The 136,376-nt window shown below is 37.9% G+C and overlaps 3 protein-coding genes across 10 annotated transcripts; 1 reads left to right on the top strand and 2 right to left on the bottom strand.

Annotated features, from left to right (window-relative positions):
* Positions 1-31,817: 31,817 nt before the first annotated feature.
* Positions 31,818-48,598, bottom strand: aimp1a (aminoacyl tRNA synthetase complex interacting multifunctional protein 1a). Its single transcript, XM_056771135.1, has 7 exons — positions 48,470-48,598; positions 45,951-46,084; positions 44,045-44,158; positions 42,486-42,650; positions 38,612-38,817; positions 33,739-33,907; positions 31,818-32,121 (listed from the first exon to the last, which is right to left on the bottom strand). Coding segments are annotated over exons 1-7 (957 nt in total). The 5' UTR covers positions 48,472-48,598; the 3' UTR covers positions 31,818-31,954.
* Positions 48,549-93,001, top strand: tbck (TBC1 domain containing kinase). 3 transcript variants are annotated; one of them, XM_056771111.1, is made up of 26 exons: positions 48,549-48,683; positions 49,168-49,373; positions 50,971-51,043; positions 53,362-53,476; positions 53,796-53,869; positions 54,411-54,552; positions 54,995-55,055; positions 55,153-55,214; positions 55,508-55,569; positions 55,928-56,076; positions 58,315-58,453; positions 58,580-58,679; positions 58,960-59,009; positions 59,098-59,227; positions 59,785-59,883; positions 60,199-60,261; positions 60,540-60,666; positions 61,723-61,773; positions 61,884-61,967; positions 62,086-62,171; positions 64,086-64,122; positions 65,664-65,825; positions 80,208-80,383; positions 87,894-88,069; positions 92,357-92,516; positions 92,666-93,001. In XM_056771111.1, the coding sequence occupies exons 2-26, from the start codon at positions 49,181-49,183 to the stop codon at positions 92,774-92,776; spliced, it is 2,682 nt and encodes an 893-aa protein (XP_056627089.1). In that variant the 5' UTR covers positions 48,549-48,683; positions 49,168-49,180; the 3' UTR covers positions 92,777-93,001. The 3 variants fall into 3 exon arrangements, 2 of the variants coding, with proteins under 2 accessions (XP_056627089.1, XP_056627097.1); XR_008909388.1 differs by lacking the exons at positions 92,357-92,516; positions 92,666-93,001 and adding an exon at positions 87,310-87,578 and having other exon boundaries at positions 87,894-88,024; XM_056771119.1 differs by lacking the exons at positions 48,549-48,683; positions 49,168-49,373; positions 50,971-51,043; positions 53,362-53,476; positions 53,796-53,869 and adding an exon at positions 54,060-54,202.
* Positions 93,002-94,586: 1,585 nt separating this feature from the next.
* On the bottom strand, positions 94,587-133,073 carry npnta (nephronectin a). 6 transcript variants are annotated; one of them, XM_056736572.1, is made up of 14 exons: positions 132,813-133,073; positions 125,719-125,819; positions 121,851-121,901; positions 117,962-118,054; positions 113,962-114,048; positions 110,336-110,455; positions 107,591-107,710; positions 105,156-105,290; positions 104,271-104,393; positions 100,939-101,343; positions 98,877-98,966; positions 97,645-97,743; positions 97,269-97,528; positions 94,587-97,000 (listed from the first exon to the last, which is right to left on the bottom strand). In XM_056736572.1, the coding sequence occupies exons 1-14, from the start codon at positions 132,890-132,892 to the stop codon at positions 96,890-96,892; spliced, it is 1,875 nt and encodes a 624-aa protein (XP_056592550.1). In that variant the 5' UTR covers positions 132,893-133,073; the 3' UTR covers positions 94,587-96,889. The 6 variants fall into 6 exon arrangements, with proteins under 6 accessions (XP_056592550.1, XP_056592561.1, XP_056592588.1 ...); XM_056736583.1 differs by having other exon boundaries at positions 113,962-114,045; XM_056736610.1 differs by lacking the exon at positions 113,962-114,048.
* Positions 133,074-136,376: the final 3,303 nt, after the last annotated feature.

Below are 136,376 nucleotides of genomic sequence, written 5' to 3'. Positions count from 1 at the left end.
AGATATTATCTCAATTTATGTTTGCAATAATTCTGCATTAAAGGAAGTCGTCCAAACACAGCGGATTGAATCTGACAGATAATGTCTTAAACAGTGAAGGAATGTCATGTGCATCACAGAAGTTTGACTTTGAACTCGACATGTTTGATCAGCAGGTCACTTAAGACTTCAAGTTCAAACTGGCATTATCCATTATTCAGTCAATGTTACTTTTAGACAATATTTATTCAATCAGTTTTTAACACTCCATTTTTTATGCCATATGGAAGACACTTTTATTTATTTATAGCATTGACTTTATCTGTAACATGCCATACATGTCACCTGGATCTGTTTAAGTTTTAATATGCCACAGTTTTTATAAGTGTCTTAGCTACAAGCATAATCGATTTTACATACTTTTAATCATCATCGTATTTTACTTGAGGGAAGAACAATGAAGCTAACAGAATGTAAGAGGAACACTTTAGGAAATTTTCTGGGAAGTTATAAAACATTGTTTCCATTCTGAAACACTGATGTGCTTCGTATTGAAAATAATATTTTGTGCTTTCACATGAACTGGATTTTTTTGTCTTTGAAAAAAAATCCCCTTCATTTTTTTTGTTGCTAAATGGCATGTTTATCAAATTAACATTAAAATAAAATGAATTGTAAAAAGAAAATATTGAATCAAATTTAATCATTTCAATCAGAATCGCTTGAGTCAATCTGAATCCTTCCAGCACAATTCACGTTCACATTCCACTGATTCGCTAAATCTCAATGGCCAATGCAAATAAAATGTGCACGATATTATCTCAATCTATGTTTGTAAGTGATTGGCATAAAGAGGTCACATGTGGTTTTGTAGACACACACGTCAAAACACATCTGATTGAATCTGACAGATAATGTTATAAACAGCACAAGAATGTCCTGTGCATCACAGAAATCTGTTTATTTGTTTTTAGTTATTTACTTGTAACCGTGTACTCCAGGTTTGGTCAGCGGATCATTCTCCATGAAGCTCGGACAGGCCGTGTCCATTTTTTATTTAGTCAAGACTTCTTCATTTATTGACTGACTCCATCAGTCTTCATATATGAGTAACTTAAATTAATAGTTTAAGTGTTTCACTAAAGAAGATACACCGTTTGGATTTTATAGCTTTATTTTACGGTGCCCTGCTTTGATGGAGCACACAATGTTTAATTTCATGCAACAGATGTCACTGAATTCATGTTATGCATCTGGGAAAAGAGATTAGGGAACTCTGCTCTATCTCAAATTGAAATCTCAAAGGGATCTGCTTTGAAATCTATGAATTTGAATACAGTACGCCAAGAGTCTCTAGCAAACGATTTAAAACCAATGTTCAGTATTTTAATGATGATCATATTTTACTCAAGAGAAAACAGATGAGTTTAAGAAACAATTTAGTCTTGAATTGTCTGACTTAGAGGAATAGTCCTGCTTATTTTCAACTTTATGACTATGGACAGCATCTGTGACATGCTGTTGATCATGAAAATCATTTGACTCATTGCTCGGTTTATAAAAACAATGGGTTTATAAACAGAAATGTTTTACTTTGTTAAAGCGCTCAGATGAATTCTCTATTTTCTGATTTATTATTTCAGCTGCAAGTTGTTTAAATGTTTCTTTTGAAGTGGGACTACTTTTTTAGGTGGATGAACCTTGTGTGGATGGATTTAGCTCCATTTAAACGTGCTAAATTCTTTAAAAGGAATAACGTGTCTTTCTAGTAAAAGTATTTGGTTTTTATATTTTATGCTGGTCATGACATTTTGTTAATACACATTGAGAGTGAATCAGAAGCATCGCCTGTATTCGATGGCATGCCACAGATGTCCAACTCGTAAAAAATAAACTGGAATTTTCTTCGTCCATTAGCTTTCATAGTTGAAATTCACTTAAAGTTAGAATTTTCCAGGTTTGGATTTTTCCATCATGTCACACTAGTTCAGAAAACTCTCTGTTGTCTTGTGTGGTGAGCGGAAAAGCATTCTGGCTCCGTGCGTGCGTTTTGTCAGACTAATTTTACTAAGGAAGTGCAGTATTGGGAGCATTTAGCAGCGTGCATGCAAAACTGCACGAAAACAGTAAAGCGAAACCACATTTCTAGCACATGATTATACAGAAGTCAAAAGAGCAGGAATATCTGTTGTCCAGATTAAATCAGTATATTTACAGAGGGACCTTGTCATTTCTTTCCAATATTTCTATTTTGGGTAAAAATATGACCTTGAGTATGCAACCCCTACATATTGTCTGTGAAAAAGTACAAAAATACTTTTTGTTTTTAAGTTTTTATACATTAGAAATCTATTGGATTTGTGAAAAAAATGCATATATCTTCTTGTAGCACATTGGTAACTGTAAAAAAACTTTTGAGCCAACATCAGTAACCTCAGTAAGTCTTTTGTGTTGACTCAACAAACATTATTTAATTCTTCATATTAATGATACTTTGTTTAGCCAAGTTAAATTTGTTTGTTTATGTAATGCTGATTGTCTTATTTTTCTAATAACGATATTATTGTCACACCAATTACTGTTGTTCAGGTAATTAATATATCTCTATTGTGTGGATGAAAAATGTTAAATAAGCTAAATTAATTATTCAATGTACTCTTTTAAGTACTGTTAAAAATCTAAATAAGCAAATGTATTTGTCTTTTACTTCAATTGTAAATGATTTCTGCCTCAAACAGACCCAAACTTTGATCAAATAAATATTTAAACAGCTTGTGTTGAGTGTTTACTGTCTGTACCATCATTGCCGTTCACTTACACCTCAACATTGAACAAACAAATCTCAACCATGGTAGCAATCAAAAATCATCATTTATTGAAAGAACACTCAAAGGATAACAAACATTAACAACGATATTAAATTATGCCAGCAAGAACTAAAACACTAATCTTTAAAAGAAAAACAAATAATAAACACAGAATTGAACATGCTGCAATGCATCTTGGGAACTTTCAAACTCTTGCAATATTGCTTGTCCAGATAACAAAGTTTTGTAAGTTGGGCAAACTTTCTGATGCTTTTTGGCCCAAAACTTGAGAAACTGAGTCCAGTCAACAAAATAATCTTTGCTAGAATCATGTTTAGGGAAATTTTGTTCAGTAATTGCCAAAAAATAATTTGACTCCCTAAACTAAAAATGCTATGTTTAAGTTACTCATTTATCTTTGTAGTGAGAGCATTTAGCAATTTGGGATTTTCATACAAAGGCTATATGCCGCGGAAAAAAATAAGAGACCATTCCAAAAGTAATTCAATTTTTGATTCATTAAATATTTTATTTGGTCATTCCAGTCCAGTGTCTTTTGAATTTCAACAAAATCAAACCTCAGGAGTGACAAAGTCATCCTACAGCAATGTGAAAGACTGACAGCATGACAAGACAGTGTGATAAAATCCAGGTCATCACATACATTTTTTTTAACTTATTCTAAATTCATGTACTGTTTAGTATATTGTATTGCTTAAAAGTGAATATGAACTTGTTTTCTTTTGCAGTATTTGAGGTCTGAAAATATATAGTGCATCTTTTGTGTTATTTTCATCTGTTTCTCCAGTTTTCCTTTCTGCTAATAAAAATATATGTTAGTAGTTCACAGAATGAAACAAAAATGACAATTTTACCTAACCTATAGTCAAGTTAATGATAATTAACTTTAATCAATTTTTGATAAAAGATATCTTAAAAGAGTACTTCATGTTCAAAATGAATAATTTACTCTCCCTCTTGTCATTTTAAATTCAAACCTGCATGACTTTCTTTCTTCCGCAGACCACAAAAAAATATATTTTCAAGAATTTTGTTGAGAGAAAACGATGAAAGAATTTTCATTTTGAATGTGAACTACTCCTTTATTTTTTTTGCGATTGTATATATACACAGTATATATATATATATATATATATATATATATATATTAGTGGTGGGCCGTTAACGGCGTTAACGCAGTGAGACTATTATCGCGCGTTAAAAAAAATGTCGCCGTTAATCTATTTCTCAAAGTTGGGTTGGCAGCTGGGTCTATACTACGCAAGCTATGATGACTTTCACCTTGATATTTTAGCGCGGATGTATACCAGCTTAACTGCACTGTACGGAGCGAGAACGAGATTTTTCAACTCGCGTGATTCGCGTCATTCGCGGAAGCAGAAGCCTTCTCATCATCTCATAACCAGGGCTTCATTCGCGCGATTCGCGCAGCAAGTAGGTCTATTGGCTCTTTGCATTAACATATAAATCACTCGCGCTTGACGCGCCATTCGCGTTTGGTCTGAACACAACATAACGTTACTGTGAAATTACCGCATCAAACGTGACGTGCTAACATGGATGCAGCTATGAAGCCGCCGGGTTTGCTTCAGGGAATATTAATTTTTAAGAAGCTTCCCAATAGAAACATCGACAAGACTAAGGTTGTTTGCACCTTGTGCAATGCGGAATTGGTTTAAAAAAAAAACCTCTCTCAACAGGTAGTGGTCTAGCTTTAGTTGAAACCAGTAACTTTGTATTGAGATCTAATGTATTATGGCTCCTGTATGACATGAGCCATAATCGACATATCGGAGATGAGCCCCTGGTCTAATGCGCCACCTGGCTTGAGAAACCCGTTCTCAAAGACTTACTTTTAGTCATTATTTGGGTAGCACACATATTCTGAATGCCTTCGGCAGAATTCAAATGAGCCATTTTAATCTAGATTAATCTAGATTAATTTTGGAATTAATCTAGATTAATCTAGATGAAAAAAATTAATCTATGCCCACCACTAATATATATACACCGTATATACAATACAATATATATCATAAAAGTAAATGGATGTATATATTTTTTGACTTTAAAAAACCTCCTCAATCACAACATGTATCTCATGAGCTTTACATCCACATTGCGCAACAGTTCCGGAGTTCAGAAAACTGTTTTGTGTTTATTTTGATCTGCAGCACATTTTGAGGTTAAGTGTGGCTGTCTACAAACAAACATGGCCAGTGTTTGTTTGCAAAGCATCTGAGGTCCCCAGGAGTGAGAATCCATCTTGTGCTTTTCTGTCTGCAGCTGCCAGTGTTAGATGCCTTGATCAGCAGACTCAGCACTTGTGTGTCTGTTTGTGTGTTGGGGAGTTATATGCATGTTAGCATTTCACAAGTCCTGGTGTGAGACTAAATGGATCTGTCATCAATATTACAATAAAACTTCTGCCAGCCATTTCTTAACTCAATAAAATGGATATAAAGTCGTGTTCCAAGTCACATTTTGCCATGGGCGATGTTGGGATTTCCATGATTGCTTATCAAAGGATTAATAGTATTTGAGTGAATGGTTTTTAAATCCTTAATAATAAAAAGCATATTAATAATTTACCCTCATATGTTCAAAATCTGTATATGACTTTTTTTCAGTGGAACACAAAAGAAGATATTTTGAGAAATGTTTGGTGGTTTTGTGTCCATACAATGGAAGTCCATGGGGGTTGCCAACATTCTTCAAAATATCTTTTTTTGTGTTCTGCAGGAGAAAGAAAGTTATACAGGTTTGGAATGACATGAGGGTGCGTTAATGATTTTTGGGGTGAGCTATCGCTTCATTGAGGATAAACTAAATATCACTCTTTATTCAACTTTTTGACAAAATCAATTTGACTTCTAATTGGCTTTAAATATTAAAGTGGGATAACTTTTTTAAAATGAAAGACAAAACAAACTTCAATTTTTTACTTAAACTGGTTATTAATACCATAAAGGATACAGTTTATATCTCTTTCGTGATAAAGTTTTACAGCCACGTCCTGTCCGAGAGTATAAAGTCCTGCCCCAGCCGCCACTGCGAATCCATTTGTCAAATGAGACAATACAATATCCTGTTGTATTGTTCACCTTTCAACAGCTCAGAACCACGACACTGCCACTCCTACTCCCAGGAGGGGCCCTCAAATCCTCTTATCCCATCCACATCCAGCGTTATCTCTCATCTCCGAAAGAGCTCTTTGTCTGGCTATCTCACGTCGGCAGTTTAACTGGATAGGCCTTATTGAGCACTTGTGGGTGGCAAAGGGTAAAATTTCTCCCGCTGTCCAAATACAGAAAGAAGCCAAACAATTACCGGGGCCCCGGGTGAATCGGCCCGTCCATCGGTTCTCTCAATGTTCTCCCGACGCTACTAAGAGACAATGGAGTCTGACTAGAGCTGGAATGTCACGGACAACGTTCAGTACAAAGCCAGCAGTCTCTGTTTGTAATCAACCCAAAGGCAAAACCACATGCCGAGCTCTGGTTGCGAGACATGCAAGCTCATACTTGAATTTTATTTATGGGCTGGGTTTAGCCGTGTTTGCCAGGGGCCACCTCAACACATGTAGACCTAATTGTGTCGAATTCGCTGTTTTATGCATCAGCCGTGTGCTGTTTTGGTAATGGCAATGCACTCCGGTCAGAATCGCGGTGTGAAAGCAACCGGGAGTCCACAAGTGGCATCATGAGCCATTATTTCATCTGGCACTCCCGTGCATTGCTGAAAGACAGTAAATGGGTGGCTGGAACGACAGAAGGCCCTTCTCTCGCTGTCAGCGCCCTTGTTCGAGAGTGACGCTACACGGCAAAGCCACATTTTGTACTGGGTTGCGGCTGAACGTGCGTTACGCAGAGAGGTGTTTAGGGCATCGCTAGTTTCCAAGTTCAGCATTCGACCACCATGGTGCTGACCACCTTTAAAAAGGCACGTCCAGAACAGCTAATCACCATTATTCACAAAACATTCCTGGCTAATGAATCAAATCTGCTGTGAGGTCTCAATTATGGCATTTGATCAATTATTGCGACTTTGGATCCACACGTGTGTGGGCTGGAAACATATTACCACAAGTTTAATATTGGGGATTGGTTATGCAGTAAAAAGCATAAATAAATGGTGTTTGCTTACTTTTGGCATATTGATGCGCTATGAATATGATTAATATGTCAAATCTTGCCGTTTGCTAGTTAGTCATAGTTCAGTCACAGTTCACCCAAAATAAAAACTCGCTCTTCATTTATTCTCCCCATGTTGTGTATTCGACACTTTCTCATGTGGAACACAAAAGAAGATATTTTGATAAATGTCTCAGTGGTTTGGTGTCTATACAATGGAAATCAATAGGAGCCAGATTTGTTTGGTTACCAGCGTTCTTCAAAATATCTTCTTCTGTGTTCTGAAGAAATAAGAAAGTCATACAGATTTGGAATGACAATTATGAAAGAATTTAGATTTTTGTGTGAATAGTCCCTTTAATGGTGAAAAGGTTTTGAATTCAGATAGAGGATAACGTACAATATGCTTTAAGAACGGAGTAAAATGGTTGGCGCTGATATGAAGTAGTCAACAAAATAATAAACAAATCAACCTTTAACGTTGATCTTCAAATGAAGTCAAACTTTTTGGTTAATTATATAAAAATAAAGAAACAAGACCAGTGGAATGTGAGCAGTGTTGAATGAATTATAAAAAAGAAATATTGAAATTGACTAAATATATAAATATTCCAAAATAAATGTTTGTGTTATGTAATATATGTGTACTTGTTGTGTATATTTTCACGTATTTAAATGTATAATAATTCTATGTACATAAAAGTATACATGCCACACATATATTATGTAAACACTAAACACAAACATTTATTTTGGAATGGATTATTGCGATTAATCGATTTGACAGAACTAGAATTTTCTTCTGAACTGCTAGTTGTGTTTAGGGCTTTGATCAGCATTCACATCGTATACATTTCTTCAAAATCGGAATCTCGTAAAGCTGTTACGTTTTCCCGTTAATTCAGGTTGTCTACATCAACACCTAATTTGCTAGGAATTCAATTACTTTTAGATCGTTGACATGCCGTCAGTTCTTTTTATGTTGGTTTTAAAAGCTATACTGGTTGAAGCTTAAGTGTTTTCACAAAAGCTTCCTTTAATCAAGAGTAACTCTGAGTCCTTCAGCAGCCTCAACCACCAAACACGATTAGCATGCGACAACAGAGAGTAAGTCATGTCTTCCTCTCACGGTGCACACGGGCCCCTCGTGGGAGAGATCCTTTAACAGTCCATGCTCATCGGGGACCTGTGTCAATGAATGACCTGGAAATGGACGTTTCATATGACCACCATTCGGAAGTGGAGCTGTGAGGAGTCCTATTATGTGCTCAACATCTCCCACGTCCACTTACACACGCACACACACACATACCATACACAGACAGGAAAGAGAGAGAGAGGGGCAGGGAGCAAATTAAAGGGAGGGAGACCTATACCCCACCCTGCCTGCTTCACACGAGGGATCCTGGTGCCTAATAACATCACATCTCTTTAAGCCAGCAGACTGCATTGTTATCGTTGACTGGCTCAAACCGTTCCTTTTCTCCTTCGCTTCCTATAGGACTGTTTTTTCTCCCGCTTTTTTTCACTCGCTGCCTTTTTTTGTATTGTTTTTACAAACAACAAAAGGGACGCCAGGGTTTCATCAAGGCGGGAGACCTCCTTCCTCTGACGGTTAAAAAGAGGAGCCATCCCCACACCCCGCCGTATGAATGGGAAGATCACACAAATTGGGCGGCTCCCACCGGATAACTTTACCTGGGTCTCCCGCACCACCACACCCCTTCCCCCCACAATCCCAGCATTCATGCGTCACGCGTTGGGAAAGATCTATTGAACGTCCAGCCGGACCCTCGCCGAGCCTCACCCGCGTACCGATTTGTACCACGGAGATCTTACATTTCAGCCGAGCACGTTTCGGTAACCGTCCGGGCGCAAGTGAATTCGGACGCAGCAGGTTGTTTTGCGACGACTTGAGAAGAACAACTCTCGAAAGAATCCCTGCTAACTGAAAACACAGCTGTCTGCTCTTTCTTAACAAGTGGAGTGTGCGGTTGACCAGATCATAAATTGTATAGCGTTTAGTTTTGGCTTGTCAACCCTATTCATCATAGCATTAAAGTACTGAAAGAGATCTGCTCTTTTGTTAACCCCGATTCAGCTGAGTGTAGGTCACTTGTGCTTCTGTTACCAATCATTCAGCCCACACAAAGGGAAATTCAAAATATTGAGTGTGCATTGTGAGAACTCTGTCTGTGCCAAGCGAGAACGTCATTATCTCGACAGCCCTGTTTCAGAACCCATTGAGCCGCCTTCCCATAATAAAGAAGCATTGCACATGAGATCACGTTAACGTCTCAATTGTCTGTCCTAGACAGCAATGAGAGAGCAAATGTTTGTTCAAGTCTCCTGCGTCTCACATCCTGAGAAAAAAGATCCAGAAATCTCACAAATGACTCTTAACAATGTCACGAACTGAGCTCGGATTTGCAAAGTGGGATCTTGAATAATTCAGCATTGTGAAATCTACATTACTTTTAAAGCTCTTTATTCTTAATGCATTTCAATAATTGTCTGATTTGCATCCATTTCTTGTAAGCAATTTGAGATTTATTTTAAATACGCTAATAACTTGTATTATATTAAAAAAAATACAATTACCAATTACATCCTTCCGTGTACAATATTATGTGGAGTATATTGATAATAAAACGTATTAAAAATATTTTGTATATTATTATTAAATTAAAATGATTATATTATTTAGGAAAAATGTCAAAAAGACTATTTAACAAATCAGTATTAATAATGTTGAATAAAAGACTAACTTAGTTACGAGGAAGTTGAGTGTTTTTTGGTTTTGGAAAGAAATTCTAAGCAAGAAATTCAAGTCATGTTCTACACGCGATCTATCTGTATTTAAAACTTAAAAACTTCTAGATTCTGAGAAAAATTACTTTTACAAAGAGAAAGACACACATTACAGCACAATTGGATGTCTGGGTATTCTGTATGCATGTCAGAGCCACTTTGGTAAAATTTTCAATGATGCTTCCACTGGCGTGATTAAAAAGGGATAGTTCACCCAAAAATATAAATTCTTTTTTGCTTGTGAGGAATACATGAACTATGTTTAAATGTAACTTTATTCTTTAAAAACAGTTTACATACCCACTTCGTATTCACGCATACCTTTGGGAGTATGTGTGTACACATTTCATTCAACACACTTGCCTGGCCCGGAATTAACTTCCGATCTGTGTTTGGTTATAATATAACCATTTATGTTATATTTCATTTTATATTAATAATCATTTATATGATTATTTTATTGTATATTCATTGTATTAAATTAACTTAAAACTACTCAACAGTTATTGATTCTTTGCAGATGTCTACCAGAAGTTTAAGCGATTCTTCACCCATAGATGAAAACTCTTGTCATCATTTACTAACTCTCAGATTGTTCCAAACCTGTGTAACTTTCCTTGTTCTGCTGAACACACAAGAATATATCTGGAAGATGGCCAAATCTCACCCCCCATTGACTCCTATAGTATTTATTTTTCCTACTATGACAGTAAATGGTGGGTGAGATCTGACATTCTTCCAAATTTCTTCATGTGTGTTCAGCAAAACAAAGAAATGTATACAGGTTTGGAACAAACTTTGGAGAAAATGATGACAGAATTTTCTTTTTTGGGCGAAGTATCCCTTTAAGTTTGGGCCACATAACATTTGTTTATGTTGTTGCCACTGAAACCGTCTGTATCCCATTTTGGGGAACACTGGGTACAGTACACAATGACATTTTTCTTGGATTTGCAACAAAGCCGTAAGTGTTTCTACATTTTCACAGTTCATTAACTGCGAGACTGCCTTTGTTCTCAGTGCGGCTCTGTGACTCCTGATCCTCTCTCTATTTGACCTTTGACCTGTCCTAACCCATTTTAATTGTCCACCCCTCCAGAGACTGATGTAACACGTCCAAGCACCCTGTCCATAGGAAACCTGAATCTCAGATGCATTGTCACCTCTCTAGCACAGCAGCTCTGGAAATATAATGATCTGTTAATTGCCATCAGCCAAGACATAGATTTGGGCCTTACCGTTGGAGGAATGATGTATTCTTTGGCAAGTAAATCGATACTTTTCTATAAAAAAAGCAAACCGTGCACTGTCATTTGAAATTAACTGTAGAGTTTTTCTGTGGGAATATGGCAGAGCACTTGTTTCTATATTGCTAATGGTGCCTCCCAATGTTAAGTATCCATGGAAATTGGAACAACAGCTTTGAAAATATACGGCAGACTTAGGACATTTGCAGAGGTAGGGCCTGAAATATAAGGAGTGGTGGCCGTGTATGTGTGTGTGTTATGGGTTACTTTGGAAAAATTGGGAAAAGTGCACTGAGCACCTAGATTGAAGCTTGCATAGAATGCAATATAAAGGTTTGTTGTTTTTGTTAAGACCGCAGTTCCCTTTCTGTCGGTCTCTCGACGTTGTGTCGAGAACGACAGATGGGGTTCGCCCTTGAGAACCAATCAACTCTGACTACTATAGAAAAGGCCAATGAAATTTGGCGAATGCAATTTGCATGCCGGGCTCCGCCCCCGGAAATCCGGTATAAAAGGAGGCCGGCGTGCAGCATTCACTTACCTTTTGTTCTTCAGAGCCATCGCTCATGAGTACAACTCAGGATTCAATCCTCTACAACTACACGCTGGTGCTACGACGTGTTACAGCGGATCGTCCCTTTCTGCAGCGACCTTCCCCTGGGCGTCTCGGCGGTTCCGGAGGTGTTAGAGATTTTTTCTAAAAGTCCTTTTCAGGACTGACTGAGCATTCTCCAGCGCGGCATGTCCCGCTGTTCTCTTGGGTGCGGCACCCTCATCGAGGAGGGGGATGGACACGATCGCTGCATTAGGTGTCTGGGCGTCCAGCACACTGAAGCAGCGTTCGTTGACACATCTGCCTGCACTGCGGGCAGATTGTCATTCAGAAGTTGCGGTCACGGGTGGCTGTCTTCCTACGGGAACCAGCCACCATTTCGTCTGCTACCCGGGCTGTGACATCTGTGGCTACGGCCCCGATGACCACCCACGTTAGCAGCGTTAGTGATACGGGGAACTCTGCGAACGTAAACCCGCCAGCCAAGTGCTCACGGGCCGATCGCACCCCGATTCGCTCTTCTGAACGTTCCCCAACCGGCGGTGGCATACCGTCCGGATCCTCACGCACACACTCGGAAACGATGTGTGACGTAGATGAGATGTCGCTCGCAGCATCGGAGGGAGACTGGCATCCGACTCTGCCGAATCCAAACTCCACCCCCAGCGGTCGAGTTCAGGAGGAAGCAGAAGTGATGTCATCCGTGCTAACCCGGGGATACGTGGTTCCCGAGGTCGGTGCGCGGTGCAAACCGCGCCCACCCCGGGTGCCATGTTTTTCCCGGAGGTGCATGAGGAGCTGTGTAAAACTTGGAACGCTCCTCTCACGGACCGTTCCAGTGAAACCAGCTCCGGCTCCCTTACTTCCCTCGATGGTGAGGCAGCCAAGGACTGCGTCGAGATCCCCCGGGTGGAACGTCCGCCTGCGGTGCACCTGTGCCGCGGACGGCTACCACCTGGGGGGGGATCGACCACTCCTACCGTCCAAAGCACGTAAGACTTCGGCATCACTGGTGTCGAAAGCTTGCGATGTTGCGGGCCAGGCTGCCTCCTCTCTCTATGCCTTGGCCATCCTGCAGGTCCGCCAGGCCAGGGCGTTGAGAGGGCTCCACGAGGGTAAGGCCGACCCGGGTATAATGCAGGATCTCCGTGCCACCGCTGACAGCGCTCTACGGGCGACTAAGGCGGCGGCACGGGCCCTGGGTCGGACGATGTCCACGGTAGTGGTCCAGGAGAGACACCCCCGGCTATACCTTGTGCAGAAGAGTGACAGCAAGGAAGTCCGCTTTCTTGATGCACTCATCTCGCAGGGTGGGTTGTTGGTAACACCGTCGAGGACTGCGCTCAGCAGTTTTTTGACGGCGAAGCAGACAGTGGCAATTAACCACATTTTTTTCACGCCGCGACTCGGCCGCCTACAGGCCTCCGAGATCTCACGTGACGTCTGCTTCCCTGCAACCCAGGACCCTTTCGACATCGGCTCCGGTTCCTGTGCCCCCACAGGCGGCACCCCGGAAGCAGAGGTCGAGGGGGAAACCTCCACCCCGTCAGCAACCTCCTCGCGAGAAGGGACACTGACGGGAAGACCCCAGGGAGAACAACATCGGGCCCGAACCTTCACAGCCACGGCTCTGATCGGTCGGTACGGGACGACTCCTGCCTCGTCACCAAAGCCGGGCCCTTGTTAGGGCTTGGCGCCCACTTACTCACTGAGTTTTTTGTTCTCCCCGGGTTTACTTGCAGCCGATCGCACACTCCACTGGACTGTGCTCGGCGAACCGACCTCACACCCTGGCGAGGCGTGAGGTCGTACACATATACGACAGCCGTCACCACTCTCAAACCGACAGTGCGTGCCGTTGTCCCGCCAGGCAGGTAAGCAGGCGGAGCAAAAACCTTCCCTCCGGGGACTCCCCGCGACATGGTTAGCTCCGCCAGCCGACGAACCACCCCCCGTGGGAATGATGAAGCAGACCGTCCCCTTGGTCACCCTGTCACAGTCCCTGGGAGCTCGAGAGCTGCCCACACTGTCTCGCTGGCTAATGAGGGCGGTCCGTCTTGGTTACTCGATCCAGTTCGCCAGAGACTCACCCAAGTTTCGGGGCATCATCTCTCCCTCTGTCAGAGGCAGGGACGCCTCCGTACTTCGGGTAGAGGTCCCCACCCTTCTGGCAAAACAGGCATCGAGTTCGTCCCTCAAAACCAAGATGTTCAGTGGGTCACCACCCGCACTTCATCGTTCCCAAGAAAGACGGCGGGTTGCCCCCAAAGGCTGCGTACCCTGAACAGAGCACCTTCACAAGCTGCCATTCAGGGTGCTCACACAGAGGCGCGTCCCGACATCTATGAGGTGTCAGGATTGGTTCGTGGCAATCGACCTGAAGGACGCTTACTTTCATGTCTCGATCCTCCTCGACACCGGCCGTTCCCACGGTTCGCGTGCGAGAGGCGGGCATATCAGTACAGAGTCCTCCCTTTCGGTCTGTCCCTGACCGCCCTTTCTCCCTGAGAGGAGGAAGGCGAGCGGGTACTAAACTATCTCAGCGACTGGCCTATCTTGGCACACTCGCGAGATCTGTTATGTACACAAAGGGACCTGGTGCTCCGGCACCTAGGTCGATTGGGACTCCAGGTCAACCAAGAGAGGGGCAAGCTCTCCCCAGTGCAGAGCATCCTCTTTCTCGGTATGGAACTCAGCTCTGTCACCATGTCGGCACACCTGTCCGCAGTTGTGCCCAACCAGTGTTGAACTGTCTGAAATGAACATTTTTAGGCAGACAGCGGTCCCCCTGAAACAATTCAGAGGCTCCTGGGACACATGGCGTCCTCGCGGGCTAATACCCCTCGAGTTGATGCACATGACACCGCTCCAACACTGGTTTCAGAGTCGAGTTCCGAGGAGAGCGTGGCACACCGGCAGCAGGCGCATGGTGATGCCGCCCTGCTGCCGACGCACCATAACCCCTAGTCTTTATGACTTTTTCGACGGACTCAGGTCCCTCTGAGCAGGTTATGAGGCAGGTCGTGGTGACGACTGAAGTCTCCCTGCAGGGGTGCGGTGTAGTGTGCAACGGGCACGCAGGTGGGGTGTTGGACGAACCCCCGCCTGCGCTGGCATATCAATTGCCAAGAGTTGTGGGCTATGCTACTTGCACTGAGCAGGCTACGGCCTCTCGTGCGAGACATGCACGTGCTGTTCCGAGGACAGCACTATAGCTGTAGCGAATACAGATCGTCAGGGTGGCGTTCGCACACAGCAGCTAAACACAACTTGCTCGACGCCTCCTCCGGTGGAGTCAACAGGTGACTCGTTCCCTGCAGGCCACACACCCCGGGCAAACTGAACTAGACAGCCGACGTGCTTTCTCGCCAGTTTATGCCTCGTGGAGAGTGGCGACTCCACCCCCGTGCAGTCCAGCTCATTTGGAGGCTGTTCGGGTAGGCCCAGGTAAAACCTGTTCACCTCCCGTAACACCACCATTTGCCCGCTTGATAGTCCCTGCCCTCGGCACGGATATCCTTGCGCACAGCTGGCCGCGGGATGGGCGGAAGCACACCTTCCCCCCCCCAGGAGCCTTCTTGTACAGACTCTGTGCAAGGTCAGGGAGCAGGAGCACCAAGTGTTATTGGTTACACCACACCGGTCTAACCGCACTTGGCCTCAGAGCCGATGCTCTGGACAGCGACTCCCCCTGAACCATTCCCCTGACAGAGGACCTGCTCTCTCAGGGGAAGGACACGTTCTGGCATCCCAGATCAGACCTCTGGAACACCCATGTCTGGTCTCTAGACGGGACGAGAAGATCCTAAGATGGCTACTCCCCCTATACGGCTGAGACCATCACCCAGGCTAGGGCCCCATCTACTAGGCGGTTACACGCCTCTAGACGGTGCCTCTTCTCGTCCTGGTGTCTTTCTCAACGAGAAAGACCCACTGAGGTGCTTGATCAGGATTGTGTTCCCCTCCTCACGAGACTGGAGACTAACATCTCCCTTCCACACTGAAAGTGTATGTAGTCGCTATTGCCACTCATCACGACTCAGTCGGTGGAAAGTTTCTAGGGCAACACGACCTGGTCACCAGGTTCCTAAGCAGCGAGAGGGCGGAATCCGCCTCATCTCCGCTCCATACCCTCTTGGGACCCTAAGTGGTCCTGGGGAGCCTCAGGGCCCCCCAAAGAGCCCCTCGGAGGTTCCGATCTTCCTCATAGAGTAAGACGGCCCTCCTGACGGCGCTCACTTCTTTCAAGAGGGTAGGGGACCACCGAGCATCCTCCGTGTCCCTGGATTGCCTTAAACTCGGCCCTGGAAACTCTCACGTTATCTTGAGACCCAGGCCCGGATGCGTGCCCAAGAAGTTCCCACTACTCCCTCCGGGGCCAAGTGGTGAACTTGCAGGCGCTCCCCATAGGGGAGGAAGACCCAACCCGATTAGTGTTGTGTCCAGTACGTACTGGACCGCACGCAGAGCTCTGAAGCTCTGACCAGCTCCGTGTCTGTTGGAGGACAGCAGAAGGGGAAGGCTGTCTCCAAACAGAGGCTGGCGCACTGGGTCGTGGACGCCGTTACGACGGCATTCCGATCTCAGAATCTCCCATGCCCATTGGCAGTGAGGGCTCACTCCACACGGAGTTTAGCCACCTCCTGGACACTGGCAGAAGCGCCTCTCTAGCAGACATCTGTAGAGCTGCGGGTTGGGCTATGCCCAAACACCTTCGCAAGGGTTAACAACCTTCGCGTAAACCCGGTGTCAGCCCACGTCCTGCGTGGCGACATGTAGGACTGGCATCCGGGGGGGCGTATGCCTGCGAAAGCACCTTTCCACCCTCTAACAGGTTGGGTCAGTGTGCTATTTACCTTTTCTTCTTACCCGAACACATCGCTAAGAAACTGGTACCTCACCAGCCTCCCTTCTTACCCAGACACTGGTTAAGAATAGGCATTCCATCCATCACCAAACAAGCACCCCCTGGGGGCTGGCTGGGCAGAGCAGCCTTCCCCCTTAGGCCGGGATACCATGTGAGCTATCACAGATAGCTCTAACCGGACCTAGTGCTACCGGACGTCTGTAACACCCCCTCCGTGGGCTGTTCCGTCTGATGTATCCTCATGAGAATGGTTCCCACTCCTGGTAACCCATGAGCTTCCCCAGGTGGGCCTCCACCTCGCGGTTAACTACTCAGTCCGCACGTTCCATGCGTTCTCCTCCAAGGACGAGACCATACCTATATCCACCATATTCCTCCCCACGGGTAGGAGGTGGCCTCTGTAGCGCTTCTCTGATTAAGAGTCGCGCTTACCCGGTGTAAACTGATCTGGATGGCCTCTCGCCTATAGAGAGCTAAGGCCCCGTCCGTGAAAGTTACCGGTCAGGGCTGTACCCATCTTTCTCCAAGAAAGCTCTGGAACCCCCCGACCACCACACTGGAAGGTTACAGTCTCACGAAAGCTTCGAGATGACACGCCCAGGCTTGTTACCGTCGCTTCGCTAGAGATTGTGACGCGATACAGCGTTGTGGCGTTTTCCATAGGCAACCCCATCTGTCGTTCTCGACACAACGTCGAGAGACCGACAGAAAGGGAACGTCTTGGTTACGTATGTAACCTCAGTTCCCTGATGGAGGGAACGAGACGTTGTGTCCCTTATGCCACGAACACGTATCGTATTCTGCTGCAGTTTGAGAGGTCTCAGGCTCTTCAGAACAAAGGTAAGTGAATGCTGCACGCCGGCCTCCTTTTATACCGGATTTCCGGGGGCGGAGCCCGGCATGCAAATTGCATTCGCCAAATTTCATTGGCCTTTTCTATAGTAGTCAGAGTTGATTGGTTCTCAAGGGCGAACCCCATCTGTCGTTCTCGACACAACGTCTCGTTCCCTCCATCAGGGAACTGAGGTTACATACGTAACCAAGACGTTTTTATGTATAACAAATAATGGAATAATAAATACAGAGAAATGAATGATAAGATAAACAGAAGGTCCTGCATTACACTCGCATCATTTATTGAACCTGTGTCGTTGTTGCTCAAGCGCTGTCTTCTGCACGGACAAGTTCGCAATGTTGACGTGCTCTTTTTCCAAGGCTTTCAACCAACCAATCGGCTTTTCAGGAACAACATCGAAAAGCTCAGCGAAGATCGGGAAACAGATGATAAGCATAAGTAAATAAGTTATTGCAAGGGTGTTTGGCGCTGAAAATCCATTTATCCTTTGCCAGTGCGGCTCATGCCTCATAAAGCGTTTTTAGACGCGAAGTGTGAACGGCCTCTTAAAAGCTTCATATTGGGAGTCATTTTATTTTATACATTTTTTATCTTAGTCGCTGGACCAGCTTGGACCAGAGATAGTGCAGTAATGTGATTGAGAAAATTACTTTGTACATTTAATCATCTAAATTAAATACAAAAACAATTTTTAAGCACAATTAAAGTGTAATATTTTTTTGTATTTTTTTTTTTTAGAATGCACAAAATACAGAATATATTGGAGCCTGCAGATGAAATGCGCAATAAAAACAGCATGCAAACAATTTTTGGACATGCTCTTTAGAAACTCAGAGAAATGAAAGCCAGAGACTTTTACTGGAACCAAATATCATCTCTTAAATGTACCGCCTTTAATGTGGCCAAGCGTGAGATGTATTTTCTCAAAACAAATGGAGCCCTTAATCACTGCAATGTGCCATTTCATTAGAGTTAGAGTCAAATATTATCATATTAATAATAGCAATGTAAAACATCCATATACATAAGAAGAAGAATAAAGATAATAATTCTCATATTTCTTGTTTCATGTTTTGCATAGAAATAAGAAGCGCTTGGTTGAGAAGACATGCATTTAATAAACAGTAAAGCCCCTAATAGTACTGGAGGGGAGGTTTTTGAAATTCACGAACATTTCCGTCCCGCTCTTGTGGAGCCCTTTGAGTGACAGTTTTAATATGGTTTCCAAAGCTCAGTGGGTGGCTCTCCTGCGCTTGAATCTCTGTCTGCTGTTTTAATGTTTCATCTTCACTAATACACTCAGGGTCACTGAGAAAGTTGCTTTCAACGCCAATTGTCTTCATGTGTCTTCAGAAGAAATGAGAACGCATGTATCGTGGAAGTCTGAAAGTAACATCAAATGCCACATCAAGGCCACATGCTGTCTGAATTTTGATCTCCATGTCAAAGAATTTTAAAAGGTTTCTCCCATGTCCTTATAGAAATCTGATATATGAACAGATGTATACGTATATGTGAATGTGGAGTTTATGTAAATGTGGAGTTAAAAATATGAATGTTTAGGACTGGACAGCTTTGTTTACTTTGAAATATACATTGTTGTACGTGTATTGTGACATATCTGTGAAAGCCATACATGAACATACATTTGACGTGTTTTACAAGCATTTCCATATATCAGATTTCTGTACATGTGTCAAGGGTTTGTATTGCAGATTTTGGACTGAAGGTGATGACAGTGCCCGTAAATGACCTTTCACCTTTACTTTTTGGCTAATTTCTGCTCCTCTTTCATGTAAAAAAAAATCTCGCCCCATCTGCTTATGTAGACAGCGAGCGGGCGCGATACTTCCTGTTGGTGTTCCTCGACGTGTCCCCAGGCTACTGTTGGACCCTGGGATAAAACTTCTCTCTGTGTGGGTCATTGTTCGGTGGGAGCAACAGACTTTTGTTGTGATCCTCACAGAATGATATTTTGCGGTTGTGTGAGAAATGACGTGACGTCCGGTCTATAAAAATCACCCGGAACAAAAAGAGGCAGGTAGAGAAAGAAATGAAACTACAATGCTTTCACTGACTGCTCTTGTGTCTTTTCTTTGGCCCGTCCCTTGTGGTAATGGGACACCTGGACTATTGGAGCGCTGTGTTTATCTAAAGGTCCCTAAGGGACAGTTAAGTGTGGTTCCTTAATGGGACCCTTTTCACTGATCACAGAGGAAAAAATACACCTCTCCCATGTGAACTGTCACTCTCAGGTCTTATATGTAGAGCTGAAGAACAGCAGAATGAACAGGCAGGACAGATCATGCAGAATATTCCCACCCTTGTCCATATATCGCTGGCATACACATTTACTCACTGGATGTGTGATAATGACAACCAGATACTTCAAACACTTTAACGTCGCTGGGTTGGAATATGTATTTTTACATTTATATTTCCGGTAAACTACATTAAGTAAAAAAGTCAAAACTACGATTTTTCAACCTGAATTCATAATATCGTCAATGTCCTCCCAAAAGTCAATAATGCTTAGTCATTATTATAAGTCACCGTTCTACTGTGTTTTACAAATATCTAAACAATAAAAAAATGGTTGTCACAGTATTTAATAAATAATTTCCACTTGCTAAAAATCAGCATATTCTGACATAAGGTTTCAGAAGAACAGTGACAATATATTTGTTCAGCTTTTTAAAATGCCTCACAGTTGTAGATTTTTACGCTTGTATTTTCAACAATTTAAAAATTATTTTACGAGGTGGCTTCGTTGGACTTTTATTATGTTTTTTTAATTTTCATAAACTTTTGTAATATTAACTTCCTTCAAATTCATATTATAGCCACCTTGTAAACTAGTTTGAAACTTAGCGGCATCTAGGTGAGGTTGCAAATTGCAGCTCACCCCACCCCTCCCAAAAAGTACACACTGGACCTTAAAAAAAAAATCTTTGTGTAAATACATAAAAAATATCTTTAACTTTCACAGCTTTAAGCTTAATAATTATATAAAATGTTATCTGTCAGGTAATTTTTGATCTGTCTGGTAAATGTTTGATGTCATAGGTCTTTAACATAAAGATAAGTACATGGTTTAACCTGCAATTTCACGTTTCAAACAGAGATGGCGACAGAGAGGACTACAGTTGTAAAAGAAGGACTTTTCCACTGTAAAATGAAGATTTTTTCTTCATGATTATTAAGAGACAAGAACTCTCACGTGATGCATGTATATCGACTGTTGGAGACTGCGGGAAAAGTTAGTAGAACATCTGAGGTTGAGACGCTTTATGGACGTTTCCGGAAAAAAACGTGGTTGAAAAAACAAGCATCTACAACCGCTGAGTTTTTGATTCAGTTATCTGATATGTAACATCCTCTATGATTCAAGACTGTGAAAAGTTCCAAGCCACCTGGTTTCAAAGGCAGTAACGCTTAATCCTTCGCCAACATGTGCAGCACATCATCTTTCATTAAACAAGCGTTTTGTATTGGAACGGCGAAGACTAACACGTAGTTCAACACGTAGTTCCAACAAAACAAATCAAAACAAAAGAATGGAGAAAGTTTTGATGTTTGAAAAACATTATTGCTGATAGAGGAAAGCGTTGGCGGGGTTGGGCCGCACAAGATGTTCTGAACATCTTACGTAAATTGTGGTGTGAAGTTCACACTCGACATAAAGTAACCATAACTTACACTCTTGAATTAAAAGTGGCTAAATGATACTTTGAAACAATCCCAAGGGTAAAAATGACATTCATAAGCAAGAATTTCTGATGTTTGAAACTATTTTTACGTCATGAAACGCAAATATATAATACATTTCAGTGGTCTTAATGTGGTGGATGAGAAAATATGATTTTTATGAGATGTCGCAGTGGTTTTGTGTCCATACAATGGAAATCAATGAGGGCCGATGTTGTCTGGTTACCAAAGTTCTTCAAATATTTTTTGTGTTCTGCAGAGGAAATGAAGTAATACAGGTTTGGAACGACATAAGAGTTAATGTATGATGAAGAGAATATCAGTTTTGGGTAAACCTTTCCCTTAACCAACAAGGATTTCTTCACTGGAAAGATGGTGATTGATGCAACCAGACCGCAACTAAACCATTGAAGTATAGGGGGATGTGATTTAGATTGAACTCATTTAAAGAAAAGAGTCCAAACTGACGTTCCTTATCAGGGATATGTTTAATGCTGGAACCTGATCTTTTGCTTCAGGCACAGCAGATACCATTTCTCCTAAAATCCGCTCTTACCATCCCACAAAGTGTCCAAGCGGCATGATGATGACGGCTTGAGGAGTGATGGACGTTCTTGATACAGAGGGTCACTAAATGCCAGCCGATGTTCATGGAGGGCTAATGGAGGCCAGATGCAATGCAAAGGTCAAAGGTTATTTCCCATCTCTCTTCTCTTGTCAGTATGAATGCCGTGCATTGACACCCACATTAAAGAAACTTAATTTCTGATAGTGACCTGACTATAGTGTCTGGCATAATATGTTTTACCGCTATAAAACAATAATTTGGTTTATATTTTAATATTGATTAAACGGATTGATTTAACGATGATGGAAAAAAGCCAATCTCTTGCTATTCTTTTGCAATACTGTTTATAAAAGCTAGGCAAAAGGTGACCACGATTAAGTCACAACATAATTCCCATACATTTGTGTTATAGTATATTTTAGAAAACTTTACTTGATTACTTGATTTACCTTCTTTAATCCACATCGTTTTGATGAATTTATTACATATTTTTGACTAATTTACAAATATTAAAAGAATGTTATCATATATAAATAAGTACAAAACATGAATAAAAGGATAAACTGAATATATATTTTGTTTTATCATGCATATAAATATATGATAAATATGTACACAATTATGTAAATAAATATATACTTGATTATATATATGTCTGTGTATAAATAAATAAAGGATAACATACACATAAAGGATAATATATAATATAAATATATATATATATATATTATATGTAAAGACTTAATATTCTGCATTAAAAACATGCAATACATTTTCTTTTTTTCTTAATTGTCTGGAGTACATACATATATTTTTCCAGTGCTGTTCAGCTAGTTCCCAATGTGCTATTATGACAGCTAATCCATACAAAGTATAGCAGTAAGTCTAGCATTTGTCTTGATCTTGAATAGGGCACGCTGTAGATTTCTGCATGTGGTAACTTCTGCGTGTCGAAGCCTTTCATTAGCACTGGAGTCAATGGCAGACGCATCAGCACGAGCATCTCTTGAGGTTGATGTCGGTTAACCCCTAAACCCCATTGTGTGGAAAATCTCTCATCACAGCGACTGCAAAGAAAACAACCGCTAAACACAAGACAACTCAATTCCACATCAAAGCGTGCGACGAAAGGCCACCGGGAATGTAAGTTTTGAAAGTGAAGCATTTACAGCTAATTCATGAGTTCACCTGTTCATACAATGTTCAAACAACTTCTAGACGACCTCATTAGACTGAAAAAGTATACGTTTGGCAATGATTCAAACAGTAAAGTATTATATTATTTGTCCTTTAAACAAGTAATGTAATTTTGATGTATACAGTACTTGCAGCACTCTATTACCGTAACACTGGCTCCTTTTACCGCAAGAATCTGTTTGGGTTGCGGTAACACTATATGAGTTAAAAAGCAGAGCGACTTCAAAAACCCAAGCTGCAGCTCATTTATATTATGTTTGACCAGCAGGTATTATCATTTACATCTTTTACCAATACATCTGGAATCAGCATATGGTCTTGATTCTTCCATGTTCTCTGAAAATGATAAACTGCTAAGAAAGATTATAATGCTGGTTCTGGACACTGTCAGAAGATCTACTGTATGCCGGTTTGAGTTCTGACATGGCGGCCACCCAGCAAAATTCATTTGAACGTAAAGCATTGAACTGCATGCAGTGGTCCTTCTTAAAACAAAAAGGAAATGAAATAAAAAGACATTATATTTGCATTTTCGAAAAGAAATGTGTTGACTTACGTCATGCTATGTGGCAGCCTAGATGTTACAGTATGTGGTTTCTAGGCCGTTCTGCGTCATCCATCACCTAGCAGACGTGTAGGAATGGGGCAGGCAAGGCCGACAACTGCCTGGGGCCCCGCTTTTAAGGGGGCCTCCGAGGGCTGACCAGTGAGAAACAGTCAGAAATTGTGTCCGTTTCCCAATTCCAAGAACGCAAAGAACAGACTTGTGACTTATTGAGCAGACTTATTGAGAAACGGCCTGTAATCCTAATACAACATGCAACAACATTTCGGCAACCACCTTCGCTGTGCCCTCTCTCCCGCAGTGGGTGCTGAGATATCTGCTTAACATGCATAAAACACATGACAACAACTGCATCAGCTCCGCCCCTTCTTTTACTCTGCGTTATGTAACGCGTTCTTCAATCTACGGCATCGCAGTGCGGAGTGAACTTCATAAGAAGAGAGTAATGTGTGTGTATTTACTGCTGGTTGCTATGACATTTGCATATGTGCAGTTCTTTGTTATAAATGCAGTTTACATAATACGATACTGGAGCAATACAATACAGTTTCCCATCCACTGTAAATTTTTCACTTTGTTTGTCTCAACATGCTACACTGTTGTTTGCCTCCGAATAAAACGATTCACACGCATGAAGGCATACTTAAAGCGAACCAGGTGCTATTTTCATTTTGATATAAAACATATTATTTTGTATGTGACATTGTGTACTCAAAATCTTGCACAGAAGCGACAGACAGCACTCGTATGAAAAGAAAAATATTCCTTTCTGATAAACAATGACCTAGCAGCTGATTGTGACATTTATTAGAGGGATTTGTGCTTGTGATATCCCTTAGAATTAGAAAGTGTGTTCAAATTCACGTAACAGGGATGATAAAGAATGAACAATAGTATTTTTCGAAATAAAATGAAGAATAGAACTGTTTTTATCAAATGGCACAGTGTTTCTTTAGGCTACTAATTCTGTTTTATATGTGCATTGCTTTTATGTGTTTACTTCTATGAAACAGTGACAAAAACAGAAAAGTGTAAAATAATTTAATGCTAATAATACCTTTATACATAGGAGCATTTCTTAAAGGCGCAGTTTTTGATTTACAGCGGCCACTAGCGTTATATTATTGATTTGCAACGAATCACTCAGTCCAAACACATAGTACAAAAAGATGCAGTTCTCATGTTGACGCAGGGAAGAGATCATGCGAGCATTAGAAAGACTGTAGAAAGAGCGATTATTTATTACATGAAATAAATGGTCGTTGGATTTTAAGAAAACAAATCAGGCAGGAGCTAGGACCTGCGTTAATATTATAAAGTCTTTCCAGAAGAGACGTGTTAGGTCCCGCTTTACTAAGGCTTTTAGCAGAGATAATCAAAGATATCTATGGAGATACATTCCAGCAAAGAGTCGTTGGAGAGAAAAATTGTCTTAAAATCCCCCCATGGGGGTTGCTTTGATTCGGATTAGTATTGAGTGACGTTGGTTTTTCTGTTTGTTAGAACCAAGATATGTTGTTATTTTGGTTGTAATATTAGCTGTTTGATGGAGCAGTTTTGATATAACATCGTCTATGTAGATATAAACAGCTAATTCTAAGGTATTAGAAACATAACGGTTCGTTATATAAGGTCTTTATACACCTCTGAAGAAAACGTTTTGTATATTATATTGCATTTCTGTCTATAGATCCTCCTTAAAACCCCCTGTTGTTCCTTTAATTTTCAATGTACTGGTAATATATAATAAATATTTGTGCGTTGACATTATAATGTTGTAAAACTAAACTTTTTATTTTGTGTTGTTTAAATTTAAAACAAGGTAACATAACTGTTTGTAATAGTCGTCGTTTGAAGCCATATACACCTCACTGATAAAAACAACTAGAAGGATTAACTATTTTTTTTCTGTTATTTGCGCAGTTCAAGGTGTCAACTATATTTAAAGTAAAATTATAAAAACAAATTAACAAATTAAATCCTACTAGTTGTTTTTTCAGTGTTTTTACCCCCACAAAGTATACTCGAGTAAAGTATATTTGAATAATACTAATAAATACTACATGCTAACAATAATGTATTTTCCTATACTTGTTTATTTCAATACTCCTTGGGATTAAACTGGCCCCCTTTTCAGTTTATAAAAGTATACTTTTAAGTAAACTTTAAGTGTACCAGTAGTAAACTTTGAGTACACAGCTAGTTTACAAAACTTTACGACGAGTGAACTTGTAGGTATCCTGATAGTTTACTAGTTTTGACTAGATTCTGAAAGTACACTCTGAAGTATATCTCACTAAATTACTAGTTTAGTTGTTTTAAAACTTTAAGTAACAGTTGACTATAAACTAAGTCGAAAGTTGTTACTAGATTTTGAAGTTACACTTAGAAGTATACTGTCACTAAACTACTTGTATGGTTGTTTTAAACTGTGAGTAGACACTTGGTGTTCTTTAAGTAACCCTGACAACTGTTCATATAGGTTACCGTTTATATATAATATTGTTACTGTAAATACTAAAACATGTAAGTTTACAAGACAGTATGGACAACTATGTGAAAAGGGTTTAATAGGCTACTCAATCAAATGAGTAAACCAGACTCAAAAAGTATATTTGTATAATAATTGTATATCTGAGAAGAACATAATAAGTATATGGTAAGCATTCCTTCTTGTTTTTTTTGTTTTAAGTATATTAATAGCACACTTGAATGATTTTCTTTTTTGTATTTGTTCTGTTTTGGTATAGCAGTCATATAACATCATCGTATTTTCTATTCACTGAATCAATCAAAAACAAATATTCTCATTTGGAATTGCAGGTCCAACGTCCTCACGTTGCGTCCGGTAGATTCAAGTTTACAGAAAGCAGTGACGTGGATTTTCCACAGTTCCTCATCATAAGGACTTAATATAATACAGCAACAAAAATCATAATGGTTCAGGACAACTTTGTTTGTCTGCTTCTTTTCAAAAGATCATCATTCACAGCCACAGCGAGATCAGAAAAAGGTCACCGTCTCATACAGCAAGAGGACTGCTTTCCATTTCTTTCATCATGACTTTCCAAATGTCTGTATTCCAGATTCATCTGCAACTTTTTCAAGAAGATACAACGCACCAAATCAGCTGCCCAGACTCAAATTCATTGTGAGATGTCCAAGAACATTCCATCTCAGGATTGTCGAAAAGGTCAAATAATCTCCTTGGATGTAAGGACGGTAAATGGCAAATTAAATTATGATACATATTCTGTCTCCTAACACGTGTCTCTTGAACGAGTGCCGTATTATATTCTCAATCCGGTTAGGGGTTTCCCAAATTATAATAGACAAATTGCGGCAAATGAACCCATCACTTAGGATTTGGCAGCATGGTATTGCAGGCATCAATAATCCACTCTTTGTTTATAGTCAAACCAGCTGCGCCGCTGGGCATAGCAAGTGTAACATAACAAAGCTGGATTTACAAGACAAACAGTACTAATATCAATTACATTTACCTGCATTATGATAATTGGCCACAAGCGCATTTTGAAAATGAATTTCATATGCGAAGCATATCTTCGGAAAGCCCCAGTAAGAGCGTTCAAACCCTCTGTAAGAACGTGAGACTGTAGGCCATTAGTGTCCTCAAATATTTCACAAATCGTCCTGAATCATGTGCTGGGGTTGTGTGGGTGCTATTCAGAGAAACCATGAATACATCAGGAAAACCGACGGTGTGGTAACTGGCAGCAACACTACAGCTCAGACACAAAAAAGCCTCTGTGGAGGTTTGGAACCTGAAACGACAGATATAGCACTGGGTGTTGACACTGTTCGACGGTGGCTAAAATTTGGCCATCAATCCAAAATTTGCTTCTCTTTGTCTGACAGTGGTATACTTGTTTTACACTCATTATGGTCCTCACCTCAATGTTTTCCATGAGGGGATTCCCAAATATCGACTGAAGATGTGGACTCGGGTTAAGAGCGTAAGGTAGGTTCTTGGCCACCATTGACGACCATAGTAGGAAAAATTGCTTTATAAATTTGTTTGAACACAAAATAATGTATTTTGAATACTGTAGCTTTAACGAAATGAGAGGCATCAACAAACATCTCTTCCTCTGTTCCACAGAAGAGATCATGTTTTGGTTCTTTTGAATACATTTTTCAAAGAGAACGGTTACTGAAATGCAAGTTATTCCTTTCAGCATGTCTGAGTATGGACGGTCTGAGAACTGTAGCTGTGCGCTTAAGGAATTTTTCATATGACAATGTGTAATACAGAACAGAACATTCGGAACAGAATTTGATTGCAATAAAAACAATTTTGACCGTAAAAAGAAATTCGGAAAGAAGGTATATTGATATTTGCTTTGGATGAAATCTTGTGCCCCATGAATAAATCTAAACCCTTACAAAAGATCCCATTGTCCCGCTACCGCCCAACTTTTCTGTAGTCTGCCGAATTTATGAACCTTAAATAGTTTCCCCTAGATCTTAAATCTCAAACTGGAATTATGAATGGACCATATACCCTCTTTGTATCCCATCTGTGATCAAAATACTTTCTCAAAGCATTTTTTCATATACCATAGACACTATAAATGGTTAGGTTATGCCCTCCTGTGGTCGTCATGGCAACTCATCCGCCACATGTCAATGGAATCTAAGCGTGATGTTATAGCAAGACCAGAGAAAGTTGACTGTGCTCATGCCATTCGAACACAACTCAAGCGACTCTCTTCTTTTGTCATGAGAACAGTGTACAAGTTGGTAATGCGGAAACATTGAATGAAATACATTTGTACGCCTCACTTCTTCCAAAAAGAAAGAAAACACACATGTAGTCATGATTTGATTCTTTGATTCATAATTTTCTTAAAAAGAGATTCATCCAAGAGTCACTTACACTGTAAGCTAATTTTAAGAATTGTACCGTTTTATCTTACAGAATTTTCATGTATTTTTGAGATTTGTAAAATATTTGTAATTACGGAAATAGAAAGCAAAATAGACTGAACATGAAGGGTGTAAAATAACAGGAAAACATGTAATTTACTAAAAATGATATTTTACGGGTTTGACTTGCACCCTAGCGGTCACTGTATGTACGTTTTTTTATAGTTTTTAAGTGTTTGGATTGGTAGACTGCAGTAAGTCTTTTGTTTGTTTGTAGGCATTAAAAAAATATCTTGTATGTTAATTCGCGTTGTTTTGTATCTTTCTTGTTTGTAATTAATTTGTTTTACACCTCTGTTCAAAACTTGAGAGATCATTTCCAATTATTTATTCAGCAATTGTGGATGTATTGTCTGTCCAGTGTCTTCTGATTTTAAAAAAAACACAAGGAGTTACCAAGTCATCCAACAGCCGGACAAAACACATGTGATAAAAAAATCATAATTACATTTTTTTATATTAGCAATATAAAAAAATAATTTGACATTTGGGAGAAACGTTGTTAGTAGTTCACAGAACGAAACAAAAATAATAATCTTCCCCAAAAAATACGCACCATGCCATTGCAACTGGCTTTTGTTAGTTCAAGGAACGTTACAAAAAGAAAAACTGAAAATTCGCACATGAAAGAAATTGATAAGTAATAACGAATTAAAGTAAAAAGTGAAATAAAGTGTTTTGATTCAATTGTTTGTATGATGGAAAGGGGTAAAAAAAGACAATAAATTACCAATAAAAGATATATGCTAGATATTCATTTCCATTTTAAAGTTTGTGGTTGAGATCTATTCACGGAAAAGAAAAAGTACCCTAAATAATAATATAATATTAATAATAATAATATTTTACCCATAATATGATGGGGACACAAAACACGACGGAGACTCAAATATGTACTGTGTTTAGATTTTAAACAGATGTTTTAAAGCTTCTGTTTAGCTTAACATTGCCAAATCCACATTACACAGGAACCCAAGCTATTTACGTCCTGTAGTTTATTAAATTAAAACAAAAACCATAAAACATATTTGCTGGTTAACTGGCATCTTTTGCATATACCACATGAAAGGTCTGTTTCCGAGGAACATTGTGCTGCTGTTTTGTGATCAGAAGTTATCAAATTACAGAGGTCACAGTTTTGTAACATCATGGCTTCCAGATTTCCAGCGCTTTGATGGCCGTGTTCACGGTGTGCTGGTGAAGTATGAAATCGCATGAATAACAACATGCCCAAAACTTTTCTTTCAACGACAGCCAAACATCCTGACCTCTCACCCCGTTGTGTTTTCCCCTTATTTTTCTGTCTTTTGTTAGGGATTCATATTTGAAGACTATTCCCATGTATTATTTATTTACAACCCCTTAGATTCTCTTTAAAGGGTTTAAACTTTCTTGGAAATGTAAGTATTGTCACAGATGAAACTTGCACATTTTTGATACAACATTTGCAACGCAGATGTACAGCATTAAACATAAAAATGGAAGAATTCCAAACAATAGATTTGTTAGCCTTTGTTTGTTCGACTTTTAAAAGTGGTATGGAAAAATGGACATGTTGTCGTGTTGTCACAACAGTCAGCCGCAAACAAGCACACAAATGTGTAACAAATTTGTGATCAGAGAAGGCTTCATACTGAGCAAGAGCATCAGTTGATATGCTTGACCGGTCTTCTGAAGGATTCTTTGAAACCATATGAAGCAAGTAAGCTCACTTTCTTGCAGTTCAATAGGTTTACATATGACATAAATAGAAATAATAAAGGTCTGGCTTTTCAAATATAGATCTAGATGTAGATAACAGAGGTTCCTGTTATTTTTTCAATTTTTTGTTCCTGTAGCTCAACTGATAGAGCATTGAGTTAGAAGCACACGTCGTGAGAAAGCTTGAAATCACTGCAAGTTTAAATCTTCCAAATGTAGAAATGCAATTAATCTTTATAGTGATCCATAAGTTAGAAAAAATTGAATGTTTCACAAATATCTCCATTAGTTTAAGAAGTGATCTCAACAATAACACAAACTAAGCCAAGCTTGCAGTCGAACGTCAATATTTTTCAAGATTTCAATACTAACATGGACAATTCTCATTAAATTGAACCGAATTCAGATTTTTTAAACCTCCACAATATACATTCATGTTACACCTCCAGGTTCTTGATGTAATTTAACAATCGTCTCATTTGTTTCCATTATTTTCCCCACGAACAATTTTATGGGAAACATCTAAAGAGAACTCCGTCAAATCTCCTGAGCTATGACAGAACAACCTCTGAGAAATAAAACACGCTCTTGTGAAGAATAATCTCATCCTAAACAAGCTACAAAAAGGATTTGCAAACATCAATAAACTGAACCTTAAAGAGAATTTGAATACTCCCATAAGTCAATGTAAGAAAATGAGAAGCACTAAACTAGACTAATTTACCAACAGGCTGTTAAATCAACAGATTATTGTGTTCAAAATACTGATGTCATAATAATATAATGTTAAAAGTGAGCGAAACACCTCAAACAAGTCTCTAGATGGTGAAACTTGTCAAGCGTTACAAAGCGGCTGGGTCCTCTTCGTTGCTCTAATGCTCTTACATTGTGAGTCAAAGCACACATGAAAGCCTCTCAGTGAAATAAAGCCAAACTTTTAAAAGAGCAGGAGATTAAAACAACAAACCAAGAGGGATATTGTAAACAAAAACACTGATAAATGAGTTCCCGAAGCGAGGCGGTTTTGGGCTTCTTTATTAGCTCTAAATCTTAATGCCCGTCATAAAGCACAATGTGCTCTATAAAACCAAGTAGTCATGAAACCAGCGCTCACTTGCCCCATTAGAGCGCATGCCGTGTTTGTTAACACAAGACTACAGCATTCATCTTTCCTCCGAGAGAAACGCTGCGCGAAGAGGCTTCCCCTCAGACGACCTCTCTGGGTATTTTGGCATTCTGTCAAATTTGGAAAAATACGTTTCAAAAAGCACTTTGCTTCCTACATCATCGCCACACGTGCATAATAAACACTAGACTAAATAAATCATGAGGGTTAGATGGCGTGAAATGCTATTATTAGAGCTTTGGCGATTATACGAGATTGACAACAATGCAAAACTGAAACATTTGTTTCGCATCAGGTCACTTTTAAAATCTACATTATTCATGTTGACAATAGTTTTGATACGGACGTATAAATCTGGTCGACAGGGACCGAAACAAGTTGTGAGAAAGCCTATGGTGTTTTTTTCACTGGCGCAATAAAACCAAGAGATTAAGGATACGAACTTAAAACAAAAGAAATGAATCTCAAATCCTGTTAAATGCAGTTACTCCTTAACACGGAAAACTTTCGTTTTTATATGTGAATAAAGAAGATCTTTCCCTGAATAATAAAATGAATTTGTTACCATCTCAGGGATATAATTATTATCCTTATCAGAGTTTTGTTTTTTATTTAATAAATTTGTTGTACCGTTGGAGGACAAGTCCAACTTCACTATTATGCAGCGTCTAAGTCTGATCAACCTAAACACTGTGATATCAAAACATCGCAAGAAGACTTTCAAGCAATAGTATTCAAATAGTTTATTAATCATATACGTTTATCCTTCCATCAATGCAGTTCAAGAGGTCTAGAGGTTAGGCATCAAGCCCTTCACTTCTTACAGGAGGATGTTTTGGCTCTGTAACAGCTCTATAAGACTTTCTTATTTGATACTACTGTTGGTCATCGTCTGACCCTTGCAAACCCCTTTGCCGGCGACCTCAAAGGCAGCACCCTTATAAGTGGCCACACATTTATCGTCAGTACGCAGATCGGGCTGGACCTGCTCCCACACTTTCTTCTTAGGGTTCAACTCCTTGTCAGGCTCACCTAGACGAACACAACATTAAAGACACACCGATTAGTTTTAACATTACAATTTTTTGTCCGAGAGCTGGAATGTTAACAAATGCCACGTTTCACATTTTTTACATCAACAACCACTTCCATGAGCCAGTTTATAATTCACCATATAGAAGCTGGAACACAAAGTGTTATACTTAAACAATGGCTTTAAATTAGTTTTTTTGGCCACACAATTAAATTCAATGGTGTCACATGTTTGGACAAAAACATCTAAACATTCTTCAAAGTATCTTCTAATGTATTCTGTAGAAGAAATAAAGTCATGCGGGTCTGGAATGACATTAGGGGGTGTACAATAGTTCATACTTTATAATGTATTCTTTTAACAAATATTATCATTAAAAAATATATATTTTCTTTGGTTTAGTAATTCAATAATGTGAAAAAGTAGCATCATTTGTTTTCTCCACCTCTACTAGCTTGATCACACAAACAATGGTTGTGTGGGTAGTACAGTCTGTCCCCATTAGTTTTAATGTGACGCGATACAGACATGTGCAGTAAATACAAAAGACAAATACAACTTAGAAGTCTTCCAGAAGTACAAATTATAAGGAAACTTCAATTGAAAAGAAAGCATACCGAACAATAACAAAGGATTCAATAAAAAAACATTAAAAGAAACAATAAATAAAATACAAAGAATTTATAAGTAAGGGACTGACATCCATCCCTCTCATCATGTACATTTATCCATTTGGCAGATCTTTCTTTGTAAATTGTCTCTGAAGGTTTTATGTTGTCTGTGGAATTTCAGCCCATGACCTTTGGCAATGGAGAGCAAAGTGCTTTAGCAGTCGAGCTACAGACAAACCACATTTTTTCTGTTTTAAGTTTTTTCCAAGGATGATCTTTCAAAGACTTGCTTTTACTTGATAAATTTATTGTATAGAGAGATTAAAACTCTTTCATTAAGATTTTTCAGATGAAACTAAAGAAAATTTTCCAAGATTTGATGCCTCAAATCTCACAAACTTTAGAAAAGGAACCAGATATTACTGCAAATTTATTGTATGTGCATAGCAAACAAAAAAGTGTTAAGTTTTTCTGAGTTTTGATGCCTTGAACCACACAAATTTCAGAATTTTTTTGCAAATTTATTGTATATAAACGAGAAATATTTTAAATGGACTTTTCTTAGATTAATTTAAAACAATCTTTGACGCCACAAATCTCACAAACTTTAGAAAACTAATAAAACTGGATTATAAAGGTAATGTTTGTACCTAGCAACTCAAAATATTTTAGTTTGATATTTTTAGATTCAACTACGACACTCAATGGACTAATAAAACGCATGCAACCTGTGGAAATTGACTAGGACCCTGCCAAATGAGTTCTGGAGCTTCTCCTTTTGGAAAATACCTCTTTGCCATTTTTGGGGGTGAAATATGCATCAGACTCTAATTTACTGACTCATTTGAAAGAAGCGGTAAATCACTCATTTAAAATGATGCGATTCGCTTTGATAAATGTGCCTTAAGCGTTCAGGCACACCTCACGAAAACACACTATGGTGTCGTTGAACTTGTGAAAACCCACAATTAAATACACTGTTGGGGTAGAAATACAAAAAAGTACCTGGGAAACCCTGGCAAGAAACCCTGTCTCCAGGCACGGCACCGCTCGGGGGATCCAGGATTTCCACCTTCTCTGGAGAACTGGCACACATGACCATGGCTTGGGACAACACTCCTCTCATCTTGGCAGGCTTGAGGTTGCACAGGAGCACAGCCATGCGATTTTGCATCTGAAGATTGAGGAATTGAGCGTAAAACAGCTTAATGGATCTGGTCACGGATCATTACGGGATTCAAGAGATTTCAGTGTTTGTACGACTCCTGACAGTTAAACATAATGCAATAAATTAAATTTGCTGGCGGTTTCCATTAAACAGGTTTAAAGATACTTGCACTCCTTGCAGCCTTCAAATTACAAAAGTTTTGCATAGTGTTTAATAATGTGTTATAATTATCATAAAATTAAGAAAATTGAAAGATGGGTAAGAAACCACCAACAAAAGTCCAATATTAATGTCATCAACGTCTAAAAAAAATAGTTGGCCTGTTTATAGCAAGTGAATATTACTTTTTATAGTCAAGATTAAAGGGAATGAGAACCAATGAAATAAATAAAATAAGCACTCAAATATCACCTCATCCAGCACAAAATCCCAGTACAACATGTAGACATTCATAATGATCTGAACTATAAATGAACAAACGCATGTTATGTTAAAACAACTGTAAAAAATAAGTCAAAACCAGAGGGAAAACCCCAAAAGATTAAATGAAGGAGAGAAACAGATGCTTTTTAGAGGTGTAATTATAATTTCTCATGTACTGCTAGGTATCCCCTAAACAAATCGTAAACTCAGGGGTCTGGAAAATAATACATGCAGTCTACACGGAGCAGGTTTATGGAGCTGCGTGAAAGCACGGCCGTTCAGACATTTTATATGAAACAGTAAAAGTGAATTATCCCCTTTCGAAATATTCTGACACATAACACCCTATTAACAATAGTTGCATTCAGTCTTGCTGTCAAACAAAGATGGCTCTCAGATATAGGTGTCAAAATGTACAGTGATGAAGTTTTTATTCCAGAACGCTGTCCAGTAGGGGTGTAAATACAAGATAGATTGTGTTAAATTACGATTTAGTTTAAAGAATAACGCAATGCGTCACAATCTCAAACTTGTCCATAAATCACTTCTATTATTTTATTACAATGTTTGAAAATATGAACATACAATTGAACTCCATAATGGGTTTGGGACTTTTCTTTGAGACTTTGAAGCTCCAACACGTATGAGTATGGAAAAACATTAGGCTAAATCATCAAACTTTACAATAAATGACCATTTATTTTTCTTCCAAAGTTTAATAAACTATCTGTTCTTTTATTCAAGCAATTGTATTTTTAAAAATAATATAACTTTATAGCTGAAATCCATAATGTTTGCCCTTTTGATGGCAATCTTGGTATCTTGCCATCTTGAAAGAAAATTGCAGGTCACTTTACGGATATAGTGACACGTGTGTTGAAGACGAAACCAGACAATTATTATGAAATTGGACACGACAGCAAAACGATAATTATTATTAACGATATTATTAACAAGCTTACTGTTGCGAATGACGGTTAAGTAAGGTGACAGTTTTCAACATTGATATTTCTTCTACTTGATCATTATCTTGAATATATTTTCTATTTAATTTAAATCATTATCGCTTATTTTGAACATCAAACAGTTATAGATTGCCATTTTGGGTAATTGAAAACAATTGCTTTGATGATATTGACCTTAACACGCCTTCACCCGTAGGAAAATGTATTCATCAACCTATTAATAAATTAAATAATTGATTTTTTTTTTCATTTTAAATGATTAATGATGTATTCAAGTAAAAGTGTAGTAACCATGTTTTTATGGTTATTTTGTATCAATTCGTATGAACATAGTTTTACTACAAATAATCTGCCTCAGCACATCTCCTTTAACTCACCAGGACCAAACTTCGTACTATGGAGGATTGGGCCTTTTGCTCAACTGCTCCCAATCTGGGAGTGCTTTCAAATGTGGCCTTAAATTGACCTTTTTAGACAAGCTTTTAATTGATGCACCGATGTATCAGCCGGCAATATTAATCATTTAACACCATCGGCATATGGGCAATGGCATGAAAAAGGCAGATACCGATTTATTAGAGCCGTATGATTTACACGATGTGAAAACACGGACGGAAAGTAGCAAACACAAATTGTGCTATGTGAATAGCGCTAATAATCATTCAGCTGCTGTTTAAATATGCAATCTGCATTTTCTGTATGTGACTGAGTGGTGAGGTTTTGTGTACTGTAGTAGACTTTTTAGCATCTAGACCTGAACACATAAACTGAATTAGCTTCAGGCGCATTTTACCGTTTCATTTGAGAGAAGCTGCTGTCAAACTTTGCGGCAAGCTGTCAAAATAAAAGTCTGTCGTCAAAATAAAAATAAATTTAATCACATAAAAAAGGGTAACTAAAGACGTACAGAGCAGTAATTAATGTAATGAGACTTAAAAAAGCAAAAGAAAAAACAGAAGATGTATATATGGAATGATTTTGCGGACTTGATTAAAAAGGAATTGTAAACTGCATCTGCAAATGCGTTTTCTATTTGTTTGTGTGAAAATTGTGACACAATTCAAACGCAAATGCAAACCGTTTCCTCTGGCGCGAGTAGTAAGCCTGCCAAAACTCAAATAAAATCGCAAATCCCTTTGCATTTGCGTTTCCTCTGACTTGTACAGATACCAGTCAATCAATGGTGTGGGTGGGCTTATTCAACGGGGCATGTTTGTATCGGTAAGTGATGTCATTCACCGTCGACTGGAACTTAAGTAGATACAGTAGGAAAGTAATACAGTTAAACTCATTAGGAGTGAAGTTAACGCATGCTGTATTGTAAACTATTACAACTGCAGTCACAATCACCGGTGAAAACGATGCAGTTTTCCGTTTTTTTGTTTGGAAATAACTCACGCTGGAACTCTGTGCTCAGAGCGGCATCACTCAGCATGTGAAACTGGATAGACTGCAAGATAGACAATCATCACCTTCTGCAACATTCCTCTACATTCCTAGTCTGGTTGTTTATGGTATTAGTTTTTACAGTACTCAAAGCTAGGACATGACATTTATTGACTGTGACCGTATGCTGCATCATGATTAATACGTGTTGTAAACCATAACAAAACATATTCACTCTTTATGAATAAACAGCATCCTGCATCAACATTTTTGTTCATTATGCATATAATAAGTAAATAATAAATGACATAAGTACGTGGATTATACATCCCTTTATTTGTGTCTCATAACATAGCGAGCTTGTGCTCCAATGTTTTAGTGAGTTTGCTGGAGACATAAGTAGCTGTCATCTACAAATTACTTGATGGAGATGTTTCTGTATTTAAACATTCATTTAATTTCCGAACAGTTTATTCCACAACATGTGCAGTAAATGAGCCCATCTGGTGATGCACCAACCTGAGAAATGAATGTAATTATGATGAATCCACACTGCTTCAATGTGACTATTACTGGTTGCTCATTGTGATCACTAGACCACTGTTTGTGTTCAACTGTTCAACAAGCCCATTGAATTCCTTTAAATTAAACTTGTTAAGTACCGCAATTGTGATTAATTGTAAAGATTTTCCCTATATGAAACTTTGCATCTGATTCTCGTTTGTTCCATTATTGCTATCTTAGCGTTGGACAGACTGCCACCACTGCGGCATCACTTCCCGATACAAACACGCCCCATACATAAGCCCACCCCCACCCATGATTGACAGGTTTCTGTACAAGTCGGAGGAAACGCAAAAGCAAAGGGATTGGGATTTCAATTCAGTTATGACAGGGTTACTACGCAACGCAAGAGGAAGTGTAATAGCATATGGGGAATTACGTTCTTGCAAATGCAAATAATCACAATTTTACACAAAGATATAGAAACGCATTTGCAAATGCAGTTTGCAATTTCCTTTTTAATTAAGTTCGCAAAATCACTCCATAGTTATATACTGGTTTCTATTAAAATAGTTGTACATTATGCTCCACTTCATGGATTTTTCCATAAGGTTCAAAACATTTATTTTATTATAGTTTGAATAAATGCTGTTATATAGTAAAGTATATTTTCATGTGGGTAAAAGTATATTACTTTTATGTAGTAAAAAAGGAAAACACAGAATCCAGAAAAATAAAAACGGAAAAAATGGAATCTGGGATAAAACGGATTTCATGGGTCTCTAGTTTATTAATTAACTGCATGGAGGAAATATACTGCATGTATGAATTATCCAGCAAAATATTTAAATAGAAAGAGCACAGACTTTATTTAAGTTTATTAAAGAAGTGTACAATGTTAAGTCAAATATGAGTTAATGTTGTTAATAAAATAAATATTGGATAGCAGAATTTTTCCCTGTGAAGATTGTTATGTTGATTTATTGTGTTTTAATCTTAACTTAAGCCTTTCTAAAAAAATATTTAATGGATTTAATGGAAGTAAAATTTATTTAGTGCAGAAAAACCAGCTAGTATTGTATAGTACTGTATGCAATATACCAATATTGGTATCGGTATCTGTGCATTCCTAATTTGATTTTATTGTTTTTTTCTAGTTTGGCTTCTTCAGTTTTTAATTTGTAGCACTTCGGGATTTTCGTTAATATAAAGTGTGTTATAAATAAAAATAATAATAATTATTATTACTACACATGCTATAGTTAAACTATGCTTACTGTAGTAAAACCATGTTTCATTTTTCAAGAACAACCAAATTTATTACTGAAGTTGTGGAAATTCAGTTTACAAAGCTCCTTTAATTATGAAGTTCTGTAAACCTTATGTAGAAGGTAAACACCACTGTCAGATGTTAGGTGCGTAGATTCATTACCTGATCGAGAGGGATGTGCTTGACCAGACCGCTGACAACAGTACGTGGAGCCGCTTCCCCAACATCCACCTGCTCGACGTAGAGCGAGTCTGCATCAGGATGCTTTTCGGCGGTGATAATGCGGCCCACTCGGAGATCCAACCGTGAAACATCCACTTTCGCATCCTCCTGGGGCGGGGCAGCTGCTTTCTTTTCTTTCTTCTCACCTGGACCACAAAGCACCAGAATGAGATTTCAGACATTTTCTTGTGTTCGCAAGGGATGGTTGTGGTCGCGCAGTAGAATGACTCATTATCTAGCACACTATAAATGTTGGGAACTCACCCATGAAAAGGCACAAACTGTGTATGAAGTGCTATTATAAGCATGTTTATAGGACATTGAGACATTGGATTTTATTACGCGTCCACTCGGAGGAAATGTGCTTTCGGTTTCCGAGGTGCTTTTTAATGCCATTCTTTGAAAGTTATTTTGAACAAGCAGATATTGTTCCCAGAGGAGCTACTTTTAAGAGTCTACAACAGGAAAGAATGCCGGCTTGTCATTTCTGTTCGGAATCCGAGCTTTCCCAAAAGTGAAAACGATTCTGCCAACATCGGGTTGGGTACACTGTGTTTCTAATCAATCCGGCCTTTGGGAACAATTCGACTTTATCTGTGTTTCTGGAACTGTGGCTGGGGGGAACCCACAAGCTTTAAAAAACGTTACCTTTGTGTATAATCTCATGGCATTAAAATGAACCAAAACTATTTCAAAGTTTAAGATTCTGTGATGGTTTTTTTTGGATCTTATGATTCACTGACAATTTTGGTAAAACAATCATACTGGAATTATTTTGATAAAAACATAACATGTGATATTTTCAATCATTGTAAATTAAACAACATTAAAATAGCAGATCTCATGTACAAAATAATGATTTTGGTCTGTACAAAATAATGATTTTGTTCTCCAAACAGAGTTGCTCGTAAATGCTCTAGTCAAGTCAAGTTAACTTTATTAATGTAGTGCTTTTAACAATTTTCATTGTTTCAAAGCAACTGTACATGAAACATATTGACTATAAGCAAAACATTAAAGTTAAACAAGTTAAAACAAAAGAAGTGAACACACACAGAATACAGACACGCATACATGTTCATACAAACCCACATAAATAAAACACAACTCCACACACACACAGAGCACAATATACACACACACATACACAGCGTGGTTTTCTCAGAGAAGGACACATTAAGGATAAAAGAGAGAAACACAGGTCAAATATTATACAGACTATCAATTCCTATATGTAATAATAAATCAGTTAAGCAGAATGTAACATTTTAAAGTTATATTATTAAATACAAATGTCAGCAGTCCCCCCCCGGTCAGGCAAACAGTGCCAAACAGTATGCAAACGGTGGCGAGGACTGCCTCAACTGCCTATAGAAAGAGTTACTCTATATAGATTCATTCATTTTCTGTTAACTTGAAAGCAGAGATGCACCAACACTAAATCCATAATTCATTCGATTACTCAAATAGTGATATTTGTCCATACCGATATTGGAGATTAAATTAATATTTCTCAACTTTCTGAACACTATTCGTTCAAATAATGACTTTTAATATTGAACATCAAACTGGTGATGTTTCTTAACATTTTCTACACACATTCTTTGCACTTTACTTTCTTCTTCTCAAATGCTTAATAATACAGTATAATAGAGAATGTTTAGGCAATCGTTACGTGAGATGGGAACGCCGTTCTTACTGCATATTAATATACAGACGATTTTAGTAGATTGATATAGACCATCATTCTGACTATGTTTTAGTTTACTGTTCAGTTCTTATCTGAAGTCTAGCATTCATCCAAACTGAGCGAGAGGACAAAACAGACGTGTCATCTGGCCCAAAGTGAACTTGTTTTTCCCTAAAGGACATAAATAATGAATAAAAATATGAGTGATCTATACTTAGATTTGAACAAAGTGTTCCCAATTTCAAGGATTTTGAATAATTAGAAATGAAGACCCTTTTCATAATAACTAACCATGAAAGGAAATCAGATACATTTCAAATGCTCTATTGCTGAAGGCAGGAATGGTATGAAATGTAGCACCATTCAGTGACGCCAACAAATCTGGTTTGTTTTTAAATGGGTTCAACTAGGGCTCAATGTTTCGATAAATCGATTTTTTAAATGCGGTCGATTCAATATCGTCATGAATCTTTTTTTTTCTTTCATATTTCCGCAAGCATTGAACATACTATAAGAGATCATTAACGTGAATCTTATTGCAACTACAAGTCTTCTCCACTAGATATAACATGGATGTTACAACAGGGATCCTATCGTTCATTCATTGCTTTATTAACATGGCGGATGCAAGCATGTCGTTTTTGTTCAGACGAAGCGCATAATGACATACCATGCGTCTTTTTGGATAAACCTTTATGTTCATTCAGTGGGAAAATGTCGTCAGTACTGCCGCGCGAGGCCTGCTTTCCATGACACAGGGCTCGTCTCTCTCTCAGCATGACTCTATGCAGTGAGCAACATGGAGAAGTTACCACATATAATTCACCACACGGTGGCGATTCGCAATAAAAGAAAACAAAACGGCATTCAAAACACCCGTCACTGTTATGTTGAAAGTTTGGATGTACACAAACACAGTTCATCTGTAAGTTAGCGCATGATAACGTAGATAGAGGCTATACGCTGTGTTGTAGCCAATATTAATGCTCTTTCATGTGTGCGTGGTGATTTTGTTAGATGATTTGGGCAACAAGCTGTATTAAAATACAGAATGTTCAGAGAGTAGAAGAGAAACGAGTCTGAAATTGCAACTCAAAAACTATGAAGGACGATGATGTCACAAATATGTTAATTAGCGGGTGACCACCAAACGCCAGAGTTCCACAAATTCCTAGCGGAAACGCTGCACGTTTGTGGTTTTTCATTTCTTTTCATAAATTCAACATTGTTTACAGTTCTTTTTTAAGAAATATCTATGTGATTTTTATCTGTATGCATTAGAGATGTAACGATTCACCATTATCCAATTGAAAATCAATTATAATATGTGACGATTCAAGCCGGTTGAGATGATATTTTATAGTTTGTATTATTCACTTTATTATTTGACATAAAATAAATTTTTAGTTGACGCAGAAATGTGCAGCATTTTAGAAATAACAAAAGGGCAATTGTTCAATTCATATTTTTCTCTACTCCTTTTGTAAAAAATAAATCGGGAATAAATCGTATCGCGAGATCAGTAACGAGAATCGCGAGTTAAGTGCATCATTAAACTATCCCTTTAAGGATTAGTTTAGAAAAAAAAGATGATGGATGATGTCATTTTCAGACAACTAACCCTTTAGTTTATGAAAACAATCAATAAGGCTTATAGTAACACACTTACAGTACAATGGAAGTCTATGGGGCAAAACGGTGCACATCTCACTTCAATATACAGTATCAATTAAGGTGACAATCCATTTATATTGAGGGGTGACTTTTTCGCTCCAAAATTAACAATAAAGCGCTATAACAGAAAAGAAAATGTTACAACGAAGCATAAAATAATCGCATAAAAAAACAGCACCAAGTTTGAAATGTTTTATTTTTGGATGAAATATTACTATAAGCGTTTATTCATTACCCTGCTAAATCTTCTTCCATTCATAAATCATATTTAAACTGCAGTATTTGAGTCAAGTAAATAATCCAAAGTGCTATTCTGTGCACTAATTCAAAATGAGACCACTGTTAACTGAAAATCCAAAAGTGTTCAATGTTGCTAAAGATCAATAAACAGAAATGTCTGGAAACGTCACAGCGCAGTGATAAAGGACTATTCGTCAACATCCTAAATACCTTTTTTCTCAGCCTTCATCTTTTTTGTAGCATCGTTGTCTTTGGCTGGAGGGTTTTTTGGAGCTGGGACAGGTCCAGAAGCTGCTGGGGCAGATGGAGCTTCTGATGTTGGTTTAGACACACACTGGACATGATGGTCCACCGAAGGCATGGCCACATCTTTTACTGAAAACAAACAAATCCAGGCAGATACCTTAATGATTCCTAAAGTCTAACATTATTTATTTAATAATGAAATATTAAGACAATACGAAGAGTTCTGGGCTGCGTTTCCCAAAAGCATCGTAGCCTTAAGTTGATCTTAGAACCATTGTCACAAATGGTAAGGTTAAATATTTCTTTCCTGTCACAATGGGAGCGCGCACCTAGCGGCTGAACAGCAGCACAAGTGTTGCAATTGCAAGTTAGCATTACGTTATATTAAATAAACCACAAAAAACGATCGTGTTCCCCTCATGTCTTCTCAATATAAGCATTTAATATGATGTGTTTTTGTTTAAACTGTTTCTTTTATACATTTCAGCACATTACAACACAAAAAATTTATGTTTATTAAAAATGATATGTAAATTGTTTGTTTTGTTAAAAAATGTATTGCTTTAATTAATGTTTTATAGATACCTTATAATTCTAAACAGAAAGTGATTTTTCAGAATCAGAAGGTTCTATCAACGTTTGACCTGTTCCAAAATAACCCATTTACAAATCCTTCCTTCGAGCTTCGGTCTCGCCTCTAAGCTTTATGAATCACCAGATGCTTTATTTCATTTCAATATGGACCTCATTTATTTCCTGTATGAATTCTGCAATATGAATTAAAGAAAAAAATTAAGCTCAATATCTCAAAACTACAAACAACACATAATTCTAAGGCGACGTGTTCTGACCTAAAGCAACGCAGGCAACCTCGATTTCAACACGGTATCATGGAAATTACTCTCCACGGTTTGGAGCCAGTATGTTTCATGCACTTTAGCGAAACATTTCAAATAAATCATGCAGAGCAGGCTTGTTTCAGGAAACAATTTGGAGAAATAATATTTCTATCTTGACAGACAAAGTAGAGCATCTGCTCTGACAAATCCGCATGGCAAGCAATAGCACAGCGTGGTAACTTAAAACTTTTATTTAATTCCCACCATGTTAATTCCATAACAGATGAAAGCAGATGTGTGATATCTAAAATAGGCATTATTGGAATTCAAAAATGGATTCATTTTTAAGGGAAAAAATCCATATGGTTTCTGAGAAAGAGCACCTGCCCTTAACTAGAAAAGGATAGTTCACCCCAAAATGAAAATAACATCACTTACTCACCCTCCTGTCATTCTAAATCTGTATCACCTTCTTTCTTCTGCAGAACACAAAAGAAGATATTTTAAAGAAGTACGCATTCACTTCTATTGCATGGGCACAAAACCAATGCAAGTCAATGACAAGAGGGTGAGTAAATGATGATAGAGTTTAAATATTTGGGAGAACTATCCCTTTAAGCTGGCCTTACAGTTAAACGGGCTATAACATAACATAAGAATGCACCTCTCCGGGTGATACTGTACCTCCTCTCGCCCTTTCCTTCTCCAGCAGCTGTTTCACCAGTATTTCGATGTCCTTCTTGAGCTTGGCGTTCTCCACCATCAGCTTCTTCTCCTCTCTGACGGTCGCCTGAACAACTACACCAAACAGGTTCAAAAATATCAGGTCTCGAAGTCAAAATGTACATCTACTGTTGCTGTTCTTATTTAAAAAGTTCATTTTAATAAATCATTCATAGTACCATAGTACTTTCTGTTCTTTTTTATAGCTATCTTGTGAGCTCATAAACGGCACATAAACTGCATCTAAGTTCTTCAAAAATGATCATTGTGTTATATGGCAAAAAATAAAAAAACAGCACGCAGGTTACTCTGCTTGTAATACTCTGCTTGTTGCTGAAGTGTATGTTTATGCTTTTCAATTAACACTTTAATTTAATACAATTGATAAATAAAATTCATTTGAAATGTTTGAATAAAAAGTTTACAATAAAAATTACATAAATTCTGAAAATAAGGGATTTTCTACAAAATTAATTGATGTGGACTCTAGGCCAATGACTGGCACTATAAATTTGACCTCTACTGTATATCGCCATCTCTGTTTGAAACAAAAAATTGCAAGTTATTTGATCTACTGCACAATGTAACACATTTTTATTAATAGTTGTGTTTCGCTTCAATTTTATTGTTTCTTAACTCTTTCACCGCCATAGACCAGTTATCTGGTCAAAAAAAGAACCGCTTCCCCACCAAAGAAGAGTTATTACGGGAATCAGTGTTTGTACTGTTGTACAGCAGGTGCTGCTGTTACACACCTTTGGGAAAAAGTATAGAATCCCAGAACCTAGAACGTATATATCTTATCGGTTTTTTAATCATTGTTCTGAGTGGAATCTGGGTGGAAGCTTTCACAAATTTTTTTTTTTATATCAGATGTATAATCAAAGCGATGCATTTTTGAAGAAACTTACCCACATTTAAGGAGTGATACAAAAGGACAAATGAAGATAGAAGAATACAGTATCTTTTGTTTAAAAGCAGAGACTCCGTTTCATTGGACATATTGTTCGTCCATATATATGTTACAGAAAATGTACTGCGAGACATTAAAGTTTGGTGAAAATGTTAAAAAACGCTGCCGTAGGCTGGCAACTTTTATAAAATAGGCTGGCGGGGAAAGAGTTAATGAAGTTTAACATACTGAATACGAAAAGCACATTAAATTTTTACCATTGATGGTACTCACAAAAAATTATACATTTCGGTATTATAACTTGTACGCAGAAATTACAAGGAACTGGCGTAAACACTGAGCTCAAAACAACAATTGAACATAACATTGAACAAAACGGTTACTAAAAATGAGTCGTCCAAAACTTCAGGAGTGTACATTTCATCGTTTTTGTCTTTTATGACTAATACTGTCCTCACGAACCAAGTTCCAGAAGTAATCACTCATCATAACTTCATCCCACCTTCCCTGTGCAACAGACATCTCTGACAGCGATAATTGAAAAGTATATGTGAAAATGTATACAGTTTTTGCAATATACCTATATATCGTAATAAGTGATATAAGGTCAAAATGTACTTGAGCTAAATACAGTATACAGAAAAAAAATGTATGCTACATGAAATTAAATATTACCACAATAATAATCACCACATAATTGTACAAGAACAACAAAAAGGTTTGGCGAAATAATAATTGGTTACAAAGTCCATTTTTTACACGGGTTGAAGTTAAACTTTGTCAGGCTGACAAATGCCACTATTCTCAAATTCTAAATCATTATTATTAAAAGCTTACCATCGTGCAAAGTTTTTTTTCAGTGTATTGATGCATATAATTTATTAGAAAAAAGCTTAAACAGGAGCCATTGAGCCCTGGTTCATGAACATTAAGCTCCCAGAGCATTCCACTCACTGGCTTTCTCCTTCAGTATCTGGACCTGCTTCTTGAGATACTCGATGATCTGGTCAGCCTCCACGGCCTTCTGTTCCAGTCTCAAGAGTGAGGGTGTGTGGCCCGACATCTTGAAAAGAGATCGCACCAAGAACCTAAGAAAACAAGCCAAAAGAAAGATCAAACGCGGCAGGAACTCTTAGTCACTCGTAAACATAAAAAAATAAAACATAATGAGAGGACTGGAGAGGACATCCTATCCGTATTTGGGAACACACACCACTTAAGAATTGAGAGCGCACGACCCGTTTAAATCAGATCTTTTAGATCTCTGGCACATGTAAACATGAGGTGTTTTTGGCAAACGTTACACGCTTGCTTAATTTGAAATGTATACGGAAACGTGGCCAAGTTTCTGTCCTTCTTCCCTTCCATGGAGGTGAATAAGTCAGACACCAGCCAGACGACCCGACAACAGATCGGATACATGCCAAACAATATGCAGATACCCCATCAAACCCCATCTTGTTTGTGATTCTCGCTTCAGACTGTTTGTAAATCTGAGTCTGCGGAAACACGCCTCAATGTTCAACTGAACCGAAATCCAGAACACGGAAGGGGTGGAAACTGAACCATATGTCATCCGAACAGGCCTGTTCCCCTGTCCATAATTCTGGACAAACACAGCAATTGCGTCACTGTCCACCTTGTCCCACCTCCCTAATAAAAGCGTTCATAATTACGGAATCCTCTTTGGCTCCATACGGGATCAAACAATTCCCATCCAGTCAAAAGACAGCTGGCGAAGCAAAACGGACACATTACGCGTTTGGCTCCGGCCCATCAGCTGCGAAAGGGCCGAGGGAATTTTTACAAGGCGTAGGAAAAGAGCACAACACATCATAACACATACTGCAGGGTGGTGCTACAAAACAACAGCTGGCTCGGGATGAAAACAAAGGGTTGGGATGAGGAAATTAGAAACACAAAAAAGCTGGAGTTGATAATATCGTGGATCAAAGTCTCTTGTTTTTGAAGTTCTTGCGCAGCTTTATATGGTCCTGTGGTGGAAGGATTTATGAGCACCATGACAGGACTGTTTTCATTTGCATAACCCCTGAAAACTCCCTTCCAAGAAAATCAAGTTCAGAGAACCTCGGTTGATGCTGCCTTCCCACAATGCAGCAGCGATCATTCCTGTCATGTGACACTCAATGACTATGAATGTTAGCCAGGCAACGAATTTGATATTCACATAAACATGTTTAAATCTGAAACAAGAATGCAAAACTGACAAAAGCCATATTCATGTGCGTAACAATGGAAACAAGACAGGGACCAAAGTGTCACTCATCAATCATCTTCTTCTTTTCTGTCGAATCGTTTTAAATCCCCCACATATGTGCATGAGATGGGAATGATTTTTAAGGAATAAAAAGCAAAAATTTTAAATTCTCTATACCCTTACGCCATTCCTGATGCATATGACTTCCTTTTTCATTAGTTGAACCCATTTGTTTAAAATTAATATAATTTATGTCCATGAAGCTCCAAAAGCACATCCATCCATCATTGCAGTAATCCAAAGAAGACCACTGGGATGCAAAATGTCTTCTGAAGCAAAACGATAGGTGCACGTTTGAGAAAATTGAAACCGAAACAAAAGCGTATGTTCATTGAAGTGAGCATCACCATTTTTGAATTTAGAACTTGTTTTGGTTTCAATATCTATTTGGAACGAGCTCAAACTATTAATAGTTTTCTCAGACATACACCTATTGTTTTACTTTAGAAGAAGTCATTTGGATTACATCAATGATGGATGGGTGTGGATTTTAGAGTTTCAACAATTCAGGACCTATCTATGGACATGATTTTAATTCACTTTGAATTTGTATTTGTAATACATTTGTGTATAATTGAAGAGAGGAGCTCATTCACACCCAATGTTTCCATATTTTACATCTAGACTCTCTTGGGAAACTTGCAATGCAGACATTGTACAGAGTGACCTGGAAGAACTCTACAACAGCAATTCAACATGCCATGTTATGATACTTCACACTGATAAAAAGAACACCTAGAGCTACAGAATTTAAAGTAGTATATTCTAATGTAAAGCATGAGCAAAGAAACACCAATTTAACTTAGATACATGTAACGTACATTGCTGTTTATATAGTTTCAGGTTAAAACCAGTTTTGGACAGAGACCACATGAACGAGATGCAGTGCACCGTCCTGTCAACACCTGTTCATAAATTCCACTTTAATTTCTCAAGGTTTCATTTTCAAAACTGTATTTAGCCATTTTGTTACACTTTTAACCCATTAAGACCACAAGCATTAAGACAACTCAGAGTCTACATAGTTGCATCAGGGGGGCACATTACTATTAATAGAGACTTTACATGTGAATATGTATGTCACATGTCCGTGTAACTGCTCTATAAAAGGCATTCGTGTGCCCATACAAACCGTAATACGAGCCACACAATATACAAAAAATACACAATAACGGTAAAACGTGTTTATACTCACATAAAAGTGTAATCTTGCGCTTTCCTTTCTGACCGCCGCACGCTCTTGCTCGTCTCCCCGGCGTCGCAGAGTGATGCCGTCACGATCAGGTGACGCGTAGCTCACATGTTTACATGCGCAGGAAGAGTCTGATCTCTTCAAAATCAAATACACATCTGTAATGTTTTAATGTAGACGTGCTATAGGAGGAGAATGTTTTGCTTAAACTGAACAGGTATGATTTTGTTGTTGCCGTTCTTTGCATTTTGAGTATTTAAGCGGCTGGGAGCTTCGGTTATCGCGGTTGTCATACGCGCATCGGATCATGTGCAATGTGCAGTAACTTACATACTTTACATCATGCACATTATGTGTTGAATTGGTCTCTTAATGTAATGCCAGATTGGGGTCAGATTTTTGTGGGCGACTGTTCAAACAAAATGTCACTTCTAATATTTTTAAATCGTTATTGATATTTTCTAATAACACATCCTAATAATTCGTTCATATTGACCATTTAAATGCATAAATTGATATTGTCTTTTTTCTATTTTTCTTAGTTGCCACTGTTAAACAATGTATACCCTGTAATAACTGTATACAAATACTGTGATAACTGTACTAACTGTTTTGGATATATTGGGTTAATAATTGAAATACATGAAATTTGAATGCATTAAAATATGAGATGTGTCATAATAATGTATTCTCTAAATCAGTGTCAGATGAATCATGCAGCCCCTGAGAGATGCTGAGCTGGGAGCCTCCACTTTTTTTGCCTCACCTCTTCCTCATGATGTGTGTGGAAGCAATGGACTTCCTCTCACCCCCAACTCAATCAAGATCCTGGGCCGATTCCAGATCCTCAAGACTATCGCCCATCCTAGGCTTTGCCAGTATGTGGACATCACACGAGGGAAACATGGTATGCCTTTGTTTTTATTTATTGCTTTTTTGCTGGCAAATGATCAGATGCTCACTATGTATTTATTAAGATCTACACAATTTACTGTAGTACTCTCTAAAGGGTGCACTAGGGATTTTTAGGGTACTGCTCTGGTTTATGGAGTATCCAAAACAAGTTTATGTACATAGAAGGTGTAAAAACACTCGTAATAATAGACAGGTATACTTACCTTAGTTCTTGACTGACTTTCAAATGATTTTTTCGCAATTTATCTGTCTAATCCCTTCCTTTCTGCTGGTCTAGTCTGATGTGATTGGTCGGATGGTGTAGTCTGCTGCTTTGGTCTACAGCAAATGATGCTCACGAGCTACAGTGTTTGGGGGAGATGAGTGAAGTTTTTGCTGGCAGTACTAGTAAAACGTAGGCGGGGACTATATGTTGTGACGTAAATCCGCGGCGGTTCTCGTTTGTTTGATTCAGAGTCTACTCCCTTTTTTCCAACCTAATAACTTTCTTGTTCATTCACCTTTGGACTAACAATTTAGCAGACTGCTAACTTTCAAACACGGCAACATTACACACTGCATGAAATGTAATTTTCATGATCTCATGTTATGCACTCTTTAAAGGAACATATGCCTCTGTGAAATACAGAAAGCGAATCGGCATTCTGTTTCATTACACAATGACATATTTACACTTCATAATACTTATTGGACAGATGGCATGCTTCTAAATTCTCTGACTTGGTTGGAGAAGGTTGACAAAATGACAAACTTTGCCTTTAATTGAAGTTGATGCCACAGATGCATTTTTGATTCATTTAATTAAAATGTGTTCATGGACCTTATCTTAACAACTCACCATTTGGTTCAGAGTGCTTCATATGTCTGGTGCTCTTTAAAGTTTTATACTTTCTTTTATCCTCGCGATGTTTATCTCAGTGTTTTATTAGCGTTATTCGTCAACAGAATTCATCTGGGAGGGAAGTCTCTTTACATCTTAAGTTGCTTTATGGCTGATCTATCATGCACAAAACAGCTTGGTTCATCTTTTAGAGCTCATAACAACAAGGTCAATGCCCGTGTATGTAAAAATTCTTTTTGAAGTTCTTGATATTATATTTAATTGTGATGCTATAACTTTCTTTCATGTCTTAGGAAATAACCTCTATCATCTTGCTACAGGCGATATTTATTTTAGAGGATATTGAATGAGTTATCGGTCAAGTTTAAGATGGAAACCAAGTTTCTCATGGTTCTCAATTGAAAATAACATGCAAGTATGAGCGTTTAGAGGCTGTTGCTGTAATAAACAGACGGTTTTGATGGACTTTTCTCAGTTACATGCTGAATTTGCCAGGCCAAAAGAAACGGACATGTGCGAAAATATTGAATAAATTCATTGTCTGTCTGTAACAAAAACAGCCCTTGTGGTTGGCTTCCCAACAAAATGCACCATTTCATAGGAAAGCCGCAAACTTTAAAGGTGAAGTGCGTCATTTCTAATAGCAGTAACAGACAACAGACTATGTGTAGAGTTTACAGCGGATCAAAGATGGCGTGTTCGAGAGGAAGCAGATGCTTTAACGTGTTGTCTTCTTGACATTTTGCAGAACGTCTGATTATTGTGGCAGAGCATCATGAGAAGAGCCTGAAGGACCTTTTGAAGCAGGCCAAACCTGTCAGGTAAATCATGCAAGATTTATGAAAAATGTGTCATTCTTCACTTCTTGTAAGCTGGCTTCAAATCACAGGTGATATTGTAAATTTATTTTTAATTTTATTTTTAGTGCCATTTTCAGGATTTTCACATCTATAACGCTATATATTCCTCATAAATGGAGTAACTATTTTATGTTCTATAAAGAGGCATCGCTTTTTCATTCATTGGGTATTATTGCTTCTGGATTGTGCATTTTATTTTATAGAAATCCTACAAAGTTTATCGTCTCCCAAAAACCACTTCCTTTTTTTGTCACATCCATAACGCATGTTTATTTATGTTTATTTATTCATATCAACAAGGGTTGAGTAAAATATAAACAGATGGTTAAATATAATTGTAACAAATTCATTCTCTGAGCATTTTTATGTCACGTCCATAACACAAAATGTCACTTCCATAGCGCTGGTATTGCAATTATCCAAAAAAAATATATAGACAGGGACCCTATGTGAATTTTTCTACTATGATATCACCACATTAAAGCATAATTTGAAAGGTGTATGTCATCAACATTCAGATGTTTGCTCATTCTATACCATTTTTACAGTAAGCTCGGGGCCAGTTATATTTTGTAAAAATATTTTCTGGTTCAGATCAGCATGTCAGTAGACCTAATTCTTATTTGTTTGTTCATGAGATTCATAAATTTCCTCTTTTGTTGACGCTTTCAACACAGTTGTCAGATGCTTTGCTTTTTGATCATTAAGTGTCTTATCTTTGTCCAGACGATGTCTCACGATGTTAGGACTGTGTTTTTAAGGACAATGCGGAAGTTTTTACTAACAAGAAAGAACGCAGTTCAATCAAATCAAAGGCCAGAGATGTTTTTTACCCCATGGACGAATTATACATTTACTGATATTCATTAATGCCATTTACTTATTTTATTCACAGAATAATTCACCCAGTAATATTTATCATTATCCAGATCCAAATTATAAGAACGTTTCTGATTGATACTATCAATTTAATTTCTATACACCACTCCACAAGTTCAATGCTGGTCCAGAAGCACTTCTTTTTATTTTTAAGTCTTACATAGATATTTGTTGACATTAAGATCATACATGTATTCTGTGAACACTATGCTGTGTTCTGCTACTGTTCTGCCATCTACTGTGTAAATACAGACATTTCATTATGAATTCTGTCGCTTAAATTCATTCTAATGGCGATAAATTAAGCAGTAATTGTATTGTGTACCATTGTCTTACAATTGTTCCTAATAGTCAAACATTGACTAGATTGCCTCTTGCATACGAATGAGTATTTTCTACAATGCCTCACGTAATGCCCTGACTTTGCTAAAGATATTAAACATCCTGACTGTATTAAGATCTTTTAAGCATTTGAGGATTGAGTAAAGCTATGTTTACCTATTCCCCTTTGCTGCTTGGAACTTTGAAGTAACAGTTTACCCCCCAAAACAAATCCTGTCATCGTTTGCTCAACCTTGAGTTGTTCCAAATCTGCATTAATGTATTTGTGACGATTTAAACAGAGAAAAATATTTGGAAGTAGTCTTGGAACTAAACAGTTACCATAGTAGGAAAAAAGACAATGGTAGTCAAAAATTCCCCGGAATGGTTTGCTTTCCTACATTCTTCAAAATATCTTCTTTTGGGTTCAACAGAACAAACAAATGTATAAAGCAATTGTTCTTACTACGGTGGTCAATGGTTGCCAAGAACATTCAACCAAATATCTTTATCTGTGTTCATCAGAACAGTTCAATTGAAACATTTTGGAACAGTCGAGGGTGAATGTGGTTTCTGTCACTGTTCCTTTAAGCTAATTACTTTTTAAAACTACTTTTCAGCAATCCCTGTTATCAAAAGTTCAATCTGAATTTCACTTTAATCTACCCAGAGCTTTCCTAGTGAACATTTTTCATTATTCTAATCTTTCCCCAAGCTTTATAGTCAGAAATACTTTTCTAAACGATGTTTTCATATTGCGCTTCTTAAGATGTGTGTCTCATTGAAAACATGCACAGGGAGGTCAACATCAAAACATTTTGGATAAATAAGAGTGACACTTCATTCCTTCACCCTATAATAATTTATTCATAATTCATCAAGATTTTTTCTTTTAATACTTTCACTCAAAAAAATTATACTTTGGAGTCCTGCAGAAATATTCACTTTTTAAAATAAGATGTAAGCTCATTTTGCTTGAAAATGTCAGTCGAATTGTCAGAAAGTTGTTTTTTGTTCAGAAGGTAGTGTTCAATTTATGCAGTTGTGTCACAGATGTTTTTGTCCTTTTTCTCTTTTAGTCCAGATAAGGTGCTAAAGATCGCCTATGAATTGTTAGAAGGTTTGGATTTCATGAATAAACACCGTATGGTGCACCGTGCGCTGTCTCCTCATAACGTTCTCCTGGATCGTGAGGTATGTGTGTTGAAAACGTTGACACGTAAGACATAAGTTACAGTTTACTTGCCTGTGATGATCACTTCACTGTGATAGTATTCATTGCTGTTTCACCCTGTAGTTATTATTGCTCAAGCGTTTGTTAATAAGGTCCATATTGTAGTTTCGGAGTACAACCAGTACTTTAACTCTGTCAGATTTATTGCCCAGCAAATGATGTTACCATCAATAAGACATGAAGCGTGACAGAATTATTAGTTTTGCATCAATATCATAGTGCTTTTTCTTTCAACTCGCTGATTTCACAGAATTAAATGTTCTTTTTCAAACTCTACAGGAAAAAGTGAAGTTGGCCAAATTCGGCCTGTATCATATGACCAACCACGGAGCAGATGTTGACTTCCCCATTGGGTACGTCATTTGGACTGTAATGTTTTCCATTTGTTTCCTGCTATGTAACATATTCTTCTAAATGAAACTCATGTGTTATGGAGTCTACGCACCGGCGGAGATAATATCTCGGCGGGATCGTATCAAAGCAGAAAGCTTTAAATCTTGCGCGCCGCCCCTTTAAGACGCATCATGGCTCTTCTCCAAAGCGTCAGCCTTTCATGGGGAAAAAGATCAATGGCTCACGCTGTGCTCTCGTGATGAAGAAAAATGAACTATTATTAGATGCATCATTATGGTCCATCTTTGTTGTGATCTAGAGCAGGTCTTGGATATCAAAGCGGCTTCCTTACGGTGAGTTATAAATAACATAGCCGAGCGGCACGACCGGGGGCCCTCGTGTCCTCCGGGGGCTTGTCTTATAAAGTCCGCTTGCGATTTGGGTCTTGTGAGGCAAGGGGAGGGGAGACGGGACATGTGTTCTGTTATTTGTCTTTTGCAGGGCCTCATTTGCGAGACCTTCCCAACACACCTATCTTCTGGTTTTTCGATGTTTCTGCAGGTATCCATCTTACCTGCCTCCGGAGGTTATTGCTCAAGGCTGTTTTTATCCCAGCGAACCCTCGATCACAGAGGACCCTCTTCCCTCAGGGCCAAAAACAGACGTTTGGTCTCTCGGTGTGCTTCTGTTTGAACTCTGTGTGGTATGTACACCATGTTTCTTGACAGTAGCCTACTGAGTGAGGTTCCCACGGTCAATGAAAACCTGGAAGTATCATGAAGTTTAAAGTAATGATTTATAGACAAAAACGCTCTATTTTTAAAAAGTATTTATTTTACATTTATTAAAGACATTACTTGCAGGATCAAAAAAACATACGGTACAAAATATTTTGAATATATGAAAAAATACATTTTCATACACTAAGAATAAACAGAGGTAATTAAAATATTTGTTAATTTATAGAATAGTGTGTGGATGTTTTTGTGTTTTTATTGATATTTGGCCGCTCCATTTTTTCACATCCATTTTTTTTATTTTGGCTCATACATGTACATAAACTGTCTTAAGTGTCTATGAATATGCACAGAACACAATGATAAATGCTTCCTTTTTAAAGTCACATGACATGTTTCATCCAATAGGGAAGGCAGATTCTGCAGAACATAGACATTAGCGAGAGACTGAAGTTTATCATCAATTTGGGTGAGCACCCATCGGAAATGTCACATGAGTTTTATTTATTATATGTTATTCATATAACCACATAAAACATTCCTTGATTTTCTGATATTCTCCACAGGCTGCATGGACGACATAGTCACTGTTCTAGCAGAGGAACACGGTTGCTTAGATACAGTCAAGGCGAGTTTGTTAGTCCTGATCGAGTCTTTTATCTCTGCACTTGACAAATGTAAATCTCCATGTAATTGTTTTTTTGGCATGCAGAAACGTCCACACCGACTGTCACGGGAAAATCAGTTTATCTCCTTGGTTTCATCTCAAAAGGTTTTCTTTGAAACCGCTGAGATAAGCTCCTTTTCCCTTCACAGCGCTAACGCTTCCCAAATGTCCTCATAAAAAGTCACTTTTCAGTGCTGTCACATTTATAGCGCGAAGGGCAGATGGTGCTAATATTCTCTTCTACATCCTACCAGGAGCTGCCCGAAACTCTGCAGGCATTATTGAGGAAATGTCTGACGTTTCTCCCATCCAGAAGGTATCCCATTCAACCACCCTGTCATTACATTATAGAAAAACACTCTCACTTCGAAACACTCTATCACATCGGCGTAAAGCTCTTTTTTCATGTTGTCATGAGGGCTTATGTTATTATGTTGTGAAATGTCTTGAGAAGGGCACTGCCTGTATCTCATCTCGATTCTAAAGCACATTTTGACATCTTAGTGAATTTGCTGAACAGAATAACAAACCAGGCATTGCCAAAGCAACTTTAAACTATACGTTTTATCTATACATACATTTTAGACTCCTCGGAATCTAACGCTGTGCTCTACAAAATGAGATACAGGAACAAAGAATACTAATCATAGTGTGTTTGCTTGTTTATTTTGTAGATCCACCCCGGCTGAGCTTCTGAGGGATTCTGTTTTTGAGAGCGTTTCCCATCAGTATAAACCCTATCTGAGCCCTGTGAGATTGTTTTCATCTTCTCCCCGATGTGCCCACCTGGAGCTTCCAGAGGACATCAGCGAGCTCTGTAAAGGTTTGGCTGTTCAATATTTACGATATGTGTATTTGGATCTATAATATATATACATATAATAACAACTGACAGTAGAGCAAACACGTGCTTTGCTTATCCACTTGTTAAGTCTGATGTCATGCATCATCTCTTCTGGATCTAATTCTTTATCAAATGCTTAAGGCAAACAACAAACAATGCTGATACAGACTCCTAGCGCGCTGTAAAAATACCGAAAACCCACAATTAAAATCTTTTATCTCCATAATGAAATCCCAGATGGCCAGACAGATCATTTTTTATTTAAATTATGAATTATATATTAATACAACAATATAAAATGTATATTAATTATAGAAATATAGATATAATTTGACTATATTTATTTATTATATATATATATATATGCTTTATTTATTTGTTTTAAATGTAATGTATATAACAGATATAATAACCTACTCTACTCATTATATAAGGGTGCGTTCATATTTCTACTTCGGTTCTTTTGGTTAGGCTTTTTTACTTTTTTACTTACGGTAAATTTTGTCCTGGTTCGCTTGGCGTTCAGACTGCAGCACTGTGCACACAGCATTGTTTTGGATGTCCATTAAGTTCCATTTTAAAATATAATTCATTAAAGGTATCCAATCACGTTGCGAGTTTACACATGAGCTGTTAGGTTCGATATCATTAGGTTCCCTGTTAAAATGCCAATCTGAACGACTAAATTTATATAAAGAATTGGTCGGGACCAAAAGAACTGAACTAGAAATATGAACGCACTCTCAATCGAACCGCACCAGAGATTGTTTGAAAGTGGACCGAGTCCCATCTTTTCAGCGGTCTCGGTCTGCTTGTTTGGTGCCCACCAAGTAGATATCGTTAAAATAGTCATGGCTCACAATATTTGTTTAAATGAATATCTGAGAGCAAACTTACGATTTGTAATGATGCGGCAAGTTGCTGCGTAACCTGGCATATGTAAATAGCTTGAATTAATGATATTACGTGAGTAAGAATGGAACAAATAATGTTTGGGCTATTGATTTATTTAACCAATAAACTACCTGAGGCCCTGCATTAAAGTAATTTTACAGTTGATGAGGGGTATAAACCTCTTAGTCATGGTATGAAGATTGCTATTTTCTAGTGGTGGTTAACGCCGTTAACGCAGTGAGACTCTTATCGCGCGATAAAAAAAATGTCGCCGTTAATCTATTCTCAAAGTTGGGTTGGGAGCTGGGCCTATACTACGCAAGCTATGATGACTTTCACCTTGATATTTTAGCGCGGATGTATACCAGCTTAACTGCACTGTACGGGGCGAGAACGAGATTTTTCAACTCGTGTGATTCGCGTCATTCGCGGAATCAGAAGCCGCCTCATCATCTCATAACCAGGGCTTCATTCGTGCGATTCGCGCAGCAAGTAGGTCTATTGGCTCTTTGCATTAACATATAAATCACTCGCGCTTGACACGCCATTCGCGTTTGGTCTGAACACAACATAACGTTACTGTGAAATTACCGCATCAAACTTGACGTGCTAACATGGATGCAGCTATGAAGCCGCCGGGTTTGCTTCAGGGAATATTAATTTTTAAGAAGCTTCCCAATAGAAACATCGACAAGACTAAGGTTGTTTGCACCTTGTGCAATGCGGAATTGGTAAAAAAAAAACACTTTCTCTCAACAGGTAGTGGTCTAGCTTTAGTTGAAACCAGTAACTTTGTATTGAGATCTAATGTATTATGGCTCCTGTATGACATATCGCTTGTTGCTCCCTCACTCTTTGTAAGTCGCTTTGGATAAAAGCGTCTGGTAAATGACTAAATGTAAATGTACTGTAGGAGCTCTTCCAGTCTCAAGTACCACCTAAACGCAAAGCATCCCTTAGCTAATGCGGAAGTAAACACAAGATCATCTTATTGAACATAATTTAATTTTCATCACCAATTATCATAGTAGAACAGCTTTCTCAAGCAGTTTGTGATGCATTTTGGAAACAGGAGATGAGCCCCTGGTCTAATGCGCCACCTGGCTTGAGAAACCCGTTCTCAAAGACTTACTTTTAGTCATTATTTGGGTAGCACACATATTCTGAATCCCTTCGGCAGAATTCAAATGAGCCATTTTAATCTAGATTAATCTAGATTAATCTTGGAATTAATCTAGATTAAAAAAAAAATCTATGCCCACCACTACTATTTTCATTCTATTGTATCTCATGAGGTGTGCATACCTTTTGTTGTTTATGTAGATGATGGAGGAAACTACCTATCAGAAAGAGCTATATATGAGGTTTATCACCTGTGGTGCCTGGCAGGAGGAGACCTGGAGAAAGAACTGACCAATCAGGAGATCATCCAATCCAAACCTCCAGTCTGCACACTTCCCAAGTACCCACTCATCATCGATCTCTCTAACATGAACTAGATCAAATCAATCAAAGTCCTTGTTTTTTATGGGGTGTGGTTTTTATGCATTCAGCTTCATGTGTTTTACATCGCATGTTGTGTTACTAGATTTATTTTGGAGGACGGAGAATCTTTCGGTCAAGGTCGAGACAGGAGTTTCCTCCTGGATGACACGACTGTGACACTTTCGCTCTATCAACTCAAAAATGTAAGTGTGTTTTTTTACGGGTCGCTGAATGTTTAATAACCCACGCTGTGAAAGCATGTTCTAATTTGCATAGTACCGCAACAAGTTAAAGTAGTTATTTTTAAACCTTGTATATGAATAAAAAAATATGCATAGTGAAAGCTTTTTTGTATAACTTATTCGTAAAATATCACTCCACACCTGAGTTTTTGTAGCACGCTTCATTTCACATTCATTGTCACGAATCAAGCGTAAAATGATGCATGCCAATAAAATACTACTGCTTATGTTTTTATTCCAGAGGCTGAAGGATGTCGCTGGAGAGACGTACTATCCATTATTAGAAGACGAGTAAGAGAGCTCTTTTAATGTATTCTGCTGTGTTTGGCAGCAGTCTGTGTCCGTCCTGGGATTCAGAATCGTCTTGTGTGTCCCGCAGGCAATCCAGTCTGCCTCAGTCTAACAGCAGTAATGAACTGTCCGCTGCGGTCACCCTGCCTCTCATTATCCGCGAAAGAGACACGGAGTACCAGCTCACCCGCATTGTCCTCTTCGACAGACTGCTCAAGGTCCTACACCACACACACATTTTTAGGCATCAACAGAAAATTGTAAAACCAGATGAAATCACCTCACAAAAACATCCTGGAAAGAATTGTATTTTAGGTAAAGGAGACATTTAAAAAAATGTTCCTCCGCGAGATTTATAAAAGGTCACACTGGTACAGAACCATGTCTATATTTTGTATTTTTATACATTTTTGGTATTGCACACATAATTTTTTTGAAAAATAAAGTATAACCCGTACCATTATGATGCTTTTTCAAGTAGCAATCTGTATATTATTGTATTAAAAAAAATCAGTTATTACCAAGAACAAAAAGTGTTGAAAGGAAATGTAATTCTGGCACAGTTTTGTAAAAAAAAACATAGATAAAGATAAACACGAAATGTAACCTGCAGTTTTATGCTTCAAACAGAGATGGCGATGTAGAAGGTAGCATTACGAATTGTGCCTTTAATATACAGTGGTTGAAATGGAATTCACCTGTAATCGTATTTACTTTATCTATCCTGTACACTTTATGTAGTAACATGCCATAAATGTTTACCGTTTGTTCTCAGACGTACACGTTCAAAAAGAACCAGATCTGGAAGGAGGCCCGGGTGGATATTCCCCCACTTCTGAGAGGTCTGGTGTGGGCAACTTTACTAGGAATTGAGGTGAACACAAAAACAGCATTTTACACCACGGTATACAGTTTATTGTAAACACTTGTAAATGTTTACGCTTCTTTGAATAGAAAACTATGGAGCCATTTACTTGATTTTCATTCTGAGGTGGTGTCAGTACATTCATCAACCAAAAAGCACATTTGGTATTTTCAGTGTCATTAATGGTATATCGATTTTCTGGGTTTGCTTAATCGCATGATGCATGCATAAATTCATGGCACATTTAGCTTGTGTGCAAGAATACCTTTTTACTGGAACAAATCGTTTATTTATTTATAACGTTTGTATTTAACGCTCCCACAGGGGGATATCCAATCGAAATATGAAAGTATAGATAAGGACACGCCCATCCCCACTGACAGACAGGTGAGATTCCAAGTCCTTAATAGTCTTTGCACTGATTAAAACTTATTGACAAACTGAATAATTAATTCGCCTGTTGAATAATTCAGTTTGTTTACCGAGTGGCTGTTTTCACCTTTAAGCCTTGTTAAGATTTGACTGTCTACTGCTGAATATTTCAAGCGATTGGGGACCCGGCGGCTCTAATGGAAGCATCGCCCACCCGGCCACTTATCCAAGTTAACTGAAGGTCACAGACTGAAGTTCCTTTAGATTTTCTTTTGCTTTCGTCCGTCACACAGATTGAAGTGGACATCCCACGTTGCCACCAGTATGACGAACTGCTGTCGTCGCCCCAGGGTCACAACAAGTTTCGTCGGGTCCTGAAGGCCTGGGTTGTGTCTCATTCTGACCTGGTCTACTGGCAAGGTGAAGGATAGTTTAGTTGGGTGCTGCTGTGTACACTCAGTTTTGTCTTTTTGCCACTAGATGGAAGCAAAGACTCGTTATAAACAGATCAAGGTTCTTACTGCTTAAAACAGAGCTGATGTGACAGAGCAGAATCTGATGTGATTTATAAATTGCCGCGTGGGTGAATCTCATGAAAGCTGTCAAGCATATCTAGGTCATATTTCACACAATATTTCATATTTCACATCAAGGTGGAAATTAGATATAATGTTTTGCTTGAAGAAAATGAGATCAGATTTGTTTCATAATAGGTGCTGTCTCATTTCCGTAATGCTTCTGGACATTTGAGTGTTTTTTCCTTTGTAGTGCTCCTGAATAGATTCTCATTTCTCTAACGCAGGATTTTACAGGCATTGCATTTTTTTTTAGTGTTTCCAAATGAATTGCAGTATATTTATTGTAATTTAGTGCAATTTAAAGGAACAGTTTGCCTAAAAATAAAAATCCTGCTTTCAATTTCACACCTCCACATTGTTCCAAAATTGAATGAATTGCTTGAACACAGAGAAAGATATTTGGAAGAATGCTTGTGACCAAACAGTTATTGGCCACCATTGACCACCAAAGTTGAAAAAATTGCCTTATCAATTTCTTTTTCTGTTGAACACAAAAGAAGATATTTTGAAGAATGTACTGTAGGATAGCAAACAGTTCTGGGGCACTTTTGACTACCTTTGTCATTTTTGCTGCTGAAAACAATTGAAAAATGAATCTGTATTTTTGGATGAACTGTCCCTTTAAGCTACTGTCATACAATGATTTGTTTATATATCTATTAAATGAGATCTGTATTCCGTTACAGCAAGGATGATTTTGGATTTGAACGTGTCAAGTCACAGTACAAGAAATATGTATGATTAAAATAGAAGCAATCTTCATTTTCTTTGAGAAGAATTTAGTCACGACTTTATTTTGGGTTGATATACACAGTAAATTATGCTTATTTGAAATAAAAATACAAAAGTGTGAGTGCGTCTGTGCATTAATAACTCCTATCTGATGTTTTCGCTTCAGGCTTGGATTCACTCTGTGCGCCTTTCCTGTATCTAAATTTCAACAATGAAGGTAGAATCTCTGACGCAATATTTAAATAAACACTCACCATTCAGAAAGATTCAGTTCTATTATATATGAAGTGACTCTAGTTTATAACCCAGTTATATTTTATCTCTCAGCTCTTGCGTATGCTTGCATGTCGGCCTTTATCCCCAAATATCTGTACAACTTCTTCCTGAAAGACAACTCTCATGTTATACAAGGTAAGATCACCTTTGAACTTTTTAGCATAGGATCAAAAGGAGGTTCACATTTGGTCATATGCACCTCAGGCTCGTGTCGTGTGCAGTTTTTGATAATGTATGCTGTATACTTTTCCAGAATATCTGACGGTCTTCTCGCAGATGATCGCGTTCCACGACCCCGAGCTTAGCAACCACCTCAATGAGATCGGCTTCATACCAGATGTAAGTGTCCTGCGATAAAAAAAGAATACAGATAGATTGCCTATGTAATAACTAATTTGAAATATAAGTATTATATATATTATACTTCCTTAAATATTTTATATTTAAGTAGCCTCGTAAGCAGTTTTAACCTGTAAAGATATTTAGTTACTTATGTACAGTTCCAGCATCCTTTTGCAGGCCCGTGCATTTAACCAAAGTATGTAGTTTCTTGTCCATTATCCAAGATCTATATAGACTATATTTACATTCTGGGTTCACCTTAAGATTTGAGTTCGGGCCAAGTTTTGGGATTCGCAAAGCCTCCCCACTTTTCAAAAAGCTTGGTCTCTCTCCGCGCTGATGGATAGTTGACCTCCACAGACAAATCCAAGAGCAAACCTTAAAATTCCAGACCGACCCCAAATAAAAGATGAGCTGTGGGAAGCAGAGTCGAATCCGTCTCTGATTCAAAGGTGTTCAGTTGAGTCTCTAAACAGCTGTTGTTGTGGCTACACAACGAGAATCAAAAGCAGGTCCGATGGGAGGATATAATCTACTGCTGGGCTGAAGTCTTTTTGAAGGCCGTGATGTACACTTAATCTTTCCATGATAACCGCTTGACGGGGACGCAGATTGCTTTCTGGTTAGTAAATCTAATGTACCCTTGCGACATTAGGGGCCATATTTTACAAGTTTTGGTGACATTTTGCTCTAAAGGGTGATTGTAACATTACCCAAGGTTTCTTGAAGCAAAATTGGTCAAAGTTTACTATTTTTTAGTCTTTACGCATCATCGTAACCAGGTGTGATGCATGTTTTTTTTACGTCCAATTTTTGTGCTGAGGCTAGACGCGATTCCTTGATCTATTTTTTTTTTCACGAATGGTCATTTCCTTACTTTCCGACTGTTTCAGACAACGTCAATTTTTGTGTTTTGTTCTGCAGTGAAGTTAGAATAATATGCTATCGACTTGACCGATCATGTTATCATCATAAGGTCTTTGAGGCATGAATACATCTTGACTGAAGTCTGTCGGGGTTTTAGCTCTGTTCAGTTTTATCTCCGTGAGTGCTATTATATTTGGCTGGGTAAGGCCTGAAATTCACTGCAAATTGACCTACTTTTGTGTCCTGCTTAGCGCTTAGATGATGTTAGATTGGCTGACATTTTTGCCAAAACTAACCGATTTTATCAGAAACGTCCAGATACTCGCTCAGCGGCCAAACAATTTCGCACCTGATTGGTCCAGGGCAATATTTGTTATGATGTCATCGAGGGTGATGTACATTCTCTCAGGATCACGAGTTGAAATGTTGTTGTCGCAATCTTTAAAACGATAAAGTTTGTGCCAGGATGACATTTTTTGGGCTGGTTATCATCACAGGAGATTTTAAATCCCATCATGCCTCCTTCTCGCCTCTTTTTTTCGAGCGCAGCAAACTTCTCCACCATGTTTTGTTGGGGTCAGCGTCTCTCAGACGGAGACGGAGCGCTTCTCAGCAGGGAACTGAGCTGGCTAGACTGAAGCCTGTCTAGCACTCGCCCTCTGATTTCTCCCTCAACACTTCTGAGGCAAAGCCACCAATCAACTACTGAAATGGATTATACATCCTACACCGCCGCAGCACAGCAGAACCATGGGAAAATAGGCAGTGTTGAAACAGGTGCTGAAGAGAGAGAGAGGAGAGAGAAAGAGGCATGTTGCTTGTTCATTATCCTCCCACACACGTCCTCTCATTTCACATTGGGGTGGTAAGCAAATGCCTGAATTGCAAACACAGGTTTCCTCTGATGAATTTCACAAATGCTGTGGCGTTTTTTTTGGGAAGTGACAATAGGACCCTTTCCGTTTTTTCACATGAATCTCACTGTTGCTCATGTAAATTATGGCTTTTGTGCCAGAATGAATGTTCTCTCTTTGTTCCTTTCAGTTGTACGCCATCCCGTGGTTCCTTACGATGTTCACCCGTGAGTATCAGTCACTAGTGCTTCACAAGAGCTGGGTTTACCTGTTTCAGAAAGAGGGGGGGTTTCATTTGATGCGATGTGAAATTTTATAATATTCTTTATTAATGATAAAGACTTTTGAAAAGATTTTGATAAGATTTTGTCTCCCCAAGACGAGGCATTTCAAAAACAATAGGCACTGATGGATTGTAATTACGCATTGTTTCATTGTTTTAATGTGTAGTGTCTTTTGACACAAATGACGACATCAACAAAAAATTGCAGTTGTATTCCCATGATGCTTTGCTGTCATTTAATAGTCACGCATCACTGGGCGCTATCCTTGTTTAAATCACCTCTTTTCTCTCTAACAATGCTACTGTGCTGCATTTATGTTGACATTTTAAGGCCCACTCACACCAAGAACAAAAACTACTGTATAAGGATATAATACAGTATAATGACAAAGTTTTAGGAAGTAGTTCACCCTTACAATGAAAATTCTTTCATCGTTTACACACCCTCTTGTCATTGCAAACCTGGATGACTTTCTTTCTTCTGTAGAACACAAAAGATATTTGGAAATATGTTGGATACAGAACAGCACACCCTCTATTGTAACCAATGCAAGTGAATGGGGGGCTGTTCACAAAATTCTACAAAATATCTTCTTTTGTGTTCTGCGGAAGAAAAAAGGTCCTACAGGTTTGAAATGACAAGAGGCTGAGTAAAGGATGATAGAATTTTCATTTTGAAGGTGAACTACTCCTTTAAGAGAATAGTGGCAATTACACTACAACTGCAACATTAAAGATACAGAGGAGTGAAATCATTGGGTTCTGCGGAGCCCCGCAGATGACATGGCAAAAAGTTATATAGTGACCATGAATACATTTTTGTTCCCAAGATTTATTAATACGTGAGCATTGTTTAACAATTGGTGAGCGTGTTTTATTTTAGTTAAAACCTGATTACATTTTATCAATTTGTAGCCTAGTTTCACTGTCCATAACAGCGGCTATATCATTTATTTACCTTAAACGAAGGAACGATTTAATAAAACAAAATAAAATCAATTTATTTCCATCTGAGGAAAGCTCAAAATGGACAGCCAATCAAAATCCACTTGAATTTAAAGGTGTAATGTGTGAGATTATGGAGGATCTATTGACAGAAATTCAATCATATGTACATAACTATGTCTTCAGATGTGTATAAAGACTTTAGTTGATAAAGCGTTATGTGTTTATTACCTAAGAATGAGTTATTTCTATCCACATACACTGCGGGTCCCCTTACATGGAATTCGCCATGTTGTTTCTACAGTAGCCCTAAAGGGACAAACTGCTACACAGCACGTTTTGCAAATATGTATCCTTCGGCAAAGAAGCAAAAACGTGATGACACCTGCAAACTTATGTTAAACAATGTTATTGTTTGTTGGTGCGGACGCTAATTTAGGGATAATCCTTTCAGTTATCGTCCATGATGTGAACTGGTCTTTATTTAGTTATAAGGCTACAAATCTGCAAACTTCAGTTGTTTTACCATTTTCTGCCCAGATGTTTTCCCTCTGCACAAGATCTTCCACCTTTGGGATACTCTGTTGTTAGGAAACTCATCATTTCCTTTCTGCATTGGTGTTGCTATTCTGCAACAGCTCAGAGACCGACTGCTGGCCAACGGCTTTAATGAGTGTATCCTGCTCTTTTCAGACTTGCCCGGTAAGAGTCTTTTCTACATTTTAAAAATACTGCCAATAGCATATTTCTATGGTTAACTTCAAAGTAGAAAGCATTGTATTATAAAGACTGGTTGACCGCTAATCATTTGCTTAAATCAGTCATATTCTGTACAAAAATCTAGCTTTTTGTAACAATTGGTTCACCGTAAAAGAACACCAAGCTGTGCCCTTGGAAGACTCATATGTAAATGTTGTTTGGTTCATCCTCAAACCGGTGAAGTTTGCACTGTCATTTAACTGAACAGTTACTCTGGTTTGATATGTGTTGATGTATGTTAATGACATAAATGACATCCATAAATATTTATGAATGACTGTTCAGGGAGGCTGTTTTGCCATGTGTCCAATCACAAGTATTTTTCAACAGTTTTCTCTGATATGACAATTTAAACAAAGAATTATATAAACCAGTTGCATTATGGGTATTTCCACCTTTAAGTATAAATATGCGCAGGTGTTGTTGTTGTGAGCCCAGACTTAGAAATGACAGCCCCAGAGTTACCGAGACACCAAAGAGACGCATGCTTGTCTGCTTAAGCGCACCCTTGCTTCCCCTCTGTCAAACAATGCGCTTTGTTCCCCGTAAGCTTCCCTCCGCGGGTGCTGGGTTGAGACTTGTTTGCAATGAGCTCTGGATAAGTTATGCGGCTTACGCTGCGCTTTCTGCATGGCAGCTGGCAAAGTTGCGGCCTGACGCGCGGCGTTCCGGTCGGAACAGCTCCGGTTTAACCGCCTCTGGCATCTGCTCGTTGCGCTTTCCCCGAGGTGCCTGTCAGCGTGGAGCAGCGCGGCATGGCTAAAGTGATGGACGATGATTGAGCCTAATGTGAGGGAATTAGCTGCGAGCGTTCCGGGCTGCGAGGAGAGTGCGATGGTGTGTACACTCAGTCACAATAGAGGGATTACTTCTCACAATAATGTGAAAAATACCCGGTTACCATGACGCTTGAAATGCCCTAAACTTGTCCCGGTCTCTTAGGGAAAAAGTACACAGGTGTAAACAGAAAAGGCTTGTTTTGGTGGTGAGGCATGTGTGTGTCGGTGTCTGTGTTTGCACCAGCATTTGTTACGTCTTCCAAAGTGGTCTATAGGCGGTTGTTTCTTGTAAATCGCTTGGGCAATAGATTTGAAAGCTGGTCACATCTTTGATGTGTATCAATTCAACTTTTAATTTCTTTACATGGAAAATGAAAAGCAATCATATTTAAATTCATATTTGAAAAGATAGGTCACTTAAAAATGTAGATACAATAAATGTTGGTCCAATCTCATACAGATATTTAGCAAAATAGTAACTTGGGCGATAATACAATTCGAAAACCTCCCTCTTAATCCATAGCTCCGCCCTCCAAACTCATCACCAAACCTAAACCCTCAAACAGATTGACATCTTTTCAGTTGACAGAGCCTGAGGCATCAGATACAGGTGTGATTAGGCAGGACATGTCTTTCAGTTAGTAGTTATTCCAAAAATGCACAATTTTACAGCAGCTCCACTGCTATTAGGCCATCCCAGTGACTCCAATGTAAGTGGTCATGGTTTAGGGCTTGTGAGTACCAAAATGAAATCATAACACACCTCTTCTCATAAGTTAGGTACGTAATTTAACATGAACTAACTAAGTTAATCTTAGTTAGTTTGTAATAATTCTGATTCTGCATTTACTCATTCAAATGATATTTAAAGGTCAAAATGAAGGGCTTATCCATTGACATATTATGTCTGGAGATTGAGGTGATGTTCAACAGCAGCCCGAGAGACACGACATTACTCCGTCCTGTCATGAAACAAATATCTATAGCTTGAAGCCAACCACAAATCAGCTTTGACACAAAAAGGATCCGAGTAAAAGGGGCGAATAAGCATTTCTCACTGACAAGCTCAAAATAGCTGCAGAGATTTTGCGGGACGTTCCCTCATCGCCGCTGCACAGAGAACGCCAGAGGACGTGATACAGGGGTCTGATCACTTACCAAAGCCAAACTATCATTAACATTACTGTTTTCGTGATGTGTCAAAACCTGCTGTGTTAAATCATTTAAACAGACCTTGAAATATTTGGAAAAGGTTTTGAAACCTTCCTTAAATATTTTTCTTGTATGGAGTGTTGGAGGAGGTTTGATCTTTAAAACATGCAAGTTAATGACATTTTGTGTACTATCATAAAAAAAGTACAGGTTCGGTGTCATTTATCCAGGATTTTTGTGATTTTCCACTGACCAAACATACCTCATGTTACATGTTACTCCACCAAGGGTAAGGTTTGAAATGTTTTGAAAGGTTTCTGCGTCAAACAGTGAATTTGTTTCAAAGCGCAACGTTTTGTCAGCTTACCGACTTGACAAATGATGCTGTAAAAATCCACAAATGCTCTGCTTAAACCATAAGGCTCTCAGAGAATTAAGCTTCTTTGAAACTTTGGCTTCTGAAGCCGAGAGGATGATGCTTTCTCCGCAGGTTCACTGAGGTCTCCGGGGATCGGCATCTCTCTCTTCTGTATGCGATTGTGATGGTGGTGTAATTAACACCCCGCAAGGCAACAGTTACGGGGCAGAAGATGCGCACGCTTATATTAGAGAAGGTCACGCCTGTGATTTCTTTCACCGCATACTGTGAAGTTCCTCCTCGCATGCCTCAGGTTCCTGGATTTGCCTCTCATGCACCGCTGCCGCCTCAGCTGTTACTGGTTGTTTGGCAGTCGTCCATACTGTCTTGAAATTGTTTCCAACCTTTTGTCTCTAAGTCGCTAGTTTAAAATGGCTATTTGCCAGACGCAGGGGAGCATGTGGCATTTAAAACATTTAAAAGTCAACTGGAGATGGTGATTGTTGTATTAAAACGGGATGTTGGTTCGATGCTGTTGAGGTTTAAGGCGTTCTGTTCTTTCCCTGGCAAGATCCGTTAAATTCTGTGAGGAGCTCAAGGAGAAACTCCTTTTATAGGTGAAATATTTGTGCTCTGCTTGTGGACGCTCTCGCAGTTTGTTACAGTCAAATGCAAAACACACGGGTTTGTTTTACTATTCGTGAGGTCATCCCATAGACTTCCAAAGTTTTAATGCTAGACTGATTTTTCATAACCCTCCATATATTAATTTACTATAGTAAAAGCGTAGTTACCTTGTTTTTTTGGTGGCTTTATTACCATTTGTAGAACCACAGTTTTACTACAAATGGTTAGTTTGGTTTGTTTTATTTGTAGTCCATTCTTTGGCTGTTTCAAAGCTTTGATTATGGTTTTTGGTTGTTTAACAATGGGTGTTCATGTTTCTAGTTTCAATAAGCACTTAATATTTCACATATTTCAAGTCTATTGTTCATCGCTGTCCCTCTTCTCACAAAACGATCCGATTTTTTTCCGGCTTCTAGAAAGATTCACCTTCCAATACGCTTCCGAAAGCGTGTGTCTGAAGCTGTCCCACCAGTACCAGATCAGCGAACTTCCTCTTCTGAGGGGTGTTGTGATTGGTCGGGCCCCCTCTCAGTGCTCGTCTATTCATAAGCTTTGGCTTTTAGCAAGACAGCTTATTATGGCGGGGGAAATGACACCGGACAGAGTGGCATCAGACCAGTTATATTAATTTACCCTAGTTTTGCTGTAGAATGTGTGTAGCTTAATTCTTTTTACCAGCTGTAGTACTGTGATGAAAGTGAAAGTAGTTAAACGAGTAGCTCAGTTAAATGGTTACAAGCTCTGATAACCAAACACTACTTCAGCGGCTCTTCCTCTTCTCTAAGGAAGGCCTCGCCCTTTTTTTGCTGGATTTTGGTGGAGGTTTTTCAAATGCTCGGAATAGTGACATCATGTACCCGGGAAGTAGATAGAGTAGTTGTAGTCCGATTCTAGCCGTTCTCTGTAGTTCTTGAAAATCGAATTCTGTCAAAGACAATATCTCGCTTGTCTTTATCATTTTGCAAATATTATTTATGCTCTTACAGCAACATTACACACTAACTAAAGTTTGAAAATTGGCATCACTGGGGACCGGCACCTCTTATAATTTTCGTAATGATAGTTTTACCCTGTGCACATCATTATATTAAAATAGAAAATGATGATTCGCAAGTATTTTACTAGCAAGTAAGCTAAAGTGTAAGATGTAAAAAAAATATAAGTTAAATTAAATTAGCTATACAAGTCACACTGGAAAAAAAATATTCACAAAATGTTCACATATTTTTGAGATATATGTAAAAACTGTACAATTATAATTTTTGTGTAAAATAAATAGAAAAACTTTTCATTTTAATTCCCAAGCTGCTGGAATATTGGATTTTTAAATTGTAAATTAAACTTTAAAATGTAGTTGCATTTCATGTAACCTTAAGTTTTTTTTACCAAATTCAAATAAATTTTAAGTTAGATTAATATAATTTAAGCTAATGTGACTTTTTTGGCCAATTTGATTTCATTAAAAAATATAAAACCGCTTTTGAAATGATTTTTACAGTGCAAGTAATCAACTATTAATTAACTGTCTCATATACTGTACGTTAAGCATTGAATATAAAGAAAGGTCTGTTTAAATTAGGGATGCACCGATACCAGTATCGGCTATCGACCCGATATCAAACTCATATACTCGTACGCGTAATGACATACCGATACCAATGACCGATACCTCACGTGATATACATAGAGCCTTTTGATTTCCACAATGCGGACGGAATCGATGAATCCAGACATAAAAACTGAATTTGCTCTACAACACGAAATGGCTTGGAATCTGGCATATCGATTATTTCCTAACAAGAAATTAGCGCTGAACCTCAAACCGCTAATGTAACAGCTAATGAAATATTGAGATACTGTTTAAATATCTATTCTGCTTGTTTTGCGTGACAGTGTGTGAAAGAGTGGTGCGGTTGCCTGTACTGAACCTGAACACTTTATGCTTGTGAAGCTTTCAGAGCCAGCATTTCGCTGCATGAGGACACGAATACATAAACAGACACCATTTGCGGCGATCCGTCAAAATAAAAGTCCGCTTAACTTAAACAAACGCTCTTTGGGGCGGCCCGTCAAGATACAAGTCTGGTTGACTTGAACAAGTTATAATACACTCACATTCTACCACACCACCCCCCTTGAATTTTGTATTATTCGACCACAGAATATATTGTTTACTCTAGCAAACAGAAGTAAATGTGCTAGTAAAATTGTGCTACTTATCATTAGCATTAATTTAACTTAATTTAAGGAGACCTAAAGACAAAAGGAAAAAAAGGGATCGGAATCGGCAAGTACCAGAAAAAAATATCGGTACTCATACTCGGTCTTTAAAAAATGGTATCGGAGCATCCCTAGTTTAAATCCCTGACAAAAATGGCAGAAATGGCGAAGCTACCTCTGTTTATTATTGGACACGTTTTAAAGTGTGATATTAATTCATGCCCTCGCTGCTACAGTTCCCATAACGTTAAGTGCTTTTTTGCATTGTAATCTCATTCCTCCATGCTCCAGCTTGTTGCTACATGACTGTAATTTACAGACTGTTATCTCTAAATATACAGTAGGTGTCATTCTTTCATCCCTAACACAAATGTCTCGACTTGTCAATAACATGTCCCTAAGCGATCGTCTGTGATTACATAGTTTGTTTTGACCTGCTTTCATAGAACAATAACGCAAGCAAACTATATTTAGTTTGAGAAACGGCCCGGGGGTACATTTTTCTCCTCAGACAACGTCATATGGAGGTTTCAGGTAAAAGCTGCATGACCTGTATCAATGGCTTCAATTTCTGTTTCCCCTCTCATGCATTGTGGATCCTGTGGGCTGTAAAATGATGGCAGTGATAAAACACGTTCACGAGCCAGTGGGTTTTGAATGGCTTTGGATCTCTCGTTTCATTATTTTGTGGACTCTGAATGGACACACAGGCATTAATTTTCAGGGTCAAGAGAAGTGCGGTTCCTCGTGAGGGTACAAGTTGTCACATTTTACGTGGTGGCAAAATTATATGAATTCATTCAATCTTGTCACATTAAGTTTAGGGGTGGGGTTAAGGGAGGGGGTTCAATATTGCGTTTTTGTTGCAGTCGTTTTTGTACAATTCACATCATACTAATTCATATACTGTAGTCAGCTCACAAAATAGTTTTAATTCCCACAAGATCGGTTTGGTTTAGCCTATTGTCATTGACCAGTATCTAGAGAGGACAGTGTCTGATTGGATGTGATAAGAATCATAAAAAAAATACTTTTACGCAATATTTAATTAAATGTCTTTTAATCAGCCATGCAGACTTATCAGCAGGCATGTACATGGGGAAATAAACCAGCCTGATCTCTCGAGAATTCGTAACTATTTTACGAGGTGGCTAATTAGTTTGAATTCGTACAATGTGGATCGTACAAAAACGTATGACAATTTAAAGATTTAAAAAAACTTTTACCGAAGCCCCTCGTCTTACGGCACCCCTACGGCACCCCTAAACCTAGCCGTCACTGATGCCAAAGCAAATCGTACTGAAACATACCAATGAAATCGTACAAATTCATACGAATTAGCCACCTGGTAAAATAGTTATAAATTAGCGGTAGATTGCGGTTCGTCCACTAGTTCAGAATTATATTGTCTTTATTCAATTATATTTTATCGTATTTAGCTCAGTACCTTTACGAAAAATACTGGCCGAAATTTTATTTAGCTATAAATGCATCCTTTTATTTTTCTCATTAATGTCAAATTTCTTTGTTCAATGAACAATGGTGGCCTAGGTGTGTTGTATATTAATTGTATTAACTATAATTTACACATTAAAAAGTTTAATTAACATCGATTAATTTATTACTCTGTTGTTAGTTTTGTCGGTAGCACTTTATTTTACAGTCCTGTTTCCCATGTACATACTGTGTACTTATTACAGTAAGTATAATAACTAGGTTGTAACCCTGAACCTACCCCTAAACTTATACCATGTAGTTACCTTATACTACCCAATACTTTCTTAGGTAAGTTTACTATAAACCATGCTTACGTGGTCACCTTGTAGCAGATCTATACGTGTGGAGCTGGGGAAGGAGGAGGGTTCTGAAACGCGCTGCACTGCTGCAACAATCACTAGCCGAGATTTAAACTTTGAGCAGTAAGCTCATTGGCTGCTGGTAGAGAGGGAACCAATTACTTTGCCGTATAGTAGTTATTATGTCGGACAGGTTAGACTTAGGACTGTGCGCCGTATAGAGTTTCATGGCAGAACTAGTGTAATTTCAGCAGAATAGAAAAATGCCTTCTTTGTAAAATGCACATAAAACAACACAAATTGGTTTATTTATATTTCGCAGTACTTGACACGTAAAAAGCTTTTGACCTCTCCAACTCATTTTACATGCGAATAGGTTTAGCATATTCCTTGCATAATTTACATTTCTGCATTAAGACGACAAGCATTTAGCAGTCCATGCCTTACAAATTATGCAATATCAATCACCAAAGCATTTAACGTCAACTTAATAAAAAAGTTGGTTTTAACTTAGCTTAGAGTTATTTTTCATGATTTCCTCATAGAAATCCCCTCCACAACGTAATCCAATTCCAGTTGTCTCTCACAAGACTGTATTCAATGGCCATTAAATACAGTGAACTAAGATGTCTTCGACACCTTTCTGTGGTTTTAAACTGTCTTCTGCGTTCTTTCTGAACGCTTATATTACACAGTGTTTTCATTTTATGAAAATTAAATACATTTTCAATATACACATTTTAAATTTGCAAGGACTTGGACTATGGTAATATTAATATGTTAATCGCTCGTTTGTTTCACCTTGCCGAACTTTACTGGGAGATTTGCCCAATAAAAGGAATAGGAATCCAGACTTTATAAAAAACTTTCTGAAGGAAGTTGGAGTGCTGGTTCCTGTAGTTTTAACGCATTTAAATAAACGCATGGTACAGTGACATCTAGCTGTTGAGCTTGGTATTGCTGTCTAAATTCAAAATATTGGAGAGGCAAGTTTGGCCATGTAATGGTTCTTTTTGTTATTATTTATGAATGTGCACCGAAAATTAGGGCAGTCCACGAATGCGAGCATGCGCAGTAACTTTGTTTATATTGTCACTTTGAAACCGTCTATAAGTCTGTTAAATAAAACAATAAAAGTACATCAATAAATTATTTTGAATCATATTTAATTAGCAAATTGCATTCCTTTCTCATTTTGCCACATTATCTTTTTATCCATTTGTCAATCGAGTAAAAAATGCTTTTTGATGTCAGACCGGAGGTCAAGGACACCTGGTGCACACAGCAAGATCACTCAAAGCAAATTGAAAATATTCAGCTAGAATTTGGCAGTGAGGACAAGGCTCTATAATTATGATGTGTGCCTCATCACAGCTCAGCAGACAGGACCGCCTCTTATCTCAAGACCCATCTGTCTTGACTCTTCAGTCCTGGATTTGGGTCGGCGGTAGGAGGGACGGGGAGGTGAATCATCTGTCACTGTTTCTGACACGCTGACTGACTGGTACCTCCTCTCTCATGTTGTTTGCTCTTGCTCCTTCCCCTTCTGTGTCTCTTCCGAAACATAATGAGATGCCTCGCTCCCTACTGCCTACAGAGGCAGCTGTCTTCCAAAGACCCAATTCACGGATGAGTTTTTGTCACCTTAAGATTTCAAACCTTTCTTTGACTTATTAGTGACTACTCTGTTTCTATATGTTATTGTGCCATTATTCGTAAATGTGTTGAACTAAAAGTACAACATTTGGAATACAAGTTTTGTGCCTTAAGACTTGCACCCTTGCTAAGTAGGCAGCGGGTTTGGAAACAGATCTTTCTCTCTGTCTCTGTTTCTCTCCCTCTCACTTCTGCGCCTTTTGAGGATGTGATAACAGACCTCCAGTGTAAATCCAGCCTAAATAATCCAGTATTCCCGTCACGTTTTCCTTTAAGTAAAATGAACCTTACATTCTTGGCTTGATTTGAATAATAGTCCAAGCATGCTAAACCTTTTCATTAGAGATATTGTTTCTGCACTAACAGGATAGAAATATCACAAATCTTGTTTGTTTATTTCCGTGCAAATCCCTTAATTTAATCTCTACTTTAAAGAGCACGGCTCCAGAGAGATCGCTTCTCGTCTGAGGGAAGCAGACAAACTTCCGCTTTTGAATTTGCTCTACAACACGAAATGGTTTGGAATCTGGCATATCGATTATTTCCTAACAAGAAATTAGCGCTGAACCTCAAACCGCTAATGTAACAGCTAATGAAATATTGAGATACTGTTTAAATATCTATTCTGCTTGTTTTGCGTGACAGTGTGTGAAAGAGTGGTGCGGTTGCCTGTACTGAACCTGAACACTTTATGCTTGTGAAGCTTTCAGAGCCAGCATTTCGCTGCATGAGGACACGAATACATAAACAGACACCATTTGCGGCGATCCGTCAAAATAAAAGTCCGCTTAACTTAAACAAACGCTCTTTGGGGCGGCCCGTCAAGATACAAGTCTGGTTGACTTGAACAAGTTATAATACACTCACATTCTACCACACCACCCCCCTTGAATTTTGTATTATTCGACCACAGAATATATTGTTTACTCTAGCAAACAGAAGTAAATGTGCTAGTAAAATTGTGCTACTTATCATTAGCATTAATTTAACTTAATTTAAGGAGACCTAAAGACAAAAGGAAAAAAAGGGATCGGAATCGGCAAGTACCAGAAAAAAATATCGGTACTCATACTCGGTCTTTAAAAAATGGTATCGGAGCATCCCTAGTTTAAATCCCTGACAAAAATGGCAGAAATGGCGAAGCTACCTCTGTTTATTATTGGACACGTTTTAAAGTGTGATATTAATTCATGCCCTCGCTGCTACAGTTCCCATAACGTTAAGTGCTTTTTTGCATTGTAATCTCATTCCTCCATGCTCCAGCTTGTTGCTACATGACTGTAATTTACAGACTGTTATCTCTAAATATACAGTAGGTGTCATTCTTTCATCCCTAACACAAATGTCTCGACTTGTCAATAACATGTCCCTAAGCGATCGTCTGTGATTACATAGTTTGTTTTGACCTGCTTTCATAGAACAATAACGCAAGCAAACTATATTTAGTTTGAGAAACGGCCCGGGGGTACATTTTTCTCCTCAGACAACGTCATATGGAGGTTTCAGGTAAAAGCTGCATGACCTGTATCAATGGCTTCAATTTCTGTTTCCCCTCTCATGCATTGTGGATCCTGTGGGCTGTAAAATGATGGCAGTGATAAAACACGTTCACGAGCCAGTGGGTTTTGAATGGCTTTGGATCTCTCGTTTCATTATTTTGTGGACTCTGAATGGACACACAGGCATTAATTTTCAGGGTCAAGAGAAGTGCGGTTCCTCGTGAGGGTACAAGTTGTCACATTTTACGTGGTGGCAAAATTATATGAATTCATTCAATCTTGTCACATTAAGTTTAGGGGTGGGGTTAAGGGAGGGGGTTCAATATTGCGTTTTTGTTGCAGTCGTTTTTGTACAATTCACATCATACTAATTCATATACTGTAGTCAGCTCACAAAATAGTTTTAATTCCCACAAGATCGGTTTGGTTTAGCCTATTGTCATTGACCAGTATCTAGAGAGGACAGTGTCTGATTGGATGTGATAAGAATCATAAAAAAAATACTTTTACGCAATATTTAATTAAATGTCTTTTAATCAGCCATGCAGACTTATCAGCAGGCATGTACATGGGGAAATAAACCAGCCTGATCTCTCGAGAATTCGTAACTATTTTACGAGGTGGCTAATTAGTTTGAATTCGTACAATGTGGATCGTACAAAAACGTATGACAATTTAAAGATTTAAAAAAACTTTTACCGAAGCCCCTCGTCTTACGGCACCCCTACGGCACCCCTAAACCTAGCCGTCACTGATGCCAAAGCAAATCGTACTGAAACATACCAATGAAATCGTACAAATTCATACGAATTAGCCACCTGGTAAAATAGTTATAAATTAGCGGTAGATTGCGGTTCGTCCACTAGTTCAGAATTATATTGTCTTTATTCAATTATATTTTATCGTATTTAGCTCAGTACCTTTACGAAAAATACTGGCCGAAATTTTATTTAGCTATAAATGCATCCTTTTATTTTTCTCATTAATGTCAAATTTCTTTGTTCAATGAACAATGGTGGCCTAGGTGTGTTGTATATTAATTGTATTAACTATAATTTACACATTAAAAAGTTTAATTAACATCGATTAATTTATTACTCTGTTGTTAGTTTTGTCGGTAGCACTTTATTTTACAGTCCTGTTTCCCATGTACATACTGTGTACTTATTACAGTAAGTATAATAACTAGGTTGTAACCCTGAACCTACCCCTAAACTTATACCATGTAGTTACCTTATACTACCCAATACTTTCTTAGGTAAGTTTACTATAAACCATGCTTACGTGGTCACCTTGTAGCAGATCTATACGTGTGGAGCTGGGGAAGGAGGAGGGTTCTGAAACGCGCTGCACTGCTGCAACAATCACTAGCCGAGATTTAAACTTTGAGCAGTAAGCTCATTGGCTGCTGGTAGAGAGGGAACCAATTACTTTGCCGTATAGTAGTTATTATGTCGGACAGGTTAGACTTAGGACTGTGCGCCGTATAGAGTTTCATGGCAGAACTAGTGTAATTTCAGCAGAATAGAAAAATGCCTTCTTTGTAAAATGCACATAAAACAACACAAATTGGTTTATTTATATTTCGCAGTACTTGACACGTAAAAAGCTTTTGACCTCTCCAACTCATTTTACATGCGAATAGGTTTAGCATATTCCTTGCATAATTTACATTTCTGCATTAAGACGACAAGCATTTAGCAGTCCATGCCTTACAAATTATGCAATATCAATCACCAAAGCATTTAACGTCAACTTAATAAAAAAGTTGGTTTTAACTTAGCTTAGAGTTATTTTTCATGATTTCCTCATAGAAATCCCCTCCACAACGTAATCCAATTCCAGTTGTCTCTCACAAGACTGTATTCAATGGCCATTAAATACAGTGAACTAAGATGTCTTCGACACCTTTCTGTGGTTTTAAACTGTCTTCTGCGTTCTTTCTGAACGCTTATATTACACAGTGTTTTCATTTTATGAAAATTAAATACATTTTCAATATACACATTTTAAATTTGCAAGGACTTGGACTATGGTAATATTAATATGTTAATCGCTCGTTTGTTTCACCTTGCCGAACTTTACTGGGAGATTTGCCCAATAAAAGGAATAGGAATCCAGACTTTATAAAAAACTTTCTGAAGGAAGTTGGAGTGCTGGTTCCTGTAGTTTTAACGCATTTAAATAAACGCATGGTACAGTGACATCTAGCTGTTGAGCTTGGTATTGCTGTCTAAATTCAAAATATTGGAGAGGCAAGTTTGGCCATGTAATGGTTCTTTTTGTTATTATTTATGAATGTGCACCGAAAATTAGGGCAGTCCACGAATGCGAGCATGCGCAGTAACTTTGTTTATATTGTCACTTTGAAACCGTCTATAAGTCTGTTAAATAAAACAATAAAAGTACATCAATAAATTATTTTGAATCATATTTAATTAGCAAATTGCATTCCTTTCTCATTTTGCCACATTATCTTTTTATCCATTTGTCAATCGAGTAAAAAATGCTTTTTGATGTCAGACCGGAGGTCAAGGACACCTGGTGCACACAGCAAGATCACTCAAAGCAAATTGAAAATATTCAGCTAGAATTTGGCAGTGAGGACAAGGCTCTATAATTATGATGTGTGCCTCATCACAGCTCAGCAGACAGGACCGCCTCTTATCTCAAGACCCATCTGTCTTGACTCTTCAGTCCTGGATTTGGGTCGGCGGTAGGAGGGACGGGGAGGTGAATCATCTGTCACTGTTTCTGACACGCTGACTGACTGGTACCTCCTCTCTCATGTTGTTTGCTCTTGCTCCTTCCCCTTCTGTGTCTCTTCCGAAACATAATGAGATGCCTCGCTCCCTACTGCCTACAGAGGCAGCTGTCTTCCAAAGACCCAATTCACGGATGAGTTTTTGTCACCTTAAGATTTCAAACCTTTCTTTGACTTATTAGTGACTACTCTGTTTCTATATGTTATTGTGCCATTATTCGTAAATGTGTTGAACTAAAAGTACAACATTTGGAATACAAGTTTTGTGCCTTAAGACTTGCACCCTTGCTAAGTAGGCAGCGGGTTTGGAAACAGATCTTTCTCTCTGTCTCTGTTTCTCTCCCTCTCACTTCTGCGCCTTTTGAGGATGTGATAACAGACCTCCAGTGTAAATCCAGCCTAAATAATCCAGTATTCCCGTCACGTTTTCCTTTAAGTAAAATGAACCTTACATTCTTGGCTTGATTTGAATAATAGTCCAAGCATGCTAAACCTTTTCATTAGAGATATTGTTTCTGCACTAACAGGATAGAAATATCACAAATCTTGTTTGTTTATTTCCGTGCAAATCCCTTAATTTAATCTCTACTTTAAAGAGCACGGCTCCAGAGAGATCGCTTCTCGTCTGAGGGAAGCAGACAAACTTCCGCTTCTTTCTTCACGTTTTACAGTGAGAGCGTGAATACTGTGTTGATGTTTGTGGCTGAATGAGACGTTGGAAGGATGTGCGAGTGTTGAGAGCTGCCGGAAAGAAGTCACCCTAGGTTAATTGGGAGGAAGCTCTGTGATTCTTCTGCGGCTTTGCCGTATCCACATAAAGCTGCTTTTCTTATGTCTTTGATATTGAAATCGTGTAGCGCTTTACATTTGATAGTTAAAAAGGAGTTTTATTTAGGATAGTAAAATGAAACCGTTGGAGTGATTTGTGCTTTTAATCAACACAGATAATCATTTCTGGATTAAATTTAAAACTGCATATAGCACCCCTTGAGGTAACATTGAGAGTGCAATACTGACAGTGCATTATGAGTTGAAGTTTACATTTGTATTATTGAGGGGGATATCTTACCCAAAAAATCTGTCATCATTTAATCACCGGCATATCATTCGAAACCTGTATACGATTCTTTCTTCTGTGGAACACTAAAGAAGATATTTTGAGAAATGTATGTCTGTGTGGTTTTGTTTCCATACAATGGAAGTCAATGGGAGTCAATGTTGTTTTGTCATATATTTTTTGTGTTCTGCAGAAGAATGACATAATGGGAAGTACATTTTTTGGTGAATTATAACTTTTGTTATTATTATACTTTTTACGTATCCTTATACCTTTGCTTGGGATTTGAACATACAGTCTTTGTTCAGATCTTTAACGTCTACACCACACCTCTTTTTTGCAGAATATCATGTATTCTTACAGCCTAATACAGTTGGGATTAAAGATTACTTTTCTCTCTTTCCTGGTCTCATTTAGAAGTGGACATTGAGCGCTGTGTCCGTGAATCCATCAACCTTTTCTGCTGGACTCCTAAAAGTGCCACTTATCGGCAACATGCCCAGCCAGCCAAATCTGCCAGTGACGGCAACAGCTTTGGGAAAACACCCTCCTTTTACTCTTCAGAGTTTCAAGACCTGCCCAAAACTGACCTGGTGAGTGTCCTTGATTGCCCCTTTATTGCCCCCATTGTCACATCTACATTGTATGCCACTTACATTGCCTACAGTATGTCAATTATAAGCACAGAGGAACTTCATTGCAGTTAGAAATTAAAATAATGAATATAGTTCACCTATTTTTCGATGCTTGTACACATTATACAAGACACTAAAGGCCGTTTAGCAACCATAGCAATGCCCTCGCCAATTTGTATGTGCATGAATTTCTCTCTTTGTCAAAATGTACAAATCTAGTTTCACTGTATTATGACTTCTATGACAATGATCTGTACTGAAAATATAAAGATTGACCTTTACTACAGCAATGGGGTTAGACATCTTGCTGAGATCCTTTGGCCTTCAGTATTTAACTTTTAAAGATTGTCTTGTGCCGAAAGGAACGTCATTGCTTATAAAGCACGGAGCCAATTACCCACCGTTAATCTAATGATCCATAAAGGTTTGCGGTCAGAGGAGTGCAGAATGTGCCCGCCGATGGTCTCGACCGCACCACAATGCTCTTCCTAATGAGATGCTTTGACTCGCTTATAAACACTCCAACGTCTGCCTGCTGCCAACTGAAACGCTACAGCACAAATGCTTGAGACGTTAGAGGTTGTTTTCCAAATGCAAAGTCCTGTTAACACCAAGTTAATGGTTGCTCAATGATACTTTAGTATAAAAAGTACATTGTATTTTCTTTAAAAAAAGTTTGGGATAATTGTGAAAGAATAGCAGGGATGGATGTACATGTCGCGAGGGAGCAAACGTTGGAGGTCAGTTTTCTCACAACTTTCATTAAGCTAAACGCAGGAATATCGGCTTATTTGTTCTGTTTCATTTGTGCATGTTTTTTTTCTGTTCTGCTGGTCATTTTTGTATGTGGACTGCAGACATCAGTTGACCTCAATTGCCTCGAGCGGGCGCATTCATTTGTGCAGGCATAGTCTTCATTTATGTGATGGTTTTAGCCCGTGCACATATTTTGCCGTTCTCTGCTCTCATCCAACCGTTCTCCTGACCTGACCTGACCTTCTGACGTTTCTCGTTATTCTTCTTCCTGTCTCTCCCTTCACATTATTAAAACCTCTTCGGCTGACATATACCAAAGACCAAAGGTCCTATGAATACTTCTGAAATATTATAGGCCAGTTCATTAGTTATTGTCCTCATTACATCAAACTAGTTTTAAGCGATATTTGGTTTCTGTATGAAAGGAATAGTTCGGTGAAATATAAAAATGATGCAAATTTTTATTCTGCACATTTCGTTCCAAACTCAAGGCTTACTTTTCTTGTGTGGAGATTAATTTTGTTATGGTAATTTTTTTATATCCCGACCGCTTACAATTTGTGTTGCACAGGAGACAAGAAGCTATGAGTGTGAATACATTTTGAGAGGATTTTCATTTTAAACTCATTTTTTCTTTCAGTACAAAATTGGTAAAGTTTAAACTTTAGACAGTTTAGGTGTGATCGCTTGAGTTTTTAATCATAAAATGGGCAGATTACTGTAAATTTGAAATGAAATCTGAATTGTTTTCACAATAGTTTGATAACCTAAGAGTTTTCTATTTTCTTATCATGTTTGTCATGTTTCCCTATCATGCAGAATGGCAAAATTTATTTGTGAGGAAAGTGAAATTGGTAGCTTTTTGGAAACTAATACAGGAATTTAGGGCGGGGCATATTAAGTGGCACCTCCCCCTTTTAAAATAGCCAGTAGGGTTAAGTTTACCTCACAGCCTGGATTTTTTTAATATCACAGAGTGTTCTGTTCTGTTTTTCCATCATTTTTTTGTGCAAAATGATGTCATAAAAGTCAATGATCAGTTATGGTGATAGTGAGAGACTATGATGTTTAAATGTTTTGGATACACACTATAGTGTATAGATACCTTTAAAGCTACCAAATTTCATAGGTACTTTAATGAACCGAATGCAAAATCAAGATGTGTTTGATAGTTCACAAGTATCACGTTTCCTTTTTACGGAATATTGTGTATTCATCATCAAATTACTGATGAAGATGCCTCTGCTAGAGCTTGTAAATGTTTTCGGAGATTGAATTGCAGTGATGTTACTGCGTACAGGGTGTGTCAGAAATATTTGGAGTTGCTGTGGAGAATCTCTTTGTGATGTACTGGAGACAGAACCTTTCACCTCTTCGAGTTTGCCTTTTGTTTGCATTTCATCAGTGTTTGCCCCCGGGCAGTGCTGAGCTTAACAAACACTCATCTGTTGACCCAATCTCTCTCTCCATTCTCTGACTGAGCATGTCTGGAAATCCACTGCATCAGTGAGCTGTAGCTACATCCATTTCTTTGCAATGCTGAGAAACGTAAGATTGCAAATTATTTGCTGAGCGCTGTTTTTTTGTAATTAAAAATCTAGCCTGGTAACTAAAATGTTGAAGGTTTGAATGCCTAAAAGGCCAAATGAGTTTAAAGGCTTCAGGCTCCGTGTCCACCGGAGCATTTTTCCATGCAGCTGGAGTATTTTTCAATTGTTTGCAAAGGAAGTGTGCCGTGCATTTAAAAATGGCAGCTTTTCTACACGCTCAAGCGCCCCGCAGCTGGCGTTTTTAACCAATCCATTTTTAGACGCGTAAAAACGGCCCGGTGGATAAGCAGCCCTAAGGAAATAATTTATAGTAACAGGACTCCTGAATAACATAAATTGTGCACAAGAAAAGAGTAAACTAAATTGACCGCACAAATTACTAAAACAGGAAACAAATTAGTAAATTGAAGGAACCAACTATTAAACTATTGTGTGCATGAATTAGTCAATTGAGGGGATGAATTAGTAAATTGTGTGTGCAAACTAGTAAATTAAGGAAAGGAATTAGTGCATCGTGCACACAGATCAGTAAATTAAAGAAAAAGAACTAGTAAATCGAGGGAACAAATTAGTAAGTCAATAGAACAAATTATTCAATCGAACAGACTAGTAAATCAAGATAAATTGAGGAAACAAATTAGTAAATTGAAGGAACAAACTAGTATAAATCGTGCACACAAATAAGCAAATAAAAGAAAAAGACGTAGTAATTAGAGAGAACAAATTTGTAAATCGAGGTAACAAATAAGTAAATCAAGAGAACAAACTACTATGTCGAATAATGAATTAGCAAATTGAGGGAAATAATTAGTCAATTTTGTTCATGAATTTGTAAATCAAAGGAACAAGCAAGTACATCGAGGGAACAAATTAGTAAATCAAGAGTACAAATTCGTGAATTGAGGAAATGAAATAGTAAAATGTTGTAAATCAAAACAAAACCACTAATAAGTCAAGGGAACTACAATGTAATTAGTAAATTGTCTGCATGATTAGTACATTAAAGGAACGAACCAGTAAAAACGAGGGAATTAATGAGTAAATCAAGGGAACAAACTAGAAAATCGAAGGAACCTATATGTACATTTTATGCATTATTAGTAAATCAGGAGAACAAACTAGTAAATCGAGGGAATTAACTAATAAATTGTAGACACAAATTAGTAAATCAAAGGAAAAGAACTAGTTAATTGGAGGTAATAATTGGTATATTGAATGAAAAAAAAAACTATTAGGTAGCTGATACTGAATTTAAATAATGAATTTATTTTCTAGTACCTGCTTATTGTCTACTACCCTGCAGAACAAATTAATATGAGGGGCACAAATAATCAGGTCCATTGGAAAATATTACCATGTCTTTTGAGAGTATTACACAAATTAAATGATATTTTTCTGTTATTAAGTCTTTTCTGCAATCTCCCAACTGCGTGCAGTCAATATAAACCTAAACTAAGGATCTATGTGTAGACTTATGTTTAAGCGTGCTTTACCATATACAGTAAAGTGAAACATTGTAGACTTGCTCTGCCACCCTCAGTAAGAAAAATTGAGTGTCCAGGACTTCTGCTGATATTGAAGAAGTTCAGTGTCTTTCTCCAGGGTCTATTATTTATTCATCTTTTGTCATGCATTCTGTGCAGAATGTCTCTAGCTGTGCTCGGGTGGTAAATGCTGCGGTTAGTCCTGCAGTTGATAGTCATCTCCTGGTCATTAGAGCATGATGTGTCTGCTGAACAAGCTCTCTCTGTCTCTGACGTTTGACAGGGCCTGTCACTAAAGCCCAACTCAAGAACGCACCTTCTGTCTCCTTGGAGAGTGTGCGTACCTGTGTGTGTGACTGCTAAACTAAATCACATGACTAAATGTACTTCTAAATTTTATAATGTGGATATAAATCTAATCTATATCTATATGACTCTTTCCTCTGTGATACATAAAAAATAAGATATTTTGAGAAATGACTGATTGTATCCATACAATGGAAGTCAATTGGGGACTATTTTCTTCAAAATACCTTCTTTTGTGTTAGGGGAAGAATTAAAGTCATAGAGGTTAAAACCAAAAATGAAAACAAATCATTTTGGGTTGAACTCTTCCTTTAATGTATCCACTTATATGGTTGTCTATGATTTTTTTTTTCAACAGGTATTTATGAATTTAACCTCTCAACTATTGAACACATTAATATCACTCCCATTTATTTTACAATCCGTTTTCATTAGACTTTACTGACTGCCTTTAAAATGGGTTTGTGGTTTGTCGCATGTGTAAGCTAGTTTACTCAATGACAAGGATTTAACTAGCTCGCAACTCAATAACAAAGGACCAGACCCTCAAAGAATTATGGGTAATCCTCTTAAGCATTCTTTTAGGGCTGTGTACATGCTTGCCTTTGTGTTACCCTGTTAATGATTGACCATTGGAATGATGAAGCAAAAATGATCTGTTTGTGAAACAAGGTCATCGAAATAGCGAGCTCTGAGTGACGGGAGGGAGGAAGAGAGTAGACTTGTTTTATTTTAATACTTTTTATAGAGAATGTGAAGCGCGGCGAAGGTTTTCCTGATGTTGGTTCCTTTCAGTGCCAAAGGGTCTTAATGCAATATATCGGACATCTTTTGACAACATCTGTCATGTAGATCTTAAGTTCTTCGAACTCCTGTTTTTGGATTTCCGAAACTTCTCCTCTTTGCAGACCCATGGGCATGAATGCATGGATTTGATCACTCTTCATTCTGCCCGTTTTGCACATCCCAGACTTTTACTGATTTGACTTCTCAGTGCCCTCCGATCCCCACGGTTTTCCGCAAGAGCGCCGTGCACCCAAAAAGCCAAGCTGTGGACTATTGAAATGTCAACGCTGATAATAAAAGGTCAAGACTCCTGCCTGCATTTAAAGTGTCAGAAACCAGGGCATAAGGGTCTACCTTTAGTCAATGATGAGAATGCCACAAGCCCCGCGGATCTAATGCATTTTAATACCACTGTAGTCCACTGGACATCTGCGTTTTTCTCTTTCTCAAGCACACCTCCATTGCTAAGGTGACCTCGCAGGTAATTGGCTGTGCACTGTGGGAGACTGGTACTCGATGACTGATTGGACTGATTTCATGGGCGGCTGAACATTGACATTTGCGAGACAGACCCCCACCTCATGCCCTTTCCTGAGCTCTTGTATTCGTTTCAAAAGGTGTGGAATTCAGTGATAATGTGCAGTGTAATGCGCACATCTTGTGTTCTAGGTCAGTGGGTGTCAAACTTTGTGGGCTTAGAAAAATTTGAGTACCACATCGGCAAACGTTTGTGAGGAGCGTGGTTTATTTTTGGTTCATTTCAATATTGCTGTTGGGTAATTCGATTAAACATAGTGCGTATTAGCCTATTGCATAGCAGTAAAAACACAGTATATGCATTTAGAGTAGTGCTGTCAAAACGAGTAATCGTGATTAATCGATTCCGAAATAAATGTTTTTGTTTATGTATCACAGTGTGAGTGTGTGTGTGTGGGTGAGTGTGTGTGCGTGTGTGTGTGTGCGTGTGTGAGTGCGTGTGTGTCTGTGAGTGTGAGTTTGTGTGTGTATTGTTTTTATTTATGTTTATTTAAAAGTGCAAACACATACATGTGTATATATAACAAATATTTACATAACTATATATCTAAATCTAAGTTATATTATCTATAAATATAAATATATTACACATATTTCTAAAATACATACATATATGTTATCATTATATTTTATTTACAAAATATAAATATACACACACACAAACACACATTGTATAAACACAAGCATTTATTTTGGAATTGTTTAATTAAGATTATTAATTTTGAGAGCACTAATGTAGAGTGTTAGACACAGAAGAAAAATTACAAAAAAAACACAAAAAATTGTTAACTACATCTTAATACAGCATTTATTAATCCTAATTTTAACATGTCTTAAAGCAGGGGTTCTCAACCTTTTTGGCTCCAAGGCCACATACCAGACCCCCCCCACCCCATTCAACAATATTCAAAGGCTCACTCACAAGACCTTAGAATTTATACCAAATTATATAATTTTGTGCTCAAAATTAACTGGATTTTTTTTTATTAATTATAAAAATTGGCCAAATAATAATAAAAATCTTGCTCAGTCTGTCTAAATTCAAAATATTGGTCATCTAGAGGCCCCCTTGGAAGTCAGTCCCCCTGTTGAGAACCACTGTCTTAAAGGAATAGTTCAGCCAAAAATGGTCCCCATTGACTTGACCATAGTAATTGAATTGCTTGAATAACCGCTGCTTTGATTGAAAGGAAACTAGACCAAGAGGTTTTTTTTCGTATATATTACGCCTGCTAAATTGGTCACTTCCCTCCTGATAAAGATCTGATGACATGAATCCAGTTCCCAAAGTGCCATTCATAGCTATTATGGTGCTATTTAGTCGAGTGCGAGATACTTAAGTTATCTGAGAGTGAAGGGTCACAAATGAGAGTTCTTGCAGCTCCAATGAGAGTGCTTATAAACCAACATGGTTTAGAAACAGACTTACAAGACGAACCATTACGTGCCATTGTATGTAATACAGGTGGTCTGAGGCTGAAGACCGAGCGAGGAAAGTTGAATAGAGGTCAAGGAAAAACTTTCTTCATATTTCAACAAGACGGGGAAATTGATGTGTGTTCGGCGAATGTAAGAGGATCATCTGAGACAGCATCTGGGGTTTTCATTCACCTTGAGGGAAGACCTGTGCGATCTTCGCCCGTGATGGAGCAAGATGAGTGGGTGGTTGTCTTGATGGAAGCTCTGTGTTGTCCAGACTGAGCCTGAAGTGATTCAGGTGGAGATGTCAGAGAGGTAAACAAAGAGTTCACAAAGGTGAAGACAGAAAAATGAAAAGCAGCTCTGAGTGACGGAAGTTTAAGAGATTGGTCTGGTGTAAATGAGATACAATACAAGAAAACACAGTAGTTACATTGAAGGAGAACGATAGCTCAATTCTTTGCATGGTTTTTGTAATGTACTTCTTGACTTTTGCAGTTTTTCCACCCAAACATTTCCTAAAATCTCACATCACTTTCTCTCACACATTTTATTTTGAACCAGCACTTACTGCCACAACAAAGCTGCTCATCTGTTCGTCTGACTTCTGTTTCCTTCGTGCTCCCACAGAGCCGGGAGCCGTTGAAGTTGACCGAGCTGAAGTCAGAGGCAGCTCCTCGCATCTCTGTGGAAGACATCATTGAGCTGTGTGAACTGAGTGGGCCGGCTTTCTGCAAGACTCCTGTGAAGAGAGCCAGAACCGGAAAACCTAAGATTCTGGCAGTGGACATCCGCAGCCTTGAGGAGTATCCTTTAAGTCTTCAACAAGCGTTTTCTTATACACATTTCTGAATATTTTTTGTATTAGATACTTTCATATTTAATTTCATATGAGGGTCCTTTAAAAATTACCAAATTAGCCAATGTTGCAAGTTCAGTGCACATTAAGTATGGATTTATGAGAGTTGCTGTTTAATGCAGTTCGACCATAAACATTGTTTTCTAAAAGCCTCTCACCGAATGTTCTTTATTGCTAATCTTGGCATTTCTTTGTTAAGCATGCAAAAAGACCTAGCATGAGAACTTTTGCTAGCATAACTTTTGGTAGCACTAGCCACAACATGAGAGCTAGACGGAGATTTTGCATGAGACTTACAATTAGATCTAGCAAAATGCTACGTGAGCAAAACCTGGAATGTTGAGTGCGTGTCCTGCTTAAAAATTTCAGTTCAATGCTGGTACTATGCATAATATTTATACTACAAAGTAGAATAGTGCATAAGTACGCGATTTGGGACGCAGCTCTAGTATGTGACCTAGCATGAGAACTAACATGGGAACTAGCATGAGACCTAGCATTTGGTCAAGAATCAGAATTAGCATGAGAGCTAGCGTAAGAACTAACATGAGACCTTACATGAATGCCATCTTGGGAAGTAGCACTAGATCTAACTTGGATCAGTGAGCTGCAACAGGCAATCTGCTACATTTAATCCTGTTAATAGACTAAGCTCTGGAGAAAGCACAGGCATGTCCACCAACACTGAACCATCCATCTATTGTTTTGTGTTTTCAAGCAAATGTCATTTCTGAGCCCATGCTGGAGGTCCTGTCATGACTTGCTTTGAATAAATGGATATAGCGCTAAAGATTACGCTAATGTAAAGGTTATTAAATATAAACCATTATTGATGGATGTTGATCATGTGATCCTCACAGAAGTTAGTGGTGCTTGCTAAAACACAAGGGTGGGCTCGCTTGACTTGTGGTTGTGTACACAGGCCCGCTGTGGGGCCCAAGCCATGTCTAGGCACCAGAATGTGACGGAGACAAGACAATAACTTATTATAACATGGCTGCTGTGTATTTGGCCCCTGGGGTCCAAGCCATGTCTTGGGATCATGGAAATTTGTGAAAATTGTGGAGCCAGCTCAAACAATGTGTGGGCGAGTTTGGCAAGGGAACACTTTTGTTTTGCACAGTAACCATGTTATGTTGTGTAAAAGCATTTTATTAGAAACTTCGCAGGTGTCGTTTATGAAAGTTGTTTATGGTGACGGTATTGATAAGTAAAAATTTAGATAGTTTGGAGAACCATCTGTCTCTATTTGAGTTTTTTTGCTAATAGTTACAGCGCAGTGGAACATGTGGCTGTTATATGATTGTGTTAATCTGTCACAGAATATACATTTTTGTTAGTTTTCATATGGTGAAGATGAAAGTGGATACAAAAATGAGCTATATTGTAAATAAAACGTGAAAGCAAAACCAGATACATACAGTATTTATCTCTCCTGTCACTCTGTGTTTTACACCGAATTGAGTACTGCTCGATCAATGTTTGACTTCAGTGTTGGACAGAAATGTTCCCGTGATGGCTTTTTAATTCATAAGACCATTTTTTACATCCTCTTGAAAAACAGTAAAAGGTTATTAAATGTTTCTGCGAAGCACCACCCCGAGTCATTTCTGTTCAAATATGTAGCAGCAAATATGGATCATTTTAACTTTAGCTGTGTTAGAGGCACTTAACATGAGTTATTATTCAATTACCCTATCCACACTTTATAATCTCCATCTCTCTCTCTGTCCATCTCTGATTTAGCACTCATCTCATCTGCTGCATTATATTCAGCTCTCGTCTTTGAAATGCAACTCTTATGTGTTCTCTTGGTCATATTCAACGAATTTCCCGAAGGACTGACTCTTTTTCATCGTCCTGCACACACCAATCTCTCTTCCACTCTTTTATTTCTTTCGTAGCACTGCTGTGCTTTTTGGCTAAAGTTGGAAAGTTTTTGCAAAGCCTGTGGATCTGTCTAGAATTTGTTGGGCAAATCCTCTGAATTTAACCTGACACAATTACAAATGCACAGCTCAAGGGCTTATGAGAGATTGCGGGTTGCTTGCTTATCTTACCACAACAAATGTTCACTTTAGTACCACTGGGTATACATTTAATATACATAATGGATCTAAACGCAGTAACAATGTTCACCATTTTTAACAGGCATGCAATAAGTGCTTGAGAAGCACAAAGCGATTTAAAACATTCTCTAGAACTGCAAAAAAAATGATATTAGTGCTGTCAAATCGATTAATCACGGTTCCAAAATAAATGTTATTTTTTATATTGTGGGTGTGTGCGTGCGTGTTTTGTGTATATTAATACTAGGGCTTTCAACATTAATGAATGCAATTTCTTGAAGGCATTTTTCCATTCCAATTCCAGCTACTTTCCTATTGTTTTTCTATGTAAACACACGTTTGACCGTTATGCTGGGTTCACACCCAACGCGAACAATCACATTCCACGCTCTTTATAAGTTGCGGGAACATTTTATTATTTTTGCGTGAGTGACACTAAATAAAAAAAATTTAGCCTTCGTGGAAGACGAGAAGACGAAGCAACGGCTTTCGTTGAAACCGCATAAGGACCTCTCAAAGGGAATGCAGTTAACACTGGTTGCAAAAACATTACTCAGTTCATCAGTGATTGGGTGCGAACAATTGATTTTTACTGGCTGTGGAAACCAGTGGGAGGGGCTTATTATACAAAAGGCAAAACGCTGTAAATGAAACGCTCTGTGCAACCAAAACAGCGTTTTTTATCCAAAAGGAGGCGCTTTTCTGGACGCCTTAAAACATCATTAAAAAGGCGTCTTTTTTCACGTTTTTTTCGACGTTTGGAATCGCGTCAAAAGTGCGCCATCAAATAAGGCGTTAGGATGTAAGCGTGTTTAATTTTTAGCGTAAATGTGACACCATCGGCTTAACATACAGCTTCTAGCTGTGGGATACGGTAAAACTCAATGTGAGGTCCAGTCTGGTGTATAAAGTCACAGGCTAAAGGCTGCGTCAGTAAATCTCTCTGAGAATCTGTCAGACAGCACACCAGTATTAAATTCTCTTTCGTGCTTGGATGAATAAAACCACACCAGATTAGGGCAGAAATCTGTTTTTGATAAAATCTTAAATGAATGCAAAGAGTTGTGATAATGGGAGTGACTTCAGATCTGCGTAAAGAGACAGCTCTTAAAGAGGCCGCGTTCTTAAACCTACTGCTGTGACTCCTGTCACTAATGTTAATCAAAGAACAAAAGAAAAGAGGAATTCAATGTGTTTTGTAGCTTCTGTATTTACAGTTAACATTAAAGAGTGTTTATGTGTTTGAGAACTTTTGTTCGATTTCTGTATATATCCTATCTGTTAGACACGATAGCTCTCAATTATACTTTTGAATGGCTATAATTAATGTTAAATAAATACAAAATAATCAATTTAATAGAGACATCAGTTACAGAATGTTGGCTTTCCTAAAATGATGCTGTGAAAGAAATCTGTTGTTTCTACTTTAATTTGAAGATTAAATGTGAAATTATTAGAATGTAATAGTATATTTTAAAACATTAATGTTTGACGGCACTAATTAATACATATATATAAACGCAAACACATGTATATAGAAAAAAATTTAAGTATATATACATTTATATTTAAATATTATTAATAGTGATTAATTGATTTGACAGCCTTAATATATTTATTTATTAATGAAATAAACAAGCATTTAGAAACAAAATTACAATAAACAAGAATTTAGTAGATATGTTACATGTATTTATTATTATTATTTTATTGATTATTACTATTAATTATTATTAATTATATTAAGTAATTTTTTACATAGAAACTCCGCCTATATGTTGCTGAAAGAACAACATTTGAACAAAATGTTAACCCTATGGATTGTTTACAGCCTTTAATATCCTTAATGATTCAACAATTTGTTCTCAAATCCGGTTTAGCGAAAAGGCAAATGGTCTCATAAAGTCCCTTTAACATCTGAAGAACTTCTGTTTCACAAATGTAATTTATTGTGGAACAGGGTTCTTTAGACTATACAAAAAGAGGAAGAAACCACAAATGGTTTTCTATGGCAGTGCCTTCTCATTTTTTCTCATTATTTCCTTTAAAACGGTTGAAAATAACTCCACACATGTAGCCAGAAGCTCTTGTATGATTTTCTAGTTTGCCAGCATCTGACTTACACAAACATAAAAGAGAATTGGCCCTTGACCACACACGTGCAGCTTCAACCGCGGACACGTCCCTGGAAGCATCAACATTCCGTACACATCCACGTTTGGTCCAGAGGGAGAACTGCTTCAGTGCCCAGCGTCCAGCACGCTGGCCGGATATAGATTCCGTGTCATTGTCATCCTCAGCAACATCATGAAGAGCGCTACCACGGTAAAGTCACTATCCAGCTTAGATTTCTTTCCTGCATTATTTCATCATGACTTCATGTCTTTATCTTCACCTCGTGTGCCCTCGTATCGATCTTTTCTTATGAAGTTAAAGCACAGTTCTTGAACAATCTCTCCATTTGTCTCTTTTAGTTTGCAGCTCACCTGGTGAAGGTGAATTTTCCACGCGTTTGTGTCTTGGATGGAGGAATGAACAAGATGAAGTCGACCGGCCTGTTAACAGTCCCGTCTCCACAGATATAACAGCACCTGTTTATTTGGTTTGCTTTGTGAATTCATTTTTATATATTGTGACAAAACAAGCTCCCGGCTAATAAATGTTTTGTTGTTATAACCGTGTCAAAGAATTCCTTTAGGGCATTTTCAACAAAACTTTGAATAAGTGAATAACACAATTTCACAAAATGATTTTTATTTATGCTGCTGGAGATTAACTTCTGGGACCAAATAAACGTTTTAAAAAACTTACTAGTTGTCCTCATACATTTATCAAAAGTCATGATGTTATTTTCATTTCAGATGTGAATAACAGCAGCCCTGTGCAATTCATTGACCACAAAATGCAAATAAGAATTTTGTTTTACACACCGAACTGCTTTCTGTTGCTGAGAATGTCTTATTAATGGCCAGACGTATCTAATCTGACAGAAAGGTCACAAAAATTCAAATAGCGTGCGGAGGGTTATCTCTGAATGCAAAGCGTGTTTGGAAGTGGATGGATTTATGGTATGAGAAATGGCATTATTCAATAATTAGATGTGTGTGAATGCTGGATAAAAAAAAACTGTGCGATTACTAATGTTGATTTCTAGATACAGAATTTGGCACACGCCTTGAGTGACGGATACCTTTGGCGGTGGTAAAATCACACATTGTTTTTTGGCAGGCATTTAAAGAGACAGTTATGTTTTTTTTTCTGCAGAAATCAAAAGAAGATATTTTGAAGAATTTTAGAACCCATAAACTTCGATTGCATTGACACAGAACCAACGCAAGTCAATGGCCGTTGTTCGGTTACCAACATTCTTCAAAATATTTTCTTATGTGTTCTTCAGAAATAAGTGACATAAGGGTGATCCTTTCCTAAAGCACTATTTACGTATGACACCATGTATATGCATTTTACAAACACGCATCTCTTCAAAACCCCAAACTGCCTGCTTTCAAACTGAAATATCATGTTATGTCACTGAACACAAATTTATCGTCTTCCAGCGAGTCGTCCTGGACTAGCTTTCGGTTTCAAACCCGTACAGGTCTGCTGGGATAAGATAGACATTTAGTGCCGCATGGCGCAGTCAAGCCAGCAGGCATCAGAATCCCTGTGGAATCTTATCAGTTCCTCATTGAATCTGTGCTGCAGGAATTCAGGCTTTAGTGGAATTGTGTGCGGGGGGAATAGTGTAGGTGCACCAAAATAAAAGTTGGAACTGTGTTTCCATTCCACAGATTGTAAACAAGCCTCTAGAGGAGACTACTGCCATTACTCCGAGTGCCGAGCCAAATGTGGTTATTTTATTTTCCAATCCCCCCGTGGGGATCAATAAAATTGATATCATTTTAGATAACTGCTGGATCTTGAACTACTGTGTCTCCGACCCCTGGAGCGTAAAAGAAAACGCAGAAGTTGACTCATCATTCACTTGTGCTGGCCGTAAAGAGGAACATAAAAGAATGGTTTCCAGAACAATAGAAGTGTGCTACATATAAACCAAGTTTCATCAGACTCGAGAGGGGTCTGAAAAGGCGAAGTGACAATGTTAATGGTTCATTGTTGCTTGTAATACCAGCACACGCTATTAGGTGACCTAAAATGTATGCATCTATTTCAGGCTTAGATGGTTTTAATGCAACAATATAGCATCACTCCTCATGCACGCTTTAGTGGTCCAAACTTAACTTCCGAAAAAACAGAGTCCCTGTAGATTATTTCTGATAACAAGCTAAAGAAATAAGTGAGCTAGCACGTTAAAAGTCTGTCTAGCTAATATTATTTTGGGTTACCAGAACTGTCACTTGGCTAAACTTAAATGCGACAAAATTACCAAACCCATTCAGCAAATTGTTTATTTAATAAAAATCAACACATTCAAATTCAACAAATTGTTTATTTAATACAATTTTTATACAATCAAATATGAATACAAATTAAGTTTAATATAAATTAAATATAAATAGTAATATTATTAGCCAATCAACAAACAGACCGGAAGTTAACTTCGGGCCAGGCGCATGCTTTAAATGAAACCGTCTATCAAATAGATTTGTACATTGTATTTGTGTTACCTGAATTGCTTTGAGGACATAAAAATAGAAACTTAGATTTTCTTACTATGCAACTTTATTATCAAGTACCCTTTACTTTCTATTGTAAGGTACTATGAAGTACATTATTTACATTTATTTAACCTTTCCTGCAAGTCAGTCTGGAACTTCGAAGTATTAAATTTCTAATAAATGTAAACGGGAAACACATTTTATGTTTACATCATTTAATGTCGAGTCATTTCATTTATGTTTAAAGGGGTCATACGACATGGCTAAAACCAATATGATCATTTGTTTCAGATTTAATGCAATGTGTATACAAGATTTAATGTTAAAAGTTGCTGTATTTTCCACATACCGTGCATGTATGTATGCGTACCTTCCTCTTTGCCCCGCTTCTCTGAAACGTGTCGATTTTTTACAAAGCTCATAGCTCTGAAAAAGCTAAGTGTGCTGTGATTGGCCAGTTAACCAGTGCGTAGTGATTGGTCGAATACTGCAAGCGTGTGCTGGAAATGTACCATCTCTTACAATATTTGGAACATCCGCTTCCAAAGCAATTTTTCTGACAGGTAAGCCCACCTTACTTTAGTATACATTTTGGCGGTCTTAAACCTGTGGCGTACACACGGGTTTTGACGCATGCACATCATGACATATGGCAATATTTCTACTGGCCTACAGGGGTCATATTTTCATCAACTACCTTGAATTGATACTCCCAGGACACTGTTGCCGCCTGGTGGTTACTGCAAGAAATGGAAAGCACATGCGCTACCTGTGTGACTTTGTATGCGAGGTAACACAATTTCGGCGATGGGCATACTATTTAAATGACAAAATTTGCGTCACGGGCACTGTATACTGTCCCTAGCATACGCGTGAAAAGGGAACTATACTCCGAGCTTTAGTTAATGCATACCACAAACTGATGTAGATTTGTGGGGGTGCAGTTAAACGAGGCGTTTCCGGCAGGTCTGGTTGAGCATTCGCTTTTACTTAAATTTTTGCAATTTTACGTGTCTAAAACATGCATGGGCCATTTATAACACACCAAAGACACAGAAAAACACGTATTCGCGCAATATGACCCCTTTAACCAAATACTTTCCTATTTAACATACATTCTTTAAAGGGTAACCATGGGTGTGATAGGCTAATAATACAGAATGGCTGATACAGCCATTAAGAAATTCAGTTTACTGGTTTGTATTTAACAATATATGTGAACAAAATAGTCAGATTGTGTAAACCTTTTCCTGCATCACTTACATGATCAATACACATATGAATGCACCTACAAAGCATATTTGAAATATATTTATATATACACATTTATGAATACATTTACAATAATACACCAAAAAGAAATTCGCCACGCAGATAACTTGGCTAACAAATTTAAGCCGAACTGTACAGTTTTGAGGGCTGTTCTAAAAGCGGTCGTGAGAGAACATTGGACGTACTATATGCAGATGATTGTGTAACATTTACTATGGGATGGCAACATCTGTATAATGGTTTAACACCGGAAATAGAAGTGGGAGATAAATCCTACATTTACAAAATTAAACTTTACAAAAGTACATTTTCTTTAGGCATCTTTTCCAATTGAAGCACTTATCTGTTCAGTTTATAGCCGTAAAACTCTTTGACACTTGAGTTCCCACTTGAATCTCTAATGGGTTTTTTGAAAGCCTTTAGTCATATAAGAACTGAAATGAGTTTTAAAATTCATCCACCACATTTTGTCATTTCTATTGTAAAACAAAATCTCACTATCTTCAGGTAATGATAAATTCAGATCTTTTTTTACTCATAAATAAAAACCCATCCGAGGATCCTGAAGGAACCCATGGTGTATTAGACCTTTCGTGTTAGCCTATGAATTGACATTAGGTTATGTGTTTAACCTGAACGTAGAACAACTTTGATGGGCAACTGGAACATGCACTCTGAAGGAACCCATGAAGGTCAGAGGAAGTGTGCCCGTGACCGTACGGTATGTCCCCGCTCGGTGGGGTGTCCCTTATCCTAGAGTCCTGTTAAGAACAGTAAAGCCAGGGTTAAAAGTCTCTGTGACTGGGGTTAAAGTCTCCTCAGGTTGTGTTCTTCCTGACATGAACCTTTTCTCAGACTCATGTCATCCAGAGTTATTTCACCCGTACGACCCCTCCGTCGTTCACCCTTTACTATAATCTGGAACAGGAAACATTATTTACATTTATTAATTTTAGAGATGCGTTATGCAACAAAAACATATAAATGAATGTAATAAAAATACTGAATTCAGAGAGATATTTTTATGTATAAATAGAAATATTCGTTTATTGATGTATTAGAAAACAATTCATCTTAATGAAACTATTTTTGATAAATACATTTATTTGATTTATATACATTTATTAATATATAAATACACCGTTCATAAATTCAATGAAAATGACAGAAAAGTTTTGGTACTCACACTTTCTAGTCCATTTCCCCAAATGGTGATCTGTGTGGATCTCCAGCCGTCTCCTCCCGTTCGACCCCAGACTGCGGGACTGTGCTGTCGGCCCTTCTGTACGAACACCTGCAGCATGCCCACGTGATGGCCTGCCATCTTATGATGGAACGCCAGGCACAGGTTACCCTCGTTCCAGGGCGGAGTCAGGGGGAGTATCAGCTGAGCGCCACGCCCACCCCGCTTCTCCCCGCCCTCAGAGATCGTCAGGTACCGCCCACCTGCCACACAGAGAAATAAGTGTACATGGGGGCATCTATAATTCATTTACAAATCAGCATCCAGGACCAGGGATGAAAAAAATTGGATCAAACATATTTTGATATGGAGGAAATACCAGACGAGTCTTCTGTCGTCTCCCAGTGAAGGTCTCCCTCTCTACGCTGGATCCATCCACAGAGTCCGTGATCAAAAGAGCAGCTAAGATATCCACTGTCTGTGAATAATGTGATCAAATGCTGAGTTCTGATAAAAATTCAACTTGACGAACATGAGTGAAACATACAAAGCTTATTAAGAACATGTCCAGGTCATATTTTACCACAAAATGAAAGACATACGAAAATTAAATCACGAGTTTTGCTTTGTGCCACCGTTTTTACAATTTTAAATAAAAAGTAGTAAAAGTGTTTATACTTTATGGTAGTATTTGTCGTACCGCCTTCAATTTAAGCCACAATTTAAGCCATAATTACAATAACGTCTTTAACAGTAAAATTGATTTATTACAATAATGAAAATTAGAGATGATAATGAGATTTACAAGTAAAAAGCCACATGAAAATATCAGGATGCATATGGTCACAAAAACATTGTAAATTGCAGCTTTAAGTAATAACATTTTTAAGCCTGAAGCTTAATAATAAAAAAAACGATATTTCATTCACCGTCATGTCATTAAACATCAAAACCTGCATATGACTCTTTCTCCTGTGGAACACAAAAGAAGATATTTTGAGAAATGTCTCAGTAGTTTGTGTCCATGCAATGGAAGTCAATGGGGACCAATGTTGTTTGGTTACCAGCCTTCTTCAAAATATCCTCTTTTGTGTTCTGCAGAAGAAAGAAATTCACACAGGTTTGGAATGAGACGAGGGGGAATAATTGATGAAAGAATTTTGGACTGGTTGAGTCGGAGCTGCACGTTTGCCACAATAACAGAGGTCCCCAATAACATCCTTGCCCTTGAGCGGCACACTGAGCAGACCGCTCTTGGGGAAATTACCCTGCAAACGGCGTGAGGGAACGTGCTAACTGGAAAGTAACTTAAATGTGCGCTTCTCCTGAATTTCCCATGGGAAATTATGCCTATTTATTTGAAGGCCAATGAAAGTGTTTCACCTCAGACCACAGATCTAATTCATCTGCCACTGTCAGAACATGAAATCCTGATGTCCATATCCTTTAGTCCTGTAGTTTAACTAGCTTTCAAAACCATCCTAAAAATCCACCGACATTTATGCATTTGACAGTGCATTAAAGACACATTTGACCAGTATACTGTATGTGTTTCCTATGGATTCAAACCACCAACAAATTTCCAAAAAGACACAATCGGCTCATTCTTACCTGGATCGTCCTTTACCTCTTCTTCTGTGTTTCCAAGTTCAATGTCTATATCGATACCAAACATGTTGTTCTGCCCCTCATTTCGTGGTACTAGAGGAAACAATATTAAACGCATAAACAGGTGGTTCAATAAATAGGCAATGTCACATCCATAACTCTAGAATTGCCCTAAACAACAAAACTCTTTTCCACTGTCAGCCACTAAAGATGCTATTAACCTGTCGCACTTTTATTAACCCATATTTTTTTTTACTTTCAGAGTACAAATTGGTGTTCAAGTACGGAAATCAATAAAGACGCCAAACAGAAGACAAATTACAATACATTTTTTTAGTGATGAAAACGGCTGTATTTCTGTAGATATGTAAGCCTTACAAGGTATAAAAAAACAATAAAAAGCCGCTTCGTAAACAATGCATTACCTTTCTTATGCGATTGAATGGAGCGGGGGTTAATTTGCATATTATATTATTATATATTGCGTATACTAAATGAGGCAAGGGTGTATCGTTACATTCAAGTCGCTTTAAAGCGTGAAGAAATTATTATGACAAGAAAGATCTATGTGCAATTTTAATGCTTAAAGATGAGTTTTAAGTGATAATAATATCGAATAAAGTGGGACTTTCAATACTATGTGTAGAAAGTGCCAAGCTATCTCTGAGGAGATGTGTAGAACAAACTAAACAAATGTTGATGACAAGACATGTTATCCCCTAAATCCTTTTTCCTATAACAAAACTATAGACCCGAGGGGGATCGGTGCCATATCTCAAGCGGGAGTGTGTGTACAGCAAATACACGACAGGATATCAGCTGGAGGGATGTCACGGACGTGATTAGTCTATTGATTTCAATTATCCCTCCAGTCTTATCCTGTCACAGCGCTATGTACATTCCTTCACACCAAACAATGTCCTTCCTCCAAACAACATCAAAACATTCAGTAAACAACATTTACCAGAGGTCATTGTTGGCATTCATGTCAGAGGCTACGCAAAGTTGATAAAGAGATGTAATTATACTTAATTCTCAAGTGTCTCTTAATAATAATTTCCCCGCTGGTATTTCGAAAGTCATCATTATTCATTAAGTGATGGTGAGTTTCAGGGGAACTGATTTATGTCTTGAAGCTCTGCAGACAGGCACTGTAACCTCTCAAGGTGTGCATTCTGTTTTCATTATGTGTTGTCAGCTGGATAAGAGGCTTCCGGATCCAAATTGCCTTACTGAAAATCTGGCCACGGGTATCGCCTTCTGGCAAACCAGAGATGCCCGAAAATGCACGAATGGACAAGGAACGTTTTTTGGGTTACTATTCACTGTAAGAAAACGAATTTTACAAAATGTTTATGTATTTTCAAAATGTGGTCAAAAAACGACAAATTACAGTTATAAGCTGTATCAAGTTTGGTGTAAAATAACAAGAAAAACATGAAATTTTACTTTAGAAAAACAACTATTTAATGTTTTTCTATAGCCCCAGCTGCCGAAATATTGCTGTTTTTACACAGAATTGTCTTAAAGTGTTGTTTTCAGTTTAATTATCATTTTATTAATATTTTTAATGAGGTATTATTGTTATATTCTTAGTTCTTATGTAAATTTTAGTTTCATTTTGATCATTTTTGTTATTTCTTATGTTGCCTTATAAGATAAACCTGTATATCTTTTCATTTTAGTTTAGGTTTTATTTATAAATTCAAGTGCCTCAACCTAAACTTATTTCAGTTTATTTCTGTATTTCACATTTTTGAACATTTTCAAGTTTATTAAATATTTACATTTTTAACATTTATATTGTTATACTTTTTATATTTCATTTTATAATTTATATATTTTTATTTTATTCCATTTAAAATTTAAAATGTTTGTTTCTTGTTTCATTTAATTTTAATGAACATAAATGTTTTAATAGTTTAGATAAAATATAATAACCTTTTTTCCCATTGAGGATCTTTGTAAAAAGCTCAAGAAATCATAAGAAAGTTTTAAAAGTACTACTAAAAATTCAAAAGGATGAGGTTTAATAAAAGCATTAATAAAAACGAGGTTTACTTACTGTGCACATCACCTCTTTGTTTCTGCGCATTGTCTTTGATGTTGTTGTCGACTGGGGTGACCGGTGGTATGGGGGGTCTGCGTGTCGGGATGATAGGGACCACTGTTGTGACCACCGGGGCTTTCGTGGTGGTTGTGGTGGGGGGCAGACGGGTAGGAATCTTTGGTTTAGGGGTCACCAGCACTGGTGGTCTGCGGGTTGGAATGAGGGGTCTGTGTGTAATGGCTGTAGGGATTTTTTTAGTTGGGGGAGTTCTGGTGGTTGTTGTAGTAGGTGATATCCGTTTGGCCGTCACTGGTGGTCTCTTTGTTGTGGTGGGCCTCTTGTGGTCTGAATCTGGGATTTTGTTGCCACCCTTGTTGTTGTTTCCTGGTCGTGGAGGGTCGATGACCACTTTTGGGATGGCTGAGAGGAGCAGAAATAGTGTTAGAGAAATACACAACTTCTTTCCAAAGAATGTACCATTAATGTGCAAGACTCAAAATTCTACATTTAATTTGTTTTCATAACCTTGGAAAAAATCTATAACTTTCTCATTTAACCATTTGTGTGTGTGACAAGTTTGGACACTGGTTTAAAGTTCGGCTTAAAAATTTCCCATTCACCGTTTTGTCAAAATTGAAAAGGCCGTTTTCATTTCATGTGTACATTAGATGCAAAGGAGTCATCCGTCAAATATGACATCAATACCAGAGAGGCAGGCCGCCCTTGTGCCTCTGTCATCCTTGAGGAAAGAACGCTAAAGGTATGAATGTGAAAACGCTATCTCAGGTTTCACAGGAGCTTTGATATGCGATTCCCAAAAAGCTGTAATTCAAGCCTTTCAGGCGCTCTCAGACACACCTGGCTGAAGGATTCCAGAACATATCCTGGAAAATTGGATGCCTCATTGGTTTAATGATCATTGAAACAGGTGTCCGGCACACAAAGCAGATTTTTGTCCACTATATGAATAATAACAATTTTTCAGATTATTCAGACTGCGTCAGAGCACAACGGCATACAAACTAAGCCGATGGTATGGTAAAGTTTGCAGTTGTGATGTCATACGAGGCTTACGGTCATCTTTTGTTCAAACTACAAGCTACAAGCTAGCTATCAATAAAAACAGCCATGACTGAAGACAAATATCTGAAACATTTTCTAAACTACGTATTCACATATTTTTGAATTTACCATAAAAAATCTGCAAATCACAGCAAATGACTGCAGATTTACAATAAAACAGGAAAACCTGTTATTTAACAGTATGTTTCAGTTTTTTACAGGATTTTATTTTAAGTGTAACGCGTTATACATAACTTAAATGACTAGGAATCCATTACAGCTCACTCCTTTTTAAAGTAGTCAAAGTTTTTGGAAGTGCAAGTAAAACTAATAAAAATGTATGTTAAAGTTGCATTTTTTATCTATGCAATAAACAAAAATAAATGTGGAGAATAATCAAATACAACATAACATTGCGATACATTGGTGTGCTTTCTAGAATAAAAGTTTATGAGTAGTGCAGTTCTTTACTGGTAATTCAGATATTCGATCACTTTTGATAAATATTTCTTTGTTGCTTTTACAGAAGCTTAACCTCAGAGCATATGTTAGGTCTGAAGAAATAAAATGTTTTTTTTTCAAAATAAATTCTTTATGGAGAAAATGAAAGAGAATATGATAATTTAAATGGAAAACAAGATTTGATGTACAGATTCCTTACAATGCACTTAACTGTAGCTAATCTATATTTTGTATTGCATTTCTTACATTTATTGTTATGTTAAACGACACTGTTGGGAGAAAATGTTGATGATTAACAAAGATTTTTTTAGTATAGGAGTCAACAGGAGTAGTTGTTTGTCTGAGTGGGTATGTAATACAATGAAAATACTAAAGAAATTCAAATATAAACTTTAGGTTGGGTGGACTTAAGTCCCTAGTTAGGTAAACTTTGTGTATAATTAAAGCATTTAAAGTTGGTTCGAATAATCTTTCCTTACTTTAGTTGAGAGATATGTAACATGACTAAATAACTTGAGTTAGGGGAACTACTCTGCCCAAATGTTATGTAAATAGCTGTGCAAATTGAAAAAGTTGAAATTGCACAATATCTGCTAAAAATTTCACACATGCAAAGATTTTTCACAGCAATTCAGTCAGGAATCTCCTTAAGGCACTTTCCTCATTCCTCGTCCTGTCCTTCAGCCCCTCCACGGTCATATGGCATCGTGTTATGGGATGCTGTCATGTTGACAGGTGTACAATCTTCCTGCTTTTAACTTCCTGACTAAGGGCTGGCGCTTTTCATCAGGAATGTGAATCATCTGTCTTCTTTTCTTTCCTCAATCCAAGCCGAAGTGAAACAATCCTGAGAGGCTGTCGTCACCTCCGTTCCGACTGCACTACTGTCGGACATTACTTTTTAAAGAGACAGTTCACCCATTATGGAAAATCCAGTCATTATTTACTCATGGTTATGCGACTAAAATCCTACTTTGTGTTACACGGGAAAAAATAAAGCAGACAAGTCTATAATGTCACAAGTCTTTTTTGGGTGAGCTGCTCCTTTAAGAAGTAGTGTGATTTTGCATGGCATACTAAAATAGCTTGATATCTTCATGACTTGACCATCGCATCTATTGTCATTTCAGTAAACCACAGGTCAATATTTGATCACCTCCCACATAAAGACGACAAATTTATAAAATGACAAGTGAACAGTAACCAGTCTTTGACCTAAAAGATCCTTTAAAATCCACCAACCTTTTAGGTTATTTATCCACTTTGTTATCTGACCAGACTTTTTCAACATTTAATGACAACTTTGACTTTCCTGTGCTTAAAAAGTAGTCACACTAATTTCTGGTTTCCAAAACCCAATCTAGTGATATTTTAAAAGCACCTTACTACCTCCATTTGCTTTAAAATGCACTTCCAATCCAAAACTTTCGAGACAGCTGTTTTTATTCTCAATTCATCAAAATCACCAAAACTGAGAACAGATGGAGCCAATTACAGTCGAACTTGATCTATAATTTGACTGTTTTATCCACGGAAAGAGATCATTTATCCAAATTAGCTATTATACTGCTGTGGTAGCGCTACAGTCATATGGTATGTGGATTTTATTTTCAATCAGCTAATATAAATGAAAAATGTCTATTAATGGCCTTGGCCAGCAAATTATACTGCACTACATCCTATACTATCAGTATTCATTTGCCAAGAGCTTCTTTGAGTGTAACCAAAGTTTACATTTTAAAAGTTGTGAATTGTAATTTAATCAAAGAACAATAAAGGTTTAATGCTGTAAAACTGTATGGAATACTTTCCAGAAGACTTACGTTTGCAGTCGAAGCCCATGCCTCTGTAGTTATCTTTACACTTGCACTTGTAAGAACCGGGTGTGTTGTAGCAGGTGGCATACGGACTACACTGATGTTGACCTGAAGAGCATTCATTCACATCTGAAAGAAAACACATTTTGTGATTTTTTCGAGTTGATATCATCATCGGCTCTATTTTAAACCTGAATGTTGGGAAAAATGTATACCACTGGAAGAAATGGAAAAATTAATTCATCTCTAGAACAAATATACTCAACATATCCTCAACACTACTATAAATAAAGGTTTTTCACCATGATGCTATGGAAGAACGAGTTTTGACATTTTATCTGTAGAGCCTTTTATCCTTTTGTTCAACAGAAAGATGTTGTGGATGTCAAAGGTTCTTTACGGCAGGGGTTTTTAATATATGTTAAATAATTGGCTAAAATAAGAGTTTTTACAAATACAGAACACATTTTTCAATTCAAATGTATTTGTATTGTTTTTCATCTTTGCATTTTGCAACATCTTTGTTTTACTCACTCAAGTCGTCTTTGCAAAGGGAACTGTAGTGAGACAAACTCAAACAATTCTGGAAAATATGCATGTAGCAAGAAAGAAGAGAGAAATAAAATATGATTCTATGTGAATGATTCTAAATGAAACAATAATAATGTTCAGTAAACTTTTTAAGTTTTAAAACTTTTGATGTAACTTCTGCTTCATCGAACGATTCAGCATTTATCTTTAGGAATGTACTGTATAATCCCCAAGTTGTTCTGTCTATGAAAATCATTTATCAAATCATGCTGAAACATTTTAAAAGGTTTCAACATTTTCATCGACACCATTCACAAATGAAATGTCATCTGTACCCCACATCTGGTTCTTTCTTTTTACCTGTGCACTGATATTTCCCGTTGATGTACTGCAGGTCATAGCCGTCGTGGCACTTGCAAATGTAACTTCCAAAGGTGTTGATGCACTTCCGGAAGCGAGGACAAACAGCGTGACCTGTGGCGCACTCATCCACATCTGCAAACAAAGAGACGCATCCGTCATCTGATGCTGCTGCTTCACAAACTCCTCTGGTTTATTGATCCAGTTGGGTTTAAGTCTCAGTAAATGAAAGACTTGTTTAGAAATTGAGCTCAAAGGGGCAGATTATTTCTGTCTCTCTCAATATAGGGAAGTCTGAGCAATCCCTTGTTTTAAGGCAACCATATAAACATGCATTTTCAAAAAGCAGCAATAAAAGAAAGGACAGTCAACTGCTCAATACAATTCTGTCATCATTTATTTACCCTCATGACAACCAAGACCTGTATATAACTCTTTATTCTATGGAACAGAAAAGATGTTTTGAGAAATGTCTCAGTGGTTTTGTGTCCATATAACCGAAGTCAATGGGGCCAATGTTGTTTTGTAACCTACGTTCTTCAAAATATCTTCTTTTGTGTTCTGCAGAAGAAAGAAAGTCATATAGATTTGGAATGACATGAGGGTGAGTAAATGATAAGATAGTTTTTTTTGGGGGGGGGGACTATCCCCATAATGCCAAAAAATAAGATTTTTCACTTTCCAAGTAAACTCATCTTACATCCCACTTGAGTTATGATTAAAATAGGAACATTTTAGATACAGTGCAGTTTCTTTTGTGCTCTCATAAGGTTTGACGTGACCAGGCTTCTTAAGTCCCTGCGGCATGATCAAGAATATCTAATTTTCCAGCTGCTAAGTGTCTCCGACAAAACTCTTTCTATAAGATTTAACAGCATGAAGTTCAGAACTTGTAAACATGACCTGGGGGACCTGTGATGCTCGGTGGGCGTGAAGCAGCCTCAATACATTTATGTGCATGAAACAACTGCCCTCTTAGCCTCAAACCAATAAAAGTCAACCAAAATACCTAAACAGTTGAACATCTGTGCGGTAAACGGTAAGGTGGTCAGTCTCTGATTGATGGCCCCCTTTAAAACAAATCCCACTGCGCTCTGCGTTCCCTTTTTTATAGCCTCCAGAAAAACGAGATGCCGGTCGAAAACAAAATGAAAGAGGCGCTGAGACATACGTGTTCAAAGTACTAAAGGTTAACTGACTCAATTTGTCACATTCCATCTGTGATTTATTGATCTGTGTAATGACACGCAAGGTTAGCATCTGTGAGGACGTTGCTGTAACACGGTACGTAAAATCTTGTATCTGAGGAATTAAAATGTAACTAACAAAAAGCAATGACTGAAAGCGACATGATATGCGAGTAAGAGCAGAGGTTAGAGATCTTTTTCAGACAACCAGAAGAGAGAATGTCTCTTTTGAAAATGTCAGTTTATTCATTGTATTCAAAGGCAAATATCTAATTCCAATCTTTCTTTATGCATTTGATCTAAAGAGATTCTTTTTAAGTATTTTTTTTGCCTCAGTCATAATTTATCTGTTTTTCACACTCTTTCTGACCCTTAGGCTTTAACATACTTAGGTTGTGAGATTTTTTCCAAACTACAAAATATTCTTTCTTCTTAACTAAATTATTGAAGTTAATGAATAACATTTTGGCAATTTAGTGTTTGGGGGATTACGAATGCAAATCTACTGGCTTGACATGCATAATGAAACGCTTTTAATTGTTGTTCGTTTTTTTGTGAACGGGAAACATTTTAACAATGTTGCCGTCTTTATGGTTTTACGTTTATTACATGTACACTGTAAGAAACTGTAATTTACAGAATATTTCTGCTTTTCTTTACAGATTTGTTCACATATACTGAACAAAAACTGTAATTTTACAGATTTTCACAGATTTTTTAAATACAGGTAAAGTGTCAAAATACAGGGAAAAAACAGCAAATTTACAAGAAAAACGAAACTGTTGCTTTACAGTATTTTACTACCGTATTACACCAAAGTTTTTACAGGATGTTTTTGCAGTGTATATTTAAAATACTGCAAAATAGTAAAAAGAAAAAGACTGCAAATGTACATGTAATACATGTAAAGCGTTTGACTGCTGTCCCAGCAGCTGAAAATTAAAACAATTCAAAAGATTTTTGCAGTGTATTTAAAAAATACAGTAAAAAAGTCAAATTAAATAAAAAGGCTGTAAATTTACAAGACAATTTTTTTGTTTTTTTGTTTTCTAACGTGTACTTTTAAGTTAACATCATAATATGCACAGTTCTGCCCCTTCTTCCAATAAAATCCACTTAACAACTCATAACCCTTTCTTTAAAATGATTTAATTTGATTCCTCATTACAAAACTTCTTTAAACTAAAAACGAAGCAGTGAATTCCGTCCGTCTCCTGGGGAAACGCAACCTTACCAATGAACACATACCTACGCATGTCCTGCCATCTGGAGCCAGCTGTAGACCTGGCGAAGGGCATTGGCAGCGAACCTCTCCTTTCATTACTTCACAGCCGTACTGGCAGTTTGCCATGCCGCATGTCCGGGCATCTATAAGAAAGACAAGGATCCTAGATTTAGCTTTGATACAAACACCATATTGTTGTACCTTGAAAACAGAATTGAACTGCATAAGTGAGGAATATTACCAACAGATTGTGCATAAACTGAATAAGTTAATAAACACATGAAAGTACAAATAAAATGGACAGTCAGCTACACGGTTCATCTGTTAAATGGTGCAGGGCGACAGGTCGAAAAAGGGACGGCGGTATTCCATATTTAGCTACGTGGCCTTGAAGGGAATGGGGAGTGAAGCAGATAACCTTGCTTTATTAGATTTTGCTGTGATCTACCAGCCCTGCGGAAAAAAAACATTACATATTTTCAACCAGTGTCGAGGAGTTAAAACAACTGCCACGTCATAACTGCTAAAGAAAACATGAAAGAAAGAAAAATCAAGACTCAAAATAAATGTCTATTTGCCTAAATCTTTATAAGAAAAGAATATGGAGGTATAATATAATAATATATCACTCACAACAGTTATAAACAAATAAACTAGCTTTCCTGTAGCTCAGTGATAAGACCATTGTGTTAAACGCCAAGGTCGTGGGGTCAATCCCAGGGGATTGCACATACTTAGAAACAAATGTATAGGGTAATGCAAAGTATGTCGCTTTGGATAAAACAAATCCGAAAATATCAAATAAATGTATACACAAATGACATATGCATTCATTTTTTGTGACAATGTTATGAATAATTTGACCCACACATGCAGACCCACAGCAAACTGCTATCAGATAGACCCCCAGCCTCTCCAAACTGAGCAATAATCTGTGATTCAATCATCTACGATGCCTGTATTTCAAAGCCTGCTCCATACCGTGATGAAGTGTGATTCAATGGTGCTTGCTGAAGTGTGAGCGCTGGAGAGGTGAGAAAGTATTTATCAGGCAGAGGAATCTTAAACCGCGTGGAACAGCAGTTAGCGTGGGGCAAGCACAGGCACGGTCCACCTAGCGTAGTCACAATCGCTCTGGGCCAGCAATAAGACTTAGCCTTTACCGGCAGGGTTGAAGTTCACAGCTTTCTCATAATTGCAAGAGTCACTTTACAGGTCTCTGCTGGGTTGAGGGAGTCACTGAGCACTGAGATGATTTGTGGAGAGGGGAATATAGACACACAACACACATTCCTTAAGGGCTATGGGAAGGACCTCTCAACAAAATACATTGGATTTCATACTGAGATAATATTTACTAGACCCCCTTTCTAAATATATAATGACTCTGATGTCATACGCCGATAGATTTGCGCAGTGCCGCATTAAGTTGAATGCATCTATTCCTAAAGACTCGTATTAGCTTGTTCAGGTGTTTTATATCAGAATTGGGGCTAAACTCGACAGGAAAATGGATCCCGCCGGCCAGAGATGAGAACCACTGCTTTAAAGTAAACTGTTGACATTTTACATTGAACCCTTTGGTGTTCCTTGTTAGGGGTCACATACTACTTGGTCAAACCTGTCTAAAATGTAATTTTCTGCAGGTTTGCCAGTAACTTACTGTAGATTTCATTTACAATATTGTTTTAAACATAAACGTACCTATTTCTCATATTTTCTTTCATGAAACAAGACTAAATATCTTAGCTCATTTTTTTTGTTGTGTAAATGTATCGGAATTTAAGAAGTTTAGAAAAAATACTAGAAAACAAGGAAAAAATGCAATTTTGTTCATTGTGAAACTCAAAACTCAAAGTGTAATGTAAGTAAAGTTGAACTCAAATTGAAAACAGTGCTAATAAGAAAGTAATTTAATCGAAAGTAAGTTACTGGCAAAGCTGCTTCAAATCTACAGTGTAGATTTTAATTTCAGTTGTTTTATTTTAGAGAATTTTCACATATATTTTAAATGTGTTAAAAATACAGAAATAAACTGCATAAAGTTTCATGTAAAATAACATGAAACATGAAAATCTGTATATTTTTGTTTTTGTTTCTATTACTGAAATTTCCTTTTCCATTTAGTCATTAAGCAGACACTTTTATCCAGAACGACTTACAAATGATGTAAACAATGCAAGACATTTTTTACAGTGGTCCATGTAATTTGTTTTTCAACTATAATATTTTTTTCTTTAAAATTTCAGAGTTTTAGGGAATATTACATTTATGTTAAATTTTTCTATTGAATATTATTTTTTTAAATGTATTTTTCCTATTCCCATTCATCCGGAGTAAAAAAATATTTTAGATTTAGCATTTTTAAATCAAATCATCATTCATTTTTGTACATTTTTGTATAAGTTTTACAACATTTGTCAGAATATTTTCTTAGATAGTCAAACATGTAAACAAACAAACAAAAAAAAAACTGGAATTTAGTCATGAATCTTGCGATTTAGATTTATTTTGTATGCTATTCAAAATGTTTCAATAAAATGAATTCAAAGTGTAATACAAGTGTTTATAATGTTTCTACAAGACGCTATAGGTGTGATACCTATAACATCTGGTAGTAACATTGTATACACTTATAGCGGCACAATGCTGATAGCAGCTCCCATGCTTTCTGTTTCCCATCAATCTGAAGCATTACCAGCGATTGAACAAGGCACCAACAGACACAGTTGGACACCACATGAAAAAACCTCAAAGACGTGACTCACTTCCACAGCTCCCGTCTGGTAGCAGCATGTATCCGTTAAGGCAGTAGCATTTGTAGCTGCCGTATGTGTTCATGCACCTGTGTTTGCAGGGCCGGGGCTTCAGGCCACACTCGTTCAGATCTGCAGACAAAAGAACAAGAGAGAGGTCAGAACTTCCTCATGTGAGAGGAGCAGCGCTTCGGCTTAGATCAGAGGTCACGTTCGAAAGGTCAATCCTCTCAAACCTGAGAGGAGATGTCTACGGGAAAGAGGCGAGACTGTGGACCACCGTGCCTGGACATGCCCGTTAAACACATGCTCTTTAGCTTTTATCACTTAAACTGTTTTCTGCTAATCCTGTTTTGATAAAGACATCATGAGTCGTGTCTTTCGTTTGACGTTTTTACTGTTTCTAGAGGTTGAAATTATAGAGAATGTTCTGAAATTGAGAAAAATTTGTAAACCTCTTTTAAAAACAAACATTCGGTCGCAGAATGTGAACTTTAGCATTTGGCTCCCTTGACCAATGACGTCTTCTGTAACTTCTGATTGACAGCTTAGTGCCATCCCCATGTGAGAAAGGCAATAGAAAGTAAAAAGAGCCACTGAAAAATGAAACCACAAGGTCATTTCATATTAAAAATCAATTTATTAAATTAACCAACATTATGATCTTGATATTTATCTTCTGTGTTATAGACTTTGGATATTTTTGCTTTTTATTTAAGTCTTTGATAATAAACACTTAAACATTAAGCAAGAGCACCTTATAGTCAAATGTTTAAATTGTTAATTTAAAAATAAAGAAAACCTAAACAGCTAATCTGATCATTTCTAATATTATTATTATGATAATTTTTTTTCAGTTTTATAGACATTTGATTTATTTGCCTTTTAAAAAAAATCTTAATGAAACTAATAAATCTTCGATAAAATTTAATTGACAGATTTAAATAATAAATTCTTGATTAAATTTAATAGATTCCTTTGATTGCAAATTATAAAATGCATTGATAAATATAATTAATAAATTCTTGATTAAATTTAATTCATAAATTCTTTATTAAATGAAATTCATACATACTTTTAACTATTTATTTTTGTTTAGATATTTAATAAGTAAATGCGTAATTCGATTTTTGCACAGAAAAAGGAAACTATTTTACGGAAACAAAAGAACAACCCAACCATAATTTTCTCTAACCAAGGAAAAGGAAGATTTTATTTTCAACTACGCCTCAATTTAGACACGCTTCACCTGCACGCTCAACGAATCATCCCAGAGTAGGACGCACGGATCCTCCGCTGGGCTATATCACTTACATCTCAATATTGTAAGGTACACAGCCAAGTTTACAGGCCAGACACGTAGCATGAAGCCCGCAGACTCATTTGCACCAGACTGAAAATAGATCCAGGCTGCATGAGGGTCTTCGGCATAGCTCAGTACTGAGCGAATGGCGCCATCTTTGGCGGTCGGTAATGTGCGGAATGCATTCTGGAGACCCCCATGCTGCCTATATTTGACAGGTGGCCCAGATTTAAATGGATGAATGACACAGCCATAGCACTGTATTAACGGTAATTGGCACAGCGGGGAGGTCACTTGACTGGTATGATTAGCAGAAGTGGGGGTGGACAGCTACAATAACTTCCCACTGTCAGTCAAGAAATAACGTCGATATAGTGAGAGACTGTTTTATGTAGTCCAATCTAGGAGAAAGTGAATCTATCTGTTTCAAAGTTAAAAAAAATCTTAAAACAGCAAACACTTCAAACTGATAAAGAAAGATCTGACAACTTTGTGAGACTATTTTTTTAAAATGATGCTCTGACCTCACTAAAATTTACGTAATCTGACAGAACTAGGCTGTGATTGACCACATTTTTGAGTGATGTTGAGTGTTGCTTTGGCACACTTATAATGTTTTTCTATCTAAGTAGAACACTTAGTTGGAACCTGTTGGAAATGCTGGAAATGTGGAATGACACAAAACAACTAAATCTGTCATAATTTCTTCATCGCCAAGCCAGTCACTGTTTTGGCCAAGGGTACTGGGTACATGTCAGCACAAGCAACAAGTTCCTGGCTGCAGTTCACTTAATGGCCACCGGTGTTGCTAACATCAAGGGTTTCTGGATTCTACATATAGACGGTTTCATCGTAACCGATAAAAGTAAAATTCTCAATGTAAATTTATATTACAATTATATTGTATTAATATTTTATTGTATAATAATTGTATTAAATAAACAGTTTGTTCAATTTTATTGTATGTTATTGTTATAAAAAGAAACAATTTGTTGAAAGGGTAACTTTGTCGTTTTTAAGTTAAGCCAAGTAACAGTTCTTCTGTTTACCCAAAATAATACTGGCTTTACATACTTTTAACTTGCTAGCTAATGTCATTTACTTGTTATTTCTTTTGCTTTTTTTAAGAAACAATCTGCAGGGACTCTATTCTTTGCTGATGTGTATCGGCCACAAAAAGCGTGCATGCGCAGTAACGTTCGTTTATGTTGTTGCTTCGAAACCGTCTACAGCCCTTAAACAAGCTATTTAATAAGTCAACATTTTATAAAAAAGGAATCAGAAAAATTCTTTAAAAGCATCCTTTCAAGTCATACAATAGCTAAGCATTGATTTTTAGACTGAAATTCTTTCCTCTGCTCTTAACTTTAAGCCTGCTGCGATCTATTTTACTCCACCTTTTGTGTTCCACAGGAGGAAAATATTATGAATGTGGACTATGGATAAATGATACGTTTATTTCAGCTCCCGAGGCTAAATGTTCAACCTGACCTCACAACCATCCCTGCTTGTGTTTCTGGTTTAGAGTAAATATCTTCCTACCGTCTATGGTTCGGGTCTGACATCCCAATGCTGAACTCTCTGAACATGGACAAACTGCTCTCATAAAAATGTTTAGACAATCAATAAAGTTATTCAGCAGTAACTCCTTCTATTGTCAAGAGAGGCGAAGACACACTTTTCTGCACGTCGCTGAAGAATCGTTGACTCTTTTCCTCACTAAAATAAAGCTGAACGGCAGAATATAATGTCACTTTCCTAAAATAGCCGACTTTAGAAATGACAAAACGTGAGCTCCAGCACCGGGCAAAAAGCTGAATAGTTCAGTCTGGTGGAAACAATAATAAAGCGAGTACATTTTCGCTGGGGCAAGTTTGCTTGATCTGAAACGTGCCCTCAAAAGTGGACAACGACAAACAACAGCAATGATAACATCTTGAGATGAGCCAGAGACTGAAGAGGCGAACAGGAGAAACAAAGCAGAAGTTAAAGAGAAACAGCAGAGGATGGACAGCCTGGCAGCCACTTGAGTGCTCACAGATGAAAGATGTTCTGCTTGAGGAGTTCAGAGGATCTGACAGACAAGATATATGTGTGTGTGGTATAAAAAGACCAGCGTGAACCACCACATCTCTTGAGAAGATTGTGTGTTTCTGCCAAGGCATGCGTGGCTTTCTCGCTGTCATTCCGGCCATGCCTGTGCTCTTGGATCTGCCGGAGGTAGAGAGAGAAAAGGGAATGCGCTCTGGGCACCATGCACGTGGGCTGGAGGGGTGGCATTTGGGGCGTCGTCCGGAAAGCGGTCTTATGTAAAGATCAGAGAGGATTAGCTCACCCTCTGAGGGCACCGCCAGCGGCTGGTGGTCCATTGGAACAAAAACAGGAGGGTGCCATATTGGGGGGCTAATATAGCCCTGCTCTTCTTTGAGATTTGAGAACAGAGAGAACAACAGGATACATATACAACATATACAAAACATTTATCAAACACACCTTTGAACAGTCTGCATCCCTGGAGAGGAGAATAATAGCATTATACAGCAAATATGATTTTGGCTAATTAAATTAAAACATAAAATGGCATCACCAAAATATTTAACTTTTATAACAGACGTGTCTTCAAGACTAAGCAAATATTCAGTCAGGAATTTGGGAATTTGAGTAGATTTTGGCGAAGAGAATGTGATTTTATCCGTAATTGTTTCTCCGTGCCCACATTACCTTCGTGACATTAGTGGAAGTCAAAATTTGAGATTTTTTAAATAATATTAAATCATAATGAATCATTTTGGTGTCATCAAATATTATGGTTTTTATTAAATTTTAATGTATTTTCAATCATTCACAGATGAACTGTTCACAATAAAAGCATGAATTCAAAATAAAACTATAGTCTAAATTATTATCTAGCCTTCCACCTTTGAAACATATAAACCAAATTCTTTTTAAACACAGGAATGTAAAAATTTCACACGCTCAAAAAAGCAAAATGCATTGTGAACGCATTGACCTTAAGAATATAAACCAGGTCTTTCTGGATTTCATTTTTCGTTGTAAAAGCAAAAAGGAACAGCATTGTATTTCTGGCCTGCCGAGAATAGATAATGTAGATGATGATAGGGTGTTTATGTACTGTTTTAGAGAAAATAAAAGGAATCTAAAAGTTGGCAGTGTTCAGCATCACCTGCATAATTACACAGTAAAGTACGATGACTCAGTTTCTTCTAAATCAGCTTCAGGAACATTATGATTATTGGCATAAAAAAGAGCAAACCTCATATTAAGTTCCTGAAGCGTATGGTATTTACATCGCTTAGAGTACGGCATAACCTTTCAGCTTTCAAAAATACCCAGTACAATGACCGACAGCTGTCTATGACTGACACTGGAAAATCTCAGTGTTACGGAACAATGCATCGGCTTAATGACTTAATTATATGATGACAGGTGAAAAATCCCGTCTAATCCCTTCAGCTGTGCTTGCCTTCGCAACTTCTAAATATCAAATGGAAATGAACTGGGTTTTTCCATAAACAAAACACATTAACCGTTATTATGCCCCTGGCTTGTTGAAACTCCAGCAATGGGGTGAATGATGCATACTGCAGCTGTTGAAATGTGCGCTCGCGCCAGCATTGACAGACCGGATCTCGGTTCATGGTTTTGGAAATGACACAGAGAAAGACATCAAATAGGCCATATTTCACAATTTACAATGTTAGCCAATTCATGCACTGAAATTAGTCCAAATTCTGTTGTTCTTGAATATATGTATCTTGGCTCGATCCTTTGCCTCTGTGTCCTAAACAGGTGAGCGATGTGTTCAGCAATTTGCCTATAAATCCTTAAAGGGACAGTTCACATAAAATTTTCAAGCAATTTTATTAACCCTTATGTCATTCCAAAAGTGTGTTTTTTTCTTCCGCAGAACACTAAAGAAGATATTTTGATGAACATTTCTCAAAATATCTTCTTTTGTGTATCAAAGAACAAAAAGTCATATACAGGATCCGAATGACATGACGGTTAAATTTTTTTTTTTTTTTTTAATGAACTGTTCCTTTAAAAGTTAAGACAGTGTTTTAAACCTGTAAAATGGGCGGGGATAAGGTTTTTTGCTACTGTACTTTAAGATGTCTCTACATAAACAAGATCAATAACTGCCTATATTCTTCACATCTTAACATTGATGCTGGATGTATATTTTGCTTTTCACAACCGCACTAGATGGACTACAGAGGCTTACATACACTTTATAATAGAAAGAATGGCTCGACATGGTTCACAAAGGGGGTGACACTAAATAAGTGATTCTTAGATGTCCATTCACCAAAACAGATTTATTCTCATGTCTAGAACGCCACAAAAGCTCGATGTTCACCGGCAGGCTGGCATAATGGATTCCTGACAGCCACAAGGAACAGCAGGTAAGCAGATTCTCATTCATCAAGACCCCCGCAGAAAATTAGCATCTGATTAAATTGATTTGATCCGTGGCGGGCCAAATGCCTCTCGGTGTCATTTCGCTCCTAAATGGATTAACGCTTTAATGGCTTTATTTGTGCTTGGCGAAGATGCCCATCTGCCTAATATCATCTCCATGACAGCTATGCCAGAGCGAAGACGCACTGCAGGCGCTGACATAACAGAGAAGATCAAAGGAGGTCAATGCGGATTCACAAAGTAAATTGTTTGTTTTCACATAAAATCATTTTAACTTTATTTACTACTTCATATTGCGGCCATCAACATTTAAATATCTAATGAAATACAAATGATGTGTATCTTTGGTGATCATTTAAACAGCATGCTAATTTAAATCAGATAAGCCTTTGACAGCACTTCTGTGCAAAATTAAATGCCAGATTATTTCCACTGATCATTTTAATATGCCACCCAAGTGTCTTCTCCCAACAGCACCCGTCAGGACAAATAAGCCCTTGACGTCACACAACGGCCTGTCATTTCCTTTAAAAAAACAATCTGATACGTTTAATCGCATCTGCCATAAGATCCTTCATGAGCTGATAGAAACCTGTTGATAGAGTCGCCTGTTGTGAGGAGTAATTTCCGCCCGGTCCAGCAGCGAGGCTGAGCGACCCTATCAACTCGACACGAACCTGTGACGCAAGGCACGCCGAAAAATTCAGTTGCACATTCCTGAGGGGATTGTTTATCTATTCAATCCTGTCTTTTAATTACACCTTCTCTCTTTTCCTTCCAAGGGCAGAGAATCCTCAGTAAGTCCCCAAGCTCGCTCTCTCTCAAATGGAAATATGCCGTTTTAAATCAGGGGTTATCTCCGACGCCAGCGTTTCTCTGATGAGACGACTTCAGACAGAATCTGCTCCTGTGGCTCTGTTTTATTTTTGGCGCTGTGTTCTAAAGACAGTAATTGAGATGTTATCTGTTTAAGGGAGGGCTGGCATCTTTTAGAGCTATAGAACGGCCCACGACTGCCAATACGATGTGTTGATTAGGCGTACAGTGTGGCAACTGCATCAAGAGGACTTTAAATGAAGTCATTGACAAATCGGTGCTTTAAAATCAACATAAAACATGTTGACAGAGTTTGTTTTCTCTTGGCAAAACAAAACAAAAAACAGCAGGGACAAATATATATTTGGAAAGATAAAAAACATCATAATCTTTATTTCAGAATTTTTTTTGAGGTTTTCGGGTTGAGGGTCTTAACTTAAAACAACGTATTGCAATAAAAACAATAACTGATACATTTGTAATAATAATTACGAAACTGAATTTAATATAAATATTTTCTTCTTTTGAAAACCCAGTTGGTAACTAAAAATAGATTTATTTTAGGAAAGGGTTAAGTATATTTTCACTGCATTAAAAACAAAAGAATACAAAAATAGAAATAGAAATAAAGATTTTTAGTTTGGGGGGGCGTTTTTAAAATTGCAGTTATAAATGAAAAACAAAAACTAGCAGTGAAAAAATATTTTTGGCAACTAAAAACGCCACTTTAATAATAAAAAATTAGAACCGAAAGGTAATATAAAATAATTGTCCTTCGGCCAAGAGGGGCTTACTCAGAACATCCGCTTTCAAAAAATCTTAAACTAATTTAAAGTAAACATTTACATTACAAAAAAATAAAAACAAACCACAATTTAATTTTGGGATTGTCTTTTTTGAAAATGCAGTCGTTCATCGAATTTTTTTATCAGCGCTGGGCAGATTTTGTGGGTAACTTTCAAATTGCACTGATCCATTCATTAATGTGTTTTGACACCAAGAATGCCACTCTGGCAATCCAACTTGTGAAAATTGGTATATCCCATTAAAACTTCAAAACCAACTTGAGCACTTACCTTGGTTACATGTTTTTCCTGTATAACCTGGATGACACTTGCACTTGTTGGTTCCCACACATTCTCCATGTTTACATCCGTGCTGACAAACCGCTGTTGGCAAAAAGACAATCAGTATAATATAAAACTCCATCTCAGTGTCAATGTAACAGACATCAAAACATGAAACCGCCTGTAGTGTTTCCGCCAAGAAACATCACCCATATTGCTATTGGCAACAAGAACGTGTGTACTATTAGACCTTGAGGATACTGTGTCGAAAGATCCACAGAAAACATTGTTTTGGAACACTGGCCTCCTGCATCAATAATTCATTGTTTGCCTGGTCATTTTAATGAACTTGGGACATGCAGAGTCTACGGTCCATCTCACTTCTGCTTTACGACTCATTACATTCTCACATTTGAATTTGGAAACGGCCTAGAGCTCCAGAATATCAAAAACCTTTATGATCTGGGATCAGGGGTGCTGGGGTTCATAGATCCCTTCAACTTTTTCAAAATAAAGAAGGGGAATTCCAATAAAGCTAAATCTTAATACTCATAATATTTGTCTTTCATACAGGATTCTGACTTTGTAGCCTAGGTAGCAATTTAGAAACCATTTTTCTGTCCCACTCCAGAATAGGATAAGCGTGTCCCAAAACAAACTAATCTCAAAACAGAATGTCGAAGCATCCTTCAGTGTATATTTTACATTAAATCTACCCCTTGCACTATGTGGCTATTTAACAAATGGATCTTTCATATCAAGACCTAATTTTTTGACATTGAAGTATGTCCCAATACCAACATACAACAGTTCTTCATATTTAAAAATAGAGTGAATTCAGGTCATCTCGGTGTGGAAAAAGTGGCCTAATTTAACTTAATTACAGTACGTACTTTTCATATCTATTAAAAAGTATTCAAATCGGAAGACTGAGCCTGGAAATCCTCGACTGGACTAGACTTAGCCGGTTTATCGCAGAACTCTCAAGCGTGGCTTATTAGACCCCAACCTGCAGTCAGATGAGACTAATTTCCATTAAAAGCTTCATTGAGTCTCCAATTATAGAGGCGCTAATTTTCCTCCATGTTGTCATTCTCAGAATAAGAAAGGAGCCATGAGGGTGGATCACAACTCTCTAAATAATCAATTCAATTTCAGTTTATATCTATAGCATTCACAATTTTTGCAATTTTGCATTTTGTTTTGAATGATATTTAGCAGGAATGTTACATACAATTATATTGAGGAAAAAAAAAATAACATGGCATTAAAATTTATTTGATTACTGCAAATTTTCGATAAGATGTAGCATTACTAAGTATAAAAATAAGTAGGGATGTACCGATATGTATATTTTGGTCAATAACGATAACCTATAATTCTTTAATACTGAAAGCGAAAACGGATATATTGTATCTGAATATTAATATTCTCTGAGAGTGAAACAAAAGGCTAAAAGTGGGCAACTGCTTTTATTTGACAAATATTCACTGCAGAAAACAAGTTAACCAATAGTTCTCTTTTTTCCCTGAAAATCATGAACCAAGCCTACTTTACACTAGTTAAAGATTCTTTAACTTTTTAACTTTTCTGATCATTTTTATTTAATAAACAAATTATAGAGTGTTCTTAATAGCCAAAAGTTTAACAGGTCTCAACACTCTTTCAAACAATAGTCTTATGTTCCTATAATATACTGTACATACATCAACTGGTGTGAATGATCATGACACAAAGACAGTACTGTACAGTATTTTAATTGTGAATAGTGTGCAACTGAAGTGGTTTAATCAGATGAAATTATTTATAATTTATTGGCTATAATATATCCGCTTATTTTTATTATCGGGCCTATACCGATAACATTAAAATGGTCATTTAATGGCCGATACCGATATGGCCGATAATTTATCGCGCATCCCTAAAAATAAGTGTTTTTATCATTACAATTAATTCATTACTGTTACTGATTATCAAACCGTTATTAGAAAATGTTATGTTTTAATACAGTATATGGATACATACAGTAACAGATGCAAAAAGAGTGTATCCACGTCTCTTGATACTGAACTGATGACAAGTACCTCAATTCTGAATGCACAAAAACATTATATAACAATATGACGTTTTCTTTAAATACTTCACACACTTTTTGTTGTTTGAACTGTTTAACCCTGTATGGTGTTCAATGTTTTTGTTACTCAAACAATGCAAAATAAAAATGTATGTAATGAATGCAAAAATCAATAAAAATGTATATAAACATATTTTAAATGTTAACATTATAAGAAAGTAAAAGGAACATGAATATGAATCACATCTTTTTTTTGTACACACTGAAAACGGTTTACACACACCCAAACATCAAACATATTTATTTTTAATCATGGATCTCAATAATTTTACTTAACAATCTTTCTTAACAGTAATAACATGACTACTGTCTTCAAACAATATTGAGCTTGTTTCCCGTTCGTCTCGAAATCAATTGGGCCTAATATGGAGAAAGCAAGACAAGAATCCTGTTTGTTCACCAAAGAGCCACCGATATCTCATTTCAGTGTCCGAACACTCTTTAAACCGCACAAGGGCGGAAAAGCATTAGCCCTCCCTGCCAAAATCAGGAGATAGGAATCTGCCCGTCTCATTCTACCTTATTAGACGGTGTAAGCACACCAAGGAGCCACATCCCCCTCCTTTTAACCTGTGATATTCAATATAGAGGTTAGACAGTGAGATCAAACCCTGAAATTAGAACACAAAAGGACAAACATGGGCCCTAATTTGGTGCTTAAGCCCGAGCTGGCAAGAGAAACACAAGGAAACCAGCCGAGTTCTCTGACATTGGAAGTTTATCCCGGCGGCTGCCTTATCCAGCCAACCAGACAGTTATCAAATGTGATGAAATCGCGGATTAATCCTGGCGGGATGCAGCTTGATCACAGGCTACGGTTATATTTTTAAGTGCTGACGCATGGGGCGCTTAAGAGGGGGCTTTAAAAGGAAACCTATCCGCTGCAGTGCCGCTTGCAGAAATGTGGACACTTGGAACGCACACCGCAGGCGAAACTGGCCACGGGAAGTACCCGGCTGACTACATCAAATGGTACCGCTGGCTTGAAATCAGCTAGCTCCTCTCTTACCCGCAAGTGGCACTCAACCATCTAGACCTTCATTCTCAGCATAGCAGACCTTTCAATTCCTCGTATGACGCATGAGCAATACGCTGGACAAGTAAATGGCAAATTCAGCATAAATTTCAGATTACTCTGATTAAAAATACTTTTAAGAGTTTGACTTGGCCAAGCAAGGTGAGGGATCGAAGGGCTTCTTGGCCCTGGTATGAAATTTCTCAACTTTTTATTCACATTTCATGGATGTGGAAAGGCAAATGCATCCCAACCATTTTGGACACTTTATGACCAGCAAAAACCTGCAGGAACATTTAATGCTTTGAAAAAACACAATGATTTAACTCAAGTAATTGAACCCGTGGCTCAGCTGTTCTTCTTCAGCTGTGGTGCTCAAATCTGCAACACATGTTAGACCCTGACACGTAACACTCTCCCACCCAATTACTTCTCTTCTCTGAATAAACACAACAAATGGGCCACAAATCCCCGCAGACCAAGGAGTGAGATCCTTCATCGTTCAAATTATTGGGGAACAAACAAAACAAGTTAAAATAAACACTGATATCCAAATATCCCGGAGCAAGCAGATATTCAAATGGGAGCCGGAGCAGGTGTGAAGTGTTCACAGGATATCAGGAGATTCTCAACGGTGCATGTATGTGAGTGGCGTCTATAAATAAACGGGAACTTGGAATTCAGAGGATGCACGCTCAGAATGATGCTCGGCCAAGATGATTGCAAAGGAAATATGATGTGGCGCTAACCTTGGGGTTGGCACCTTATCCCGATTACTCTGCGGGTTAAGATGTAGAGAGCTGCAAAACAAACCGCCAGACAAAAAAGAAAAGAAAGCTTTGTCTAAGTGAGATGAAAACATTATGTGGAAGCCATGCGGATGATGGACAAGCACTCCAAACGCACACATACACATTGTACAAACTCAAACACATCTCAGACTCTCACATTACACGTGGTGACGCAAATCTTACTTAAACGAATTTAATGTTATTGACAAAAATGGAAAACATTATTATGTTAAGTATAGGTTTTATACAAAATTTGGTCAATTATTAGTATTAGTCGATATTAGAATTTCTACATAAAATTATATTTTTGCAAGTTAAGTAAAAAATTTAGATTTATCAAATGAAACTGACTATGCAGTCTGATCTCCCAGGAATTCGTGACTATTTTACAAGGTGGATAATTCCTATGAATTTGTACGATGTAAATCAAACAAATATTTAAGATTTGTCGAAAAAAAGCAACACTGAAGCGGCACCCCTAAAACCGCCCCTAATCTTAACCATGCACGTGCACGAAAGAATATACAAAAGAACAAAATGGCATCAGCCACCTCGTAACATTTTTCGGAGATATTGTTGGACTATCAGTGTTAACGACGAGTTATGTATCTGTGTGTCACTTAAATAAACGACTAAAAGCATCTTGGACATTGGGTGATGGGTGAACTATCAGTGCTCGTAATCCTAAAAAATGCATGTTGACTATCCACCCTGATCTCACAGGAAGTCAGACTATTTTATGAGGCGGCTAATTCCTATAATTCTGTATAATGTGAATCGTACAAAAATGTAATATTTGTAGAAAAAGCTAAACTGAAGTCCCTACTCTAACACCGCCCCCAAACTTAACCATCAATGGCACGAATGCAAATCGTAATAAATGTATATTGTGTTGGACTATTGGTGTATCACTGAAATAAATAAATATAAGGTTATTGGACATTCTTAAAGATGGATCATAAAATTATATATACATACAGACTATCCAACCTGATCTAACGATAATTCATAACCATTTTACGAAGAAGCTAATTTCTATGAAATGTATTATGTGAATCGTACAAAAACGTAAGATTACTAGAAAAAAGTCATACTGAAGCCACACCCCCAAACCCTAACTGCCACTCGTGCATAGAAAATCATACTTAAATGTATAAATGAGATTGTATGAATGCATACAAACTAGACACCTTGTAAGAAATTTCTGTGAGATTGTGTTTGTCTCTTAGCGTTAACCACAAGTTCTGTATCGGTGTGTCATTCAAATAATTTGTTTGCGTATTTTTTAGATTCTTTAAAAAAGCATCTTGGACATTTTTCTAGATCTTTGAGCGATCAATAAAGTTAAAATGTTCAAATGATATTTACAGCAGGGTGAGACCAAAAAAATGCATTCCTCTACATCCTGGGCCAAAGTACATCGTTCTCTGGAAGAAACTTCATCAAAATCTTCCTTATTTCAGATCTTGTTAACTTTAGATGATTGGGGTGTTATGAGTGGCAAATCTCATTTCAGCTGTTTGAGGTATAATCTTTATTATGCATTCAGCTCACGAAACAAAAGGTTGCCCCTTAAGCCAGCTGTTTTGAGAAAGTCAAATATTTCAGCTTCATGTTCAGTTAATAGCCTCCGACTGCAGCGCCCGGCAAAGCCTCTGACTGAAAGAACATTAGAAAAGCATTTCAGAAGGGTGCACTTCACTTTCACAGAGGACTTTGTGTTCGGGGCTGCATTCATTAGGGCATTCGCTTTCAATGCGAGTAGTCGCCCTCTGTGATCACCGACCGGCTAAAACAAACAGCAGCAATTTTATCAAAGATGTGAGATGCGGCGGTCACGTAATCAGCCATGATGGAGCCTTTAACGTCCCCGGCACACTTTCTATTCACTGACAAATTTTCCAGTTCAAATAAGCGAGTAAAGAACCACCGACAGTTTATTGTTTGTCACCAAGAGCAGATATACAATCGGTCGGGTTCAGCGCCAACCGTGCATATTGATTCACTGTTTATTTATTACGGACTTCAGCGGTCTGTATCAAACAGGGAAGTTCTCATGCCGAGCAGTGAAGGTAGGCAGCGCTTTCTTAAAAATCGGAATAGGAAAAATCATTCATGCAAAAAAATAAAACAAAACCAACAAAAAGGAACATATCCTTAAAAACAATGGTGTGAAGTTACAGAAAAGCTTGCCAAATAGGACAAAGAGCTAAGTGAAAATGTTTGTATTTCGTAAAAAAAACATGTTTACATCAAATGCGTTATTAGTTTAACATTTTTTTCCACGTGCAGTGTGAGAGACATTTACACACTTGTCCACACAAACAAACACAATCACACAAACACTGTCTTACATGTGAGAAAATATGACAAAAATCAGAATGACAGCAATCCACAACAGCGCAAGCGTTAGCATTGAGTTTCACTGCCGAAGCCTTTTGAAGCCCATGGGCGTGACCCCAGATAAACTGCGATTGTGTAGCAAAGACGACAGCCGGTCTATCATGTGCGCAAGCCATGCAGAGAATCTCGCATTTGTCAGACTGCCCGATACATAGCGCCGCTAATATTGCCATGCATCACGGAGTATGAATCAGCGTTAGGCAGTTTCCATTTTGAACAGTCAAACACTCATGCAGAAGCCCGTGCTATATCGGGCCATTTAGGTTTCGCAGCAGACATATGGCAGCGGATAAATGAAGTGTAAAACCTTATTAATACAAGCACCGGAGGCACATCCTCTGATTCCACTATAACGCTTTAAAATGTGCTAATCCGTACTTGAAAATCATTACCTGATTAATGTGCTGTAAGATTTGAGTGGTCTCATCACTTCTGGGGTGAAATTGAGCCCACATTAGATATTTGATACAATTTATGCTAGTGCATTATGGGTAATGTGCCGACACCAAATGACATTTTTACACTAGATTTATACTGGAAAGTTGGGAGCGGCGTCAGACATCTAAATTTAATGCTTAGTGTAGACGTTTTTCAATAGAGATACCGTGATAATACTTCTGTGTGGGCTCTGTGTGTTCATGCGGTGGTTGCCGGTATGCCGTTAATTCAATTATAAAGCTTTTTATGGGCTCCAAACTAATTCCACAGGAATGTGGTGCTGTTGCGGCAGCTACTCGTTGTACCTTTTAATTATTCCAAATGACTGACCCACATAATATTGGGTGTCATGTAGAATATCTCCAAGGCAAACTGGATTACGTCGAGGTATTTTCTTGCGATAATCCTTGTGTTAGTCGGCAAGAAATTTAAAGCTGTAGTTCCCAAGATATAACCGTGTGACCTGACCGTACCGCTCTCTAACACTTCTATAAAAGTGATACAAGTCACCAATTCATGTGGTGGAAATATTCAAACGAATCAGCGTTTAAAATCATGTGCCACAATTTGGATTATAGTAAATTTTGTTTTTGCTAATTACATTTTTTTAGGCTATCTATATTTAAAAAATGACATTTTCGCCAATGATCTGGTGACTTGCAGTGTTATTGCTAAAAGCTGCAATCTGTAACTTTAGCGTTTCCATCGCCATCTCTGTTTGAAACCCAAAATTAGCAGGTTTCTTCGCATACAGTACTTATCTATACGTGGGTAAAAATTAATTGATGTCAAAATCCTGTAAAATCGTCTCTTACAGTTTTCACACTGATTTCAATGTACTTGCAAAAAAACAAATTTTTGTTAATTTTTACGCAAAAATTATTGATTGCAACTTTAAGAGAAGGCTATAGAAGATACAGTGTAGATGCCCCTTAAGCTTAGCCCCACACAGCCCAGATCACCCACTCCAGCAGCAGTTACTCACGCTGGCACTGGCCCCAGGAGACGCGCGTCCAACCCCAGCAGCAGTCGAAGCGGCCGCCGTATCGGCACAGCCCGTTGGATGAGGCCATCTGCCTGGGCCACCTGTCAGGACACAGTTTGATCAGTTTGGGCGAATCACTGCACAACAGACAGTTAAGTGGCAATTGCAATGTGCATACTTTGGCAAACAAACGCTTAGCAGTTGGTCTGCTTTTAGTACCTTTAGAAACATTTTTACAGGTTGTATGACATAAGTGTGAAGCCCCGCCTCAGAAAAAACGTCAGACTTTACTGATGGATGATTGGCTCTTTTTACTTGAAGGACGAACTTTGCATTCCCTACGCATTCAGAGTAATGGCAATGGTGTATCTTGTTCTATTGTATCTATTAATATCTTGTTTATCACTGCTCTTACTGTATGTAGTGAGAATGTACCTTCTATAGCATATCACAGACATGATATCTCAAAATTATCAAAATCCTGCAATCCTACATTTTACTATACAGGAAATATTGTATATAGTTAATATTTAAAGCCATGCACAATTGCTGCAAATCAACATTTGGATTAATAACATCTGTCAACAAAAGAATTGCAGTAGAAACGTTCAACTAAAACAAACTTGAATCGTACACAAAACTGATTAAACCTTCTATTCTTAATGTTTGCCTCTCTGTCGCCATCTCTGTTGGAAACATAAAATTGCAGGTTAATTGATGTCCTTTTCTCTATGTGAGTTGTCAAATGATATCAAACCGACAGTATTCAATGCATAATTCAAGAAGTACTGTTTTCAAAACTGCTCAAATACTGATTTCTGTTTATTTTTAACTAAAACAAAAGATACAGATTGCAGCTTTAATTCTTTTCAGGTTTCTGAGTCTCCTTCATCAATCGATGTAATCCACCAAAAATCCAGTGAATTTGCCAAAAATATGCGCCTATTTGCTAGTCAGAAGTAACTACAGTTTTATTGTTGTTGAATTATCCATAGCATCAGTCAGCTAGTGATGTCTAATCTATATTCACAAAGCCTCGGTTGTTTTCAGTGACACCGGGGCTGTAGATAAGACCACCATGAGTTATCACCCCGCTGCACCATACCAGGGGCAGATGTTCTGCTGTTTTGATGTTGGATGCGCTGGGCAGAGATATTGTAAAACAAACTCGCCCTGCACTTCTGCCTGTAGCTAGAGGGAAGCTATTGGCAAAAATGATGATTTTTCAAAGGGATACGTTACATGACCCAACAGTGAAGACGAATGTGACAGATTTTTGGAAAACATTATCCTAGGCTATTTAAAACTCATTTTTCATAAAGTAGAAAAGGTGCCGCCACAAGAACAGCCGAACCGCTTTTGAAAAAGGGAATTTCTTGGCAGCACACACAGGGATTACGGACTTGTTTCATAAGCGGCGCTCCAAATGTTTTCAGAAAAGTAAAAAGAGAGTAAAACCTTTTATGGTCTGTGAAAATAAGCAAAGGGAATGCACACGTCACGTCACGTGAGGTAATTGGATCATGGGTTAAAAAAATTGGAAACCTAAAATAAAACTTTTACCGAACTTGCCTGGCTACCTAAGCATGGAAAGAGAAAACAAGACAGACAGGGTGAGAATAAGATCATAATGGAAGAAACTATATTATAATAAACAAGGTCTTATTTTAACAACCGCCGCAGTCAAGTTTAACCAGGGCTGAAGGCCCTTCTTAAAGCAATAGTTCACCCCCCTAAAAAAGAATTCTTTCAATATTCATTTACCCTCATGTCACTCCAAACCTGTATGACTTTCATTCGTCTGCAGAACACAAAAGAAGATGTTTTGAAGAACGTTGGTAACCAAACAACCAAAATGACTTTTGACATCTCTCAAAATATCTTCTTTTGTTTTCCACAGAGGAAACCAAAAAAACGTTTGTGTAAACACAAATGCACATATTTATTCTCTCAGGTGTTGCACGTGTAACCGAGAGAAATAATAGCAGATTTTGTACACATACTGCACCATCGCCTCGAGTTAGCCTCCACGCGCGAGGCACTGAAAATGCTAATGTGTCCATGACCGCCACTACAGTAAGAGAGCCTGATGGTAAGCACTAAGTAAGAATGACAGGCTGTGGAGAAATGTTTGTGTGCAGCCCGGCAGAGAACTTCACAACTGCTTCGGAGACACGGCGCGCATGCAAACGCGGTTGTGTTTGGCTTCGGGCTGTCAATCCTCTACACCTCACCTGTAACATCGGTTCAATCACATACACAAACGCAGAGCTACGAAAGAAAGAAAGAAAGAAAGAAAGAAAGAAAGAAAGAAAGAAAGGAAGGAAGGAAAGAAAATCAGTGCTCGACCCAGTGGAGACAAGAGCCGGGCATAAAATTGCGTGCCAGTCAGTAATCTGCGAACTCTGGGCCCGATCCAACGAGATACTAAACTGAGAGAGAGAGAGAGAGAGAGAGAGAGAGAGAAAGAGAGAGAGAATGGCCCACCGAGGAACTGGCGCCATGCTCTGTGCCTACGTGAAGTAACAAGACTGTCACAACAAATCCCTCGTACACCTAACAGGGCGTCTTTCCTCACCTTGTTAAATATACTCAATCTGGGATTAAAGCGGTACACAAATACCTCCATAACGCAACTCCGTCCCGCCTCCTCAAAAGAGCCAGCCGGGTCACGAAATTAGAGCTAGGTGCTATTATATTTGTGCTACGGTACATTAAAGGTAGAGATGTCATGAAAAATGCATGCCTTTCGAGATTTCATTTGTCTGCAGCGGTCCGTCGCTATTCATGTGGTCCCACAGTGCGTCAACGTTTGCGAATGTATATGAATGGTGACATCCGACGGCACTCAGAGGGGGGGGGGGGTATAATTACAGCCCTTCACATTCCTCTGCCACCTCCACAGACTGGCACACAATTAGATACGCGTCTTTGAAACAGGCGCTTGAAAGCCGGCCTGTCTCCATTCACTTAAGTCTTAATATAGAAACTGTGCGTGTGCGAACCGACACACCGGTCAAAGAAAGTTCACTTTATTTTACACTATGCGGGAATCGAACCATTGCTAACATTTCTTTAAAGCAACAATAAATGCTTCTGCTGTTTCGGGTGCAAGATATGTGTGCTTGGGGTGTCTTTAAGCCGTCGACCAATGGGTTCACGAGTGTTGGACTGGAAAATGTGGCCGAGGGGTCCACTAAACAGTTCCTATAATTGTTCCTGGAAAGTATGCGTATTTCTTACAACTGGACAGCGTCAGAGCAGTTGTCATGATGATAAGCACACAATTTTATTTTCTATTGGCTGATGTGCACTCCTGTTATAAAACGTATACCTTAAATGCACTGTGTCTCACTTTGGTTAAAAGCATCTGCCAAATGCGTTTATGCAGCTCTTGAATCAGCACTTTTGAGCATTTCAGTCTCCTATGATTAAAAAGTCTGCGGAGAACACATCATTTCATCGTAGCATATACATGGCCCTTCACAAAGATTACAAGAAAACAATATGACACTCTCTGGTCACTTAACATTTGTATTGTTGGGACCTTGTCTTCAATATTTTTCTCAGAAACATGGCCTTCTCGCTCCCAGTCCCTTCACCCACCCACTCTCAAATGTTTGTATCCCCTAGGATACAAAAACCATTAGAGATAACAGAGGCAAGTTGTTAGATACAATGCATTTCTAAAGGCATTTCTAATGCAATATTGCTATTCTGTCGAAATCTGAAATAACCTCATGATTTGATAACAGGCTTCTGGGGGTAGTGCATTCAGTAAGAATAGTTTTTGAAACACTATGCAAGAAATTGTTAACAAAACTCTTTTGTCAAATGTTCTTATATACTATACACACAAAGTACATAAACATACACACAAAGGGGTGTTAAGCCCCCATGATTTGGGCTAAGGGGTGTCACAATGTAGAGGTGTTGACAAGACCTGTAAAATGTACAATATTATCATATGTGGAGTATTAGGTATTAATACAATATCGATATACAGTTTTTAAATATATACACATACACATTTTTCTGAGCCTGGAACAAATTTATTGGCTTAAATATATCGTCCTGATTTTATTATTGGGCTGATACAGACATAAAGTGCATTATTGTTTTCGGTTAATTTTTCATTTCTTTTTTCTATCTTGATATATATTTGCACTATGTTTGCACCATGTGTACACTTTCTTCTTCAAAAAGCTCCTGTCGCCAAGTCAAATTCCTTGTGTGTGTAAACATACTTGGTAATAAAGCTCCTTCTGATTCTAATGCATGGTACACAACTAATCTCTAACTTTTGACCTATTATAGCCGCAAGGGTTACAGACTCTCTAGTCTAGTCTACCCATTTCCATTAGTTGTATTTGGAGATGAATCCGAATAAATAAATTGAAAATGATTTTGACTGCTGGCAGTAAATTATTTTTGCCACGATAATCGTGCAGTGAAGATTTTACATTGTGACAGCCGAATGTGTCTTCCGAACTGTCTGTCATTTCAAAGTAAGGATTGATTTACAAAAACATCCAAGTGCAAGCGGTTAATAAATGAACATTGCGGTTATTATAAAAAATAGTCAAATACTTGCTCATTAATGCAGTAGGTCACATAATAGTAACATAATTGTAATAATAATAATATGAGTAATAATAATAATTATATTTGCTAATAATTATAATAATAATAATAGCGGTGTTATTAATAATTCCAAAAATACTTATAATAGTAATACTAATGACTAGGCTATACAGTAACCATAATGATGATTCAGACTGCCATTGGCTAGATAGATGGAATGAGTTCAATCTTGTTGAAAGTACAGTACAAACCAATAAAAGACATAGTGACCTTCATGCCATTCAGATGGAGAAATCAATTGAAAGTCAGATAAAGACAAGATAAAACTATACAAAAGTACAGTCACAAAAACTGTTCAACAATCCTTTCTTCCAAAGTACACACTAAGATTTCCCATTGATGGGACATTTTAACATCTCTGCGTCTCTATTATTGATAACACTTGTTATCATGTCATCAGATGACAAGTTTGTGGTTTAACAGACTGTCACATCCCTCAGGTATGGCACGAGCCATTAGATATCAGCTTAACGGCCCCTGCCAAGGGCCTGAAAATAATGAATGGACCTCTCGTGCTATATTCTCTATGAATTTAGATCGGGGCGGCGAAGCGGGTTTATAAGCATGGCAAATTGGCAAATAATGGCCCCGGTGACAAGCTTCCTCCATCACTGCAGAAATTAATAATGCACGCCAGCAGGTTAATGCACGCCTTCATTACGTCGGGCGGCTCTCGTTCCTGAAATGCCAAGACAAGCCATGCCCAGAGGAGGGGAATCAATATTACATCAGTGATATATGAGATATTAGAAAATAACATTCTGTTTTGTATGTGAAAATAAACAATTGCATTATTGTGCTTAACTGAGCATGGTTGGGAAAAAAATGACTAATATGGATTGGTTAATTATTGTGTCAGCGCTGATAATGTTTGACCAAAAGCCTGTTGTTAATGTTTGCATGTATGTGCATGGATGTGTCAGTAAAACCACATAGCTTTGTTCCTCCCTCGAGGCAACTGGCAATGATAAACACGGGGTAAAATCATAGCCAAGTTGAGATTTAGCGCAATGCATCTTTATGCCAGTGAATACATTTTCAGTCCATTTGGAAGGACAGCTATTTGTCATCTTGCCAAAGGACAAAATGCTTCCCAGAGAGTAAGATAAAAGATGCCTTAAAGATAACTGCTGGAGTTGCATTCATATAGACATCCACGTTTGGGTGGTCTTTGTCTTAGCAGAACACCGTAGGAACCAAGCGATGGCAGCGAATGAAAACGTTTTCCGTTTTATGAGCAATGGAAGACAAGGGGAATGGTATTCTAGTTCTGATTGGTAGTGACACAAAAACGACACATTTCATCAGCAGTGCATGCTTATGAATATTGCTTTGTACAATGCATTTTGAAATGATGTAACTACATTAAAGGTTTTTGAGAGCATTAGTCAGGCTGTATGGTTCCACAAGGAACCTGTTGTACAAAAGGTACAGATACAGAGGAAGAAGATAAGAAGTTGTTGGTTCTTCTATGACATCGTTACAAGGAACCCCTCAAGAACCTTAATTGAAGCATTGCAAAATGTATATAAATGTTTAAGAGGGACGCATTTAATGAACAATGCAATTGCCGAGTATTAAATTAAGAGGTGCATGCGCTTTACTTTTGACCATAATTTAGTATTCAAGTAATGTCGGAATTAAACATTATGTTATTAAGGAATGAGTTGCACAAATGAAGACATAAATAAGATCATAATAAGACATGCTCAGTTTGAAATTAAGTTCCATAGGATAAGAGGAGCCTATACCTCTCTAACAAAGGCCCTGAGGTGTGCGCACTTAATTTCGAGTATGGCCATTTGATCTCCTTTAATCTTACTGACGCTTTAAGGAGATTTGAATCTTTGGCACGTTTCTGCTCACCGCATATTTCACCTTTCATGTCGGGACACGAAAAAACCGGGAACGCGTGCGCTGATCGCCCAGGAGCGAAGATAAATAGGCTAAGTGTGTAAGGCGTTTTGCAAAAACAATCTTTCAATGTGAAATCGTTTTACATATGTTTGAAAACACAATAAGCATTGGAGAATGAAATGAAAATGTCACAAATGCGCATGAATCTTGCTTTGTAAATATTTCCTAGAAGCAGCTGCGAAACAAATGTTCACGAGTTCACTTTACTGATTGACAACAGTAACACGAACTTAACATGCGTCCTAAATTTAACTGATCACCAACCCTTATGAAAATGAATGACGGTCTTACTATAGTAAACCCATGATATTTGTAAAATGACGCAAATGCCAATCAACCAAAAACACGGTGACTTGTTTTTACTATTTTAAAATCATGTTTATTCCAAGTAGACCTCGCAACTGCGTCTGGGTTTAACCTGTTACGCTTTAAGAAAAACGCATCATAAAAAGTATACTGTCCTAAACATATGTTTTAAAACAAACAATCGCACTTTCATTCACATCACACTGACGCTATCATCCTCGTCTCACCTGCTATCGAAATCGGCGCGTACTCCGAACCAGCAGGTCCAAATCAACGCGAACTTTATCATCCACATTCCCACGCTCATATGCCGCAGTATATCCAAACGTCTCCGCAGGTCTCCAGCGTCGGGATGATAATGACTGCTAGATCCGAACCTACTGAAGGATTAACAGCGAGTCCAGCAGGACACATACACAGCTGTTCGTCTATGAGAGTTTAGCGGTACCTCTGTCTGCGGTGCGCTCCTCCGATAGTGACCCGTGCCGCGCGCTCCCTGCGCTCTCCCTCTCTCGCTCTCTCTCTCCACACCCTCTGTGCGAGCTGTACATCCAATAAGGCGACTTGAGCGCACACAGCACGATTACATTACATATACATGTTTGATTCAATATCAATTATATAGGTCCGCACTATGAAATAAATAAAACATATATATTACAATTTCACATTACACGTACAATACACGTTTCAATAGCTGAACCACTGGCAATGTCTACAGGCTGATGCACAAAATTAATATAGTTGGGAAACATTTCTTATTGTGAATACAATTTGTTGTTGGCCTGTATACTGATACATATAAACATAGTTAGCAGACAGAAGGGCAACTGCGTCACGTAAAACTGGTGCTGAAACTTGATTTATGCCTCCAACTCATCACTTGAGCTTCAGGTTTGCAGAAGTCGTGTGTGGGGTGACGTCTCATTTACAGTTTCCCATAACTTTGGTCAGAGGGCACATGGCACAGTGCGTCATTACATTTCAACTCCATTTTCATTGTGTGAACACTTATACACATGCATCCCAGACTACATCTATATCTGGTCTTATTTGTTCATGTTCTACACTTTAAGAAAAGCGGTGCAGTGTAAGCAGGAATATTACAAGGTAGAAGCATTACATAGTGCAGTGGAGTACAGTGAAATATTGAAAACCCATATTCAGAAAGTACTGTAAGCATGTGCACAGCATATTGGGCTTCACATCACACCCAATTTTCTGCTCAAATCCATTTTCGGATAAGGTTTTTCATGATGTTTTCAAATGTGGGGCGAATAAAACGAAATGTGCAGCATTGGTATTTTATTATAATTTATTATAAATGACACCTCAGCATCTATTCACAAACGGTTTGGCTGTCCTCCATCTTTCAATGCGGGATCCCAAATGCAGTTGTGACAGATGCTGAGTTGGACTGACGCAATTCAACAAAAACAATTCTGTCAGTTGTGAGGAAAGATTTCTGCCACAGTCTGCATTACAGGAAAACCATTTTTAAAGTACATATGTTCATCAGATCGCTCAAGGTTCTACAATTGGCAGCTTGAAGTGAAGTGCCTTTAAGTGTCATAAACGCACATGCATACAAAAACATGTTCATATTGCCCTCATGAATGAAAAGCAGAAGGCAGATGTAGAGGTATGCCAAAGAAAATGTTCAAATGCTACGCCTATCAAGACACGAAAACATTTCACATCCTCAAAAGCGAGATGCATATACATTAATTTGTGATGATGAAAAGGAAAATCCAGTGAGATTAAACTCAAATCCCATCCAGATTCATTTTTTTAGTATTCTTCTTTCAGTTCTGTGAATGGTAGCTGTGAATATATTCTACAGATTAAAAAGTAAAATGTTTTTAGTGTGTACTGATTTCTGGGGTACCAATATTGTGATCTTTATTATAACTGTTATTCCGTTTCAGTAAGCAATAGCTTCTACTCTGTCATCCTATATCAAAAAGAAAGCTGCTGGATGGGTATATGCAGGTGTACGCTTGAACCGGGGCGAGCATACGCACTACACCAGCGTCATTTCATGATGCGTTAGAAAAAGACACGGTCACTCTAAATTCATGGAGATGCATCCCTGGCCTGTATGAACGGTGACACTGGAGAAAACTCATTTTCAACCTCTTCAGAACCGGAGAGCCCGGCGCGCTTTCTGATTAGGTTTTGTCACAGATGAATTTAAGGCGGATTGCGGTTTGAATCGCTCATGAATTCTTGAGACTGCCACAGGTGAAATTGCACATAGCTTTAGTGATATTTCAAATGAAACCGACTTCCCTTTCTGAAAACTAAGAGGGAAAGGAGATAAACTGAGAGGGATGCAGTCTTTGTCAGAACGTCATTTTTAGCACCTGGATTGATCTATTTTTTACCTCTTTACCACTAAACAACTAGACTTTGATTAGTGCTGTGGAAAGCCTGTTGTATGAAGGGCTGCAGATACAAAAAGTAAATTTATGTGGAATATGTGAGTGGGATGGGCGGCCGAGTCAAAAGATTACACAGTGCTTGAATCTATTCTTTAAAACAGGCTTTACAATGCAAATGAAGAGATATCTATATACCTTTTGGCAAAAATGTCTGATGTTTAAGTGCATTTAATGAAAGCAGTCACAGCAAGAGCAATGATATGAGATATTGTGAATAAAATGTCTCAAAAAGATTAAAGCATATCACATTTCACAATGTAACAAATGCGATATACAGACTTGCCAAATTACTGCAGTAATTTGATCGACTCTACAAGGTTGTTAAAGCGGTCCTAAAACATGGGTTTTCTGCCAATCTCATATTAATCTTGAGTACCTATAGAGTTGTTTTGCATACGTTGTATCTTCAAAGAGAATTTAGTTTGATCATATTTATTAAAGATAGATACAGCTGTACAATTACTTCCGGAATCATACGGCGCGTGCGGGGGGGAGGGGTAGGCTGAACTAAAGCTCATTGTCAACAAAACACAGACATCAGTTTCACTCATCGCATGCGGTTCATGTACGGCATCTTTTAGAACTGGGAAGGCTCCATATATCAGTTTTTAAATGATCTCCAAATCCAAGATTATATCCACCGTTTATATAACATTCATCACCCAACTGCAGAAAACAAACAAACACATGAACTTCGCGAACATATGCTCCCTCTCCTGCACACAAGTGAAAGTGACGTCTGCGCATGCTCCTTCTCCTGCTCTCCAAGCTGCCGCGTGCTTTACCGGGAGAATTGTACAAAACAGTTTTATATGTTCGCAAAAAAACTTCCGAAACCTGTACGATCGCTGGAGGAGTGTAGTGAGCACAGAAATACTACATAATACGCCCAACTCGTTTTTGACAAGTTGACCATGTTAAGCATGAGAAGACATTTAACATTGTAAAGAAGTCAGAATTATTAGAATTTAACATTAGCAATTGCAATAACACAAACTAATGAAGAGCAATATAGTTTATCAGCATTTATTAATCTTTCTAAACGTTAGTGAATGTCAATACAATTATTTATGTTAGTTCATAATGCATCAACTAATGTTAACAGATACAACTTTTGATTTTAAAGGAGCCCTTTTTTAAAGTCTTTAATATGTTTATGGTGTGCTAAACAATAGGTGTTCATGTTTCAGTGTTCAAAAAATGCTTTATATATTACATATTTCACCTGTGTTTTACACCGTCATCTAGATTCATCTAGATTCACAGAATCTGTTTCTATGAAGTCTCTCTTCCCGAAAGGCTCTGATTGGTCAAGCTGAGCAAATCTTTATGATTGGTCTATCACTT

Source organism: Triplophysa dalaica, chromosome 2 (assembly GCF_015846415.1).
Source record: "Triplophysa dalaica isolate WHDGS20190420 chromosome 2, ASM1584641v1, whole genome shotgun sequence".
NCBI lineage: Eukaryota > Metazoa > Chordata > Actinopteri > Cypriniformes > Nemacheilidae > Triplophysa > Triplophysa dalaica.
The sequence above is the reverse complement of the archived record's forward strand: the minus strand, read 5'-3'. Positions and strand labels throughout refer to the sequence as shown.

What these genes read in the sequence shown, in the direction of transcription:
- aimp1a (XM_056771135.1), bottom strand. An exon ending in GATGAAGGCTGAGAAAAAAG is followed by an intron (nt 38,818 to 42,485) that starts GTATTTAGGATG and finishes TTTGTGGTCCAG; the next exon opens with GTGAGAAGAAAGAAAAGAAA. An exon ending in TTCTTGCCAGGGTTTCCCAG is followed by an intron (nt 32,122 to 33,738) that starts GTACTTTTTTGT and finishes GTGTTCGTCTAG; the next exon opens with GTGAGCCTGACAAGGAGTTG.
- tbck (XM_056771111.1), top strand. Translation starts at nt 49,181, where the DNA reads ATGCAGCCCCTGAGAGATGCTGAGCTGGGAGCCTCCACTTTTTTTGCC. An exon ending in CGCTCTATCAACTCAAAAAT is followed by an intron (nt 58,680 to 58,959) that starts GTAAGTGTGTTT and finishes TTTTTATTCCAG; the next exon opens with AGGCTGAAGGATGTCGCTGG. An exon ending in TCTTCGACAGACTGCTCAAG is followed by an intron (nt 59,228 to 59,784) that starts GTCCTACACCAC and finishes GTTTGTTCTCAG; the next exon opens with ACGTACACGTTCAAAAAGAA.
- npnta (XM_056736572.1), bottom strand. Translation starts at nt 132,892, where the DNA reads ATGAGCGTGGGAATGTGGATGATAAAGTTCGCGTTGATTTGGACCTGC. An exon ending in CGCGCCGATTTCGATAGCAG is followed by an intron (nt 125,820 to 132,812) that starts GTGAGACGAGGA and finishes GTGTCCTGACAG; the next exon opens with GTGGCCCAGGCAGATGGCCT. An exon ending in AGATGGCAGGACATGCGTAG is followed by an intron (nt 105,291 to 107,590) that starts GTATGTGTTCAT and finishes CTTTGTTTGCAG; the next exon opens with ATGTGGATGAGTGCGCCACA.